At 49.6% G+C, this 101,441-nt stretch overlaps 7 protein-coding genes across 19 annotated transcripts; 1 reads left to right on the forward strand and 6 right to left on the reverse strand.

Moving 5' to 3' along the window:
* Positions 1-584: 584 nt before the first annotated feature.
* Positions 585-15,099, forward strand: FBXW5 (F-box and WD repeat domain containing 5). 4 transcript variants are annotated; one of them, XM_088654396.1, is made up of 9 exons: positions 585-711; positions 3,687-3,897; positions 4,701-4,858; positions 6,051-6,225; positions 6,932-7,080; positions 7,946-8,450; positions 9,374-9,521; positions 10,404-10,616; positions 12,048-15,099. In XM_088654396.1, exons 2-9 carry the CDS (start codon positions 3,714-3,716, stop codon positions 12,298-12,300), a joined length of 1,785 nt encoding a protein of 594 aa, XP_088510522.1. In that variant the 5' UTR covers positions 585-711; positions 3,687-3,713; the 3' UTR covers positions 12,301-15,099. The 4 variants fall into 4 exon arrangements, with proteins under 4 accessions (XP_088510522.1, XP_088510524.1, XP_088510525.1 ...); XM_088654398.1 differs by having other exon boundaries at positions 638-704; XM_088654399.1 differs by lacking the exon at positions 585-711 and adding an exon at positions 2,420-3,282.
* Positions 14,336-27,921, reverse strand: LOC118092283 (stonustoxin subunit beta-like). Of its 2 annotated transcripts, none has more exons than XM_035130187.3 (3): positions 26,898-27,921; positions 22,853-23,033; positions 14,336-21,134 (listed from the first exon to the last, which is right to left on the reverse strand). In XM_035130187.3, the coding sequence occupies exons 2-3, from the start codon at positions 22,947-22,949 to the stop codon at positions 19,126-19,128; spliced, it is 2,106 nt and encodes a 701-aa protein (XP_034986078.1). In that variant the 5' UTR covers positions 22,950-23,033; positions 26,898-27,921; the 3' UTR covers positions 14,336-19,125. The 2 variants fall into 2 exon arrangements, with proteins under 2 accessions (XP_034986078.1, XP_034986077.1); XM_035130186.3 differs by having other exon boundaries at positions 22,853-23,426.
* Positions 27,922-28,069: 148 nt separating this feature from the next.
* On the reverse strand, positions 28,070-39,550 carry LOC118092294 (uncharacterized). Its single transcript, XM_035130210.3, has 7 exons — positions 39,396-39,550; positions 37,299-37,495; positions 35,244-35,337; positions 33,820-33,948; positions 32,366-32,470; positions 31,905-32,027; positions 28,070-30,061 (listed from the first exon to the last, which is right to left on the reverse strand). Exons 3-7 carry the CDS (start codon positions 35,275-35,277, stop codon positions 28,764-28,766), a joined length of 1,689 nt encoding a protein of 562 aa, XP_034986101.3. The 5' UTR covers positions 35,278-35,337; positions 37,299-37,495; positions 39,396-39,550; the 3' UTR covers positions 28,070-28,763.
* A 2,754-nt stretch (positions 39,551-42,304) lies between these two features.
* On the reverse strand, positions 42,305-50,093 carry LOC118092300 (zinc finger protein 584). Of its 8 annotated transcripts, none has more exons than XM_088654406.1 (4): positions 49,059-50,093; positions 47,666-47,792; positions 44,179-44,289; positions 42,305-43,420 (listed from the first exon to the last, which is right to left on the reverse strand). In XM_088654406.1, the coding sequence occupies exons 2-4, from the start codon at positions 47,697-47,699 to the stop codon at positions 42,408-42,410; spliced, it is 1,158 nt and encodes a 385-aa protein (XP_088510532.1). In that variant the 5' UTR covers positions 47,700-47,792; positions 49,059-50,093; the 3' UTR covers positions 42,305-42,407. The 8 variants fall into 8 exon arrangements, with proteins under 8 accessions (XP_088510532.1, XP_060136496.1, XP_088510533.1 ...); XM_060280513.2 differs by lacking the exon at positions 49,059-50,093 and adding an exon at positions 48,857-49,054; XM_088654407.1 differs by lacking the exon at positions 49,059-50,093 and adding an exon at positions 48,857-48,936 and having other exon boundaries at positions 42,305-43,454.
* A 3,625-nt stretch (positions 50,094-53,718) lies between these two features.
* LOC118092043 (uncharacterized) lies at positions 53,719-59,819 on the reverse strand. Its single transcript, XM_088654395.1, has 5 exons — positions 59,406-59,819; positions 59,134-59,215; positions 58,813-58,895; positions 57,968-58,094; positions 53,719-57,116 (listed from the first exon to the last, which is right to left on the reverse strand). Exons 1-5 carry the CDS (start codon positions 59,817-59,819, stop codon positions 55,999-56,001), a joined length of 1,824 nt encoding a protein of 607 aa, XP_088510521.1. The 3' UTR covers positions 53,719-55,998.
* A 5,519-nt stretch (positions 59,820-65,338) lies between these two features.
* Positions 65,339-81,382, reverse strand: LOC148684338 (uncharacterized). Of its 2 annotated transcripts, none has more exons than XM_088654384.1 (6): positions 81,318-81,382; positions 77,816-78,102; positions 74,792-74,873; positions 72,150-72,232; positions 71,365-71,491; positions 65,339-70,908 (listed from the first exon to the last, which is right to left on the reverse strand). In XM_088654384.1, exons 2-6 carry the CDS (start codon positions 77,924-77,926, stop codon positions 69,317-69,319), a joined length of 1,995 nt encoding a protein of 664 aa, XP_088510510.1. In that variant the 5' UTR covers positions 77,927-78,102; positions 81,318-81,382; the 3' UTR covers positions 65,339-69,316. The 2 variants fall into 2 exon arrangements, with proteins under 2 accessions (XP_088510510.1, XP_088510509.1); XM_088654383.1 differs by lacking the exon at positions 81,318-81,382 and adding an exon at positions 80,400-81,241.
* Positions 81,383-82,784: 1,402 nt separating this feature from the next.
* LOC118092308 (transmembrane protein 176A) lies at positions 82,785-89,087 on the reverse strand. The gene is made up of 7 exons (XM_035130235.3): positions 89,003-89,087; positions 87,131-87,375; positions 86,282-86,407; positions 84,941-84,994; positions 84,613-84,843; positions 83,963-84,073; positions 82,785-83,141 (listed from the first exon to the last, which is right to left on the reverse strand). The coding sequence occupies exons 2-7, from the start codon at positions 87,344-87,346 to the stop codon at positions 83,055-83,057; spliced, it is 825 nt and encodes a 274-aa protein (XP_034986126.3). The 5' UTR covers positions 87,347-87,375; positions 89,003-89,087; the 3' UTR covers positions 82,785-83,054.
* Between the last annotated feature and the right edge of the window lie 12,354 nt (positions 89,088-101,441).

Raw genomic sequence — 101,441 nt, forward strand, 5'->3', positions numbered from 1 at the left:
GAAAATGATTTCAGGACTTTTCTGTGGCTTTCAGACACGTGGTTTACATATTTGTATGTGTTTGCTTGGTACATTTATGAATAGGGTTGCCAGGCTCAATAGAGGACAGGACTTCTGTGCCTTTAATTGCCCTGCTCCCTTTTGAGTCTGGAAACCTTAGAGAGAAACCAGCAGACCCTTTGTTTAATTTCCAAGCAAAGGGTCTGCTGGTATCTCCTTAAGGTTTCCAGACTCAAAAGAGAGCAGGGCAATTAAAGGCACAGAAGTCCTGTCCTCTATTGAGTATGGCAACCCTATTTATGAACATCTATTTTATATAGCACCTTAAAATTCTTATAACGGTAACATAATGACCAATATGTTTTAATGGGGACCCATCTTCACGAATTCTCCCTCCTTCTCTCTTCTTCTCAACTAAACTAACAACCCACATTTTTATTCTGCAATGCATAATACTATATTCCGCCAGGAGGCGCAGCGGCCGAGCTCCCTCTTGTGGCCAAACAGAGAATTGCTCCCTGCGTCGTCTTCGGGCCCGTTTTCTCCCGCCGCGCCTGCGCCGGAAGAGCGGCGGACGAGGCAGGCGAACCACAGAGAAAGGATGCCTAGAGGAGCTAAGCATAGAGCATGGAACGGAAGACGGCTTCTGACGGTGGCGGCCAGAAGCGGAAGGGCCCTTCCGGAAATGATGTAGGAAGCAGCTGGTAGGAGGTCTGTTGTTGTGGGGGGGAAGGGTGGGGGGAGTCGCCTGGGATGCGGGGGGAGGGGATGCCTGTGGGGAGGGGTCCCCAAATAGATGCGAGGGGGAAGGGAGTCTGTATGGATGTGGGGGAGGGGGACCAATTTGGGGAATTGGGGGGGGGAGGGGGGCTGAGAACCAGAACAAACCAGGCGAAAGGCCCAAGAGGGGAGCTGTGTGTTGGGGGGCGGGGGAGAAATGGGGAGAGTATCTCTCTAGGGGGGGGGGCAGGAGGCAGTTTTGGCTGGTTTGTTATTTATTATTATTTATTTCCTAACATGTATGCACCACTCCATTGCAGAAAACCGCAAAGATAAGATAAAACTGACAATAGAACCCACGGAGGGGGGGTGGGAAGTCTGGAGATTCAGAGAGATCACTAAATGTGGATATGCATTTTTTATATTCCTAAATTTACACTTGCAAAATCAAATAAAAATTAGTTTAAAAAACAAACAAACTGCAAAATAGAGGGAAAACTCATAACCCTACTTTTAAAAACACACCATTGTGAAAATACTAAAGCAGATGGCAACGACCTTGTTTCCTAAGCATCTGGGTGAAGCTTATCTAAGCAGGGATTTTTTTTTTTAGCAGATGGCACCTGCCTGGCCCAAGGGGCAAGGATTTCCAATGTGCAGGTGCTGCCACATTAAGCGACCAGGTTCTTGCCACATAAAACCTGTTCCGCAGGGCCAATTCTGCCACTTGAAGAGGGCCAGTGGGCGCCCATAGACACACAATCTGCTAGGTAAATTGGCCCCCAGTTGTTAAGGGCTTTATATGCTCATAGTAGCACCTTGAACTGGGCCCAGCAGCAAATCATCTGAGCAGAGGTGTTACATGCTGACAAGGCCTCACAAGGTTTGAAGCAGAAGGGAGAGGGGGTTTCCCTCTACAAATTCCGAAGTTATTTGGCAACAAGCAGTGTCCAAAACTCCCATTGTTCTAGGTGAATTTTGCGACTGTGGATTTCATTAGCATGAGCAGTTTTGGAGCTCTGAGCGCAGTAGGGCACCTAAGATTTGAGATTAAAACTGCAGAGTGGGAGGAAAGGAAGACCCCAGCTACTCTGAAGACTGGAAAAGAGACCCTCTTAAGAATATTCGGGGGTGGGCAGTGGAAGGACTAGTCCATGTGAAAAATGAACATAAGATTTTAGCTGCAGTTCATTCATTTTCAGCTTGGTATTCATAGAATCATAGAGTTGGAAGAGACCCCAAGGGCCATCCAGTCCAACCCCCTGCCAAGCAGGAAACACCATCAAAGCATTCTTGACATATGGCTGTCAAGCCTCTGCTTAAAGACCTCCAAAGAAGGAGACTCCTCCACATTCCTTGGTAGCAAATTCCACTGTCGGACAGCTCTTACTGTCAGGAAGTTCTTCCTAATGTTCAGGTGGAATCTTCTTTCTTGTAGTTTGAATCCATTGCTCTGTGTCCGCTTCTCCGGAGCAGCAGAAAACAACCTTTCACCCTCCTCTATATGACATCCTTTTCTATATTTGAACATGGCTATCATATCACCCCTTAACCTTCTCTTATCCAGGCTAAATATACCCAGCTCCCTAAGCCGTTCCTCATAAGGCATCGTTTCCAGGCCTTTGACCATTTTGGTTGCCCTCCTCTGGACACGTTCCAGCTTGTCAGTATCCTTCTTGAACTGTGGTGCCCAGAACTGGACACAGTACTCCAGGTGAGGTCTGACCAGAGCGGAATACAGTGGTACTATTACTTCCCTTGATCTAGATCAGGCATCCTCAAACTGTGGCCCTCCAGATGTTTTGGCCTACAACTCCCATGATCCCTAGCTAACAGGACCAGTGGTCGGGGAAGAAGGGAATTGTAGTCCAAAACATCTGGAGGGCTGAAGTTTGGGGATGCCTGATCTAGATGCTATACTCCTATTGATGCAGCCCAGAATTGCATTGGCTTTTTTACCTGCTGCATCTCACTGTTGACTCATGTCAAGTTTGTGGTCTACCAGGACTCCTAGATCCTTTTTCATATTCTTGCCATAAAAAAGCGGGACATTCCATTGTCGCTCCCATAACCTCGGTTTAAGGTGCCATTTAGCTCCTAGCTTCCATATCTCAGTTTCTAACACTGGCAACAAGAAATTGTACAGATTGCTGCCTGGGTTTTCTCCCCACCCCCCTCCATCCTCATTCCTTTCTCCTCTCAGGTATCTCTCCTTCTCAAAGATTGCAAGCCTGCAGGCAGTGGTGTAGTAATGGGTGTGTGTGCAGGCTGGGGGGTGTGCAGGCTGGGCGGGGTGACCACCTCGGACGGCTGTCGCTGCGAGCGCCTCTCGCCGCCCACGTGGAGGCAAGGCTGGGGTGCGCTGCGGAAAGAGCTCTGGCAGCTTCCGAGCCTAGCTTCTCCACGACGTCTCCTCCCTGCCGGGGGAGCGACCCTCTGCCAGCAGCGCAGCCCTCGCACCGCCTCTACAATGGCCCTGAAGAAAGCCAGGCAGCGGGTGAGCAGGACCAGCCCCTGCGGAGCCAGCGCAAACTGGCTGTGAGGAGAACCGCCTCGAGAGCGGTAAGGACGGGCGGAGGGAGAGCCAGAGGAAGAGGGGAAGGTGTGCTGGATGCCGCTGCCTGCTGTGTCGCCGCTGCCTGCTGTGTCGCTGCTGCACCACGGCGTATCCCTCCTGTGCACGCATGCGTCATGACACATGCGTCGTGACATGCGGCGCATGCGCACGGCGGAGACCGTTTGCCACCCCGGGCGGCCAGGCGGCTAGCTACGCCGTTGCCTGCAGGAGCAGGCACTGTCTTGTTTTCACCGACTGTGACCAAAGATTTGAACCCTGGTTTCCAAGTTCCTAGTCCAAACACTACACCACACCACGCTGTCTCTCTTTTTTGTCATAGCTGCTTCTTCACCTACCGTTCTTGAGCATCCTTTGCCTAAACCTGCCCCCCTTTCCCTTGGTCTTGCAGGGCGCTTGGCAGTGACAGGATGCCACGATGGAGGGTGGGGTTCTCCCTGACAGCATCCTTTTTGAGATATTCCTGTACTTGGACTACTCGGACGTCCTCTCAGCGGGGCTCGTGTGCCAGCAGTGGCATGCAGTGGCTCAGGACGAAGTCCTCTGGAAGGACCTTTTCTACAGATACTATCCAGTAGCCCGGGACGTCCCACGACACCCAGGTATGTCCTCCCTTGCAGAGCAGGCAGCCTCAAAACTGGAAAAGAGTAATTGCTGTGCCCCTGATCTGTTGCCCCATACTGGGTTCAGCTCGGTTTGGAGGTGAGGCTTATAGCTGAGGAATGAGGAAAGTTGGAAACTGGGTGGAGAGTGAATCTCAGACTCAAGGCAGAGAGTGGAAGCAAGGAATAGCTCAGCCTGTAGAGCAGACAACTCTTAATCTCAGGGTTGTGGGTTTGAGCCCCACATTGGGCAAAAGATCCCTGCATTGCAGGGGGTTGGACTAGATGACCCTCAGGAACCCTTCCAACTCTACCATTCTGTGATAATCACAGCAGAAAGAGAGGCCAGCTGGGATAATGCAGAATAGTAGAAATGCTGCCTGAGTCTAGGTCTCTGGGTATTTATTGATTTCATTTATTTGTTTAGAGCACGTGTGCTGGGCACTCCCGCTGAAAAGGCTCCCAGAGCAGCATATATACAAGCAAAACAAGGCAGTCCCTGTCCCTGCAGGCTTATAATCCACAAAACAAACCAAGACCATGGCACACAAAGAAAGAGGGAGGAGAGGGAGAAGGAAAATCAAAACCTGGACACCAGTTTCTGAACAGTTGCTCCTATGATATCCAAATGCTGGCCCATTTCCGGGCTGGAGGGGCCTGATGGAGAGGCAGCCTGATGCAATAGCTGCCCCTTGAGGGAAAGGAGGCTTGATGGAGGTGGTCTGGTAATCCCTTCAGATTTTCAGCGAGGGGTGGTGGGTCCTGCAGCCCTCCTCCTCCTCCTCTTCCTCTTTCCTCTGCAGCTGCCACTTCCTGGTATGGCGAGTTCCAGCGGCTGTCCGATACCATCCCCTGCGTGGAAGTCCAGACGTTGGCAGAGCACAGCGACCAAGTCCTCCACCTCAGCTTCTCCCACAATGGCTACCTGCTGGCCTCCTGCTCCAAGGACTGTACCGTTAAGGTGAAGCAGGGCGGAGGGAGAACGAATCCTAACTATAACACAGTGTGTTTCAAGCATTTGAAGCTGTGCTCCGCAATCCTCACAGCAACCCTGGAAGGTAGCTTGCTTGCTTTGATCCCTGCATCGGTGAGGGGAATGGGAGCAGAGAGACCCAGCTTGAGAGCCCCACCTCAGCCCTGAAGAGAACAGGGGGATTTGGGCCCAGTCATCCTTTCTGCTTCACCTACCTCGCAGGGTTGTTATGAGGATGGCATAAGCAGGCGAGGGAGCCTCATGCGCACTGCCGAAACCTTCCTGGAGGAAAGGCAGGTATTGCCATGGGTTGGGCTGGATGACCCTCAGGGTCCCTTCCAGCACGAGGGTTCTGTGAAAGGGCGGGGGGGGGGCATTCTAAGGCAGGACTGTGTGTCCTGTACTTTAAATACACACGTAACCTCTCAGGGTCATGAATTTGAGTCCCATGTTGGTCAGATGATTCCTGCATTGCGGAATCTTCCGACTCTACACTCTATGATTCAATGATTTCCCATAGAAACACTAAATTCTCCAACTCAAGACCAACATTCATGGTCTCTTTTATACAGTCAAACCTTGGTTGCTGTACATAATCCGTCCCGGAAGACGGTTCGACTTCCAAAACTTTGGACAACTGAGGCACCGTTTCCCATTGGTTGCAAGAGCTTCTTGCACTCAAGCGGAAGCCGCGTCGGACATTCAAGTTCTGAAAAACGTTTGAAAACCAGAGCATTTACTTTTGGTTTTTTGGCATTCGGGAGCCAAAACATTTGAAAACTGAGCCGTTCAAGAACCGAGGTTTGACTATATTGCATTATTTCTGGAATTGGTTTTGCTGATCATGAGAGGGACAAACATCTAAACCAGTTTCCCAAACTTGTGTCTCCAGCTGTTGTCATCCCTGACAACTGGTTCTGCTATTTGGGATGATAGAATTTGTAGTCCAACAACAGCTGGAGACCCAAGTGAAATTGTATATCAACAGCAAGCTGCGCTGAGACACAGTGGAACATTTCAGAGGAGAGACAAGCAGAAGATTGGGCCCTCAGCTCCTCAGAGGACATGGCCCATCCTCTTTCAAGTGTGTCTCCCCAGCGATAAGGACTAGTAACTTAGAGCTGCCCTTTTGCTGCCCAGCCATCTTGATGGGCCTCCCTTTCCTGCTTTCTCTCGGCAGATCTGGAACAACAGCCTCCCTCTCTCCCTGCTCCACAGCACCAGCATGAAGAAGTACAACTGGAAGTACACCCAGTTCTCCCAGTTCAACGCAGACGATTCCCTCCTCCTTGTCTCCGGGGTCTTCATGGGGCCCCGGACTACTTCCTCAGGCGAGATCGCTGTCATCGACCTGGGTAAAAAACAATGGGCTTTGCTGTTCCTCCCTTGTCACCCCACTAAGCTTAAGAATGCTCCAGGAATGAGCTTCCTGGAAGCTGCCTTCCTTTAGCAGAGGCTGCCGGTGTCAAGGACTGGCTGGATGAGGAGGAACGGAGGGAGGTACCTAGGGAAGCTGCAGGGGGGGGAGGCTCAGAGCTCGGGGAGTGGGGTGGTGGACGCGTCAGAGGGGGAAGGAGGGAAGGAATGGTTGGGTGCCGAAGAGGCAACAGGCTTTTGCAAGCAAGAGGAGCCAGGTGTAGAAAGCAGTTCAGACTCTGCAGAGGAAGCAGAGGCGGAAGGGAGAGAGGCGGCAGAAGCAGCACAGGACCTGGCCGCTCCTCCTATGCTAAGCTCCACTTCCTGCTTGACTCCAGGGACATGGAGCGCTTTGCATGTAGCAGAACAAAGAGCACAGATTCCCCCCCCACCCCCCCAGCATAGTTTAAGGCTGCTTGGCAAACATCCGGCTGTGGAGGAAGAGACTTAGAGCGAAGCAGAAGGCAACTGGCAACAGTTTGATAGGGGTCAGTCCTACCTCACAGGGTTGTTGTGAGGATGAAATGGGGAGGGGGGGAACCACGTGGCCACCTTGAGATCCTTGGAAGATAAAGGCAGTTTTTAAATGTCATAAATAAATAAAAATGAAAGCCATATTGGGCCCTCCGTGTTTTCTCCTTCCAGAAAACTTTGCCCTCCTGTCCCGGGTTTGCAACAAGCCCTATGACGTGTTTGGCTGCTGGCTGAACGAGACCCACCTGATCTCTGGGAATCTGCACCGTATGGGGAACTACACCTCCTGCTCTGTGCTGTGGCTGAACAACGCCTTCCAGGTGGGCGGGGGGCTGCCCGCTAGGGCTGGGCGAGATATCGAGATATCGTCCAAAACATCCATATTATGATTTCTGACGTGGCAATATAGATTGCCAGTTATGGTGTGTGTGTGTGTGTGTGTGTGTGCGCAAAAATCACAATCACAATGTGGGGAACTGTGAAGCCAGCCAATGGCTGTAGCTCCATCCTTATTTCAAGCATCGTGATATATCGGTATATTGAAATGTTTAGCTGGTGATCCATCACAATGTAGAAAACCAAATAGTGCCCAGCTGTACTGCCCAGGTGCCAGGGACTGTTGGCTTTTGCAGGGAAAGGGAACCAGCTTCCTCACCAGCCCTCTGTACAGTAGTGGGAATCTGAGTGTATGCTTTGATAGGCAGCAGAGAGAGAGATGCAAAAAACGAGTGCAGGAAAGGACATTGTTGAGGGAATCTGCTTGCTCTGGCAATATGAAGTGTGTTGGGGCAGGGAAAATTCAGCCTTGGGCAGGCCTGATGGAGAGGAGGGGCCCTGTTTTTCTTGCCGAATCAGGCACCCAGCTGTGAGAGCATGACTTACGGTAATTTCTATGTATGTGTAAAGCTAAAGTGAGGGGCTGCCTGCATAGAAGCCTGTGTGGTTTACAGGTGTGTTGGGCTCCCCTTTCGTGGTTCCCCCTGTGGCCACGTAAAGCTGCCTTAAACGTCACAGCAGAATACCTTCTATGGAGGTCTTTAAGCAGAGGCTTGACAGGCATATGTCAAGAGTGCTTTGATGGTGTTTCCTGCTTGGCAGGGGGTTGGACTGGATGGCCCTTGGGGTCTCTTCCAACTCTATGATTCTAAGGAGACCCACAACACCTCCCTCCTCTTGGGCTTGCAGGGCGTCGAGTCCGAGAACATGAATGTGGTGAAGAGGCTGTTCAAGATCCAGAACCTGAACGCCAGCAAGATCCGGATGGTGACCGTGGCAGACTGCAGCCGCTATGACCCTTCTGACCTCCTCCTGAACCATGGGGAACGCTTGGAGGGCAGGACCGGGAGCCCCCATCAGGCCCTCAACCTCTGCAGCGACAGCGAGGAGGAGGAGGAGCAGCGGGAGGAGCAGCAGCAGCAGGCCAAGCAGAAGGCAGCTCCAGAACCAGGCTCCTCGGGGGCAGAGAACCAGGCAGGCGCTGGCAGTGGGCTGGGCCGCTTCCTGACGGACATCATTGAGGGGCGAGTCCGGCCGGTCATGACGGAGCTACAGATGGAGGCCAAAGTTGCCCAGCTCCTGGCGCAGAACAGGACGAAGCCCCCCGAGCCCAACCTGCTGTCCACAGAGGGGAGCACTAAGAAATACTTGATCTTCACCACCGGCTGCCTCGCCTTCTCCCCACACCAGATTGGTAAGGGGGGGTCGTTTGTATGAGGCTCAGGCAGCTATTGGGTGGTGTGAAAAACAGCCTGAAAACAACTCCTAGCTGTGATAGCTAAGGGGCACCTCAAAGTTTCAGGGCTATATTGGCTCCCAGTACGTTTCTGAGCACAATTCAAAGTGTTGGTGCTGACCTTGAAAGCCCTAAATGGCCCTGGCCCAGTAGACCTGAAGGAGCGTCTCCACCCCCATTGTCCAGCCCAGACACTGAGGTCCAGCTCCAAGGGCCTTCTGGCGGCTCCCTCACTGCGAGAAGTGAGGTTACAGGGAACCAGGCAAAGGGCCTTCTCGGTGGTGGCGCCATCAGATGTCAAGGAGACAAACAACCATATGACATTTAGAAGGCAGCCCTGTGTAGGGAAGGTTTTAATCTTTGATGTTTAATTGGGTTTTTAATATTCTGTTGGGAGCCACCCAGGGTGGCTGGTGAAACCCAGCCAGATTGGCGGGATATAAATAATAAATTATTATTATTATTATTAAATTATTATTATTATATTATTATTAGTTTCTGGGGAGAAAGAGGGAAGGCTGTCGTCATTTTCATAGTCCCGCATTCTGAAAGCAGGACCTTCTGTTCTGACCCCAGGCACTGAAGACTGCCCAAGACACACTGATGTTAAAAATGGAGACCCAGGTGTCGGTTTTTTATTTTGATAACATTTCCATAGAATCATGGAGTTGGGCGGGACCCTGAGGGTCATCCAGTCCAACCCCCTGCAAGGCAGGAATCTCAGCTGAAGCACCCATGACAGGGGGCCACCCAACCTCTGCTTTAAAACCTCCAAGGAAGGAGAGTCCACAACCTTCTGAGGGAGACCGTTCCACTGTTGAACAGCTCTTGGCCTCAGGGAGTTGTTCCTGATCTTCTTCCCTCTCACTCTGCTCCCCCAGGGATTAAGCAGATCTCGCCTCACCAGATGACAACCGCAGGCCCCGTCCTTGGAGAGGAGAGAAACTCAGACAAGTTCTTTGATGCACTCGACCACGTCATTGATTTCCACGGGCATATTATCGGCATGGGCCTCTCCCCCGACCACAGGTAACCCTATGGAAGGAGGAGGAAGGGGGAAATCTCGTCTGAAGGGTAGGAGGCAACAGGGTTCTTTGGCAGGCAGAAATTCCCCCACTGTCTTCCCCGGCAACTCCAGGTAAAGGAGGGTTGGGTGGCAGGGATGAGAAAGCCCCTTTGCCTGAGGCTGTGGGGTGGATATAGACCCTTAGCTCTTGCAGAAGGTTCCCCCCCCCATTTGTCTCCAGAAGGCCCAGGCAGGTTCGGTCCCCAGTGGTAATCTGGGAAAGACCCTGCCTTGTTTGACACCCTGGAGAATGTGGTCTAGGGAAGTTTAGAAGGGAAAATCCACTCAACCTTTAAACGGTTGGGAGATTCGGGACAGATCAAAGGAAGTCTTCCTTCACACAGCGCCTAGTGAACCTGTGGAACTCCCTCCCACTGGAAGCAGGGGTGCCCACCGGCCTGGTTGGCTTCAAGAGAGGATTAGCCAAATTCGTGGAAGAGGAGGGGCCTGTCAGTGGCTGCTGGCCAAGGTGGCTCTGCTCTGGCTCCACAGTTGGACCAGTTCCTGGAAACCCAGGAGGGGAGAGGGCTGCTCTTGTGCTCGGGTGCTGCTTGCGAGTTTCCCTTTGGGGCCCCTTTGGCCTGATCCTGCAGGCTCTTCCTACATTCTTAGTCATTGAAGGCGATCTACTGGAGAGCTGCTTGCCAGAAAAGACAGCACAGTCTCCAAGGGGAGGCAGTCTCCATGTGTCAGGTGCAGAAGCCTCTTCAGAGTGACAAGGACTTCAAAGAGCCTCCCTCGTCACCACCTGTGCTAGTCACAGTCCTGAGCTTTAGCTATTCTTGGCTGAATGGGTGAAGCTGCCTTATCTCAGGGGTCCCTCTTCCTCCCTGCCTCACCTGCAGGTACTTGTACGTGAACAGCCGGCCCTGGCCCCAGGACTCTGTCATTTCCGACCCTTTGCACCCGCCCCCCATCGCCGAGGAGATTGACCTGCACGTGGTGGACCTCAAGACCATGACGGAGGCCCGGGGACCCCTGCGAGGCCACCGGGCGCACACTCCCAGCAACGACTTCTTCTTCATATTCTTGGATGTCAGCAGAGACTTTGTTGCCAGGTGATCTGCAGGAGGAGGAGGAAGAGCTGGTCAGAGTCCTTTGGTCTGCGGGGGGGGGGCGAGCTGCACTTCCCTGCTGTTTCAGCCTTTTCCTCTGCTCTGCTCCCCTCCCCTCAACCTGAATGCCCTTCTTCACTGCAGTGGCCTGCAGGCCGTTGCGAGAACCAGCAGTGGGGAAGTCCAGCCTGGCCTCTGAGCCCCCGGCCTGGTGGACCCACTTTGCTGAAAGTGGGCTGACCCTCAATGCATCTCTCTCAATGCAGGCTGCAGCTACAGAGCTCGTTTCAACAGCTTGTGTGGATCCCTTAAAGAGAGAATGAATTGTTGGATTTAGTCCTCATAATCACAAGATTTTGAGGCTGAGAACACCAAAAACTGAAAGGGTTGTCTCTTCTCTTCTCTTCTCTTCTCTTCTCTTCTCTTGAGCAAAGGAGGGCAGGAGCTTCCTGCAATCTGGGACAGATACTTGTATAAATTAATTCGGGATATTGATTGATTGATTGATTGATTGATTGGATGATTGATTGCCTTCCCTTTACCGCAAGATCCCAGAGCAGGGTACAGCATTATACTGGAGTAGGAAAATAATGCCAAGTTATTTTACCTCTGGCAACCAATGCCCCACTTTTGTTTTAGATAGTATATGAGTAGACAAGTCTAAAAAGCCCAGGACACAAATTTTCATGGCCCTTTAGTGGCTCTGGTGGCTCATTTACAAGAAGTCAGGTACAGTTGTACCTTGGTTGATGAACACCTTGCAAGGCGAACGTTTTGGCCCCCGAATGCCGCAAGCCTGGAAGTGAGTGTTCCAGTTTGCAAACTATTTTTAGAAGCCGAATGTTCCACGGCTTCCAATTGGCTGCAGGAGCTTCCGGAACGTTTGGTTTCCGAACGTTTTGGAAGTCGAACAGGGTACGACTGGTACGACTGTATTTAGCATTAATTATGGAAGTGTGTACTTCATTCTAAACAAACAAAGCTTTTGATGTATATTTGCTCTAGGAGTCTTAGTTTGGTTAGAATCAAGTATACAATTGCAGCATTAATGCTAAATACTTCTGGTCACCGAGCCTCCATAGCCGCTAGAAGGCTGTGAAATATTATGTCCCGTGCTTTTTAGACTCATCCAAAAATTTGAAACCCAAGGGGTGCATTGGTTGCCAGATGTGAAAAATATGAGCATTATTTTCAGCTCTTCTACCCCACTCTTAAAAACACCTTGCAACCATAAAAACCAAGGTGGATCCTCGTCACAAGCAAGGTTGACCTGCCCCTGTAGTAAAAGGCCATTTGCCAGACCTGGTACCAGCCACTTATTAATACTGAGGAATAGAATCTTGATGATTTCTGCAGCTGCTCGGCAGCAAGAGCCTCTGCAGCAGAAGGCAAGTCCCTGCTTTGTTACGACGTTCTCTCTTGTATCCCTTGCAGTGGGGCAGAGGATCACCACGGCTACGTCTGGGACCGGCACTACGGGATCTGCTTGGCCAAGCTGCAGCACAGCGACGTGGTCAACTCGGTGGCCTTCAGCCCCGTGGAACAGGAACTCTTGCTAACGGCCAGCGATGATGGGGCCATCAAAGTGTGGCGCTCCCCCCGCACCGTGAGGCTCCTTCAGGCCGAGAAGCCGCAGCGGCAGCCGCAGAAGTTCCCCTTCTCTTGGGCCATGAACCGGAGGAGGTGAACCGAACTGTCGTGGCCCTGCGACCTGCAAGGTGTCTGCTTGCTGCGGCCGGGCTCCCTCATGGAAAACCCTGCCCTGGACAGACAGCCGGGCCCAGTGGCCATGGGTGAGACCAGAAGGGGGTTCTTGAGTTTTGGGGGTGGGGGTTGCTGGCTAAGAGTGGAAACCCATTCCGCTTCCTTTTAAGAGGCTTCACTGCATAGGAATATGCAGTGGCATAGCATGGAGGGGGGGCCACAGGGGCAGTTGCCTTGGGCACAAAATGGTTAGGGGTGCAGATATTGACACCCGGCTTCAGCACAGCTGTGTGCCTGTGCCACTGGGGTCCATTCAAAATGGCTTCTTCATGAGATCCAGGAAGTGACCTCTCCAGACACCGGAACGACTCTTCTTTTCTTATCTCTGTGGCTGCGATCTCCTGGGTGATGCAGGCGCCATTAGGCAGTTGAATGCACATGCATACTCCATTTGTTTCCTTCCCACCAACCCACCACCCTCCGCACAGTCCCGGGCACTGGCAACCCACGCTATGGCACTGCTTCTCAGTTAAGGCAACTATGGCAGAGCCCTGGGGAAAGGGCAAGAGGGCGCAGTATTAACATGTCGCACCAGAAGCCTCCAAGCCCCTCTTCTCTCCCACCACCCACCCACTGATCTCCTTCTGTTTCCATGGGCAGAAACAGAAGTGTTTCCGCAGGGCTCCTGTTCTACAGCCGATCATGAAATAGGGCCCTGGCCAAGCCGCTCCCGCTTAACTTATTGTTTTCCCTGAGCACCAGGTTTGTGTTTTAGCCAGGAATCAGTCCGTGGGGAAGCCTCGCACTCCAGAGGGTCCAGGGCGATCGGGGTCTCTGGCTCTGCCCAGTAAGCCAATCGGAAACATGCCTTTGGCTGTTGCTGGGCTGAGCCGCCACCCGCTCCTCTTTCCCTCCTGGTTGCAGAGTTTTTGCAACCAGGGTGGCGCTCACCCTGGTTGCAGCTGCTCTTTGCTTTTGTCCAGAGCACTCTCCAACACCCACTTTGCTTTTACATGCAGGCCAAGAGGAGAAAGAGAGTTGCTGAGTGGGGGGTGGGGGTGGGGGTGGCAAGCACAGTGCCAAATGGAGAGGGAATTTGAGGGTTAGCTTTTCCTTTTTCATAGCTGCCAAGTCCCTGGTTGCTAGTCGGATGTACCTCTAGGTGCCCCATCTGGCTTCCTTGCACCCCTTGAAAGCTTGCATGGAAGCAAAGTAGCCTCTGCCCAGACCTCCCTCCTGGGTGGACCTTTGGGGCACTTCCCTGCTTCCTGCAGCATCCATGGAAACGTGGGGCTTCTGTTTCCAAAGCTGTAGCAAGACAGGGCAGCTGAGCCATTAGCAGAGATCAGTGGAGCCATTTAAAAATAGATTTCAGAAGCCTGGGAGCTTGGAGGGCAGGGGATGGTGGGTCAGGGCAGGGAAAGGAGCTATAAAGGAAAAATAGAAATAAAGGCTGGTTGGTTGGTTCTCGTAAGTCACCCTGAAGAACAGGGCGGGAGAGAGACTGGCAGATATTGGTCCAATACTGTATTAATTGCAGAGTTTGGCTCTCCTTTTAAGAATGTGGAAAAGACTTTTCCATGACATTGCTAGAGGATGCACTTTGGAAAACCCACACGAAAGTTTTGCATGGATCAAATAATTGGAAATCTGGCATAATCTCAAGTAATGGCCAAGACTGTTCCCACTGGATACTTGGATCGAGGTTTTCTTTCCCTAGAGAAAGAGGTGGTGGAACTTGCTGAGCACCCACACAAAGTTGTTGAGCCCCAGAGGCCATGTTGCCCGCCAGCACACGGCCCCAAGAGCTGCCAGAATGCACCAAGGAGGTGCTGGAGCTCGGTTCCGGTGAGTTCCAGCTGAAGAAAAAGCCCTGCTTAGAACCATAGAATTGTTGAGTTGGAAGGAGCCCCAAGGCTCAGCTGGTCCAACCTCCTACAATGCAGGAATTCTATGAAGAATATTTAATGTGGGGTATATATGAAATATGAAAGAAGAATCTCAGACAACAACAAAAGCACCATTCAGTTTTTTAAAAGAACAGTTTAAGCAGTTCCGACAAATGAAAGCATCGGCCCTCTCTCTGCTTTGCAGCTGGTTCCTCGGCCGGGAGGTGTAAATTGGCTGCATGTGCAGAGATCATAGAATTGTAAAGGGGCCAAAAGGGACCATCTAGTCCAACCCCCTGCTCAGCAGGTGCCAGCTGAGGGAGAGGGAGAGGTAGTTGCAGATGGCAACTCTCTCCTGCTCTCTCCTGCTGACCTTGCCACAAACAGCAGTCTCTTGCTTCCTGGAACCCAATGGGCTCTGAACAGATGCGATTTTGGCTTTAGATGTGATCTTTGAAACACAACCCCCTGTGTCAGTTGCGGGCCTAATGTAGAAAGAAAGAGCTGATCAACCAGGGGATGGAGAGTGGCGGACTCTCCCTCCTTCCTTGGAGGTTGGATGGCCGCCTGTCATAGATGCTTGGATTGAGAGTCCTGCATTGTGGGGGGGCTGGAGCAAAGGATCCTCAGGGTCTCTTCCGACTCCACAAATTCAATGATTCTTTCCAAAAAAAGGGTGTGTGCTCAGTTTTAAGTGTTCAGGGAGAGAGAGAATTTCGAGCAGCAAGTACGAGAGGCTGGCATTTTAAATATTTTGAGTGCGACTAAATACAACCTATTAACACTTAAGAATACAAAAAAAAAAACCCAACCCACATCTTTTTTGAGCAAGTTCTGCTTGTCTTGGTGGTAGTCCTTATGTGTGAATAAAAGAAGGAAATGGCGAAGTGGAAGTCTGAGATTCCAGCTTTCTGAGAATGCAGCCGCATGTCAGAACCGAGGGCGATTGCAGCAGTTTTTGCATCCTGGAGTTTAAAGTTGTGGGGTGACTTTCTCAGAGGGTTTGTGCTGTGAACCAGATTATATTGTTGACATGGCTTGTTTTCATATTCTGGGAACACTTCTCAGGTTTATGTCGTCCCTCTCCTTAAACAATGATCAAGTAGCCACAAAAGTCTTTACATTGGGAAACATTCCATTATCTGGAACGCACCAGAGGTTTTTATTCATTTGTTTAGGAGCACATGCTGAGGTATAAACAATTTGCAAACTGGACTTCATCCAAATGCTCCATCTCTTCGTCCAGACTCTAGAACCAAAACCAGAACCAGTTTCAATCCATGTGCAAACACTGAAGGTTTACGGCATCATTCTGTCCTTTGGTGCTAAGGTTGCAGTCCTTGATGGAGTCGCCTTGGAGTAACCATCACGAAACTTAGTGGAACTTACTTCTGAGTAGGCAAGGATAGCATCGCCCTGTTAAAAATAACAACAAAAATGGGGTTTAAAGAAAAATTGCACTCTGCTTGCACTGTGGGTCTTGAAACTTTGATGAAATTGGGACCAGTTTCGTGGCAGGCAACCCATGTCCCTCTGTACCAAACTTTTGTGTGCTGGAGGCCCTCAGCTCTGCCTCCCATGAGATGCCCTGTCTCCCCCCAAAGTCCAGCAATCGCTGGTGCTTATGTCCACATAAATCACGGTCTCACAGAATTGTAGAGTTAGAAGGGACCACGGGGGTCATCTAGTCCAACCCCCTGCAATGCAGGAACCCTTGGCCCAAAGTGGGCCTCAAACCCACAACCCTGAGATTAAGAGTCTCATGCTCTGTCAACTGAACTACATTCCCTGACTGGGAATTGAACCTGGGCCACGACAGTGAGAGCACTGAATCCTAACCACTAGGCCACCTGCTTGCGGGGGAAGTAGATACTTTCACATAATCAATCCCCTCACCTCCATCTCCCTCCAGGCTGGAAGGGGGCAGGGGCTGAGATGATTTACAGCCACGAGTCAAGCGGGAATCGAGGCTCCCTTCCTGAATTTGTGCTCGCTATCCAGTCTCAGGAGATCTGGGACAGGCCTGGGTTGCAGCTGCTGCGCTGGATTGCGTTTTGCTCCCTGTTTTGCAGAGCTAACGGCCACCATTGGGCTTCCTGCTCCATGTCTAGGGGCTGTCTCTGGTCCTGCATTTTGGCCAGGGAGGACACCCCTCCCCAGAGAGGCTTTTGGAACTGCAGTCTGCCAGGGAAGGTCCTGAAGGAGCCCAAAGACATGGAGAAGCCAAGCAGCAGGAAGATTACAGCAAATTAACCCAAATTTGACCGGAATGAGAGTGGCCAGTCCCTCACCCCTTTTTTTTAATGCCCCCTGACATCCCCCACTTTATCTTCTGCTTCAAAGAGCCAGACCGGGCAAAGGGGGGAGGGTTTCACTTTCTCACACAAATAACACATGCTGTACCTTTCCTTCCTTCCCCATCTAGGCAACCATTCCCCAGCTGCTGCCCAGCCCAGAGCCAGCTTCCTCAGAGCAAAAGTGCAAAGGAGGTTGAGCCAGGAAAATGCCAGCAAGTCAGGGCTCAGTTGCCCCGTGGCCAGGCTAAGCTTGGCCTGAAAGCCACCTCCCTTTAGAAGCAGAGTGGGGTCTCGAGGCATCAAGCCAGAGCCAGCGCAACTCCTTTCTCAGGGCAATGAGACTGATGGGTTAGGGACTGCTCTGCTGCAACTGTCCACATGTTGCTAGCCCCCACCCTGGTTTCCTAACCCCCCTGAAATGCCAGGGGTAGGAAGCCTGGCTCTTTTGGTGCTGACCTTTAATTTAAGTGTTGGTGCTGACGTTTAAAGCCCTAAACGGCCTCAGTCCAGAATACCTGAAGGAGCATCTCCACCCCCATCGTTCTGCCCGGACACTGAGGTCCAGCACCAAGGGCCTTCTGGCAGTTCCCTCATTGCGAGAAGCCAGGTTGCAAGGAACCAGGCAGAGGGCCTTCTCGGTGGTGGCGCCCGCCCTGTGGAACACGCATCAGATGTCAAAGAGAAAAACAGCTACCAGATTTTTAGAAGACATCTGAAGGCAGCCCTGTTTAGGGAGGCTTTTAATATTTAATAGATTATTTCATTTCATTTTTCTGTTGGAAGCCGCCCAGAGTGGCTGGGGAAACCCAGCGAGATGGGCGGGGTATGAATAATAAATTATTATTATTATTATTATTATTATTATTATTATTATTATTATTATTATTATTATTTTCACACACACACCCCTTTCCAATGATTCAGCCCCTGGTGACTCCTTGCCCCAGAGCATGCACAGAGAAACACCCACATTGGCTGATCCCGGAATGTCCTGCTTGTCCTCAATAGGACATCCCTATTTTCATCGGAGAAATGTTGGAGGGGATGGGATAGAAACACTTCTTCTGAATTGGAGCAAATGGCAGAAAATCCCATTCAGCTGTAAACCTACCGGTTTTGGGGGAGGGGGGAGCAAGGCAAACAGAGGTGTGGATAAGTCCCACATCTTACATAAAACATTGGTAACCTCCAATATATGAACCTATGCATCATATTATGGTGAGCCTACTTCTCCCCTCCCCATTTTTTATCCTCACAACCACCCTGTGAAGTAGGCTTTGCTGGGAGAGAGAGGGAGAGATTCTTAAGGGAGAGCCATGGGGTTTGAACTGGGGTATCCCTAGTCTTAGCCTGAGACTCTAATGCCACACATGGGGACTTCATTACTGTATGTATGGGTTGGTTGTGGGTGCTTTTTAAAGAAGATTAACTGAACACATCAGAGATTCCAGAGCACCAAGAATAAAAAGCTCTATGTTACATCAAGAAAAAAAAGCACACCAATTAAGTGTTACTTATCCCAAATTCCTTGGGAGACTTGTGGAAGAGACAAAAGTAGATTTTCTCTTTTTTTCATGTATTTCAAGAAAATCCCACCAAATGGAGACAAAAGCGATTGCCTTTGTTTTGACTTTCAAAAAATGAGTGAACCACTGGGATTTTCATGTAATGCGATGGTTCATATCTTATCCACCATAATGAGGTGTTAATTTCAGACAATGTTTTCCATCTTTGGGCAATCGACAGACGTGCAGCAATAAGAGAGTAATTCAACAAATCTTTCCATTTTGCATTTTATTATTAATAGTAATAATAATAATACCAACTTGGGGGAGGGATCTTTTGGGATCTTATTTATTTCACCCAAAACCCTCTGTCAAAACTGCTGCACCACTATGCAGTTCCACCCAAGGTGGTGGTAGGTGCCTTTGACGCCACGATTCCTCCAGCCACCCAGAGATGCACTCGAGGACATTACTGTGTTTGTGTTGAAGGTACTGTACTTGATTATCTCTGTCCCAGAGATTCTGTCCCAGGGGCTTTAACATTCTGGGCACGCTCTGAACACAGTCCAAGGAAGCAGATTCCCCCCCAGCATATCCTTTCGCTCAATATCCTCTTCATGCTCAGGGTTTATCCACACATCCTCTGGCCCCTCTGCTTTCCCTTGGGGGAAACTGCTCTTTAGAGCTCTGTCAGAGCAAACAGCAATCTGGGTTTTCTACAGAGTGATGTTTCCTCCGATCTAGAGCTAAAGAATGGGTTTCCCCTGGGAAAGGAGGGGGGCAAGGGGGAAACTGCTTGGGCCCATGCTTTCTCGGCATGGGACAAGTGTGGAGAAGCCCTCATGGAGTTGGAAGGGACCCCCAAGGGTCATCTAGTCCAACCCCTGCGATGCAGGAATCTCAACTAAAGCATCCAGGTCAGATGGCCACCGGACCTCAGCTTGGAGAGCTCCAAGGACGGAGAGTCCACCACCTTCCACCACTTTGACTGCCTTGACACCTTGGGCTATTCATCAATGCATATAATAGCATAACTTTCCTGCTACATCAGGAAAGGATGGCATGCAGTGGAGGAAGGCGGCACAAGGGGGATCTCCCACCCAAAGATGGGTCCCATCTAAAACTCTCCTTGAACCAGCTCCTCACTGGGCTCGCTCTCAAACCCGTCTCCGTAAACTGCGATGACCCGAACAGCGGCCGCCTTCTTCAGAGAACATTTGGGGAGCCAACAGCTCTCAACTTTCTCTCCTGTTCTCTGCTCTTCCCATTTGCCGTCTGCCCTTCTCCTGAGCTGCACCTTGTACTCCTTTATCACAATGCCGTCTGCAACGAAGCTGGGGCTGCCCCACGTGACCTGGAGTTGGCTGCTGAAGCAGGAACCTCTAGGCCTCAGGGCTGGTTTCCCTGGGGGGCTTGAACGGCAGGTGGTGTCCACCACCCCACTCACATCACTGAAAGGACTGAGGCCTGTTTTGGTCTCCACAGCATATCTAAATTCATATTTTGTTTCTGGCTCCAGTCCTGTGACCCAGAACTTTGCCTGGCTGCCTTTGACGTGTGCAAACACCCATTTTTCCTCCCCCAGAACCCTGTGCTGGACATAATATCCCGATATCGCCCCTTTCTCAGACTCTGCTGGCTTGAATGTCAGCTGGAACCGGTCCCAGGAGACAGCATCTGCCAGCGGGGGGAGAGGTTTAGACAGAAGGTCTAATTTGGTTCCTTCCAGAGACCCACTTTGGTATCGGATGATCACGGCACCCGGATCACTCTCATCAGCCTGTGAGGTCACCACAAACCGACCCTCTCCAGGCTGAGAAAACAGAGAGTATCCTGAAAAGACCATGGCCGCCTTCTGGACTCTCTTGAGTAGGCCTTTGTCCTCAAACCACGGAGCAAAGCTCTTGTCTCCTGCAGAAGTCTCTGGCTTGGGTTCGCATACTTGATCCAAGGCTGCGTTTAACTTCTCCAAGTAGGGCTCTTTCGCTTGCAATGAGGTGAACGTAAATGCAACGACGATGTCAATTTTGGGATCGAGGACCCTCTTCACCACCTCATCCTGGGAAGATACCTTCCCCTTTGACAACTCCAGGAAGAAGTTGACGTAATAGATCTCTCGGAACTTCAGATCCAGGAATTTGTGGAGCCACCGGCTTCTGAATGTCGACTGCTGGTGCTTCCTCAGGGTGTCCCCCAAGGCACCTTCTTGCACTGCTCCGGCACGAATCGCAGGCAACAGCCCTGCCACCTGCTTCTGGAAAGCCCGCCTGCACTGCCGGCACAGATCTTGGAACTTCAGGGTTTTATTCTGGATTTCTGGGAAGGCGGTGGCAGTGGGCTCCTCCAGGAGGTCGTTGCACCTCCTGTCGACTTCCCCCAGCTGCTCCAGTGCTTCCTCGACGTCCGAGATCAGCTTAGAACTGACTTGACGCACGAGCCTTGCAGCCTTGGACTCCAGCCTGTTCAGTGGGTACAGCCAGACTTTCACAGGCACGGCCTTCTCCCCTTGGTCACCCAGCAGTTTAGGGAGGCTGGAATATACTTTCAAGGCTTCCTCGTAGCTGGTTGGGTTGCTTTCTAGCGCAATGTCCCCATGGAAGGTGCAGCTGAATTTCTTAGCCGCAGCCTTTTCCTCGCCTTCCAGCTCGGCCTCTTCCTTTCCTTGGCAAACCAGAGGAACTTTGGCCACCATCACATGGAGTTTGGCTCGAATATCTCGGACACTCTCGGAGGAAGAAGATATTTGGTCAAACACAAAGAAGGCGTGGGCTCCATACAGGATGCCAACGACCACATGGGTGCCCGGCCCTTTGCTGAAGACCTCTGGGTAAGTGATATGTTGCGGCCCAATCTGGCGCATGGTCAGCTGCTCAAAATGCGTGGTGGCCGAGTACTGGAGGGTCACGCGGGCCTGGCATGTGGACTTCCGGGCATCCAAGAGGAATTTGGCTGATCCGTCCACCTTGACCAGCCCCGCCAAGAAACTGGCCTTCAGCGATTCTGAGACATCCAGCGCATGGGTTTTGTGGGAGGTTGTGTCAGATTCAATGACTTGCGTTGCAGTGTTGGGTTGTGGCCGCGCATCAATGTTTTCCTTCAGTGCCCCGGGATCCCACAAAGTGATGCCTGCAATTAAACAGAGACGCAGCGAAAAGTCAGTGCAATGGCATGTGAAATTGCATGCGAGATATTGGACGCTCCGTTATGCCCAACCCCTTCGCCAATATGTATGCAGACAGTTCTATTGCGGTTCCAAAAGAACATGACAATCCACATCCTCTTAGGTTTGCCTAAAGGTAAAGGGACCCCTGACCATTAGGTCCAGTCGTGACCGACTCTGGGGTTGCGCGCTCATCTCGCATTATTGGCCGAGTGAGCCGGCGTACAGATTCCAGGTCATGTGGCCAGCATGACAAAGCCGCTTCTGGCGAACCAGAGCAGCACATGGAAACGCCGTTTACCTTCCCACCGGAGCGGTACCTATTTATCTACTTGCACTTTGACATGCTTTCGAACTGCTAGGTTGGCAGGAGCTGGGACCGAGCAACGGGAGCTCACCCCGTCACAGGGATTCGAACCGCCGACCTTCTGATCAGCAAGCCCTAGGCTCAGTGGTTTAACTCACAGCGCCACCTGGGTCCCGGGAGGCAATAAAGTCTTATGCAACATAAGAACATCAGAAGAGCATCTTCTGGATCAGGCCAAAGGGGGCCTGTCTGGTCCAGGACCCTGTCCTCACAGTGGCTGACCAGGTGTTAGATTTGGTTACATGCTACTATGACTGATGGCAAGTGAAGTCCAATGGAGAGTGAGGACACTGTGATGCAAACGAGCGTAAGAGTCTTGCTGGATCTAGTCCAGGATGCTGTTCTCGCAGGAACCAGAAGCCTTGCTGCCTCCATCTGTGATAACCATCATGGCTAATAGCCACCGAGAGCCCTTTTGGTGCCCAGCTGCCGTCAAGCCCAGCCAGCACACAGCTGTATGATGCTGTGGGGAGTTACAGGCAGGTGAAAGGGCAGAAAGCAAAATCAGGGAATGCCCCTCTGGTCTCTTCCCTGCCTTCCTGCACTGGAGGCTAAAAAGCAGAGGCTTCTGTTGAGGAGGAGGAAGAAAACTTTAGAGGAAGTGAAGAACAGGTTTGTGTCAGCTTGCATTTCTTGATACAGAAAGCATTGATCTGATGTGTAGAGATCTTTCCTATTCTACTTAATTCAAGAGGGTTCTGGGAGCTTCTCTGTGTGAAAGAAACAAGCAGAAGGTTCATGATGTTTGGGTTACATCTTCAGAGAAGCTGAGTGCAGCTGCCTTAAAGTGGTTCTATTATCTCTTTCTGTCAAGGTCATGCTGACTATAATAATAAGGCCAGGAAGAGCCTGAGTTTCACACTTTATATTTCTATTTTTCTTCTAGTGTGGTGTTCTGTATATAGTACGCTTAGTGTTAAGTTTTTGTAAGTTACTGTAAGTTTAAGTGAACTCTGCTGCAACTGGATTTCTGATGGACAGGGCCAATCCTGAACATATTGGATTTGTGACCATTTTGCTCCTTTGCCTTCAGTAGCAATGAAGCTCCGCTGGACACTGGAGTTCTGCTCTGGATCAATAAGAGTAGAATTCCATGACAGTTTGGGCGCCTTCCAAAAAGTGGCATCATCACAACACCGCAAACTGGTTGGTGGCCAAATAAAATCCCAAGACTCTCCAGGCCTTCTTTGAGGGTTTAAGAGGAAAGGGGGGGTGCCACCCCCACCACTACCCAGCCCCCATAATGGCTCATGGTGGTTTTCCAGAAAATCTCCTCCTCTCTGGGCACCAGGAGAGGCAGAGGGATCGTCCATTTACCTGGGATGAGGTTGTCCCTTCGGCAGTCATAGAGCATCCCCAGCTGGAAGGGTCGGCCAAGAGCTGCCATCTCCATCACCTCCTCTGCTGCAGCCATTGCTTCACCTGGATTGCTGCCTGGGCCCAGGGTTGCTTTTCTCCAAGAGGTGGGACAGGAGAAGAACGTCAGGAGGTGAAAGTTCTAAAGAAGCACAAGAGGAAAAGGTGGAGAAACAGAGTCCTCCTGGGAAGACTACCTGGCCATTCCTCTGACTCTTTCCTTCCTTTACGTTGACCAAAAGTGGTTTAGTATTCTCCAGCTTCCAAGATTCACCTGGCTTTGCCCTGGATAGATCTGTGCTTTGCGCTGCAGAGTAGCTAAAAGCCTAGCATGCTCCCTCTTCCATGTGACAGCCCTTGAGATATTTGAAGATGGCTGTCACGCCTCCTATCAGTCTCCTCTTTTCTCCATTGTGCCTCAGTCCAAAAAGAAACAAGAGTTTGTCACTTTGCATTTCTTGATGCCGAAAGTATTGATCTGATGTGTAGAGATTTTTCCTATTCGACTTAATTCAAGAGGGTTCTGGAAGCTTCTCTGTGTGAAAGAAGCAGAAGGTTCATGATGTTTAGGTTATATCTTCAGAGAAGCTGAGTACAGCTGCCTTAAAGTGGTTCTATTATCTCTTTCTGTCAAGGTCATGCTGAGTATAATAATAAGGTCGGAAGGAGCCTGGGTTTCACTTTCTCTTTCTATCTCTTTTCCTTCTACAGTGGTACCTATACTTACGAATAACTCTGCTTTCGGATGTTTCTACATTCGCCATCTACATTCGTCCGCCATCTTGGATGCGGTTTAGATAGGATTTTTTCTACTTACAAATTTTTAGATAGGGTTGCTTCAACTTACGTATTTTTTCTCCCAATGCATTCCAATGGGATTTGACTTACAATTTTTTTCGACTTACGAATGTGCGTTCGGAACGCATTAAATTCGTAAGTAGAGGTATCACTGTATTGTGGTATTCTGTACATAGTATGCTTAGCATTAAAGTTTTAGTCTTATAAGTTATTGTAAGTTTTAAGTTAAGTCTGCTGCAACTGGATTTCTGATGGACAGTGTCAATCCTGAATGTATTGGATTTGTGACCATTCTGCTCATTTGTCTTCAGTAGCAATAAAGCTCTGCTGGATGAAGTATTCATTGCCTCTGGTCTATTTTTTGGGAATCCTGCAACGTGTTTAAATTTTTACTCTGCTAAGTATACATTGGAGTTCTGATCTGGATCAATATTGAGTAGAATTCCATGACAGAGTTCTGGGCAAGCGCCTGGAATCTCACACCGCTCAGAGATTGGGGTGGCATGCAAAACTATTTTCCTCTTTGAATCGCCCTTTATTCATTCATAAGGACTGCGGTCTTACTGAGGGTCGCATGCAGAGGGTCCCAGATTCAATGCACGCCATCGCTGGGTGGGGCTGCAATCCCAGGAAGCTTCTGCCAGGCCGCCCTGCACTCTGCTGAGCTCGATGGAGCAACTCAGTGCAGAGCAGGTTCCTGTGTGTGGGAATGGGTGGTCTCTTCTGGATGGGGGTGGCAGTGGGGGTCGCACTTCCTCTTAAGAAGCAGGTCCTCCCCGATGGACCCAGCACTGCCGATGGAGTCTGAGGGGGCACCTATAACCTCCAGAGGGCCTTTTTTATCAGCTTGCACTGCTTTGCCAACTGCACCCTTCCTGGAAGAGAGAGAGAGATCTGGCCCCCGCAGGCAGACATGCTGGCCAGATTAGACCAGCAAAGTGAGCTCTGCCTTTGGAAATGGTCTAGAATGCAGCAGAACACCCCATGTTGTTATCAGAGTCATTTTGCTAGCGGAGTTTCCAAACTGGTCGACATTAAAAGCCAGACAAGGAAACAGGTCATATAAAAGCAATCTCCCGTAATGAAAACATTCCTTGCTGCCTGCAGGTGTGTGTTGGGGGGGGGATTAAGCATCCTAAACTGGGATTGCCCAAAGGAACGGAAAACCTCACAGTCATCGGTGACTGTCTTGAGTTGTACCCTCCAACATTTCTCCGGTGAAAATAGGGATGCCCTAAGGAAAAGCGGGACCTTCCAGGTCAAATCAGTAACTGGGATGGCTTCTGAAAATCCGGGACTGTCCCTGGGAAAGAGGGACACTGGGAGGGTCTGCTGCCTTACTGTGTATGTCAGCTGTCACCACACTGGAGTGTGCGACACTGTGTGACTGACTGAGAGGTGCTGTGAGAGCCAGCTTCAAATATCTGAAGGGCCGCCTGTCACATGGGAAATGGAGCAGGATTGTTTTCTGCTGCTCCAGAGGGTAGGACTTGAACCCCTGGATCCAAACTTCGAAAAAAGAGAGATTCCGACTAAACGTTGGGAGTAACTTTCTGACGGTAAGAGTGTAACTCGGATGTGGCAGACTCTCCTCCCTTGGAGGTTTGTAAGCAGAGGTTGTGTGGCTGGCCACCGGTTGGGGATTCTTGAGCTGCGATTCTTGCATTGCAGGGGGTTGGACTAGATGGCCCTTGGGGGTCCCTTCCCTCTCTACCATTCTGTGTGCGTCCCAAGCTGTAGAGGAGTTCACGAGAGATCGAGGAAACTCGACCCGTCACCCTCCCATTGTCCCTCTCCCAAATAAAGGCCCTGCCCCAAAGCCAGGGGTCTGGAGGATCAGCCACATCCCTGCAGTGCCCGCAGCTGGGCCCCCAGGACTCCTTCAAGACCCTTCCCCACAAGGGGAGTTTTAGTTAGGGATCAGGCATTGTCAAGAAATGTGGGGTCCAAGGTGGGCTTCCTTAGGGGCAGTCAGTCCCTCCCCCCTCCAAGGAACCCACACCCGCATGTGTGTTTGGATTCCACCTTTCCTGGCAGGAGCTTAAGGTGCCCTGCATGGTCCCACCCTCCATATTATCCTCACAAGACCCCTGTGAGGTAGGCTAGTCTGAAAGTTGGCCCCAGGGTATTCCTCCCCCAAAAAAGCTGGAATTTGGTGGAATTTAGTTCCTGTTCCTCTCCGGGGGGGGGGGGCAATTGCCATTATAAGAAAACAAAGGAGAGCTTTGTGGTGAGTTCTGGCACCTCTAGAAAAATAGCCCTGGTTGGCCCCAAGATCACCCAGGGATCTTCATGGCCAAGTGGCTCTCTTTGAACCCTGGTTCAAAGACCAGGGTCCTATCCCTATTCCCTCCCAGGTCCTATTCCAACATGCTAACCACTTGGCCACGCTGTTTCCTCCATGGACCCGGCCAGCCACACACACAGGATCCCTGGCTAGCTTTAAGGACCCAAGTGGGGTCACTGGTCGAGAGAGGATGTGGTCAGCCCCACCACTTGAAGGATCCTGTCTCTGTTTATTCCTGCATTGCAGGGGGTTGGACTAGATGCCCCTTTATGCCCCCTTCCAGCTCTACAATTCTATGCTTCTATGTCATCAGAGACAAGAGCTGAAACAGACCCTGCAAAGACAGGGCAGTGAATGGGGCACCCCAGCTGGACGTGCGGGTTCTCAACGTAACCCAGCCCTGGAGAGGAGCCCTGTAAATAAATAACCTCGTAAATAAATGTTGTGTTCATGGCGGTGTCAGAAAAACTGGGGGAACGCCTCTGTGGATTGGACCAAAAGTCAATCTAGTTCCAACATTTCTTTCTGCCAGTGACCAGCCAAAAGGACTTCATATATTTACAGCATTTACGTTAAAACAGGCAAAGCTGTTTCCAATAGAAACCCTTGGGACCAAACATGCTATAAAAACAGCTCAGTGGGGATGAGAAGCTGCCTGTAATCAAAGAGTTCAGGAAAAAACACAAACCAGATGCATCTAGGAGACCCGCCAAGGGGACACGAAGCCAAGAGCCCTCCCTGCTCCTGTTGCTTCTCCCCAGCATCAAGAGGTAGACTTCCTCTGAAACTGGAGGTTCCAATGATCCTAGATCCATACAGGTCTGCTCTAGAGTAGGTGTGGGTCAAGGACTCCCTCCTTCCCTCTCTGAATTGCCCCCTCCCCGTCTCCATCCTTGAATGCCATTCCCCAGAGATGCTTACCTGGGCATCCCAGACCTGGGCCTTGCCTTCTGCATCCAGGATCCAAAACAAAATATATACACCCCACAGCTAGCACTGGATGAGGTGGCAGGGCACAGGAGGAGCCTGAAACCACAAATTTAATCCGTTGTCAGGAAGTGGGCTATGGCTGGTCTCCTCCAGCTGCCCTCCCTCCCCTGCCCCAATGTTGCAGCCACAGAAAGTGCAAGTTTGACCCTTGAGATATGTTGAGACTGTGTGTGTTCCATCCTGATAAGGCCTGTGGCTCAGCCTCGCTAGCCCTGCCTGGGAGGTGGCGCAGCTTCAGTGTCTCCTTGGCCTTCTGACGCACGGCAAGGCAGGTCCTCTGAAGGCCCTCCACGAATCTGCCTAATTCTATTCCTGCCTCCTGCAGCAGGGAGTTCCAGGGTTTAACTATGCACTGCGTGAAGGTTTTTTTTCTTTTCTCTGCCCTTTTCAGCTTCCAAAGAGACACATACACATACCAGACATGGGTTTTCCCAACATCCAAATTAACCCACCTCGTGACAATATTGCATTTATCCATTGGGTGCACATGGGAATTTCTCAGTGGGTCTCCCATCCAGTGACTGACCAGGGGACCAGGGTGAGGGGGGTCACCATTCACCCCACAGGCAAAAGAAACCGAGGTTGGCAGATGCCACCAACCAGGAGCTGCAAACTCCGTTTCCTTTGCCTGTGCAACCTGAAATCAAAGCTGTTACTGGCAGATAAGAGATCCTCCTTTCGCCGACCAGCTTCAGTTCAAGAGAAAAGAGAACTTTCCCTCTGATCAGGCATCTGGGCAACTCCATTCCTCGGCCGGAGTGCCCCACTGGGATTGCAGGACCAACAATGGAATTAACTTGCAATAAAGGAGATTCCAACTAAACATTGGGGGGAACTTTCTGGCAGCAAGAGCTGTTCCACACGGGAAAGTCCTTGCCCGGAGATCTTTAAAAAGAGGCTAGATGACCACCCACCAGCGATTCTTGAACCGGGATCCCTGCATTGCATGGGGTTGGGCTAGATGTCCCTTGGGTGCCCCTTCCAACTCCACAATTCAGTTTCTAAATTTTAAAGCCCCTAGAGGGCCCCTGCATCGAGACCCTCTTGCCCACCCCCGCAGGGTCCAAACAGAGGCGACTTCCCAAGCAGTCACATTCAGCCACTTCTGATTTAGTCATCGTTGGTTTATTTGCTTTCAGCTATCTCAAAAACTGTACCAGGGAAAGGGGGGGAGTTTTTGCTACCTTTTCTGTCACTCTACCGCTTGTCCTTCAACCACCACTTTAATCTTCTGATGTACACACAAACAAACATTTCTTTGAAGCGCCTCAAGCCTAAAACATTAACGAATTTGATCGTGCCGCCTTCGCTGGCATCTCCTATCATTGAAAACTAACCTGGACTTCAAACGAGCCCGTAACTTTATTGTCCCGATTCACACACACCCTCCTGTTACCCCTGCCCCCGATGAAACCACCAACCAAAGCAAAAGCCTCCCTACCCCACCCTCCGCGTCCCCCACGGGGTAAGTGCATCGCTGCTCCCGAACTCTCCGAGAGTTTGGGAACCAACCAAGCTGCAACCGCACCTGTTTGCTACAGCGAGGAAGACGTTAGCAGGCAGCTGTGAGTCCACTGGGGCAAGGCCTGCAGTTATAGCTTTGTCCTGAAGACGGGGCCCACAGCCAACATTTGCAGGCCCACAAAAGAGGAAAGTTTCCTCTGCTCCGTTCGTCTGCGCCCATCTGCCCGTCTCTGGGCACCAACCCCCGCAAGATCTCTGGGCCAGGAGGTCTTCCGGCTGCCTGCTTGACCGATAAATTAAAACAGCCCCTTCTCTCTCTCCTCCCGGGTCCCACTAAGGGTCTGTGAAGCCTGCCTCCTGTTTGAATTTCGCCAGGGTCTCCCGGGGCGAGCAGGAGAGCAGCAGGGGGTGGACTTGCAGGAAGGGGTTCAGGTTCCCCCCGTCGTCTCTGTAGCACGGCAGCAGCCGGCTCTCGGCATGCGCCGCCTGGTGTGCCTTGAGCTCCTTGCGCTGCCCGAAGACGGCGCCACACTCGGTGCAGGGGTAGACGCGCTCGACCGTGTGGGTGAGGTGGTGCGTCCTCAGGTTCCCCTTGTACTTGAAGCTCTTGCCGCACTCCAGGCAGGTGAAGGGCCTCTCGCCGGTGTGGATGCGCCGGTGCTTCATGAGGGTGGTCTTGAGGTTGAAGGTCTTGCCGCACTCGCCGCAGACAAAGGGCCGCTCGCCCGTGTGGATGCGCTGGTGGGTGATGAGGGTGCTCTTGCGGTTGAAGCTCTTGCCGCAGGCCGTGCACTCGAAGGGCTTCTCGCCGGTGTGGATGCGCTGGTGCTTGATCAGCTCCCCGTTGTGGCTGAAGCACTTGCCGCACTCGGCGCACGCAAAGGGCCGCTCGCCCGTGTGGATGCGCTGGTGGCGGGTCAGGTCCCCGTTGCGGCTGAAGCTCTTGCCGCACTCGGCGCAGCCGAAGGGGCGCTCCCCCACGTGGATCTTCTGGTGGAGGATGAAGGTCTTCTTGGCGCAGAAGCCCTTCCCGCACTCGCCGCAGACGAAGGGCCGCTCGCCGCGGTGGATCTTCTGGTGCGTGACAAAGTTGGCCTTGCGGTTGAAGGCCTTGCCGCAGTCGGCGCACGAGTAGGGCTTCTCGCCCGTGTGGATGCGCTGGTGCAGCACGAAGGTCTGCTTGGAGCAGAAGCTCTTGCCGCACACAGTGCACTCGAAGGGCTTCTCGCCCGTGTGGATGCGCAAGTGACGCATCAGGTCCCCCTTCTGGCTGAAGCTCTTCCCGCACTCGGAGCACGGGAAGGGCTTCTCCCCCGTGTGCACCCGCAGGTGCGTCACCAGGTTGCCCCGGTGCTGGAACCGCTTGCCGCACATGCTGCAGGCAAAGGGGCGGTCGCAGGCCGCGTGGCTCTTGGGGCGCCGCGCTCCCTCGGGGGTGCCGGCAGGGTCCGGCGGGGTCCGAGGACGGGGCTTCTCCTGAGGGCTGCCGGAGCCTCCGGGGACAGGCGGTTTCTTCTGCTCCGGGCCAGCCTGCTTTGCCCACTGGCTGCCACTACCCTTGCCACTGCGGACGCTCTGGGAGGCGGCTGCGGCTGCTTCCGCTCTCCTCCGACTCGGCTGGATGTCGTCATCTGGTGGTGAGGAAGGGAAATGCATCAGAAGACAAGACAAGAGCTTTAAAACGAAATGAAATTTATTACGGTCCCAGACCAGCTTCACATACCATGCTAAGCGAACATTAAAACACAATAGAATTAAGTTTGAATTAACAATCGAATATAACAATAAACAATACGAATATGACAGCCATTAGAAATGTGGGTTAGGTCTTAAGTCTCTAAAATATTATCTAGAGTTTGCATCTGAGGCCTTAAGTGTTTGAAATAGCACAGCTTGTTCCCCGAGTTTTATGGCAGCTGCGCAAAATTTGGCCCCCCGTAGCGTGATTTCTGGATCCTTATCCTCTATCAGGGATTTTAAGCTATAAAATGTTTAAAAGTACTTTCCCCAAAAAACCAGTCCTTTCTGTTGGGGGATAATTCAGACTGAAATTCCCAGGGGTCAAAAAAGGTTATTTATGTATGCCACTACTGCAACCTGTGTTTTGTTAGCCCAAAAATGGAAAACAAGCAAGGTCCCTACCTAAGAAGAATGGCAACTTAAGAATATGCGCAGCCTGCACATTTAACATATAGAATAAGATAACAAGAAGAACATACGTTTAGAGAAGATTATAAAACGTTTATTGAATATAAGGGGGGGGGAATTGTGTACGCTTGAAAACATTGGCGGCATTAAGATCAATTCAACAGTGTAAATAAGTTTTGATGGATGCAATAATGGAATACTGAATGGTTTAGTTTTTGTAAAATATGCAGGGATTTTAGATATGTAAAATGAACCATGGAAAGAGAAGAAGGGAACTCGTTCATATTTTAAGGATGTTTAACTGAGTATTTTAAATTGTAAAACAGAAAATTTAATAAAAATTATATATAAAAAGAAGAAGACAAGAGCTGGGCATTTGGCAGGAACCAGAATGCTTCAGGGGAAGCAGCACAGGTAAGTCTGTGACACAGAGTTGTATAGGTGGAAGGTACCCTGAGGATCATCTAGTCCAACCCCCTGCAAAGCAGGAATTTTTCTGCCCAACATGGGGCTCAGACCCACGAACCTGAGATTAAGAGCCTCATGCTCTACCGACAGTTATCCAGGTGTTTTATGGCTTTAAAAAAAGGCATGTGTTTAATGCAAGGTGCATCATGGGAAATTCCAGCCTTGCAGAGGGCTGGACTGCATGACCCTTGGGGTCCCTTTCAACTCCACAATTCTTTGATTCTGTGAAATGGCTCTCCAACAGAACTTTGAGGTGCAGCTATTGGGTCTGCATGCCTGTTTGTGAGGTAGTATCAGTGAGCCTCTGAGCATGCGCAGATGGTGCGTTTGGGAGTATGGCAAGGGAGGCGGCTAAAGCAGCTAAGCTGAGGTTCGGAAAAGAGCAGGCAAAATGATCGAGGGGGTGGAGAGACCCCTGGGTGAGGAAACGCCTGCAATATTGGGGAGTTTTTCGTTTAGGGGGAAAGCAAGTGAGAGGCAACATGATAGAAGCTTATACAACTATTTTCTGGCCTGCAGAAAAGTGGCTGGAGGAAAGTTTTCCCTCCCTCTCTCATAGCACTAGAATTTGTGGAAATGGCAATGAATGTCGGGAGATTTGGGAACAGGGAAAAGAAAGTCCTTTGTCTTGCAGCAGATTGTTAAACTGTGGAACTCGCTCCCACTGGATTATTATTTGTTAAATGTGTATACCGCCCTACTCTTGCAGGTCTCAGGACAATTACAAGGTAAAATCACGATATAAAAACACAAGACGCATAATAAAAACAATAACAGGGAGGACCTAATAGACACCTCTCCCCACTGGACACTCCTGCAATTCTCCTTCAGCCAAGATGGGAGAGTGGCAGAACTCACCCATGAGAAGCGTGCCATGGGAAGCTCCTGTTCCCATCTCTCCCGGGGGGCATCCAAAGTCTTCCTCCTCCTCCTCTTCCTCCTCTGGCTCCATCTTCACAATTACGTCAGGTCGGATGTCGGCTGTATGGAGAGGGGGGGGGGATTTGTCAGGGATTTCTCAGCTGCCATTCCTGCATTGCAGGAGGTTGGACTAGATGACCCTCAGGGTCCCCTTCCAACTCTCCAACCCTTTGGTTCTGTGAGGCAAGGGGCTGCAGCATCCGGGAGCCCCTTTGCTTGGACAGAAACACCCCCAAATCAGCCCCGGCCTGCGAGGCTTGGCCATGCGCCTTGAGAGCCTTCCCCATGGCCACAAACAGGCTGTGGGGCAGAGGCTGTTATAGCCCAGGAGCCCCCCACCTCCCCCCACGGATGCCTCGCCCCTCACGCCAAAAGCAGCACAGGCTTCCTGGACTCACAAGAGTCCGTGTCCTCGCCCGATTCCCCGCCGCTGTAGTCCCAAGGGTCTTCTGCATACGAGTCGTCCTCTGGCTCCATCTTAATGACCACCTCTGGCTTGACCCCTGAAAGAGGAGAGAAAATTCAGGAGCCTCATTTACTGCTCTGGCCGGGTGTCCTCTGGGGGGGGGGGGGGGACAGACCTCTGCCTCTGACACACCCTTCTGAATAAGGGGGGGTTTGCCCCCCGAAAGATGCCTGCTAATCCCTTCGCAGAAGGGAATCAGGTGTGGAGTGGCATCTCCCCATGTCATAAAACTTATACACCTCTTAACACTAAGAGAAAAGTTTGCTGGTCGAGGCCAATGACCCATCTAGTCCAGGATCCAACCAGATGCACCACAGGGAAACCCCCTAGCAGGATTCACACACAAAACCAACCCTCTCCCCTCCTGCCTTTCCTGGAAACTGAGGGCAGAGCCTAGCCATCGATAGCCCACTCCTCCTCCGTTAACTGTAAAAAAAGACCCTCCAAAAAAACAGCAGTAACATTACTGAGAAGAAGAATTACCAGCAATTAAAAACTTTCAAAAAGTTAAAACAGCAGACTCATAACAGGTTAAAACTCACAACGGCTTTCTAAACATCTGCTTCTCTAAAGAAGAATGCTTTCAGCAGGTGCCAAGAAGAGACGGGTGAAAACGCCCACCTGGTGACACTAGGCAGGGAGTTCCAAAGTGTAGAGGTGCCACCAAACAAAAAGGGCGAGTTTGTAACGAATGTGGAACATGCATTACGTGACATGAGAAAGCGTTCTCCCCAGGAAAGGCACGCGGGGCCATTTTTGCTTCCTGGCTTTTAGCAAATCCAGGGAAACGAATTTCCACAAAGCAGGTTACAGCAATTTAAAAACACTGTTTTAAAGATCAGTTTGAAGCCAGTGCTGTTGCTGTTTTTGGCATCCGTCCGTCTTGAGAAAACGGGGGGCCCAAAGATGCCCACCCCTACATGTGCTCAATGCCTCGAGGTGGAGCTGACAGTCCAGGAAAGAGGGCAGAGTGAATTTTAACCTATTTTTTAGCGTTTTAAGTTTTCGGTACATCTCAGACTATTATTGCATTTTGATCTGCTTCTTGTACTGTATCTTTCTGCAAACAGCTTAGAGGCTTCTTGTTTTACAACCAAGCAGTGTGCGGATTTTAAGAAATAAAGCAGGATTACAAAACAAACCTACCAGTCGTGCACCTGACACCCAGCCAGCGCTGGCACTGCCCGATTCATGCCCGCAAGACCGTGTGGTGCCCGGGGCCTCCTGCTAACCAAAGCCTTCCTTGAGGAGCACAAGGGGGCCAGCGGGGACCGGGGCCACCCGTAGCTGACTCTAGGGGCCCCCTCATCTTGCGCAGGGTGTCCTGGGGGACTGCGCTGTGCACCTTCCACCTGCTCCCCAGGGAGGAACACCGGCCCCTCTCACCTGCCGGGGAGTCAGGAGGCGGCTCCCTCTCGGCTCCCTCCAGATCCTGGGGGCACCCGATGCACACCTCCTCCTCTGGCTCCACCTTCACCACCACTTTGCATCCCAAGGGAGCAGCCCAGCCGGCAGCTGCAAGGAGGAAGAAGAATATATTGTGAATATTAATTTATTTGTGCAGCCGAAGCCGCTAACAAGAAACCCCTAAGACCAGGCATCCCCAAACTCGCCCCTCCAGATGTTTTGGGACTACAACTCCCATCATCCCTAGCTAACAGGGCCAGTGGTCAGGGATGATGGGAATTGTAGTCCCAAAAAATCTGGAGGGCCGAGTTTGCCTATGCCTGCACAAGACAAAATAAAATGCATTTCACAGTTAAAAATGTTATTGAAACCAGGCCTTCCGTTGGGTGGGAGTTTGCTCGCCGGAGGAATTTAACTTATCGTTAAGTTGCCATTCTAAAGCCAAAACAACCCCCACCTTTTCAGAGATGTGAGGGGCCCTCTCCGCTAATCAACAGTTAATTATTTCCCTCTCCAACATTTGCCTTTTGCTGCTGTCAGCCTCCTCTGGAGTAAGCATATGGGAGCCAGCTCTGTGCCACCCCCACCCCAGCCTCTCTGAGCTGTATTGTGTTAGAAGCTTTATTGTCAGTTAATTCTTGTTTCCCATGTATCCATGTACTGAAGGACCGGGGGATGCTTAGCCTGGAAAAGAGGAGAGTGAAAGGAGATGTGTTGCTATCTTCAAGTACTGTATCTCAAGGGCTGTCACATGGAAGTTTGTTTTCTCCTGTTCTGGAGGGTAGGACTCGAACCCGTGGCTTCAAGTGACAAGACAGGAGATTCCGACGAAACATCAGGAAGAACTTTCTGACAGTTAAGAGATGTTCAACAGTGGAACGCTCTCCCTTGGGAAGTGGTGAACTCTCCTTCCTTGGAGGTTTTTCAAGAGAGTTTGGGTGGTCAATGCTTTAGCCAAGATTCCTACATTGCAAGGGGCTGGACTAGAGGACCCTTGGAGTCCCTTCTATGATTCCAAGCCTATATTTATTTATTTATTTATATTCCACAATTTATTCTGTGTTGGCCAAATGGCTGGGGGGTGGGTTCTGCTTTTTCTTTTTTGCTCATTTTTGGATTTGCCAAAACGTTCCGCATTTTGCCTCCTTGCATTTCCAATGCTCTGCATTTGGAGGTTGTGATTGTTTGCCGTAAGCCGCCTTGGGCACAGCTCAGGTTGAAAAAGCGACCTGCAAGTCAATCAAATAATCCTGGATCCCCCTAGGAGGGTACCAACATCCAGCTAAACAAATCAGACCAAACAGGGAGTGTGTTTAGGCTCCATTCTGCATCGCTGCCACCGGCAAGCTGGGCTCCTGCGACTCACGGGGGCTCAGGAGCTCAGAAGACTTCCCATGACTTACCTGGGCTGGGGGGCTCCAGACTCTCGCCTTCCATCTCCTCTCCTCCCCTCTTGGTCTGCTCCAACTTCTAATGGGGGCTTCACATCAACGCCACCTGCCCAGGAGGAAGGGGGGATTTGATTTGATTTATTATATTTCTACACTTGCATGTCATTCCAATAAACCCCCGATTCCAAACAATAAATAACAATAACATGATAGAACATTTCAGAAGATGGGGCTGCTTAAGGGTAGTGAAAAACTGATTTCTAAAATGTATATGTTACTAGAATGGGATGCTAAAGATGAAATGGTGAAATCGGCCACGAAACAATGGCCTAAAGACTCAGGTCATAATTTTTTGATAGGGCTTCTGGGGAGAAGTTAAGGGGAAAAGATATGAAGTTTACTGCTTTCTATACACTTAAGAGAAAATTGGCATTTCACACCAATTAAACTAGCTGAGATGTAGAAAATGCTGGAAATGTAAGCAGATAGAGCGGCCATTCTTCCATATGTGAGGGACGTGTAAAAAAGCGGAAGGCTTTTGGGAAATGATATTTCTATGTTTGCTAGATAGGCACATGATGGGAGCTGAAGCACACAGAGTTTTCCTGTACGTTTGCTAGAGAAAACTGCCAGAAATACGAAGGACGTTGCACGTCTGAGTTCCAATGCTCAGAGACAATTTTAAGCTAGACTAAAGTATTTGTAACTGAATTACTATTTTAAGCCTGCCAGAACAAAGCTTCTGTATCTGGTTCTGTATTCCGAGTGAGTAAATCAGTATTAGAAACTCAGATATATAAGCTACCAGGGTAGGTACCAAATGGCTCCTGAAACCAAGGATGCAGTTATCAAAACGGAATGTCTGGTTACTATTTTGGGGCCAGGCGGCTCTGAAGTCTTATTTTTCAAATGATGGACCGACTGTGATTGATTCTCAGTTAAATATCTGGCTAGTTCAGAGGGCAGCCTTGAGTGGGGTTAAGAGCTCAGAGAACTTCAAGAAGGGACAGTCCACATCTATTTTCGCCTATTCCTGCCTCCTTTTCTTAAGGGTTGCTCCTCCTGCTCAGAAGAAGCATTTTGGTTTCAGAAATCCATTCCGATTCTACAGATAAAATGTATGGGATAGAATTCTACAGGATGGGGTATTCGTGTGTGAAAACAGTCCCGATCCACGGGTCCCCAGATGGTGGAGACGGCAGACCCAATCCTAGTGCCCAGGCGTCTGGCTACTTTCGAACACTGGAGCAAATAGTTACAGGTAGGTAGCCGTGTTGGTCTGAGTCGAAACAAAATAAAAAAATTCCTTCAGTAGCACCTTAAAGACCAACTAAGTTTTTATTTTGGTATGAGCTTTCGTGTGCATGCACACTTCATCAGAAATGTTATTTTTACCTTTTGTTTGTGCGATTATTGTTTCAAGGGGGAGAAAAAGGGGAGATGCCAGAAAAACCCAGTCTGCCTTAAAGCATCCTGGATTCCTTAAACGAAAAGGCTAAAACTAACCTATCTAAGCTTCCCTTTTTAAGCCGCGCAGGGCTGCACTCTGCTGAACTCACAAATGTGAGGAAGGAAGGATAATATCTAACAAATTTATCCTCTCTTATGGGACGCGGGTGGCGCTGTGGGTTAAACCACTGAGCCTAGGGCTTGCCGATCAGAAGGTCGGCAGTTCGAATCCACGCAACGGGGTGAGCTCCCATTGCTCGGTCCCAGCTCCTGCCAACCTAGCAGTTCAAAAGCACACCAGTGCAAGTAGATAAATAGGCACTGCTCCAAGCAGGAAGGTAAACGGTGTTTCCGTGTGCTGCTCTGGTTCGCCAGAAGCAGCTTTGTCATGCTGGCCACATGACCTGGAAGCTGTCTGCAGACAAACGCCAGCTCCCTCGGCCAATAACGCAAGATGAGCGCTGCAACCCCAGAGTCAGTCACGACTGGACCTAATGGTCAGGGGTCCCTTTACCTTTATATCCTCTCTTAGCACCCCTATCCACATCCCTCCATAGAGAACCTCGGGGGTCTCTTCCAACCATACAATTCTGTGATTCCACAGTGTCCAAGACTCACCGAAGGGGAAGGGGAGGCATGGAACTCGCAGCCTCAAAGAGCCAACTTGCCTTGCGCACGGCGTCAACGCACCACTAAACCCCACACGATGTGGGGTTGCCCGCCCAGCACTCTCTGGGCCATATCACTGGGGCCCTGTTGCCCCCATCACCATGTTGCCTGCTGTGGCTTCACTGAACATGTGCAGAGCTTCATCCCTGCGATGAGAAGAAACAGAAGCAGGATGAGTAGGGAAGGAATCGTACATCAGGCCTGCTACTGCCTGCAATTTGTGGAAACAAACTTATTTATTTGTTTGATTTGTCCACTTCATCAGAAGATCTGAGGGCAGTTCATGTCATAAAAATACAAAATATAAACATTGGACTAGGTGAGCCTTGGGCCCCTCCCAACTCCCCAAAAGTACATAATAAAAACAAGATCATATTTTGAAAGCCCTTTTCTTTAAAACCGTGCCTGCACTGCTCACAGCTCACAGGATGAACTCAATCCCTGCGTTCTTTTGCGCATACTACTATATCCTCTGTTGAAATTGAAAAGGGGAGCCCAGGCCTCAGGTCTGAGGGCATCTGGAGGTACATACAGGTAGGCCTAAGTTTGGTCAGCCACATTATAAGGAAGAGGAGAATCAGAGAATTAGAGAAAAGTAGCTTTTGTTGTTGTTGTTGTAACTGCTTCATTTGCAATCCTTTGTGCAAAGTTTTCAAATCACAAGACAAGCATCTGCTGGATCAGGTCCAGTGAGCCCAGCATCCTGTTCTCTCAGTAGCTGCTGGCAAGATGCCCAAATGGGAAACCTGTAACCAGGATCCGAGCCCAAGAGCATCTTTTAAAGCCATCCCTGACTCCTCCATGGCAGTCCTTCCAAGCCACAACTGAGCACCATCTCCTCACAAGATCTCTCTCGCTCCACCTCCACCTTCCTTTATTCCCTGCCTCAAGGCAGCCTCCGCACTTTCGAGAACAGTCTGGCCCTCGCCTCCCTTTCCCAACCCGCCTGCTCTTATGCTCTTACGAGCAGGGAAACCGAGGCAGGGGCCCTTTGCCCGAGACGCTGCAGGCCTCTGACCTCCCAAGGGAGCATGCTGCCGCCCCACAACAAACGGGGAAACTCTGGAGAGGTGTGGGGTGCCCAGGAGTGTCCTTGCAAGCGGCCCGACCTCAGCAAACTTCAGCTGTGGGGAGGCAATTGTCAATAGTAGTTGCTGGAAAAACACAGGCGGGGAGAGTGTCATTTGTGCTTGGAGCGCTGCTTGCAGGTTCCTCATGGGGCATCTGGTTGGGCGCTGTGAGAACAGGAGGCTGGGCTATATTGGTCCCCCTTTGGCCTGATCCAGCTTCAAGGCTCTCCATATGCAAGTTCTACTGTGGTGGCAGAACCTCCATGCCCAGGGATAGTCTACCTCTGAATTACCAGCAAACGGGGGACAATTGGAAAATACCCTTGTGCTTGGGACCTGTTTCTGCTGGCTGCCCCCTGGCATTTTGACCTCCTGCCCTCTGCTAGTCTTACTCCGTTTGGGGCATGTCTATTTAGGTCCATCCCTTTCCATTTCCGCAAATTTAACTCCCCACCCGAGCAAGGCTGGGGCCTTGGCAATTTCACCCTCCAAGTCACTCACTCGTGCTGAACCCCACACATAAAAAGGTAAAGGTAAAGGACCCCTGGACGGTTTAAGTCCAGTCGAAGGCGAGCTGGGCGGAGGCTTCCCAGGAGTGCGCGAGTGGCACTCTGCACATGCCCAGCAGCCCTCTCGTCCTCAGGGCTGCTGCCCAGTCACCTTAACTGTGCTGCACGTAGGCAGGCAATCTGGGTCAGACCAGGTTCCGGGGCCGGTCCTCCTGGGGCGGGCAAGGCGGAGACAGAAGAAGCTGCAGGCTGGGAGGGGGGGGCAATCCCTAGGGCGCCCCTCTTGCAGAGCAGGGCAGCAGGGCCTCCCCCTCGAAGGGCAGCCGCGCTCCTTCGCCCCCTTGGCCCGGGGAGGGAGGGGGCGCGGCTTGGATGCCCCCCCCGCGGTGGTGTGGGGTTTTCGCAAGGGACTTTTATTGCAAAAGGGGGGGGAGAAGCATCGCTGGTGGCGGGGGGGGGGCGCTTACCTGGCCTGCAGAGGGGAAGGCGGTGGGGCCTCCCCCGCAAGGGTGTCGGGGGGGGGCAGCCCGGCCCGCAAGAGGAGGAAGGGGAGCAGCTGGTGCCTGTGCCCCCTCCGTGCCCGGCCGGCTGGTCCCCCTCGGGCTCTGCCTGCCTTTGTTGTGGGCGGGGGGGAAGACTACAACTCCCATCAGCCTCCGCGCCGGCGACGTCGGGGGGGAGGGGTCTGGAGGGGACGGGGGGAGCGGCGAGAGCGAGGGCAGGAACGCCCAACTCTCCCCGCCCCCGATTTCCTGGGGGCGGAATATGGGAGCCCCCCCCCCGTGTGGAATGGGGAGGGGTGATGGATGATCTCTGGGTGCTTTGCCGCCGGGAGGGGCCCCTTTTGGACGGAGGCGACTTGGCCCCTTGGAGTCCCTGCCCTGGAAGAGGAAACTTCTGCTGGGCCAAAATGCAGATTATTCACAGCAGCCAGTTTGTTTCGGGGTCCCAATTCAAGGTGCCCAAATTAGCCTTTGAAACCTCCAGCAGTTTAGGCCCCACATCCCTGAAAAGCACCTCCTTCCCTATAGACTCCAGTCCCCTGGGGGCTGAGAAGGGGCCCGACTTATGCACAAACCTAACTCTCTAGCTAGATGATCATGGATCTCTTCCCCCCCCAAAAAAAAATCAAAAATGCCAATACTGTACCCATAATGCCCATTATACAAAACCTATGGCGCAACCCCAGTTTGGAATGACAGTTCTGGTCGCCTCACTCCCAAAGGGATACCGCAGAGTTGCAAAGGTTTCAAAAAGGGCAATCGAAAACATCAGCGGCTCCTTGCAGGGTTACAGGTAGGTAGCCGTGTTGGTCTGAGTCGAAGCAAAATAAAAAAATTCCTTCAGTAGCACCTTAAAGACCAACTAAGTTTATATTTTGGTATGAGCTTTCGTGTGCATGCACACTTTATGATACACTCGTATCCGTGCGAGCTCCTAGTGTATCTGAAGAAGTGTGCATGCACACGAAAGCTCATACCAAAATATAAACTTAGTTGGTCTTTAAGGTGCTACTGAAGGAATTTTTTCCTTGCAGGGTGAAAGCATTTTCAGTTTTGCGTTGCAGCATAGAAGAAAAAAACACTGTGCGGTCTACTCATATGAAAAGCGGTGCAGGCTCCTTTCAGCATTTGGGGAGGTCAGGCGACGATGCTGCCCTATAGATTTAATCCATTTTCCTTGGGTTAGAAAGCATCTCAGAATGTTTGGGTGGGGGTGGGCTTACCTTTCAAGACATGGGTGGGGGGCTTTGAAAATAAGAACAAAACAGCAACCCCCCACTTCTTCAGGCAGTAGCTGAGCTGCTCTCAATAGCATTCTCTCCTCGTCTGTCTCTATATGGGCCAGGGCAGGGGGACAGGTGTTCCAACACACCTGGGTATTTGATGGGAGGGGCAGGGTCTGTTCCAGGGGTCACCCTCCAAATGTGGCCGGACTACAACCCCCGGACACGGATGGTGCTGCCGGGACGGAAGTCCAAGAACAGGTTCTCTGGCTGCCACCAGCCTGTGCTCCATTGATCTCCTGGAAGAGCTGCTATTCTCTCAATAAAAGGTAAAGGGACCCCTGACCATTAGGTCCAGTCGTGACCGACTCTGGGGTTGCGCGCTCATCTCGCATTATTGGCCGAGGGAGCCGGCGTATAGCTTCCAGGTCATGTGGCCAGCATGACAAAGCCGCTTCTGGCAAACCAGAGCAGCACATGGAAACGCCGTTTACCTTCCCGCTGTAGCGGTTCCTATTTATCTACTTGCATTTTGACATGCTTTCGAACTGCTAGGTTGGCAGGAGCTGGGACCAAGCAACGGGAGCTCACCCCGTCACAGGGATTCGAACCGCCGACCTTCTGATCAGCAAGCCCTAGGCTCAGTGGTTTAACCACAGCGCCACCTGGGTCCCTATTCTCTCATTAGCCCTCTTCAAATATCTGAAGCCATAGGAGCCACGTCCTAGGGGCCAGGCCCCAATAAAATATTCCAGTTTGCACCCTCGTCTGAAGGGCTGTCGCACGGAAGATGGAGCAAGCCTGCTTTCTGCTGCTCCAGACACCAGAACCCTGAACCAATGGATTAAAATCACAAGAAACGAGATTCTGACTAAACAGCAAGAAGATCCTTCCATCGGAAAATGGTAGACTCTCCTCCACTGGAGATTCTTAGACAGAGGTTGGATGGCTACCTGTCAGAGATGCTTTGCTTGAGAGCCCTGCATTACAGGGGGGTTGGACTAGATGACCCTGGGTGTCCCTTCCAACTCTTCCCTTTGGCACTTTGCTCCTAAGGGATCACAAAATGCACAAAACAGTACGCGTTTCCTACAAGACACAAATAACCTTTGATTCCCGATTAGGCTAAAGCTATCCAATGAATATTAGAAGCACTGGGCAAGGCAGTGGTGGGTTCTTTTATTGCAGTTTTCCCTGTGATATCACGTTTTCCCCAAGGGAGCAAAAAGGCACAAAGAGGCCCCTTGGGAGCTGTGCAATAACCCTCCACAGCTGCCCAGAACACACTCACTGGAAGGGTGAAGTTGCAATCCTTGGGGTGCATAAACCCCGGAGGTGTTTGGTGGGCACAAGGCTCCCTGCATCTCTGGATCCCACCTTCCCCCTGCCAGGCCCTACCCAGCCCACCAAGGGCCTCAGGTTAACATGCAAGGTGGTGCGATGTTGTGCTTAAGAGTGTCGGACTGGGACCTGGGAGAGAGCAGGGTTCAAATCCCGCTCCCCTTGGCCATGGAGCTCACTGGGTGTGACCTTGGAAGCCAGTCACTGCCTCCTCCCAGCTCCCATCCTAAGCCACTTCACAGGGGAAGAAGCCTGAGCTTGGAAAGAAGGTGAGAGGCAAAGACAACAAACAACAAACCAGTCAAGGTGTGTTATTGAAAAACAGGTTTATGACAAGTCCGAGATAATGGAGAGAGAGCGCAAAGGGGTTCCCTGAGTCTGGCTTGCTCCACCTACAGGCAGAACGGGAGCATTACGCCTCGCCCTCCTCCTTGACCCCGTCCTCCTCCTTCGGCTGCCCGCTGTGGGCGCTCTGGTGCTGGAGGAGCTTCTCCTGGGAGCGGAAGCAGCGGCCGCAGTGCAGGCAGGAGAGAGGCCCGGCCCGGCGGTGCATCTTGCTGTGAGCCACAAGGGCGACGTTTGTAGGGAAAGCGCGGCCGCACTCAGAGCAGGCAAAGGGCAGGTCCCCAGTGTGCAGCCGCTGGTGGGCCAGGAGATTCCCGTGGCGGCTGAAGATCTTCCCGCAGTCTGGGCAGGGGTGGCCCCGCTCCTGGGCATGCGTCTGCTGGTGCAGCCGCAGGCTCTCCTTCCAGCTGAAGGTCTCTGGGCACAAGGCGCAGGCGAAGGGGCGGGGCTCCTCCCGGTGCGCCGCCTGGTGCCGTGCGAGCTCCGCCTCCCCGCTGACGGCCTCCCCGCACTCGGGGCAGTCACGGCCCACCCTTCCGGCATGCTCCACCGCCTCGTGGGCCAGCAGGTGGGCCTTGCGCCGGAAGGCCTCACCGCAAGCGCCGCAAGGGTAGAGGTCCTTGGCCGCGTGGCTGGCCCGGTGGCGCAAGAGGTCCCCCTTGAGGCAGAAGCGGAGGCCACAGGGGCCGCACGCAAGCTGAGCCTTCGCCCGGTGCTTCTTGTGGGTCAGGAGGTTGAGGCGGTAGAGGAAGAGCTTCCCGCAGGAAGGGCAGACGAAGGGGCCTCTCTGCTCCTCGTGGGTGGCCTGGTGGTCCGCCAGGGAGCCCCCGTCCTCAAAGCTCCTCCCGCACTCGCCACAGATGAGCAGCTCGGGCTCCTGCAGCGCGCCCATCTCCAGAGGCCCCTCTTGGACAAGGCTCCGTATGTCCGTCAGCTCCACCTGGCACCACCTGGGGCACAGCTCTTGGAGGGCAAGGAACCGGGGTCCCGAGAGGGACCAGGGAGGGGAGGCAGGCAGGCTCTCCTTCTTCCTCGGCTCCTCTTTCATCGCCAACTCCGGCCAGCGCATGGTCGGCTCTCCTGCGGGAAGAAGGAGAAGGTGCAAAATCCAAGTCTGGGAATGGAGTCAAATACACAAAGCCTGCATAAGATAAGGAGAACTTGCTGGATCAGGCCACCGCATACCCTCCAAGTGTCCCGGTTTTCCAGGGGCAGTCCCAGAATTACAAAAGCTGTCCCAGATTCTTATTTGATCGCAGAATGTCCCGTTTTTCCTTTTTCCACCTCCTCTAAAAATGGAGTGTGTAGGTGCAAAAACAGAGTTCTGTTTATACTGATAATAAAATCCCTGCACCCCATGAAGGGTGAAGTTGGCATAAGAAACCCTCCCTACGATTTTGAAGGCAAAGGTCACCAATATACTTTAAATTCCTTCATTGCGTTGCTGCCGCAGCCAGAGATTTCTGAGGACGCAGGGAGTGTTTATTCAAACAGAACTCCTCTTTTTACTCAGAAGTAATCCCAGTGTTTTTAATGGAGCTGACTCCCAGGTAATGGGGTCAAGACTGGGCATCCTTACACAGCAATCTGGAGCTTTTTTTTTTTTTTTACTCAAAAATTGTGCCACTGAGTTCAGTAAGATTTACTCTCTGGTATATTCCTGATTATTCCCAGTGTTTCAATAATTTTGAAACCTCTAAAGGCCTGAATCTGGCCCTCTGGGTTGAATCTGAATCTGGCCCTCTGGGTTGGAGCTCTGTCTCAGGGAATTCTTCAGCTGAGATTCCTTCTTTGCAGGGGGGTTGGCCAAGAGTACCATTCTAGGATTCTGTACTCACCAGAACTGGCCCTCCCCATGGCATCTGTGTCCCCTTGCGCAGGGCGACCCACAACGCAGGGCTCTTCCCCTCGCTCAATCTGGCACAGAAGCTTCGGTCCGAGAGGAACATCTGTGTGCATACAGACAGCAAAGAAAGAAAGGCAAGTCGGCCTTTGTTACCAGCAGGAGAACGGACAAAAGGAGACCCTGCCTTTCAGAGGGGTGCAGGAGCTGCTGGCGTGGGCAGGCCTGGGTCTTTCAAATTTCAGTGACACCCGGTGTGAGGCCAAAATCCAGAGCCCCCTGCCTCTTGCCTTCCATTCTGCTGCACTCACTACATCGTAGCTGTGATGCCCCAGGGGGACAGAACCAGCCGCCCTGCGCTCCATTCGCCTCTGAGGCAGGGCAGGTTTTCCACCTTAAGTGCGTGCCACAGATGGAGCGTCTCCACCTCCATCATTCTGCCCAGACACTGAGGTCCAGCACCGAGGGCCTTATGGCGGTTCCCTCGTTGCGAGAAGCCAAGTTGCAGGGAACTAGGCAGAGGGCCTTCTCGGTGGTGGCGCCTGCCCTGGGGAACGCCCTCCCAACAGATGTCAAAGAGGAAAACAACTACCAGACTTTTAGAAGACATCTGAAGGCAGCCCTGTTCAGGGAGGCTTTTAATGTTTAATAGATTATTGTGTTTTATTCTTCTGTTGGAAGCCGCCCAGAGTGGCTGGGGAGACCCGGCCAGATGGGCAGGGTATAAATAATAAATTATTATTATTATTATTATTATTATTATTATTATTATTATAAAGACCACCTTTGTCAGCCTGGGGCTGCCCAGGCACTGTGGGCGACAACTCCCAGTAGCCCCAGCCAGGAAGACCTGTGCAGAAGAGCCCTCTTTGGGACTGGCAGTGAAATTCTCTCCTGGGCATCCTTTCCCTGCACAGACAGTATCCAGAAAGCTGCACACCTGTGCACACTCCGGTTCCTCCTTAAATATACAGTCGTACTTTGGATCCTGAACACCTTGCGACTCAAACGTTTTGGCTCCTGAACGCCGCAAACCCAGAAGTAAGTGTTCTGATTTGCAAACGCTCTTCGGAACACGAACATCCGACGGAGTTTCCTGCAGCCAATCGGAAGCTGCGCCTTGGTTTCTCAACGTTTTCAGAAGTCGAATGAACTTCCGGAACAGATTCCATTCGAATTCCAAGGTACCACTTTACATCTGTTTTAACCTTCAGGCCACAAAACCTCTTGCGGGAATCCCAGTTCAAATACCTATAAGGCTGCTGACTTATCTCACTCTTTTCAGATGTTATTTCCTTCAACGCCCAACTCCTCCGAAGTAAGCCACTGCTCTTCCCATTTTGCAGATGGGCAAGTGAGGCTGAGGGCTTTGCACTCTGCCCAGTAAGGGACTTCCTCCCATGTTCCTTGTTTGTAAGGCAGCCAGTGTGGAGTAGTGGTTAGAGCGTCAGACTAGGGCCCTGGAGAGAGAGACCAGGGGTCAAATCCTCACTCAGCCATGAAGCTCAATGGCTGTGACCTTGGATCAGTGACTCCCTCTCAACCTGACTCACCTCACATTGGAGCACATTTATACAAAATATAGCAAGGTTAAAAATAAATATATATGTATTTGGATAATAATATCTACCGGTATATATTAGATTAAACTCTATGGAATTGTAACTGTGAATCTTATAGTGATGTAGTATGCCTGTCTCTTTTTTATGTTCTCATGTTTATTTTTCTTCTATGTTGTTTGAGCGTTGTTAAAAATAACAATAAAATGTATGTAATTAGCAAATAAAAACAGAGTATGGCCCCTTTGTTGTTGTTTTTTTAAGCCATGTCCAGCACCTGGAGCTCCTTGAAGAAAAAGTTGGGGTATAAATGCCATCCAGTCCAACCCCCTGCCAAGCAGGAAACACCATCAAAGCATTCCTGACAGATGGCTGTCAAGCCTCCGCTTAAAGACCTCCAAAGAAGGAGACTCCACCACACTCCTTGGCAGAAAATTCCACTGCCGAACAGCTCTTACTGTCAGGAAATTCTTCCTAATGTTTAGGTGGAATCTTCTTTCTTGTAGTTTGAATCCATTGCTCCATGTCCGCTTCTCTGGAGCAGCAAACAACCTTTCTCCCTCCTCTATATGACATCCTTTCATATATTTGAACATGGCTATCATATCACCCCTTAACCTTCTCTTCTCCAGGCTAAACATACCCAGTTCCCTAAGCCGTTCCTCATAAGGCATTGTATCCAGGCCTTTGACCATTTGGGTTGCCCTCATCTGGACACGTTCCAGCTTGTGGTCTACCAGGACTCCTAGATCCTTTTCACATGTACTGCTCTCAAGCCAGGTGTCCCCCATTCTGTATTTGTGCCTTTCATTTTTTCAATGGCCACCTATCAGGCAGGCTGCAGCACTGGGTCTTCTACACCAATGGGGCTGGCCTTGATGATGTTTTGAGGGACCTCCATTCCTCTGAGCATTTACAATTTTCCATGTCTGCATTCACATCCCATGGTCCATCCACAGTCCACACACACACACACACACACACACACACACACACCACAGTTAAGCAGCTGTGGCTGGCTCCAACTTCAGCCAGGGAGAGCTTCATGGCCTGGTGGGGATTCGAACCCTAATCTCCCAGGTCCTTGTCCGACACTCTAACCATTGCTCCACCCTGGCTTCCAAGAGCTCCTGCTATGGGGCAGCTTTATAAATTTAGGTAAACAAGTACAGTCGTACCTTGGATCCCAAACGCCTTGTAACTTGAACATTTTGGCTCCCGAACATCGCAAACCCAGAAGTGAGTGTTCCGGTTTGCAAACGTTTTTTGGAACTCAAATGTCTGACGTGGCTTCCAATGGGCTGCAGGAGCTTCCTGAAGCCAATCAGAAGCAGCACTTTGGTTTCCAAATGTTTTGGAAGTCAAACGGACTTCTGGAACGGATTCCATTCGGCTTCCAAGGTACGACTGTATGGGGAAAGCAAAATGTCACTTAGAGAAGCATCTGAAATAATTTCCTCGAGGTGTGAATGTGTTTTATGCTCAATGTTTTAATGGGTTGTAAAACCGCTTTGAGGTTGTTTTGCTTTCAAATATAAAGCGGTATAGAAATTAAATTAATAAAAATAATAATAATAGATTTCATTTGGGGTGGGGAAAGGCACCTAGACATTCCAACTGCAGGCAAGGTGCCATTTGGTGACCAGCTGATACAGTGGTACCTCGACTTACGAACGACTCGACTTACGAATGAAAGCCGCGGGTGATTTTTAGATGCAGTTTCCTCGACTTACGAATTTTTCTGAATATTTCCCCCCCCAATGCATTCCTATGGGGATAGCCGCTTTCTTCGACTTACGAATTTTCCGACCTACGGATGTGCACTCGGAACGGATTAAATTTGTAAGTCGAGGTACCACTGTATATCTGAGTTTCTAATGCTGGCTGTGGGGTCCTGAAGATGCTTTGCCCCAAGATGCTCACCCAGTGAAGTCACCAGCTCAAAGTTGTCCTCCATGACATCATAGTAGAGGTCCCTCTGCCAGTCCGTCACCAGTGCCCACTCCTCTGGGGAGAAATGGACGGCCACGTCCTCAAAGGTCACTGGAACCTGAGAGAGAGAAAGACAAAGGGGACCTTACTCCTTAGAGAACTCTCTCCCCATCGCATGACACGTGGGGGGTTCACAGACCCCCCTGGAACTCACAGGGCCAGGGGCTGTGGAACCTCTTGACACAACCCCCCTGTAGATCATAGAACTGTACAGTTGGAAGGGCCCCTGAGGGTCATCCAGCCCAACCCCCTGCAAAGCAGGCATCTCAACAAGCATGCCTGAGGGATGGCCATCCAACCTCTGCATAAAAGCCTCCAAGTCCGCCACCTCCAAGGGAGTCCATTCTGGTCTGACCTTCAAAAAGTCCTTCCTAAGGTTTAGTCAGAATCTCCTCCCTTGTAACGGGATTCTGTCGGTTCGGGTCCTGATTTCTGGACGCTGCCTTGTTTTCAATGCTGGGCTTCGTTAACATGAGCTGTTAACATGAGCGGCCAAGGATGAATGAAACCGTGCTCCTGAGCATGTGCAGAGCGGCCTTCCCCCATAGATAAGGAGCCAGAGCTCAGACAGACAGGCCTAAGATTCAGTAACTCTCTCGCTAGAGAAATCCATCTATGGGGGGGGGGGCTTACCTGGGCACTCCCCAAAATTTTATTTCATTTGACACGCCAACCCCAGGTCGCCCGCTTTCCACCGGAGGAGACGCCGGAGCGGAAGGGCAGTGGCGTGGCAGGGGTGGGGGTGGGGGCCCACCTGAATCAAGGCCCCCGAGCCCCGCTGCAGAGGAGGGGGTTCCCCTTCCCTTCCCCCACGGGTGCCCCCTCGGCTCCCGCATCCCGGACATAGCTGCCAAGTTTTCCCTTTTCTCGCGAGGAAGCCTATTCAGCATAAGGGAATTTCCCTTTTAAAAAGGGAGAACTTGGCAGCTATGATCCCGGAGCGCGCCTGGACGCCGCGCGCAGCCTCCCGGGGCTCGGAGGCTCCCCAAGAGCAGCAGCAGCAGCAGCAGCAGGGCGGGCGGCTGGCGCTGCAACGCCTCCCGGGCCGGGCGCCAGGCTGGCGGGGGCCGGGCGCGACTCCTGGATGCCAGGGCTGCTGCCGCGCGGCAAGGCTGTCGGTACCTGGCGCCCCGGCGCCTGCGCCGCCATCCCCGGCCAGGCTGGGCGGCCGCAGCCGCGTAGCCTCCGCTTCCGCCGGTCGGAGTGCAAAGGGCGCTCGGGGAGGAGGCGGTGCAACTAAGCCAGAGCCCCCTTTGCATCCCGCCCCGTCGAGCGGAGACTCCAAGCCTCCAAGCCTCTTCTTGCGCGCCCTCCCGATCCTTACCTGCCGCGCTGCAGTGCTGGGAGAGGCGGCTACGGAACGGCGCCCTCCTTTCCCGTCCCCGCCGTCGAGGCTCCCGGCCGGGGCGCACGGCGGGCTGGAATGCTGCCGGAGCTAAGCCGCGCCGAGCCTCTCCGCCTCCAGAACAAAGCCCGGGGGAGGGAGGGAGGGCGCGGGACCCCCGACAGACCCATGTGGGGCCAGGGAGGCGGGGGCTTCCAATTAGGCAAATCCGTCGAGAGGGCTGGCCGCGGGGATCAGAGGCCGTGATGATGCGTCTCAAGACAGCTACCTTTTTTATTTTATTTTTTAAAAATCACACTTTTCAGGTTTATACATTTCCTTAATTTTACAGTCATTTTGACATTTCCAAACTTGACTTCCTTCCCCCTTTCTGCGGTTCCTTAAAGTTATGATATATAAAATAACTTTAAGGAACCGCAGAAAGAGGGGGGGGAGTCAAGTTTGGAAATGTTAGTAAAATTAAGGAAATGTATATACAGTATTATATATAATAACTTTAAGGGACCGCAGAAAGAGGGGGGAAGGAAGTTTTGAATGTTTGAAGGAAATGTGTAAGTTAAGGAAAAATTAAGAAAACATATCTTTCTCTCTCCTGCATATCCAAATTCATTTAATTTGCTCACTTGTTTATCTACTTTAAATATAACTGCAGGTCATTACAATAATCCTGCTAATGTTTTTATCTGTTTGTAATTTATCTGTAAATATTCAATAAACCATTTCCATTCTTTTTTAAAAAGTTCATCCCGATTTCTTATTCTGCCAGTAAGTTTTGCCATTTCTGCATATTCCTTATGTTTTTGGTATCCATTTCTTCCTTTGCTGGGACTTCTGCTTCTTTCCATTTTGGGATGAGTAACATTCTTGCTTCTGTAGGAGCATACAGTACATAAAATAAATTTCTATACGATTTAGGTAGTTCTGACCCTTTAATTCCCAAAAGAATACAGCTTCATTCGATAAATAAGGAATAATAGAATTTATAGACGGAATAATTGGAAGAACGCTTTTTTTTAAAAAAAAATCTTTATTCTTTTTTTGGCCTTTTCTTTCAACGTTTTCTTTTCTTTTCTTTTTCTTTTTTTTCTCTCTTCGATTTTTTATGTGGTCTCGAGGGGCCACAGGCTCTTATGTTCTGAGTGAAACCTTCAGTGGCAGAGGCAATCTATCTCGACTCCTATTGTATTATTGAGTTTCTATAACGCCCTTCATCCGAGGATTACAGTGCAGTTTACAAAATGAAAACCCAAAAATACATATCAAAACAAAACAAAACAAAACAATACCTCCCCCAGTGTAAAATACTGTATTTTTCCGTGTATAAGACTAGGTTATTTCCCCTTAAAAAATAATGTCAAAAATTAGGGGGTGTCTTATACATGGATATGTCTCTCCCCCCCCCCATTTTCTTAAATCTGAGTCCCCAAAAATAGGGGGCATCTTATACATGGAGGCATCTTATAGATGGGAAAATACAGTAGATTGTTTAATTAGCTGAAAGCCTCAATTGCCTTGAAATGATATACAATGAGTTGGAAAAAAATGTTTAAACTAACTTTTGTTTAAAAAAACAACCAGAGGCTTTTCTATTAGGAATTGTAGGTGCTGAAATTCCAAGGGAGCAGAAAAGACTTTATATATACGCAACAAAAGCCACACGGATGCTACTAGCCCAGAGATGGAAAGAAGCCAAGGTCCCCACCAGAGAAGAATGGCAAATTAAACTGCTGGACTTTGCCAAAATGGCAAAACTGACCAGAAGGCCCAGGAACTGAGAAGACCAAAATTTTAACAAAGAATTGGAAAAATTTATAATTTATCTTGGAGCCCACTGTAAGCAGATGGAAACATGAGCAGGATTGCAATAACACTTGCAATGCAGCAAATACTAGAGAGAAAACATGGACTACTGAATAACATGCAGTTGAAAAGCCTGACCATAAGGATCCATAGAGGGGAAGGTAGGAAGTCCTGAGATTCGGAGGAATCTTTAAATATGGATGTGTATGGCTGTATTGTTATTTTATACTTGTATAACCAAATTAAAAATATTTCCAAAAAATAACAAACAAACAAAAATAGCTGAAGGCCTGGGAGAAGAGGAATGTTTTCATACAACACCTAAGATATCACAGAATCATAGACTTGTACAGTGAGAAGAGACCCCGAGAATCATCTAGTCCAGCCCGGAGCAATGCAGGGACATGTAGCTGTCGGGGATCGAACAGCTACCTTTTTTATTTTATTTTTTAAAAATCACACTTTTCAGGTTTATACATTTCCTTAATTTTACAGTCATTTTGACATTTCCAAACTTGACTTCCTTCCCCCTTTCTGCGGTTCCTTAAAGTTATGATATATAAAATAACTTTAAGGAACCGCAGAAAGAGGGGGGGGATCCAGTTTGGAAATGTTAGTAAAATTAAGGAAATGTATATATTATATATAATAACTTTAAGGGACCGCAGAAAGAGGGGGGAAGGAAGTTTTGAATGTTTGAAGGAAATGTGTAAGTTAAGGAATAATAGACGGAATAATTGGAAGAACGCTTTTTTTAAAAAAAAAATCTTTATTCTTTTTTTTGGCCTTTTCTTTCAACGTTTTTTTTTCTTTTCTTTTTCTTTTTTTTCTCTTCGATTTTTTATGTAACTTTTTTTCTTGATTGTGTGTATGTCTGTGAATTGTGTAATGCTTGTATTTATGCTTTTTAAAATAATAAAGATCAATATTTTAAAAAAAGAATACAGCTCCATTAGGCCGAAATTTCGGATCCCCCGAACCTGATGCCAAAGTTTAGTGGCCGTTTGTGCTGCGAACTCCATGTTTCCTGCTGTTCCCTAAACTGAGCAGTTGAAACAGCAAATGGGGTCGCAGGTAAATGCCAAAATAATCCACCGATTTAATCCAAACTGGTGCCAGTCTTGTGCTGTCAACCCCCCATTTTGTGCCTTCCCCCAAACTGAGTAATCGACACTCAGAACCGGGTGACAAGTAAATGGCCCCAAACCCAGCCTCGTCCCATTGACTCCGAACCGGTGCCAAATTGGTGTGCTTCTGAATACCTATTTGGTGGAGACTGCAGGCAGAGTTGCCAAGGGCTCGGGTTCTGTTTGAATGTTTCCCATAATAGGATCTGTGGTCGGCCCCTGTGAGAACAGGATGCTGGACTCGAGGGGCCACAGGGTCTTCTTAAGTTATGAGTGAAACCTTCAGTGGCAGAGGCAGTCTATCTCGACTCCTATTGTATTATTGAGTTTCTATAACGCCCTTCATCCAAGGATCACAGTGCAGTTTACAAAATGAAAACCCAAAAATACGTATCATGGTAACAAACAAAACAATACCTCCCCCAGTGTAAAATACCGTATTTTTCCGTGTATAAGACTAGGTTTTTCCCCTTAAAAAATAGGGTTTTTCCCCTTAAAAAAAAGACTAGGTTTTTTCCCTTAAAAATAATGTCAAAAATTAGGGGGTGTCTTATACATGGATATATCTCTTCTCTCCCCCCCCCCATTTTCTTAAATCTGAGTCCCCAAAAATAGGGGGCATCTTATACATGGAGGCATCTTATAGATGGGAAAATACAGTAGATTGTTTAATTAGCTGAAGGCCTCAATTGCCTTGAAATGATATACAATGAGTTGGGGGAAAAAATGTTTAAACTAACTTTTGTTTTAAAAAAACAACCAGAGGCTTTTCTATTAGGAATTGTAGGTGCTGAAATTCCAAGGGAGCAGAAAAGACTTTATCTATACGCAACGAAAGCCACTCGGATGCTACTAGCCCAGAGATGGAAAGAAGCCAAGGTCCCCACCAGAGAAGAATGGCAAATTAAACTGCTGGACTTTGCCAAAATGGCAAAACTGACCAGAAGGCTCAGGAACTGAGAAGACCAAAACTTTAACAAAGAATTAGAAAAATTTATAATTTATCTTGGAGCCCACTGTAAGCAGATGAAAACATGAGCAGGATTGCAATAACACTTGTAATGCAGCAAATACTAGAGAGAAAACATGGACTACTGAATAATATGCAGCTGAAAAGGCTGACCATAAGGATCCATAGAGGGGAAGGTAGGAAGTCCTGAGATTCGGAGGAATCTTTAAATATGGATGTGTATGGCTGTATTGTTATTTTATACTTGTATAACCAAATTAAAAATATTTCCAAAAAATAAATAAAAGTTTTGTTTTGCGTAACAAACAAAAAATAGCTGAAGGCCTGGGAGAAGAGGAATGTTTTCATACAACACCTAAGATATCACAGAACCATAGACTTGTACAGTGGGAAGGGACGCTGAGGATCATCTAGTCCAGCCCCCAGCAATGCAGGGACATGTAGCTGTCGGGGATCGAACCCACAGAAAAGGCCCCTTCTTGTGTTTCCACCCTCCTGACTTCCCCTGGAGGCGGCACATGAAGAAGGGCTGGGTTCTTAGGGGTATTTGGCCACTATGAGAACAGGATGCTGGAAGAGGTGGGCGGGATCTCGCAGCCAGGCTCTTCAGTGAAGAAGTGGTCCTATCCTGACAAGAACTGCTACTCACTCGGAGAGCTGGCTTCCCTAGGAGTCTCTGGAGGGTTCATGGGGGCTTCGCACTCTGATACACCACAACAGGATACGCAACCAGAACCATCCATGTATTTTGCAATATATTTTAATGTTGCAATAAAGACATTAGCACTCAATAATAGCTGAGGGGAAAGAACCACAGGTAGACAGGTAGGTTGGTAGAGAGGATACACATAGATAGAGAAAAGTTATACACTGGGCAGAGCAGTTTCCAAACCTTGAGAAAAGGAGCAAGTAACTCTTTCTTCCTCGGGGATACAATCCTGGCATCCGCTCAGAATGTACTCTGAATAATCATAGAATCATAGAATCGTAGAGTTGGAAGAGACCACAAGGGCCATCCAGTCCAACCCCCTGCCAAGCAGGAAACACCATCAAAGCATTCTTGACATATGCCTGTCAAGCCTCTGCTTAAAGACCTCCAAAGAAGGAGACTCCACCACACTCCTTGGTAGCAAATTCCACTGCCGAACAGCTCTTACTGTCAGGAAGTTCTTCCTAATGTTTAGGTGGAATCTTCTTTCTTGTAGTTTGAATCCATTGCTCCATGTCCGCTTCTCTGGAGCAGCAGAAAACAACCTTTCACCCTCCTCTATATGACATCCCTTCATATATTTGAACATGGCTATCATATCACCCCTTATCAAAGGAGGACAGCAGCAAGGGAATCCTTAACTTAAGCTTCTCACAGAGGGAAGCCTGAAACTTCTGGCTTTTCTGGCAGATGTCCTGGGAGTGCTCAGCAGATACCAGAAACAGCTTCAACGGGGGCACCACCACCATCTTGGACATGCCAAGGAGAACAGTCGCGGTCAGGAGCACCACAAATTTGCAACTTGGAGGTTCCTGAAGGACATGAATTGCTTGCCAACTTCTTTTAAGAGCCCATCATTGAGGGCTACCTCAGCAGTGTTGCCATACTGCTCTTTACCCTCTTTCCAGAGGTGATGGATACGGAGAAGGTATTCAATACCATGAACCCACGACTTGCACCTCCAAGACCTGAGTATGTAGTCTGAAGAAAGACTGGACACCGGTTGTGTACTCTATAGTTCTGAGAGAAAAGTCAACTTCTTTGCTAGGTTGCCACAGGACAAGGGCACTGTTGCAATGCTCACCCACAGAGTCATTAAAGTCTTTTCATGGGCCACGAGATAGCAGGCCCTCTGCCTGAAGCCCTTTCCACACTCCACACACTGAAATGGTTTCTCTGATATGGGATGGATAACAAATGGAAGAAAGGGCAACTCACGAAGAAGGAAGAATATAGTGCAGGAGCCAACGGTTGCAGGGAGAAGGTCAGGCAGGCCAAATCTCAAAATGAGCTCAGGCTTAGAAGAGAGGTTAAAACTGATCTTAAAGGGTTTCTTCGGCTATCTTTGAAGCACGAGGAAGAACAAGCAAGTAGCAGGTCCTCTTCATGGAGAAGACGCATAAATGCTATTAAGTGATAGAAGACAGAACAGCCACTCTGCCTCTGTCTTCACCCAAAACGAATAATAGTATCATAGAGTTGGAAGAGACCACAAGGGCCATCCAGTCCAACCCCCTGCCAAGCAAGAAACACCATCAAAGCATTCTTGACATATGTCTGTCAAGCCTCTGCTTAAAGACCTCCAAAGAAGGAGACTCCACCACACTTCTTGGCAGAAAATTCCACTGTCAAACAGCTCTTACTGTCAGGAAGTTCTTCCTAATGTTTAGGTGGAATCTTCTTTCTTGTAGTTTGAATCTTGTACAGGTAGTTTGAAGCGATGCCCAGCCTGGTGATAACAGAATAAACGATGTATGGAGGGAACTGCAGCCCAGGATAGGAAAAGAGGTGGTAGAGGAACATCTAGCTACTTTAAATAAATTCAAATCTCCAGGGCCTGATGAGCTGCACCAATGGGAACTAAAGGAACTTGCTTATGTAATCTCAGACAGGATGTCTATAATCTTTGAGAATTCCTGGAGAACAAATGAGGTCCCTTCAAGCTACAGAAGGGCAAATATTGTCCTCATCTACAAAAGGGTGTGGGGAGAAGACCCAGGTAACTACTGTCTGGTCAGCTTGGCATGGATACCAGGAAAGGTTCTAGAACAGATAATTACATGGTTGGCTTGTGAGGAATTAACAAGAATGCTGCGATTATTAAGACACAGCATTGAGCTTCTCAAAAACTAGTCATGCTAAATTAATCTTGTCTTTTTCCTGATACAGTTCCAAGAAAGAGCCGTTGGAAAGTAGAACAGACAACCGTGGAAAGTAGGGGACTCTCCATCACTGGAGGTTTTTCAGGAGACGTTGGGTGTCTTTCTGTCATGGAATGTTTTAGTGGAGATTCCTGCATTGCAGGAGGTGGAACTAGATGACCATTGTGGTGACTTCCAACTTTACCATTCTCCGATTCTGTAATTTTGGCCGGTGAGTTCTTTGATGGGACGCGAGATGGGCGCTCTCACTGAAGCTCTTTCCACATTCAGAGCAAACATAGAGTTTTGTCCCCGTATGAATTCTTTGATGCAAAGTGAGGTGGGCGCTCTGACTGAAGCTCTTTCCACACTCTAAGCACTGATAGGGTTTCTCCCCTGTATGAGTTTTTTGATGGGCTGTGAGACTTTGCTTCTGGGTGAAGCTCTTTCCACATTCCAAGCACCGATACGGCTTCTTCCGTGCATGAATTTTTTGATGGGAAGTGAGGCTTTCTTTCCAACCAAAGCTCTTTCCACATTCCACGCACTGATAGGGCTTCTTTCCGCTGTGAGTTATCTGATGGGAAGTGAGATGGGCGCTCTGACTGAAGCTCTTTCCACATTCTGAGCACTGATAGGGTTTCATCCCACTGTGAGTTCTACGATGGGAAATGAGATGGGTACTCTGAGCGAAGCTCTTTCCGCATTCCAAGCACTGATAGGGTTTCTCCCCCGTATGAATTCTTTGATGGGAAGTCAGGCTATCTTTCCGACTAAAGCTCTTTCCACATTCCAAGCACGGATACGGTTTTGCTCCTGTGTGAACTCTTTGATGTGAAGTGAGACTATCCCTCCGAGTGAAGCTCTTTCCGCATTCCAAGCACTGATAGGGTTTCTCCCCTGTATGAATTCTTTGATGTGAAGTGAGACTCTCCTTCCGTTTGAAGCTCATTCCACATTCCAAGCACAAATATAGTTTCTCCCCTATATGAATCCTTCGATGGGCTGTGAGATTGGCTCTGTGGCTGAAGCTCTTTCCACATTCCAAGCACTTATATGGCTTCTCCCCTGTATGGATTCTTTGATGGGAAGTGAGAATTTCCTTCCGACTGAGGATCTTTCCACATTCCAGGCACTGATAAGGTTTCTTCCCAGTGATATTTCCTTGATCGGAAGTGGCATGGGAGCTCTGACTGCAGTTCTCTCCACACTCTGAATTTTTGTATGACTTCTCCACTGTGTGGATGATGTCGTGGTCTCCCTCGTTCTTAATTTCCAAATCGTCACCACCTGCAACAAAAAGAGAAATGGATTAGAGCCTTGGGAAGAAATGGAGCCCAAATAATTGAACAATTCTTATGAACGCTTGTGATCTGAAGTCAGTTAGCAGTTTACAACATAAAAAGAAATTTACAATCTTAGATTTTAAAATTGGGAGTGCATTCATACAGCTGGAACGGAGATTCTTGGCTGCCAGTGCAAATTTGGCTACCTAGTGTGTAATATACAGTCATACCTTGGACCCCAAATGCCTTGGTTCTCAGACGTTTTGGCCCCCAAACGCCGGAAACCTGGAAGTGAGTGTTCCGGTTTGCAAATGTTCTTTGGAACCTGAACGTCCGCAGGGGCTTGCGCAGCTTCCAATTGGCTGCAGGAGCTTCCTGCAGCCAATCTGAAGCGGCGCTTTGGTTTCTAAGCATTTTGGAAGTCAAACAGACTTCCGGAACGGATTCCATTCGACTTCCAAGGTACAACTGTATAGATGGTATCTGCTAGTTCGACTTCTGTTTTTTTGTTTTTTTTTTGCTTCTGTCTATTTTTGGTTGACTAAGGAGATTACTGAAAATGGGCAGAAGCAAAAAAAAATCCCAAAAAATAGAAGTAACTGCACATTCCCTAACAACTCTGAAACCTATCTTTTAAAAGGTGAGGGCAGTTCAGACCAGCCTGTTCCTGGTTTTAAAAGGCACAGCTGGAGGAAGTATATTTGCAGACAATTCATTCAAGGTGAGCTGTGGGAGCATCAGAATCACAGGTGCTTCGGTAGGACTGCTGAGCTCCATCAAAATACTAGAGGTTTTTCATATAGAGATACATATTGCATTTCAAAACAGGTATCATGCTAGAACAGGGAGCCTTACCGAGAGAGTCCATTCTCCCACGATTCTCTCCCATGACTTCCTTATGCAGAGCTCTCTGGTCAGGATCCAGCAACACCCCCTCCTCGTCTATGAAACAAACAGCTACGTCTTCAAAGCACACAGGACCCTAAAATAAAAAGGGAAAGGTCCCCTTCTTAGACAACATACAGATTATCTACTACACATTGCTGTTTTCTACCTGTCATTGGCGTGTTGTTTTAAGAAGATTGGTTTGCTGCACATTTTAAGTATGGGTGCTTATTTTAATGCCTTAATGGAATTCCTTTACAGTGGTACCTTGGTACTCAAATGGCTTGGCTCCCGAACAAATAGGCTCCCAAACATGGCAAGCCACTTTTCAAACATATTTCAGAAGCTGAACGTCTGACGCAGATTCCGCTTAGAGTGCAAGAAGCTCCTGCAGCCAATCGGAAGCCGCACCACAATTTTCAAACAGTTTCGGGAGTCGAACAGACTTCCGGAACAGATTAAGTTCAAGAACCAAGGTACTACTGTATTTTATATTGTACTGATAGGGTTGCTTAAGTGAATCCTGGCCACTGATTTGTACAGTTTGTGAACTGCTTAAGAGTTTATTTTAGCATTCAACAACCAGTATAGAAATACAACTGGAACTAGTGATAAATAATACTACGTAGCAACATTCAGAAGCTTAGTTACAGTGAGGGAGCTGTTCATTGTTCTCAGCGCATAAACCTTGACCGGCATGTTCAGGGCAGTGTTGACATAAGCCAAGGGGAAGAGAGAGATTTGTTTGGGCCCAGAGCCACCCCTGCTCCCCCCCCCACCTCGGCTTCCTTCCCCGCAAGGCTCCTTCCACCTGCCTGATCTGGTTCCACAGCCACTTCTTCCCCTTCGCCACCATGGAAAGACAGAGGAGGAGCTTTTGCCAGCAACGTTCTGTCCCCTGCAAGAGAAAAAGGTAAGTCGGAAGCCATGAGTGTGTGTTTTTCTGAGAAGTAAAGCAGTGAATCTCCAACTCCAAAAAGCCTTATCTACTGAGTGCATGTTGACATTTGTATTTTAGCTACGTAAAAATACACCTTGGCCCCAGGTGTCCTCCCCCAAAAGATGGAAAGAACCCACAAATCAGTTTCTAAATCCACAGAATGCAACCAAACAGAAAAAAACTCATTCCTTCTTACCTGGTGGCCTCTCTCTGGTGTCCAAGGGAGTCTTCTCTGCTTCAGGGGAATCAGGGCCCATTTCTGCAAAGATAATCTTTCCCTGAAAGAGCAACAAGGATTCAAAACTGAGAATGGGGAGAAAGATTAGACAAGGAATGGCCGATGATAGAGATATCCGGTATCGTTCCTTGGATGCTTTCCAAAAACTGATGGTCCAAGGAGGGAATTTGGGGATACTCTCCCTCATGTTCTCAGCCCCTTGGGAGCATCCAGAGGAAAGTCTCTCTCACCTGCTTCTCCGCCTGCTTCCTCTCCATTCCCTGTCGCAGGAGGAAACCTTCAGCGAGAGCCACTGCCTGGGAACTGGTCTCCGCTCCACATTCCCTCACCCAGCTCTCCATCTCCGGTGGAAGGACAGCCAGGAACTGCTCCAAGATCACCAGGTCCAGCATCTCAGCTTTCGTGTGCCTTTCTGGCTTCAGCCACTGATGGCAAAGGTGGTGGAGTCGGCTGCAAACCTCTGAGGGTCCTTCGGCCTCCTGGTAGCAGAACTGCCTGAACTTTTGTCTCTGCGCATCTGAGCTGAAGGTGTCCTCCTCAACCAGGATCTTCTGCACTGAGCTTTCCCAGAATCCCCCACTGCTGCCAGTTTCGATGGCATGGCCTCTTCCTGCTTCAGGGCCAGCTGAGTCTTGCTCATCCATCTGGGCTCTCAGGAAGCCTCCAAGAAATCAGAAGGAATCCTTTTTTTCTTCTGCCAAAGTTCTGTCTGTCCTAATGAGAGGTGCTACCAAATTCTACAAAGCAAATACTTTGTTCTGTTATAATATTCATAAACGGTCAAGAGAAGAAAAAGGTTCCCTGAGCAAGCGTGGATTAGTCTTGCTAGGAACCAGGGCTGGACAGCCCAGACTCTGAGCTTTCTTTAAGAAATAAGCAATAAGAAAGAAAAATGAATCTTCTAACCCTCCTAAAAGGAAAGTTACTATGCAAAAGGTGCAGGCAACTGAAGGAATTTCTGTGAGATGAATCCGACTGGTTGCTCCTCCATTTCAGTGTTTCCCGTCAACAAATGAAGTCAGAGATGTGATTGACAAGTGAGTCATTTGTACTGAGTGTAATGTGGACACTAGGCTAGAGTGGAGGTTTCTAATCCTGGGGACGTCTGGGGTTGCTCTCCCTCTCACCCCCACTTCAGTGGACATTTTCTAGCCCTTGAAATCTGCAACACTCTATAAAGTGAAGTGCTTTTTGTTTATTATTCTGAGGGCCAAATATTTATCTGGCCAACCCCCTGAGGGCCAAGTGGGTGAGGCCAAAGGGCATGTGGGTGGGGCCAAAGGACAGTGCTCAAAAGCAAGTAGGAGTTACCTGCTTTCTGGGATTGCAAGTGGTTCTGAACTGGTTTTAAGATTGGGTTTTAATGCTGTGGTCTGCTTTGGGAAATTAGAGTGGCCCTGCTCTATCCTGTTTACCCTTTTTCCTATGATCCTTTTTTAAATAAAACCCAATGAAAAATTATTCCAAAAAGAAAGAATCACAGACACACCCCCAGGGCCCATCTGCTATGTATCTGCAAAAGGACCACCCCACTTTTAGAGAGCCAAAGCTTCCTCCAAAAATCATGGGGACTGCAGTTTGTGAAGGATGCTGAGAGCTGCTAGAAGACTCCCCCCTAGAGTGGTTTAACAACCTGTCACTTTTGGAGAGAACTCTGGGAATGGCAGCTGGTGGGAGAGGGTCTCCCAGTAACTCTCAGCAATGGGGGGGAGGCTGCCTCTTTCACCCCCATCCCAAGTTAGCTTCCTTCCCAGCAGGGCCTCCCCTGCCTTCAATTCCCTGGATGGTGAGACCTGCAGGGTTTCTCAGCAGGTTCAGTCTCAGAAAATCCTCTGGACGCCTGGGAGGCTGCATGTCTGAACGGGCGCACGTGGGTCAGCCAGGAGTCTAGATTATGCCCCTGTCTGGTGAATGGGGGGGGGAGCTTTCCTTCTAACTGAAGGACAAGGGAGGGTTCATCCAGAGGAACTCAGCATCTGAACAGAAGACAAGTCCTGCAGGATCAGGCCACAGGGGTCCCCTATTGAGTCCCCCCTCCTATTCCCACAGGGGCAGAGTAGGGCCTCAAGTGGGAAGCCACAAGCAGGATCTGAGCCCAACAGCAACTCCTCCCCTGCCTGTGTTTTTCCAGCAACTGGGATTCAGAAGCGTGGCAGCCTCAGAACATGGCCCTCCTGGCTAGGAGCCCCATCGCCCTCTCCTCCTCCAGGCATTAGCCTCCAACTAGAAGCCATCTAGTTTGGTGGCCACCCCTGCCTCCGGCGGGAGGGAGTTCCGTAGGTTTAACTCTGCACCGCACGAACAAGCTTTTTCTTTTCTCTGCCCTCCGTCTTCCAACAGTCAATCTTTCCGTATTGCATAGGTCAGGTTTTCTTTTTTATTATTATTTTCTGCATATATTTCATGTCCAGCTACAACCCGTTAATAATACCTGTACTGTACCTTTTTCCACCCCCCTGAACGGGGTTGATTTGCATTATTTGCATGCCACTTTCCCCGTGACCCACAGACCCCTCCCCAAAAAGGCAAGGAAGAGCAGATATTATGCAGACCTTCTGCAAACTCCTCCTGGCTTTGCAGAGAGGGAGGGGGAGGGACGTCTTCTCCCTGACTTGGGGGTCCTCCCCCCCCCCACACCCATGCACACAACACCCCTGCAGCCCTGGGACCCCCTTCTCCCCAATGCACCCAAAGGGGAGAGAGAGAGGACGCTCACCAGGTCCCTGGAGGCGCCCAGAAGCAGCAGCGCTTGCAGAGAGCGCCAGGTCCAAGCCACCACCACCCCGGGCAGAAAGAGACTGGGAGGGAGGAAGGGGCTTTTGCTCTGCAAGACCTCCCCTCGCCCTCATTTCCTGTCCTCTCTAGGAATCCAGCTCAGCTCCTTTTAACCCTTGGCAAGCCAGTGCACCAAGCTTATCCCTCTCTGCGCCAGAGGAGGAGCCGCGCGAGGCTTCTTTTATTAACCCTCCAAATTGGGACCCCCTGATTCCCCTCCAAAGCTGTGCCAAAGTTGTTGTGCGGTCGTTTTGCAGCGAAACACCCGTGTTTTGCACCGCTGTCCCCAACTAAGTGATGCTCCGAGGGTCGTAGGTATCACCCCGAATCCCAACGCGTCGCTGCCCGGTTCGGTCCAAACCAGGGCCAATAAGTTTGGCAATGGTGCTTTATAGGAAGCACATCAAGGGATAAGAAATACATCATCGAGCTGCGTTTGCAAGTCAATGCCAAGGTTTTGCTAGCGTTCTGCAATCCTTTTGTACCGAAACCCCCCACGTTTCGTCACACCCCCAAAAGTGGGTCACTATTTGGGGGGGGGCTTCTGAGCTGTTTCCACCCCACCCCCACCCCCAATGGCCAGAAACAGGAGGAGCAGCTTGCTGTGAAAAAGGCTCTGCAAGGAGCAGGAAACCACATCCTAGAATTGAAAGGGAATCCCCTAGTCCTGCCCCCCCCCCCACCACCAGAAAGGAATCTCAGCTAAAACATCCCTGGCAGATGCCCACCCAGACTCCACTTAGATTAGAAACAGCCTCCGCCCCTCCTCCCTCCTCGGATGTCCCTGTGGTTGTTTGCGTGTGACACGGGACCCCGTTTTTGTCCGCTAGCAGAGCCTGCTTAGGTTTGGCCCTCCCTTCCAGGGCCACGATTTGGAGGCTCTGCACACACATCCCACCAGTGTCTGGAAGGATTAATTCCTCCTCGAGGAGTGGATGCAACGAGCAGGGGTCTGGATCCTTTCCATCCTGAGAATCTAATGCTCACCCCCTCCAAGGTCAGACAAGCAGCTGAAACATCCAGGGGCAGGAAAGATTTGCACCCCTCCCTTCACCCCAAATAAATGGCTCCACATGCACACACAAGTTCCCAGACTTCTGGATGCCCCTCCAGCCCCTTCCCCAAATGCCCTCTGCTTGCAGTGTCCCGTGTCCTGGATTCTGATCCTGGCCTGTTGGTGTAATTTGAGGGGGGGAATGGGTCAAATTGCACTTAAGTGCTCAGTCCATGTTGTGAGTGGCCCATCCCCCATGCCTGGATTTTGTTCGGGGGGGGGGGGTGAAACACCCAGCTGCACTGCCTGGTTTAGAAACAGTTCAAGGCTAAATGCCTGGAGCATGACTCACGCACCCGCCCTTTTTGTGCGCTTGTGTGCAGAGGAGGGTACAAGGCAGTGGACATAGGGACATTGCGCTCTCCAAGATGCTGATTCCTACTTTCTTGAGACACTTTAGCCTTGTAATGCGTAGCTTTTCAAAAGAAAGAGGGGTTTTTTTTAGCTCATGGCAGTGTGTGAACAAGTACTTAAAAGGTAAAGGGACCCTGACCATTAGGTCCAGTCGTGACCGACTCTAGGGTTGCAGCGCTCATCTCACATTATTGGCCGAGGGAGCCGGCAATGTGGCCAGCATGACTAAGGAAACACCATTTACCTTCTTCCCACCGGAGCGGTACCTGTCGCAGGGATTCGAACCACCGACCTTCTGATCAGCAAGCCCTAGGCTCTGTGGTTTAACCCACAGCGCCACCTGCGTCCCCCAAACAAGTACTTACACATTTGTAATATTCTTAGGTGGCCAAGCTTGCAGGACCATGTTTAGGGAAGTTTTTAATCTGTGATATTTGATGTATTTTAATGTTTGTTGGAAGCTGCCCAGAGTGGCAGGGGAAGCCCAGACAGATGGGCAGACAGGGTAAAAATAACACATTCAGATTTCTGTTGTAGACCGCCTTTTCTGTGATGTAGGTCTGATGTATCTGGGGGGGGTGGTCTTGGATTCCAGGGCAGGCAATTTAAAATGTCTATACAGTGGTACCTCTACTTACGAATTTAATGCGTTCCGATAAGTAGAGTTATTCGTAAGTAGAGGTACCACTGTATAAAGGCTTCACTACTGTGAATATAAAAAGGGACACGAGTGGCACTGTGGGTTAAACCACCGAGCCTAGGGCTTGCCGATCAGAAGGTTGGCGGTTCAAATCCCTGCGATGGGGTGAGCTCCCGTTGCTTGGTCCCAGCTCCTGCCAACCTAGCAGTTCGAAAGCACGTCAAAGTGCAAGTAGATAAATAGGAACCGCTACAGCGGGAAGGTGAACGGCGTTTCCGTGTGCTGCTCTGGTTTGCCAGAAGCGGCTTTGTCATGCTGGCCACATGACCTGGAAGCTGTACACTGGCTCCCTCAGCCAATAACATGAGATGAGCGCCACAACCCCAGAGTCAGTCATGACTGGACCTAATGGTCAGGGGTCCCTTTACCTTGAATATATGGAAGTGAGAGCTGGACCATAAAGAAGGCTGATCGCCAAAGAATTGATGCCTTTGAATTATGGTGCTGGAGGAGACTCTTGAGAGTCCCATGGACTGCAAGAAGATCAAACCTATCCATTCTGAAGGAAATCAGCCCTGAGTGCTCACTGGAAGGACAGATCCTGAAGCTGAGGCTCCAATACTTTGGCCACCTCATGAGAAGAGAAGAATCTTTGGAAAAGACCTTGATGTTGGGAAAGATTGAGGGCACAAGGAGAAGGGAACAACAGAGGACGAGATGGTTGGACAGTGTTCTCGAAGCTACGAACATGAGTTTGACCAAACTGCGGGAGGCAGTGGAAGACAGGAGTGCCTGGCGTGCTCTGGTCCATGGGGTCACGAAGAGTCGGACACAACTAAACGACTAAACAACAACAAAAAATATAAGGGCTTGCATGCATGGCTCAGGGTCATCCTCCTCTCTCCTGCGTGTGGGGGAGCACCCTGTTGCAACAGTTAATAAAGATCAGGCTTACTACCAGTAGCTGCTTTGCTTCTCAGTATTCTCTGGTTGGCCTCTGTTATTTTCTCCTACCGTTAGAGAACCTACAAAAGGACTCTATATGGGCTCTTGGGTACCCCATAAGGGGAAAGGAGCACTTTTTTTTTTTACTTATATCAGGTGTGATACGATTTCTGTGAGCAGATGCTTAATTCCAGGTTTCCAGGTTAGAAGGTGGGTGTCCTAGTCCAGGAGCACATGGACCGTGCCAGATGTCTTTGGGGCAAGGCCCCATCTTTACTTGAACTTCTGAAATACTTTATTTTGACTTCATGTGGTTGTTTTGAGGAATGTCGTCTATTCTGGTCTTGCTTTCGGATGTGACCGTGGACACTGCAAAAAAGTTACACTTGCAACTGTTCACTTTGCAGCAGAAACCATCATTTCTTTTTATTCATTTAGTTTAAAGATGGTGGGATTACAGGTCATATTAAGGCGGGGGGGGGGGGAACCTGGGAGGTAAGGGAAGAGTGTCTCTGCTCAGCTACGAAGCTCAGTGGGTGACCTTGGGACAGTCAGTCATTGTGGGTGGATCCCAAACACAGGAAAGGAACACTATAAAGCAGGCATGTCCAACAGGTAGATCGTGATCTACCGGTAGATCACTGGACGTCTGTGGTAGATCACCAGTAGATCAGTGGCTCCCCCCAAAGAAGCTAAAAATCCTTGGCTCCCCTTAAAAAAGCTCAACATATTTGCCCTGCACACCTAAAATGACCTGAACCACGAAAACCACAGTTTTCCTTCCTAAAAAAAGAGCTCAACGTCGCTTTCCTCTTCCCTAAAGAAGTTCAATAACTTCTACGTGAACCCCCCCAAAACAGGGCTTTCCTTCCGAGAAAAAGCTCAACAATTTTGACCTGAACCCCCCCCCAAAGGGGGTAGATCACTGCCAATTTTTAACTCTGTGAGTAGATCGCAGTCTCTTGGAAGTTGGCCACCCCTGCTATAAAGAAAGAAAATAAAATAAAAAACTTGCTATGGGAAATGTAAACCATTCCTGCTCTCTGGCGCCATCTGGTGTTGCATGTTTAAAATGCACCCAATTCGTTGCTTCTTTACTAAAGTAGCTGAGAACTGTCTCTCAACCCAAACTACCTCAAAGAATTGTTTGTTACACAGATGTATCATAAAATATACCACGGTGGTTTACAGCAATATAATCCCAAACAATAACATAATAAAAAGTTTAAAATAAGCTAAAAACAAAAATAAATTAAAAAAAACCCAGCATCGATAGCCCCTTGTGAGGGGTGTACTCTTAATTATCTGTACAGGCACAGTGGAATAGAATTTTTTTCCGCAAGCATTAAAAGGTTGGCACAGCAATCACCCACTGAATCTCTAGTGGCAGGACTTTCCACAGGACACAGAAGACTAAAGTCAAGGCTTGAAATTAACATTGGTAAAAGGATACTTTAAAAATTCATTTCCAGACTGCCTGTCCCTGATTTTGAATTGGGGGGGGGCAAGAACAGACTCATGGAAATCCCTCTCTCAATATCAAAGGAATCTGGGACACAGCCAGGATATTCAAGGCTAGGGTATTCAGCTCTGGCTCTCCGCTGGGAGAAGCTTGCCTGCCCATTCTTCACAGCAACTCCCTTCCTTCTGCCCCAGTATTAGGGCAATGTCACAGTCACCTTTCCAGCTCAAAGGAGCCCACGTAACTCAACGTCCGTCGTCCTTCCCCCCTCACAGAATATCCCCACCTTAAAACCACAATTTAATAAAACATTAAGTATGAAATACTAAAAAATAGCACCTAAACTGGGGCAGAAAATGCCTGGGGGATTAAAACAGATGTCAACGGATAGCAGAAATCAGAGCGGATTGTGTGGGATAATGCTGCTTCACAACCACCACCCCTCTCACACCCCAGCCTCCAACTGCCTCTGCTGAAGAGGCCAGAAACCATATTGGCGCAGTCCTGGAAGATCTGCTCTCTGCCTTGCAGGCCTTTCCCACCTGGCCTGGACTGACTCCAGCCACAAAAGCTGAGGCTGCGGAACAAACTCTTGGGTTTGGGAGTTTTTGAGGGGGGTTCTTGCTGTTGATTTTGTGTATCTTTATTTTAGATCTTGTATAATTATTTTTTTATGACTACTTTTGTTATAGTTACAGGTAGGTAGCCGTGTTGGTCTGAGTCGCTTTAAAACTCTCGGACGATCACCTCTCACCCCCAGCATTCCAAATTCATTCTCCCCATCTCCCTACCTAACATTACCTTAAATCTACTATTATACTGTACTTGCCATTATTATATTAATTACATGTGTATACAACTTTAAATACAAACACCGTAACATCACAGGCAAACTGTAAGCAAATGCACACACATGCACACTTTCAGAGGGGCTCATTAGAGAGGCAGTGCGGTTTAGTGGTTAGGGTGTCAAGACTACGACCTGGGAGAAGTGGGTTCAAATCCCCACTTGGCAATGAAGCTCGCTGGGCGACCTTGGGGGCCAGTCACTGCTTCACAGCCTAACCTACTTCACAAGGTTATTGTCAGGATTAAAGGAGCTTGGGGGAGAACTGTGTAACACCACCTTGAGCTCCCTGGAGGAAAAGGTGGCATATAAATGCAGTCAATGAATTTCAATGAGGACTAATGTCAGGTTTTGCACTGTCATTCAGAATCTTGGTTCAATCTAAGCCATCTTCCATGGGTCAGACATGTGCAGATGAGAACTAGAGTTGGCTGAAGCAAATAAACTGTTCTTGCTGTTGCTCCCAACCACCTTTGAGTACAATGAACACAAAACTCTTTCTTCCTCGTGGATACAATTATTTGCTCCTTGCATCCTCTCGGAATGTACTTTGAATAATCAAAGGAGGACAGCAGCAAGGGAATCCTCGACTTACCCTTCTCACAGAGGGAAGCCTGAAACTCCTGGCCTTTCTGGAAGATGTCCTGTGTGTGTTCAGCAGAAACCAAGAAGAGCTCGATCTGGCACCACCACCATCCTGGACATGCCAAGGAAGACGGTTGCAGCCAGGAGCTCCACGAATTTGCTAGTTGGAGACTCTTGGAAGTACGTGAATTGTTTGTCAGCTTCTCCAAGGAAGAGCTCAGCATTGATGGCTCACTCACCAGCATTGCCAAATTGCTCTTGACGCTCTTGTATATAAGCTGGCAAAATGTGGGATTTGTAGCTGGTTGATTGACCGAACCCAAAGAGTGCCCACTAACGGTTCCTCGTCATCCTGGAAAAAAGGAATAACTGGGGTGCTATAGGGTTCTGTCCTGCACCTGTTTTTGTTCAACATCTTTATAAATGACTTGGACAAAGGAATTGAGAGGATGCTCGTTAAATTTACAAAGGACACCAAACCGGGGGTGCAGTGGGGTAGCTAATGCTGAAGAAGAGAGAATCAGGATTCAAGATGACCTTAACAGGTTGGGAAACTGGGCCAAAACTAACAAAACAAAGTTTCAATAAGGTCAAATATAAGGTTCTACACTTAGGCTGCACAAATATAAAATGGGTGACACCTGGATGGCTAATATTACATGTGAAAGGATCTAGTGATTCATAGAAGACCACAAGCTTAACATAAGTCCACAGTGTGATGCAGCAGTAAAAAAAAACAACCTCATGCTATTCTAGGCTGTTACCAACAAAAGTCTAGTGTCCCAATCGAGGGAAGTCGCAGTACCACTCTATTCTGGTTTTGTCAGACTACGCCTAGAGTCCTGTGTCCAGTTCTGGAAGCCACAATTTAAGAATACGTCAAGCTGAAATGTGTGCAGAGGAGGGTGACCAAGGTGATAACAGCTCTGGAAACCAAGCTTTATGAGGAACGGTTGAAGGAGCTGGGGACGTTAAGCCTGGAAAAGAGGAAACTGGGATGAGCTTTGGTAGACATCTTCAGGTATCTAAAGTACTGTCTCTTGGAAGACGAACCAAGCTTGATTTCTCCAGCTCTGGAGGGTAGGATCCATATCGGTGGATTCAAGTTACAAGAAAGGACATTGACACATAAATAAGAACTTTCTGATCGTAAGAGCTGTTCAACATTGGAATGGACTCTCTCAGAAGATGGTGGGCTCTCCTTCCTTGGGGGTTTTAAGCAGACCTGCAATGGATAGAATCATAGAATCATAGAGTTGGAAGAGACCACAAGGGCCATCCAGTCCAACCCCCGGATGCTTTAGTTGAGTTTTCTTTATTGCAGAGGGTTTTTTAATCTTTGCTGGAAGCTGCCCAGAGTGGCTAAGGAGACCCAGCCGGATGGGCAGGGTACAAATAATAAATTATTATTATTATTATTATTATTATTATTATTATTATTATTATTAGGCTGCATGACACCCAAGGTCCCTTTCAATTCTACAATAATATGATTCCATGATTCTCTCTGTTGTGCGTTCTTTGATGGGCTGTGAGATGGGACCTCTGACTAAAGCTCTTTCCACATTCCATGCACTGATATGGTTTTTCCCCTGTATGAATTCTTTGATGGGAAGTGAGACTTTCTTTCCGACCGAAGCTCTTTCCACATTGCAAGCACTGAAAAGGTTTTTCTCCGCTGTGAATTCTTTCATGTGAAGTTAGATGAGAGTTCCGGCTGAAGCTTTTTCCACATTGCAAACATTTAAATGGTTCCTCCCCTCTGTGAAATCTTTCATGCGAAGTGAGACTTTCCTTCCGACTGAAGCTCTTTCCACATTCCAAGCACTGATAGGGTGTCTCCCCTGTATGAATTCTTTGATGGGCTGTCAGATGGGTTCTCTGATTAAAGCTCTTTCCACATGCTAAGCACTGATAAGGTTTGTCCCCTGTATGAATTCTTTGATGGGAAGTAAGATTGGCCTTCTTGCTGAAGCTCTTTCCACATACCAGACACTGATAAGGTTTCTCCCCTGTATGAATTCTTTGATGGGAAGTGAGACTTTCCTTCCAAGTAAATCTCTTTCCACATTCCAAACACTGATACCGTTTATCACCACAGTGAATACTTTGATGTTGAACAAAGTAAGTGCTTGTACCAAAGCTCTTTCCACATTCCAAGCACTGATAGGGTTTTTCCCCTGTATGAATTCTTTGATGGAAATTAAAACTTTCCTTCTGGGTGAAGCCCTTTCCACATTCCAAGCACTGATAGGGTTTCTCACCTGTATGAATTCTTTGATGGACTGTAAGATTGGCCTTCTTACAGAAGCTCTTTCCACATTCCAAACACTGATATGGATTCTCCCCTGTATGAATTCTTTGATGTGATGTGAGACTTTCCTTCCAGGTGAAGCTCTTTCCACATTCCAAACACTGATATGGTTCCTCACCGCTGTGAATTCTTTGATGGATAGTGAGATGAGAGTTCCGAATAAAGCTTTTGCCACATTCCAGGCATTGATATGGTTTCTCCCCACGGTGAATACTCTGATGTCGACGGAAATTTGTGCTTGTATGAAAGCTCTTCCCACATTCAAGGCATTGATATGGATTCTCCCCAGTATGAGTTCTTTGATGGGAAGTGAGACTGAACTTCTGAATGTAGCTCTTTCCACATTCCAAGCACTTATATGGCTTCTCCCCAGTATGAATTCTTTGATGGGTTGTAAGACTTAACTTCTGAGCGAAGCTCTTTCCACATTCTGTGCATTGATATGGTTTCTCCCCACTGTGGGTTCTTTGATGGGCTGTGAGATGGTAGTTCCGACTGAAGCTCCTTCCACATTTCAAGCACTGATAAGGTTTCTCTCCAGTGTGCGTTCTTTGATGGGCTGTGAGGTGGGCCCTTTTACCGAAGCTCTTTCCACATTCCAGACATGGATAGAGTTTCTTCTCAATGGGATTTCTTTGATGAGAAGTATGGGAGCTGTAACTGAAGATTTCTTCACACTCCAAATAGTTATATGGTTTATCCACCATGTGTATTTTGTCATATTCTCCCTGGTTCTCAACTTCCCATTTATCGTCACCTGCAAGAACAAAGAAAAACGGATTAGAACCTCATGATGAAATGGAGCCCTAGATTACAGAAATCTGAGATTTGAAAAGCCTAGATCTTCTCCTAGATGGATTTGGTTTTGTCCATTCATGAAACCTGCTACATCTCCACTGTCAGTCTTCTCTTTGTTTATTTTTTCTGTCGTTTTTGGTTAACCAAACAAGTAAAACCTGACTTCCCTCACTACTCTGAATCTTACATTTTAAAAGGCCAGGTTAGTTCAGACCAGTCTGATCATTGCTTTAAAAGACATAAATGGAAGAAGACTATACACAGGCAAACAGCTGATAGCCCTCCGTTCCAGGTGAGCTGTGGGGCTATCAGAATCCCAGATGCTGTAGGTGGAGTTGTTGAGCTTGGAGGTTTCTCACATGTAGATACGTATTGAATTTCAAATCAGAGATCATGATCCAACACAGAGCCTTACTTAGAGAGGCCAAGATCCCACAATTCTCTTCCATGACTTCCTTATGCAGAGCTCGCTGGTCAGGATCCAGCAACGCCCACTCCTCATCTGTGAAACGAACAGCTACATCTTCAAAGCAAACTGAACCCTACAAGAAAAAGGAAAACATCACCTTCTTAAACAGCATAAACATCATCTACTACACATTGCTCTGTTGTTTTCTGCCTGCTAATTGCTGCATGGCCTTAATGGGATTGGTTTGCTGCATATTTTAAGCATGGATGCTTATTTTAACATCTTAATGGAGTTCTTTTACAGGGTATTTGAATGAAATGTGTTAATGTTGTTGTAAATGGGACCTCCACATTGTGTTATTCAAATCAAGTATTCTCTCCCTGTGCACGTTTGGGGGTGGGGATGAGGAGACTCTCCTGATGCCCCAAAGTCAAGGGGTGCATAGGGGCACAGGGGAGGAAATCTCTGATGTGCAACTAAGGGAGATGGTTAGGTGAATCCTGGCCACTGTTTTTTCCATGTTGTCAACTGCTCAGAAGCCTATTTTAGCATTCAACAATAAATATAGAAATAAAACTGTAACTAGTAATAAATTATACTGCTGACATTCAGACAGCTAATTAAGGTGAGGTGGCTGTTCATTATTCCCAGCACATAAACCATCTGGAATGGCATTCTAAGCCTTTGTTAAGGGCAGAAGCCAAGAGGAGGAGAGAGATTCATTCAGGCCCAGAGACAATCTGGCTGCCCTGTCTCTCATCCTCCTTCCCCCCAATGCTCCTTCTCCCCACCTCATCTGGTTCCACAGCCGCTACTTCTCCTCCACCAGCAAGAAAAGATGGATGAGGCCGTCTTGCCAGAATCACTCCGCCATCTGTGAGACAGAAAGGTGAATGAGAAGTCAGGAGCGCATGCTTCTGTCAGAGGTGAAGCTATGCATGTCGAACTAGAGATGGGCCACACCCATAATTATGAAGTGCTTTGAAAAGCTGGTACGAAATTATGTCATTGCCTGCCTACCAGAGGGATTGGACACATTCCAATTTGCCTACAAAACGAAAAGATCAACAGAGGATGCCGTGGCGATTGCCCTCCAAGCTGTTCTTGCACATTTGGAGCAGCGGGGGAGCTACGCCAGACTGCTTTTTGTAGATTTCAGCTCGGCATTCAATACCATTCTACCGCGACGTCTGATAACTATCACTCTGTGGGTGGATACTGGACTTTCTCTCAGATCGCTCCCAGAGGGTCCGGTTGGGCCCTTATATGTCAAACATGCTTAGGACTAACACAGGAACACCACAAGGATGCGTGCTTAGTCCGCTCCTTTATACTCTTTATACATAGGGTTGTCAAATTTGTCAAATTTGCAGATGACACAACCGTGATCGGGCTCATCTATGATAAGGAGGGTGAAACTGAGTATAGAGATGAGGTGGAGCGGCTGACAGAGTGGTGCAGAGTCAACAACTTGCTCATAAACACAAAGAAAACTAAGGAGCTTGTGGTGGACTTTAGGAGACAGAAGAACGAGGTCCAGCCACTCTTGATTGACGGAATTTGTGTGGAGAGGGTAACAACGTTTAGATTTCTAGGCATTGAGTTACAGGAGGATCTGTCCTGGAGTGTTAATACAAGGGGGCTTGTGAAGAAGGCGCAGCAGAGACTGTATTTTTTGAGAATTTTAAGGAAAAACCATCTTCCACAAAAGCTGCTGCTTGCCTTCTATCACTGTGCCATACAGAGCGTGCTCACGTACGGTTTATGTGTGTGGTACGGAAGCTGTACTTCCCAGGACAGAGCAGGGCTGTGTAGAATTATTAAAACAGCAGAGAGCATTATTGGCTGCTCACTCACCACCTTAGAACAAATTTACACCACCAGGTGCCATAGAAAAGCACTAGATATATCAAGAGATCCAACGCACCCTGGCCACCATTTCTTTCAGCTCCTGCCATCGGGACGGAGATATAGAACAATGCAGACAAGAACGAGCCGTCTCAGGAACAGTTTCTTCTCTAGAGCAATTTTGGCCTTAAATGGAAAGCCCGGACTTTGAAGTCATCTTATTTTACTTGTTATTTTGTAGTATAATTACTGTTTTTAATTAGCTTTTTGTAATTTTGGATTATGCGGAATGCTTTATCTGAGTGGATGTAGCAACCGAGTAATTTCGTTGTTCCCGCAAGGGGACAATGACAATAAAGATATCTTATCTTATATCTTATCTTATCTTAAAAAGCCTCACGTACCGAGGGCATTTGGACATTGGTAACCATTTCATATTTTAGTTATGTGAAAATTGAGGTTCCCTGCTTTGGGCTCTTGGATCCCACCAATGACCATCAGCTAATAATGCGGCAGACTCGCCCCACTAACTGCCCCCCATTAAATATAGCGGACCCACCACTTGGCAGTAAAATTACATGAATTTCTGCAGTTTACCACAGGCCATCTTGTGGGGATCCTATACGAGGGGAAACTTAGTGATTTAGAGTATTAGGAAAGAGCTGAAGAAAAAAAAGAGGTTTGTGAAACAATTTTTGGGTCAGGAGATGTGTCCTTTCAAATAAAAGTTATTGCTTAAACTAAATATAAAGATGTCACTGTAGTATATGACTGCTTTTCTTAAACTTCAGTTGCTAAAAGCTCACTTCTTGCACTTCAGTTGGAAGTTCAGGTTTCTGCCATAGGAGGTAAAAGAATTAACTCGGTTTCTGTCCATTTACTTAGTTATGACCAGGGTTACAATTAAATGCTTTTAATACAGCACACCTTCCTTCTCAGCCTAATGCTTTGGTTCCTGAGCGAGGAGCATTTTTTGTCTGCCCTCCTCTCTCTTAGCCATCCCACCCCTAAGGGATTTCCCACAGACCCAGGGGATCCCCTCAGCCCTTGTTATTTGTTTAGAGGTCCCCTTTTCCTAGCAGATCTCTCCCCTCCTGACTGGAAGGAGGAGACCCTGGTTTAGTCCTTCTTCCCACAGCTTCTCCCTCTCCTGCCTCCTCAGACTCAGCCCTCCAGATTAAATCCTGCCTCCATACTCTCCCCTGACCCTCCACTGGGTCGTCTTCCTATCTAAGCTGCTGCGAGGCTCCTTCTCCTCAGATCAGAGCCTCTCTGAATAATAATAATTACTATTATTATAAAATAATAAAATCCCCACCTCCCCTCTCAGATCAGACCCTGTCGAACTCTCTCCCTCAGAAAGGGCTCCTTGGATTTTCCCTCCAAAAGGGCTGGGAGCCAATCAGAGGGGGCGGGGAGGCTCCCCTTCTGGCGGAACCTCGGAGGCGCTGCACCACCCCTCCCCCCCTCTGCTCCCCTGTCCCTCACAGGCCATCAAGTGTGTTCTCCAAAAAGATTAAAAGGACTCACAGATTCGTTTCAAAACCCAAAGGGCTAAGTACAAAAGAAACTCCTTCCTCCTTACCCTGTGGCCTCTCTCTGGTGTCCATTGCAGGTCTCTCTGCCTCAGAGGAATCGGGGCCCATTTCTGCAAATGGATCCTTTCCCTGAAAGAACAACCAAGAGTCCAAAAAGAGAATAGGGAGCAGGATTAGAAAAAGGGTAAAGGTAAAGGGAGCCCTGACCATTAGGTCCAGTCGTGACCGACTCTGGGGTTGCGGCGCTCATCTCTCTCTACTGGCCAAGGGAGCCGGCGTATAGCTTCCAGGTCATGTGGCCAGCATGACAAAGCCGCTTCTAGCAAACCACAGCAGCACACGGAATAATAATAATAATAATTTATTATTATTATTATTATTATTATTATTATTATTATTATTTATACCCCGCCCATCTGGCTGGGTTTCCCCAGCCACTCTGGGCAGCTTCCAACCGAATATTAAAAACAGTACAGCATCAAACATTAAAAACTTCCCTAAACAGGGCCACCTTCAGCTGTCTTCTGAAAGTAGAATAGTTACTTATTGCCTTGACATCTGATGGGAGGGCGTTCCACAGGGCGGGTGCCACTACCGAGAAGGCCCTCTGTCTGGTTCCCTGTAACCTCACCTCTCGGTGCTGGATCTCAGTGTCCGAACTGAACGGTGGGGGTGGAGACGCTCCTTCAAGTATACAGACCAAGGCCGTTTAGGGCTTTAAAGGTCAGTACCAACACTTTGAATTGTGCTCAGAAACGTACTGGGAGCCAGTGTAGATCTCTCAGGACCGGTGTTATATGGTCCCGACGGCCACTCCCAGTCACTAGTCTAGCTGCCGCATTCTGGATTAATTGCAGTTTCCGGGTCACCTTCAAAGGTAGCCCCACATAGAGCACATTGCAGTAGTCCAAGAGGGAGATAACCAGAACATACACCACTCTGGCGAGACAGTCTGCAGGCAGGTAGGGTCTCAGCCTGCGTACCAGATGGAGCTGGTAGACAGCCCCCCTGGACATAGAATTAACCTGTGCCTCCATGGACAGCTGTGAGTCCAAAATGACTCCTAGGCTGCACACCTGGTCCTTCAGGGGCACAGTTACCCCATTCAAGACCAGGGAGCCCCTCACACCTGCCCACCCCGTCCCCCCCAAACAGTACTTCTGTCTTGTCGGGATTCAACCTCAATCCATTAGCCGCCATCCATCCTCCAACTGCCTCCAAGCACTCACACAGGACCTTCACCGCCTTCACTGGTTCTGATTTAAAAGAGAGGTAGAGCTGGGTATCATCCGCATACTGATGGACACCCAGCCCAAACCCCCTGATGATCTCTCCCAGCGGCTGCATATAGATATTAAAAAGCATGGGGGAGAGGACAGAACCCTGAGGCACCCCACAAGTGAGAGCCCAGGGGTCTGAACACTCATCCCCCCCCACCCCCACTCTCTGAACACGGCCCAGGAGGAAGGAGCGGAACCACTGTATGACAGTGCCCCCAGCTCCCAACCCCTCTAGACGGTCCAGAAGGATGTTAAGGTCAATGGTGTCAAAGGCCGCTGAGAGATCCAGCAGAACTAGGAAACAACTCTCACCTTTGTCCCTAGCTTGCCGTTTACCTTCCCACTGGAGCGGTACCTATTTATCTACTTGCACTTTGTTATATACCATATATGCCGGCGTATAAGACGACCCCCTAATTTTCAAGTTAAAATATAGAGTTTGGGATAGCCCTTTTTTGGCAGGGAGGGGAGGGGAGGGGAGGGGAGGCTTTCTTCTCCAGCACTCAAGTCTGCAGCCGGGGAAATGGTGGGTTGGTTGTTGTTTTTTAGTTATTGTCAGGGAGGTTGCTGGCTACCCTCGAGCAACGACACTCCCAACCATCTTGTCCTTAATACTTTTATTGTGAATATTATTTACAGTGCCAGAGCTTCATGAAAACATGTCTACTCAGTATGATCAGATTCTCCCAATGGCGCTTTTCGGCTCCTCCCCAGCAGAGTAGTTTGGGGACCCCAAATCTCCACCCCATGTGTTTGCAAGCCGCTGATCGCCTCAGTTCCAGGGTGAATTTGAAAGGGCGCCCCTCTGCTGTTTCCCCACTGGAACTCTCTGCTGGCCCCTCCCTCCTTGCTGGTATCACAGGCTGCAGGTAGTGCTCTTGGAGGCTGCCTGAGCCCTGGCCCCCTCCTCTCACTTCCTCCTTCCTGTCTCCTGCCCCTCCACTGCCGTCAGAGCCGTTCGAATAACTGGATTTGATGAGGGGTGGCTGTTCCCTGTAAGCCCACCCCCTTACAGTTATTGAGAGGGGGAAAGAAGCCATAGAGAGGAGAGTGAGAGCGAGAGCCGGAGAGATCCCTTCGCTATGTGCTGACAAAGAGAAAAGAGGCGGCAGCTTGACACCAATGAAATACAGTGGTACCTCGGTTTATGAACACAGCTGGTTCCGGAAGTCTGTTCATAAACTGAAGCGTCCATAAACTGAAGCGAACTTTCCTATTGAAAGTAATGGAAAGTGAATTAATCTGTTCCAGATGGGTCCGCGGCGTTCGTAAACCGAAAATTCATAAACCGAGGTGTTCGTAAACCGAGGTTCCACTGTACACAAAACTGTATCTCTGCACTGATCCGGGTCGCGAAGCCATGAGGGAGCCGTTCGCCCCGGCGGGGAGCAGCCCTCTCCCGAGTGTGCTTCTTTGCATTCATACAGTCGCTGCATATGGCGAGGATGCGGCCGCAGCCGTTTTTGAGCTCTCCCCACCGTATGCAGCGACCGCAGATTCTTGTACCCGGAGTATAAGACAGCCCCCCAACTTTTGAAAATATTTTCCTGGGTTCAAAAGCCATCTTATGCGCCTGAATATACGGTACTTGCTCTTTGACGTGTTTTCGAACTGCTAGGTTGGCAGGAGCTGGCACAGCCCATCGTGGGGATTCGAACCGCCAACCTTCTGATCAGCAAGCTCTAGGCTCAGTGGTTTAACTGTGCCACCCGTGTGGCAGAGACAAAAAATGACGCATCTCCCATATCATTCAGAGCCCCTGGAGAGTATCCAGAGAAAAGTCTCTCTCACCTGCTGCTCTGCCTGCTTCCTCTCCTCTGCCTGACTCAGGAGGAATCCTTCGGCCAGGGCCACCGCCTGGGAACTGGTCTCCACTCCACACTCCCTCATCCAGCTCTCCATCTCGGGTGGAAGGACAGCCAGGAACTACTCCAAGACCACCAGGTCCAGGGTCTGGGCTTTTGTGTGCCTTTCTGACTTCAGCCACCGACAGTCAAGGTGGTGGAGTCGGCTGCAAACTTCTCAGGGTCCTTTGGCCTCCTGGTAGCAGAACTGCCAGAACGCTGGCTCTGCAAATCCTACAAAGCAAATACACTGTCAGGAGGGGGAAATGTTCTCTGAGCAAGCGTGGATGCGTCCTGCTAGGAACCAAGCCTGGACTCCACCACATCAGATCCTGAGATTTCTTCAACACAAAAAGGAAGAAAAGACTCCAGCCGTCTTAAAATGTGAGTTTCCTAACCCTGGAGCTCTCCACGGTTGCTCCCTCCCCCACTTCAGGGCCCATTTCTTTCCTATTTTGACTCATTTTCTAGCACTTGGAACCTGCAAAGTTCTCACTTTGGGGGCGTCCCTTTTTCTTTCTCCTTATCCAACCCACCCCATGAGGGCCAAGTAGGTGAGGCCAAAGGACAGTGCTAGAAAGCAAGTAAAGAAGAGTTCTCCTTTCTGTGCTCGTAAGTTGTTTTAAACTCTTTTTAGTATTGTGCTTTAACGTGGTTGTCTGCCCAGGGTACTTGGGGTAAACAGCAGGTTAATAATAATACTAATAATAATGATAATGTTGCATAGCTTAACCCACACGCAGCCCTATATGCTTGGGGGGGGGATATTCCTGGATCCAAAATGGTCACTGAGTGCCCCTTTCCAGCTCTGGCTAGTTTGCAAGCCACTGTCTCCTTGGAGCAGAGATGACATGGCCAAGGTAATTCCTGCTGTGGATCAGATAGGATCATCGCAATGCCCTCTAAGTGGAACTGCTCTTGAAGACTATTCAAAATCTGGTCCAAATTGCAGAAGCTGGATTGTTGGCTGAGTTCCCTTTCTTTATGAAGGGCATTTCTTTCCCACTTTCTTCTCCAAGGAGTATCCATGGGTCTCCCCCTCCTCATTGAATCCCTCTCATTACAACCCCTGAGAACACATCTAATTCCTGTTTTAAAACAGCTGCATTGGTGGTCCATTCATTTCCAGGTCCAATTCAAAGTGCTTGCAGGAGGACTTCACTTAGGCCCCCAAATATGTGAAGAACCACCTTCTTTCCTACAGACCCTCTTGGCTGTGAAATTTGGCAGAGGGGGGCCCTCTTGGTAGCTTCACCCCCTTCAGAGTTTTGGGTGGGGGTGGCCCAAGAGAGGGCATCCTGGGGGCAGATCCCCCCTTGGGGAATTCCCTCCCTATAGAGGCACCGTCCCCTCTTTCCCAAGGCCTCTTGGGGAAAAACACAACGGAGACGTGCGTTTTCAGGACCCAGCCTATTCCTGTGATTGTTATTTGTTTTGACTTTTAAAAATATTTTTGAATGGTTGTAAGCTGCACTGGCTACTAAGTGGAACAGTGGTAACAATAGTAATAATAATAATAACAATAACAAACAACATCAGTAGTAATGATGCCTCCAGCGTGGAAAAAAAGATAAAGCCTACTAGATAAAAGTCATAGAAATGCAGCAGCAGTACGAAGAATAGGCAAAACAACATCCAGTACAAAGCATAAAGCTTCAAGCATGTGGGAAAATAGCCTCAAGTTACGTGGGGAGGCTGAAGAAACAGGCATGAAGCTTGTTGGAATTTGCAGAGTTTTGAGAAGTTGGCTCAATCTGGTTGATCTAAATTTAAATTGAAACATAAATCATTACCTTTGCTTTGAACCTCCCTCCCACGTTCATCAATAGACTAACACTTTATCATAGATTTGTAGAGTTGGGAGGGACCCTGAGGGTCATCCAGTCCAACCCCCTGCAATGCAGGAACCTCAACAAAAGCATCCATGACAGATGGCCATGCAACCTCTGCTTAGAAACCTCCAAGAAGGAGAGTCCACCACCTCCCAAGGGAGACAAGTCCACTGACAAACAGCCCTTTCCACCAGAAGATTATTCCTGGTGTTTAGTTTGGAATCTCTTTTAGCTTGAAGCCATTCATTCGGGTCCTGCCCTCTGGAGCAGAAAACAAGCTTGCTCCATCTTCCATGTGACAGCCCTTCAGATATTTGACAATGTCTACCATATCTCCTCTTTCTATTGTTTCTTTGATAACATAAGAAGAAAAATGACTATTACTCACATTTAACCTAAGCACAAACCCAAGGGCTCTTGACTAGGTGTTTGGCTGTTGTTGACTGTTATCTGTTAACTCTGTTTCCCCTTTGTTTCTGTTTAAACCAATTCACGAACCTACAGCTCATACACTGACCACTAATAATGTTGCAGATATCCCTGCAAATCTATTGTGCTATTTTTGTGATATACAAATGACATGAGAAGACTTGGCCTATTTATTTGCCACCTTTATTCCTTCTACAAATATTGTTTTTAAAACTCAATTAAAAGTTCTTCCAAAAAGAAAAGAAAAAGGCTACACACACACAAACACACCCTCATCTGCACTGCATCTGCAAAGCAGGATCAGACCACTTTGAAGAGTCCTGGCTTCCTCCAAAGAATCCCAGGAACTGTAGTTTGTTAAGGGTGCTGAGAGTTGCTAGGAGCCACCCCCTCGGAGTGAGGTGTCTGGACACCTGAGAGGTTGCATGTCTGAACAGGCACACATGTGTCATCCAAGAGTCTGGATAACACTCTTGTCTGATGAAGGGGTTGGGGGAGCAGCAGCTTTCTTTCAAACTGAAGAGCAACGGAGATTTCGCTTTCATCTGGAGGAACATCAGAACAGAAGATGAGACTTGCAGGATCAAGCCAAGGGGGCTCCAGTGAGTCCCCCCCCCCCATCTGTTCTCACAGTGGCCTCTTCTGGGAAGCCCACCAGACGGATCCGAGCCCAAGAGCATCTCTCTCCCTGCCTGTGGCTTTTCTAGCAACTGGGATTCAGAAGCATCGCTGCCTCCCCCTGTGGAGGGCAGAGCAGAGATATCCTGGCTCGGAGCCTCCCATCGCCATCGCCATCGCCATCCATGCATTCCTTAGTCATTTTCTGCATTTTCAGGTTGTGTTTATTGTTTGGGTATATTTTACATCTGAATGTTTCCGTCTGGCTGCAACCTCTATTAACAAACGTGACTGATTTATAAATCCGAAACGGGTTTACTTGCATGCACGTTTTGCTCTCCCCAAAGCGTCGAGACGCGCATCGATACAAAGGAGGAAGATAGTGGCAGACCTCCTGCGAACTCACCCCCCTCCCGAGAGGAAGGGGGAGAAGGCCCCTCTGCTCCCAAACTTGGGGGTCTCCCCAGCATGCATGAGCCGAACAGTCCTCCCTGCACCCCACCCTCCCCCGCAGCCCTGGGACTCCCCTTCGCCCAATGCACCCCGAGGGGGAAGAGACAGGAGACTCACCAGATCTCAGAAGAGGCGCCCCCCCCCCACCGCTTGCAGGAAGTGACTTGCGAGGGAGGGACCTGGCCCCACCCCCACCTTTCTTTCCTGCCCACTCTAGGAATCCAGCTCGGTTCCTTTTAACCCGTGCAAAGCCGAGGGCACAAAGACACTCTCCCCCGCCCCCGCGTTTTCTCCCCCTTCGGACAGAGGAGAGGTCCCGGAGGAGCCCCGGGCAGGGCACACACCCAGAAAGGTTTTGTTTTTATTTCTTGGCTGGTTCTGAGCTATTCCTTCCCTTGGCCAGAAGAGCAAATGCAGAAACCTCAACTAAAGCATCCCTGGAAGACGGACATCCAACCATAGCTGCCAAGTTATCCCTTTTTTAAAAGGGATTTTCCCTTATGCTGAATAGGCTTCCTCGCGAGAAAAGGGGAAACTTGGCAGCTATGCATCCAACCGAAGCTTAAAAACCTCCAATGAAAGAGAGCCCTTTGGAAGGGGCCGGGTAGAAAGGCCTTTAATGTTGTTATAGATCCGCTAGGATGTTGATTATGGGGATATGGAAAAAACAAAGTGGGGAGCTGTGCCAAGCAGCAATACCACCCTGGCTGAGCTATGGCTATCGAGAGAACAATAGCAGGCCATTCACAATACAAGAGAACTCCTTCCCTCTTGCCTTCAGGTGGGGACAAAGACCAGGGATTTGGAAGGCTGCCTGGGTAGCTGCTCTGGGAGAGGGCGGGGGAAGGGAAGTTTCTGGGAAGGAGGAGGAGGAGGAGGAGGAGGAGGAGGAGGGAGAGCTGAGATCCGTCTTGCAGAGGGAGGCTGGCGTCTCTGGAACTGACAATTCCATAAGATCTGGACCCCCCCCCCCAATGCAGACTGGAGGCGTAAATAGGTGAATAAACCATATTTCTTAAAGCATGGCAGTCTCCGCCTTGTCTTCCATTCTCCAAAGGGACACAGACCCTGCGTATGTGCCTGGGACCCCGTGGGCTCTTGCCACCACACGGCAGAAAGAGGGGTAGGGACTCTGCTTTTGTAACAACATAATAATTCAGGAATCCAGAAAGCTCTGGCAAGGAGGCAACGGCAGCCAGGGGGTTGTTGGGGGGCTTCATCCCCACCCCAAGTCCTGCCAGGCAGTCCCTGGTGTGGATGCCCCTCTCGTGGAGGGGGGGGCTCCTCAGCCGATCCTCCCCATGCAAGGCAAGAGGCCCCCTCAGTTCTCCACAAAGTGTGTGCCTCTGAGCACACACAGAGAACACCGGCCAGCCAGGGGCCTCCTTTTTCTTCTCCTCCTCCTTCTGCCCCATCCAGGCAGGCAGAGCAACAGAAAGACACACACCTGCCCCATCCAGGAAGAAGGCCAAAGGATGTGCCCTTTGGCACTGGTGCCACTTTGCATGTAAGAATGGACAGAGCGGTGGCGCTTCAAGGCATTCCTGGCAAAGGGACGGGAAGCAAATGAGCAAAACCCCAGGAGAAGAGATAAAACTTTTTATTAAAGAATATATTGGTTACAAATCAAGCTGCAGGCGGAGAGGCAGCATCTATCACCCCCCCCCCTGGAAAACAGGGGCTTTGGGAAGAAGTTCTAACAAGTAATAGCAAGAAGTGGCAAAGGACCAGGCGGGGAAGCCCTTTCCAGGGAAGGCATGAATGGCTCTGGAATCCTGCTCACCAGGACAAGGTACTCCCACCCAGCCAAGCAAGGGGGCAAGAGGCAGGCACCGGCTCCTTCTGCCCCACGGCTCAGGCGGCGTTCTGCTCCTTGGCCGGCTCCTCATATGGAGGGGGCACTTCAGGGTCCTCAAGCCGGCTGTAGTTCTCACAGCGACCCTGGAAGGTGGGAGAAAGGGCAATTTGAGGGAAAGACGGACACTGAGTGTTTTCATCTCTAAACTAACTCAAGTTGCTGTTTCGCTGCTTCCCAGCAGCTCTGCTAAACAAGTTGAAAGCGTTTACCAAGGTGCCTTCGCACAAGTATCTAACAGGAAGGCACGCTTGGCAAATCCACACCGTGATCAACTCCTGCCCGGAAACCAATGTCCCCACTGTGGAAGGACGTGTGGATCCAGAATTGGCCTCCACAGTCATTTACGGACTCATTGTTAAAACCGTGTTTATGGAAGACAATCTTACTCGGCTACAAGTAATCGCCAAAGAAGAAGAAGAAGAAGAAGAGGAAGAATATGCGCAGAGAAAGAGTGATGAGTGGTGACCTTTTAAGACCCTGGTCAGCTGTAGGTCAACCATGGCAGAAGGGCCAGGCCACAGGTAGCCATGCACTGGCCACATCCCGGCCAGCTCCTGCAGTTCCTGATACCCCAAAGCTACCCAGAAGCTGCAGCTTCGTGGAGGGCAGGGAGCGCCCCCACCTGCCCCCAGCCAGGCACAGGTTTTGAGAGGCTTAAATAATTTGAGGGACAGGGCTGAGTTGCACCCCCTTGCAATGCAGGGATCACAGCTAGAGGATCCCTGGCAGGGGGCCCCCCACCCTCTGCTTAAAGGCCTCCCAGGAAGGAGAGTCCTCCACCGCTTCTACTTTGGACCTCTCCCCACAATCAAGCACCAAGAGTGTCACGGATCAGGTCCTGCCTGTTTGAGGGACTCCTCTCCCCCACCCACCCACACACTCCCCCCCCCCCCAGTGAAAGTACCAGGAAGGAGCAACAGAGCCGGCGGAGGCCGTTGCCCAGGCAGAAGACAGCGATCAGCAGAGCCCCGATGCAAAGGATGAACAGCAGGATCCTGAGTCCAGCGGCAATTTTCTGGATGGGTGTGGGGAGGCAGAGAGACGGGCACATTCAGGTCAGAGTGAGGATGAAGCCTGGCAATATTCCCCCCTCCCCACAACAGCAACTGCTCCCTTGGGGTCTGGTGGGGTGACCCCCCCCCCCAGGGAGCAGCTCAAGACATACAGGAAGCCCCCACCCATTGCATGGATTGCAACCAAGGTCTGGAAACAGGAGATTCATCATCCCAGAAATCCAGTAGATTCTCCCCTCCTCATTTCAGTGTCCATGCTACTCACGGCTACCCACCGTCCTGGATTGGATGTGCATTTTTATCCCAACTCCTTTTCTTCTCCCCCTCCCCATTCAGTCCCCACAACAGGCCTGCGAGGAAGGGAGGAGAGGCAGAGGGAAGACAGCGACTGGCCCAAGGGCACGGCAATGAGAGCTTTGTGGCCGAGTGGGAGGACTTGAACCCTGCTCTCTCGCAGGCCCCAGTGCGGCACTCTGACCACTAGGCCACACCACGAGCCAGACAACTCAGTCTACCCCTCACCACGAGCCAGACAACTCACCCAGAGATCCGTTATCATCTCCTCACACCGCTGGATCCTGTCATTGTCCTCAGGGATGGGGGTGATTACCCCCCCGAACTGGTAATAGTTGTCCCTGTACTGGGTGTTCCTGCACAAATCCGTAAAGTAGTAGGGAGCGTAGTTGAGGTTGGGCAAGTCTGCCTCACCGACTGCCAAGGCCACAGAGCAGGCGACAACGCTGGCCAGGTGGGAAAAGGTGGCCAGGTGGACCTGGGAAGGGAAAGCGAGGCCCAGCCGTGAGGAAGGGGGAAGCAGCCCCAGAGCCCCCTCCCCTGCCTGCAATGAAAGAGCACCCCCCCTCACTTACCCAGTGGCCACCGCGTCTATCGCCCACGATGGAAAGAACACCGGCCATGAAGAGCTGGGGAGAAACACCAAGATGAGGAGTCCACAGAAACTACACTTATTGTCACTGGGCGTGTGGCTTAAATAGATTTCATATACGTGTACAGTTTTAATTCTATCAGTGTTTGATTGTTTCCTAGTGATTGCTTTTTCTCTATTTTTAGCCGTTCTTATTTTTAACTGTGCCACCTTGAGTCCCGCTAGCTGGGGATATAAATCAATAATAATAATAATAATAATAATAATAATAATAATAATAATAATGGTGATATCTCTGGGATTCTGGGATTCCTCCCCCTTGCCCGAACCATCTTCTCTGCCGATCTGCTTCCTGCCCTTTCGTGCCAATGAGGAACTGGGAAGAATCAGGGATCCCCTCCTCTCCTGCCCACCTTCCCCAGCGACCGCCATTTGGAGGCCTTGAGGTTGCTCTCCATCCAACGCCAGGTGTGCTCCTTTGCCTGCAATGGCTCCGCATCCCAGAGTGACAATGGCCGCAAACACAACACCTGGCCTCTCACCTGAGCAGGGGGGGAAGTGGGGTGGACCTGCTGCCTGGGCTGCTCAGGTGAAGGCAGCCAAAACCTCCAAGTGGGTGGATTTCCCCAATGAGGAAAGGCAGCAGCATTGGGGGCTTTTAAGTTTAGAGAAAAGGCGAGTTTGAAGCCACGTGGTAGACGTTTATGAACGTTTATGATGCTGTAGAGGAAGGGGACAGAGAAAAGGGCATGTCCCACTCTCGTGGCACTAGAACTCCTGGCCCTCCAAGGAAGCTTGGAAGATTCAGGACAGATCAAAGAAAATCCTTCAGGCAGAGCAGAGTTCAGCGATGGAACTCCTTGCCACCAGAGGCAGTGACGGCCGCCAACTGGGATGGCCATAAAAGAGGACTGGCCTTCAGAACAGTGGAGTCAGAGCAGACCCATCTCAGCTCATAGTCATCCATAGTCCTCTCCTCCTCAATGGATGTGTCCAATCTCCATTGAAAGCCGTCCAAGATGGGGCCCATCGCTGCCTCCTGAGGAAGTGAGTTCCATAGTTTAACTTCACGTGCTGCGTGGAGAAGGATTTCCATCAATCTGTCCTGAATCTTCCGACATTCAGCCTCCATGGGTGTCCACTTCTCGCATTAGGAGGGAGAAAAACCTCCTCTGTTCCCTTTCTCCAGGCTGTGCATCATTTCACAAAGTCCCGCCTCTCCCACGCCTTTTCTCTAGGCAGGTTCTTCTGACGTCCTTAGGGCCAACGGATGCCTCCAATGGGACCCCCACCCCACACCTCCTCTCAGCCCCACAGCACTCACCACGCCCCCCGACCAGAAAGGGGCTCCATTCCAGATTGGTATGAATATCCAATCGCCAGTCCTTTGTCCAAGGCTCAGGACACACCCGATGCCAATGGTGACCAGTCCGAGCAGGATCTGTGTCCCCTGCAAAGCAAGAGACCAGACTAACTGACGAATGAGAGACTGGGGGCAGCACATGCTCCGCCCCCACAAGTCATTCCCCTCAGAGCAACTCAAGCCCCACACAGAGCTGCCAGGCCAGGAGGGGCTGTCTCTGAGCATGCACAGAGTTCCATGCAGCCACCACTCAGGCATCTCCAGCAGTGTGCATGCACTCCCACCAGCTCTGAAAATGCTCCCCAAGCCCCAGAGCTGCCTCCCTTCTGGGCTCAGAGCAGCAACTTCCCACAACAGAGGGATTTTGCCGATCTCCACTTGGAGACTTCCCACCTGCACTTCAGGCTCAGCTGCCCCCTTCCTGCATCCCCTTTGGTTTGGACTCAGTCTGACCCTTATGTCCCCCCCCCCCAGGGTTTTTGTCTACGGACAACTTAAAATGAGGCTGCATCTGTAACTTTTAAATCTTAAATTTTAATATTATATTTTAGACTGTATTTTAATTTAACTGTTTTTTCTGTTAAGTTTTGTTGTGATTTTAGTGTTGTTAGCTGCCCTGAGCCTGGTTTTTGACTGGGGAGGGAGGGGTATAAAATTTTATTATTATTATTATCATCATCATCATCATCACCACTACAGGGGGTGGACTAGATGGCCCTTGAGTGACCCTTCTGACTCTGCAACTCTCTTTCCTCACAGCCTGGGGCCCCTCCCCTCCTGCCCCCCACCCACCCCACAGCTGGCCCTTACCCCCAGCACTCTCTGCTCCGCATTGCACCCAGCCCTTGTCAGGGGGACAGAGGGGCCTTGGGGGTCCTTGGGGCCAGGCTTGGGGGTCTGCCTCCAGGCTGCCAGGGCCTTGAGGAGGGAGCCGAGGGAGGACTCCTGGGTGATGTTGACGTGGATCACCGTCTTCTCTGCGCCCTCCGCCCCGGACACATTCACGGTGCTGCTGCTGCTGGCCATGACGCCTCCTCGGGACCCACAAGATGCACCTGGAAGGGGGAGAAGAGAGACAATGGGGGGGGTCAGGGAGGAGAAGAGGGCAGGGTCTGCCTGGAGGCAGCCTGAAAGAGGAGAGAGGGGGGCCTTTCTCCCTCTCTCCTAACACTGGGACTCACTGGGGACATCCCAGGAAGCCAAATGTGGGAAGATTCAGGACGAATCCAATAGAGTCCTTCTGTGCAGTAATACGGTGGAACTCCCCGCCACAGGAGGCAGGGATGGCCACCAAGGACTGCTTTGAAAGAGGATTGGGCAAATTCATGAAGGAGGAGGGAATAAGTAGTTGGGGGGGGGGGCAATAAGCAAGGAGAATTTTACAACACAAAGATGATGGCGGCAAGGGGCCGCGTTGAACCAGAAAAGTGAAGACAAATCAGCTCCTGCAGGTGCGGCGATTTCTGCACTGCAAGGGGCTGGACTAGATGTCCCTTGGGATCCCTTCAAGCTCCACGCTTCTCTATTGCACAGAGCACTGTCGGGTCAGCCTGCTCCGTGGAGGATTCGTGGAGACAGGCCACGGGGCTGTTGTGCATTGAGTCAAAGGATTTTATTACTATTGTCTGTATTTGCATTAGGGTAAAGTACAGTAACTGCCTTTTGGTTCCAGAAGGTACAGCTACTATTGGTTCATTTAAGCTGCTGTATTTGGATCCTCTGTCTTATTGGTTCCCTCCAAAAGGCAGCACTGTGATGGCCTGATATTCTTCCCTCCAAAATACCGTATATCCCTTTCTAGCTAGTCCCCCGTCCCTATAAATGTAGCTTTCCTCTCCTCATAGCTCAGTCTTGTTTGCTTTAATAAAGAAGTGTTACTAGAGAACTGTCTCCAGCATATTATGTCAAGAGAGCTGAAATCACGAACCCCACGTCACAACAGGGGCCATGCAGGCTTTGGGTGCTGGGTGGCCTCATTCTGGGGGTGCGAAGGAAGCGGCGCTCAGCTTAAAATGTTGGGGGGCAGACCCATGGGCGATTATGCTGGAGGGCAGGCTTTATGTTAGGGGGTGCAGAACCTCAGTTAGCTAAGTACAGTATTAGAGCTAGAATAAAGAGCTGGTTGTTTTGAGAGCTGTGTCTTCATCCTTCTTACCCACTATTTTACATTTTTATTGATTTATTTGATTGGGGGGACACAACCATGAGCAGACCCCTCCCTCCCGCAGACTGCTCCCCGCCCCGCCTGGGGGGCTTAAGTGGGGGCCGGATGCGAGAGCTCTTCGGCTCCCCGCTTTCGATTCCTCTTCGCTTGCTGGCCCCTGTCCAAAGAGCCCTAGCGGAGGAAGGGCAGAGTCCAGATTCTGGAAAACCCCTTTGAATAAAGGAAGTTTTCACTTCCTTCAGCGAGGTGGTTTCGAAGCCGTCTGCAGCAGCCCCGTAACCCCCCCCCCCCGGTCAGGCACAGAGTTAGGGAGATTGGGGGGGGGGCGCCTTGAAGAGAGATCACAGCCGTTCCACATCGTCACGGGGGGGGGGGATAAGCCGCGCTCTCCAAATAACGGGCGTGAGACCCCTACGCAACTTTTTAAAAAGAAAACTAAATGCCTCCCATATCAAATAACGGGGCCAACTTCCAGCAAAGCGCCCCCCCCGCCGCCCTGTCGAGTCCCCCGCACGCACCTCTTTGCCCGACGGCCTTTCCAGCTGGATGCGCGCAGTCGGGGCTGCTGCTGCTGCTTTCGGGGAGGCAGAGGCGCTGCGCACTGACTGAGCGCAGCAAGGGGAGCGCAGCGCAGCAGCGGGAGGAGAAAACGGACTTTGTCGCCTCCCCGGAAGCGCGCAAGGTTGCGCAACGGAGGAATTTCTGGAGCGAAGCCCGGCGTTGCTCCGGGAAAGCACTGCCTGCCTCGTCCAAGAAAACTAGGGAAGAGACCTGGAGGAGGCAGAAGGGGCCCGACCAGATGCCTCTTATGGGAAAACCCTGAGCAAGATCCGAGCTCTCCACCTGCGCTTCCCAGCACCTGGGATCCAGAAGCATTGCTGCCTCCATGAATTGCAAGAACATATAACAAATATTCCAGCTGAACTATTTAAAATTTTAAAAGATGATGCTGTTAAGGTGCTACACCCAATATGCCAGCAAGTTTGGAAAACTCAGCAATGGCCAGAGGATTGGAGAAGATCAGTCTACATCCCAATTCCAAAGAAGGGCAGTGCCAAAGAATGCTCCAACTACCGCACAATTGCGCTCATTTCACACGCTAGCAAGGTTATGCTTAAAATTCTACAAGGCAGGCTTAGGCAGTATGTGGACCGAGAACTCCCAGAAGTGCAAGCTGGATTTCGAAAGGGCAGAGGAACCAGAGACCAAATAGCAAACATGCGCTGGATTATGGAGAAAGCTAGAGAGTTCCAGAAAAATGTCTACTTCTGCTTCATTGACTATGCAAAAGCCTTTGACTGTGTCGACCACAGCAAACTATGGCGAGTTCTTAAAGAAATGGGAGTGCCTGATCACCTCATCTGTCTCCTGAGAAATCTCTATGTGGGACAAGAAGCTACAGTTAGAACTGGATATGGAACAACTGAGTGGTTCAAAATTGGGAAAGGAGTACGACAAGGTTGTATATTGTCTCCCTGCTTATTTAACTTATATGCAGAATTCATCATGCGAAAGGCTGGACTAGATGAATCCCAAGCCGGAATTAAGATTGCCGGAAGAAATATCAACAACCTCAGATATGCAGATGACACAACCTTGATGGCAGAAAGCGAGGAGGACAGGGGCGTACCCAGCACCCGGCAGGTTAGGGCTCCTGCCCCCCTCTAGAAGCAATAAAATAAAAATAAACACCCGACACGGCAGCTTGCCGACCAGCTCCCTGAAAAGCAGCTCCTGCCCCTCCCTCCCCGCCTGACTGTCGGGCAAGGCAGCGGCTCGAAAAGCTGCTGTTCTCCCTTCGGCTCCTTCCCTATCTCGCAGCCCCAGCGGGGCTCCTTCCCTCCCAGCAAAGTGGCTTCCCCTCCCCCTCCCCACCCGGCAAGGCAGCGGCTGGAGTTGTGAGCAGCAGCCTCAGCAAAGCTGTTCCTCTCCCTCCCTGACTCGCTGTCAAACTGAAGGAGGTTTTCCTGCAAGCTCTTCCTTCCTTCTTCAACCCTCCTTTTTAGTTCACATTGGTCTTGCAAATTGTGAAAATTATTACTGTATGATAAATGGCCTCAAAAGTTTTGCTTTTTAAAATATCTTTTTTGCAGCAGCTCCTCCTGTGCCCAGCCCATTGCTGTTCATTTGAGCTCAACAGCCACATAAAGAAGGAGCTGTGAGCTCAAATCCAATTCACACCCCAAGTAGATTTGCCTGGGGGCAGGGATTTAATTTGCATCTTGCAAATCCCTGACATTCTTTTGTTTCAAAGGAAGTGTTGTGACGTGGGGTTTGTGATTTCAGCTCTCTTGACATAACATGCTGGAGACAGTTCTCTAGTAACAGCTCTTTATTAAAGTGAACAAGACTGAAGACTGAGGAGAGGAAAGCTACATTTATAGGGACAGGGGACTAGCTAGGAAGGGATACATTTTGGAGGGAACAATATCAAGCAATCACAGTGCTGCCTTTTGGAGGAAACCAATAAGACAGAGGATCCAAATACAGCAGCTTAAATGAACCAATAGTAGCTGTACCCTCTGGAACCAAAAGGCAGTTACTTTATCCTAATGCAAATACAGACAATAATAATACAGATATAAAATCCTTTGACTCAATACACAACACCCCTCCCCCCCTAGTGAGCACAGCAGACGTAATCCCTCAGGTACTGTGGGGTCCTACAACTTCTACCTGATCTCCTGACAACAGGTGTTGCAGGTTCTGGATTGGGTGTTACCTGTGGTGGAGGGGCTGCTATAGGGGTTTCGTCAGGAACAGATGGAGTCCCAGACATCTCAGGGTCCCCGACCTGTACCTCGTCATCCTGAGGACTAGCAGACCCTGGTTCATTTGCTGAAGCCCCTGGTGACTGCACCTCTGGGCCATCTTCACTCTGGTCTCGCAGCTGTGCGTCATTAGCCAGGGATGAATTATCTGACTCCTCCCTGCTGAGCGCCCGGCGCCTCAGCTGATCTATATGTCTCTTCCAAACTTGCCCATTTTCCAAGGTCACATAATAGGACACAGGTCCACTAGCCCGGGTGAGCACACCGGCCACCCACCGCGGACCTCGTGAATAGTTCCTCACCCAGACCAGATCTTCAGGGGCGAGATACCTTGTTGTGTCAGTCTCAGCCTGGGGGGTTGCTCTTGAATTACGGTTTGGCATTTTATCTGGGTGGACATAATCCAGCACCGTTACCAGTCTTCTACCTAAGAGCAGCTCGGCTGGCGACTTGCCCGTCGCAGTACACGGCGTCGCATGCTGCAAAAATAACATTCGCGCAATGCGAGCCGACCAGTTACCCTCCATTAAGCGCGCAATGGATTCTTTGGCTGTTCTTACCATGCGCTCAGCCTGCCCATTGGAGGATGGGTGAAAGGGCGCGGATGTGACCCCTCTTATAAAGTTATCAGCCAAGAATGCCCTGAATTCTTGGGATACAAAAGCTGCCCCATTATCTGATACAATGGTCTCAGGTAACCCGTGGGTAGCAAACAGCTGCCTCAACACCTTGATTACGGCAGCTGATGCCATGCTAGGGACCATCGCCACTTCTAACCATTTGGAATATGCATCAACGATAACCAAAAAAACCTTCCCTTGGAATGGCCCAGCAAAATCTATGTGCAGCCGGCTCCAGGGAGTCCTGGACTGCTCCCACCAGTGGACTGGTGCTCTGGCCACTTCTGGCCGCACCTCTTGGCATGCCTTGCATGTTCGTACCCATTGTTCTATGTTCTGGTCCATTCCAGGCCACCACACATAACATCGGGCTAGCGACTTCATCCTGACCATTCCCGGGTGTCCCATGTGAAGCGTCTCAAGAACCCTGTTTCTCAGTGGTGCTGGGATGATCACCCTATCTCCCCATAGGAGACAACCCTTATGCATGGACAATTCGTGCTGCCTTGTCGCATAAGGCCTGAATTTTTCTTCATGCGGACCACCTGGCCACCCCCTCCCCACCCAAGTGAGCACACGGGAGAGAACAGCATCTTTCCTAGTTTTCTCAGCTATATCCGTAGCTGTTACAGGAGCCCCCGGAAGTGTTTCTAGCATCATAATGTGCTCCGCCGGAGCAGGATCCTCATTGCTCCCGCCAGGAAGGGGCAATCGACTCAGCGCATCAGCATGGCACAACTGTTTCCCCGGCACATGGGTCAAGGTGTACTGGAACCCATTCAGGAATATTGACCAACGCAACATTCTGGGGGAGAGAATTTGTGGCGTTTGTTTGTTTGGGTTGAACAACCCTAACAGTGGTTTGTGGTCCGTTTCAATGGAGAAATGGCGACCGTACAAATAATCATAGAACCTTTTGATTCCGGACACAATAGCCAGTGCCTCTTTATCAATTTGAGCATAGTTGCGCTCTGTGGGCGACAACGTACGGGAATAGAAAGAGATGGGCTTTTCCGACCCATCCGGTTCCCTATGACTCAGCACAGCCCCCAGACCGTATTGAGAGGCATCACATGCCAGGACCAGCGGCTTTGACTCATCATAATGAGCAAGGACGCTCCTGCTACTCAGCATTCCTCGCAAGGAGTCAAAAGCCTTCTGCTGCTCCCGCCCCCATCGCCACACATTCTTTTTCTGCAATAGTCTATGTAATGGTTCAGCTACCGAAGCTTTCTGGGGTAAGAACGAATGATAAAAGTTAATAAGTCCCAGGAATGACTGCAACTCCGTCTTGTTCTGTGGTCGTGGTGCCTCGATGATGGCCTTAATCTTAGCATCTGTGGGGTGGATGCCTGATGCATCAATTTTAAACCCCAAGAAATCCACAGTTGGCACCCCAAAACTGCATTTTTCTTTTTTCAGTTGCAACCCCACCTCCTTGAACTTGAGCAACACTGCACGGACACGCGCAACCAGTTCCTGTGGGTCTTTTCCAGCAATCAAAACGTCATCAAAAAATGGCAAGACCCCCGGCAGACCTCTTAACAGGCGTTCCATGAGCCCTTGAAAAATCCCTGGGGCCACACAAACTCCGAACTGTAATCTGTTAACTCTGAACGCCCCTTTATGTGTGACAATAGTCTGTGCTTCCGCTGATTGTGGGGTTACTGGCAGCTGTTGGTAAGCTTGTGCCAGGTCAATTTTGGCGAACACCTTGCCCCCAGCCAGTTTAGCCAACAGATGTGATACAACTGGAATGGGGTATGAGTTTCCCCTGAGTGCCTTATTGATAGTACATTTGTAATCTGCACATATCCTGACTTCCCCATTTGCTTTAAGGGGCGTGACGATTGGAGTCTCCCACTTAGCAGAGTCCACGGGTGAGAGAACTCCCTGCTTGACCAATTTATCCAGCTCTGCCTCGATCTTGGGTTGCAGTGCAAATGGCACTCGCCTTGGTTTGAGTCGGATTGGGGCCACACCGGGGTCCAACTCGAAGTCAACTGGGGGCCCTTTATAACAACCCAGTTTTCCATTAAAGAGACCAGCAAATTCCTTGCATAATGCCTCGCTCATCTCAGGGCAGGTTTGGATTGAATTAAGCCCTGAGATACTCAGTCCCAGGGCGGGGAACCAGTCAGTGCCCAGGAGACTGGGGCGACTGCCCTTCGCAATCACCAGTTTGAGTACAGCCTGTTTGTCCCGGAACTGTACTCTCACGGCACACATTCCCATAACATGGATGCGGCCTGCTGAGTACGACTGCAAGGTTGCCGGGAAGGGCTCCAGAGGGGGCAACTTACTCCTGGGGAAGAATGTCTTCGCGGTCTGGTCCGACATGATGGTGAATGCAGATCCGGAGTCCACCTCCATGTCGCACTGCTGACCCTCAATCTTCACCTTGACGTGTGCCTTGCCTTGCGCTGGAAACTGCACGGCCCTCCCGTTGATCTCCGTTACGTAGTGGCAGTCCTTTAGAAAACGAGTTGCTGTGGGCGGTCTGCGATGCTCCAGTCTAGGTGCTCCTGTTGCTCCCGACGCCGCCGATCTACAGACCCTGGCGATGTGACCCGTCTTTCCACACGTCCGGCACATAGCATCCCTGAAACGACAACTCTTCCGCTCATGGTTTCCGCCACAACCTGGGCAACTGCCTCGGCGATCTTTGTGCACTGTGCAGGCCTGACGCACCAACTCGACCCCACGGACTGGGCTCTGGCTCGGAGTAGCCTCTAGCTCGTCCATGGCATGCGCAACTTCTATCTGTGGCTTAGTGGCCTTGCGACTGGCATCAAGCTCCTCTCTTTCATAATTCTCCGTGGCGGTGGCCTCCTTCAAGGCTGAAGCAAGGGTAACCTCTTCTTTAGCCACGATGCGTCTTCTGGCTTTCTTGCTGCTCAGACCACCAATAAACCGATCCAGGAGAGTCTCTTCCAGATTTTGGAAGCCGCAGTGCTGAGCGAGCTTCCGGAGTTCAGCCAGAAATGTGGATACAGACTCCCCAGCATGCTGCTGCCTCTTATGGAACTCCATCCGCCGGGCCATCTTGGTCTCAGTAGGCGCCAAGTGGCTTGTTAGGCAGGCAAGAATATCTTTGAGAGATGTCTCACTCAGCTTCGCTGGAGCAAGTAATGCCTTGGCCAGCTTGAAGGTCTCGGGCCCACAGTAGCTCAGGAATGTGGCCCTTCTTTTGCTGGCATCGGTGATCCCTTGAGCCACTGCAAAGAACTCGAAGCGTTCGACGTAGTCTTCCCATGTGTGGGGCTCTGATGGCTGGAAGGGCTCCAATACCCTTGGACTCTCCATTGTCCTAGCGGGCAGGGTCGTCTTCTCAGCTGGCCAGTGAGTCTTGTTCTAAGCTGCAATCCGGACTCTGAGGCAGGGCTGTGTTTAACCGCTCCTCAGCATTCCGGATCCCACCTTCGTCGCCAGTTGTTGTGACGTGGGGTTTGTGATTTCAGCTCTCTTGACATAACATGCTAGACCTTCTCTAGTAACAGCTCTTTATTAAAGTGAACAAGACTGAAGACTGAGGAGAGGAAAGCTACATTTATAGGGACAGGGGACTAGCTAGGAAGGGATACATTTTGGAGGGAACAATATCAAGCAATCACAGTGCTGCCTTTTGGAGGAAACCAATAAGACAGAGGATCCAAATACAGCAGCTTAAATGAACCAATAGTAGCTGTACCCTCTGGAACCAAAAGGCAGTTACTTTATCCTAATGCAAATACAGACAATAATAATACAGATATAAAATCCTTTGACTCAATACACAACAGGAAGAACCTGTGTATTTCAGTTCTTCACCTCAAAGAAATGCAAGCCCCTCTCTTGAGCTGGTTTAGGTATCCAAAGCTTGCCAAATTATAGCAAACTGTTATTGTCCTTTCTTAAGTGCTCCTCTGGTTCCTGGTTTATGCTTTCTGGGCTGTAGCTCAGTATAGATCAACTGCCTTGCATTGCCCTAGGACGGTTCAGTTGCAGGCATGTCCAGGTAGAGTCAGAAACTCCGGAAAGCTGCTGCCAGTCAGTGTAGACAATACTAAACAAGATTGACCAATTGACTTAGTATAAAGCAACTATAAACAAGCAGCTAAGCAGTTTACATTAAATAATAGGATGAATGGTTGACTCAGTGGATCATGTACCTGTGAGTACCATATTTACAGTTTATCAGGTAGTAATTGACAGCATGTACACGGAACAAAACTGAAAGGCTATGTTGCTGAAGGTTGGGTCTATGAGAGCATACTTATTGCTATGGCAGCAAAGCACATTATTGGTGGGGCGGGGGAGTGACCAATATGATCCAGGGGTTGGAGCAATTCCCCTATGAGGAAATGTTACAAAACCTGGGGCATTATAACTTTTAGAAAAAAGGCAAGTAATTGGGGGTGGGAATGAGAGATTTTTATCCTTCTCATAATACTAGAACCAGGGAATATCCAATTAAGTGGATGTGAAATTCAATCTATTTCAGCATTTTAACTTTTTGTACGTTTTAAAGGGGGGGAATCAAGTTTTGTAAGAACAGAAGGCACCTCACCTATCAAGTCTTTGCTGGAGAGAAAATATGTCTGAAGATCTGCATATGACCTTCTCCACCTGCCCCCCCTTTCTTATTTATCTTCTTCCCAGGAGGGGTGAGGGGTTAAAATTAGGAGCTGGGTTTGATTTGATCACTGGCAGTTTATTAATCTTTAAATCCTACCTAAGATAAAATGAATCAGCCCTATAGATAGGTATAGATAGATCCCCAGCCAAGCTCTCCTGGGCAGCCCCATTGCCACTGCAGAGCACTCCTTCAGCTCACCAGGTCTCACCTGGTGAATGGGGCTTGGGCTAGAGGGTGGTTTGGCAGGGCACATACCAAACTTTCTGTGGGACGGCCGCCCCTGGAGCCCTTTCCAGTGACTGCCACAGAGAAGCCTGTTTGTATATTTCTTGGAGTATTTTAATCATAGGATCACAGAACTAGATGGTTGGAAGGGACCCCCGAGGGTCCTCTAGACCAACCCCCTCCAGTGCAGGAATCACAGCACAAGCATCTCCCCCCAAACAAGTTTGCTCTATCTTTCCTGTGAACAGCCCTTCAGATACAACAGAATCATTCACATAGTTGGAAGGGAACCACCAGGATCATCTAGTCCAACCCCCTGCAATGCAGGAATATTTTGCCCAACATGGGGCTTGAAACCACAACATTAAGAGTCTCATGCTTTACTGACTGAGGTTTGTTTATGTTTCCTGTTTTATTTTCCCAAGCAGAGATAATGTGTAAGCGTGGTGTCAGCTCCCTAAAAAAAGGTCAGTTTCACCTGGGCTCCGTAGCCCCGCCCACATTCCCACTTTGTGGCCCCTCCCCTCCCGTGTCTTGGCCCCGCCCCTGAATGACCATGGCTTGCCCCCCCCTAGTTTTGATCCTGGGTACGCCCCTGGAGGAGGAATTAAAGAACCTTTTAAAGAGGGTGAAAGAGGAGAGCGCAAAATATGGTCTGAAGCTCAACATCAAAAAAACCAAGATCATGGCCACTGGTCCCATCACCTCCTGGCAAATAGAAGGGGAAGAAATGGAGGCAGTGAGAGATTTCACCTTCTTGGGCTCCTTGATCACTGCAGATGGTGACAGCAGTCACGAAATTAAAAGACGCCTGCTTCTTGGGAGAAAAGCAATGACAAACCTAGACAGCATCTTAAAAAGCAGAGACATCACCTTGCCGACAAAGGTCCGTATAGTTAAAGCTATGGTTTTCCCAGTAGTGATGTATGGAAGTGAGAGCTGGACCATAAAGAAGGCTGATCGCCGAAGAATTGATGCTTTTGAATTATGGTGCTGGAGGAGACTCTTGAGAGTCCCATGGACTGCAAGAAGATCAAACCTCTCCATTCTGAAGGAAATCAGCCCTGAGTGCTCCCTGGAAGGACAGATCGTGAAGCTGAGGCTCCAATACTTTGGCCACCTCATGAGAAGAGAAGAATCCTTGGAAAAGACCCTGATGTTGGGAAAGATTGAGGGCACTAGGAGAAGGGGACGTCAGAAGACAAGATGGTTGGACAGTGTTCTCGAAGCTACGAACATGAGTTTGACCAAACTGCGGGAGCCAGTGCAAGACAGGAGTGCCTGGCGTGCTATGGTCCATGGGGTCACGAAGAGTCGGACACGACTAAATGACTAAACAACAACAATAACAAATAACAATATTCTGGAGACCCCGAGCCATAAGGTGGTTAGATTGGCCTCAACTAGGGCCAGGACCTTTTCAGTATTGGCCCCGACATGGTGGAAAGCTCTCTCACAGGAGACCAGGCGGGCCCTGCGGGATTTGACATCTTTCCGCAGGGCCTGCAAGACGGAGCTGTTCCGCATGGCCTTTGGGTTCTGATTTGGGCCATTTTAAAATGAGGCTGCATTTTAAAACAATTTAAAAACCATTTTTAAATCTAAATCGTATTCTAATCTGCATTTTAATTAACTGTTTTTTTCTTTTACGTTTTATTGCAACTTTGTTGATGTCAGCCGCCCTGAGGCCGGTTCTTACTGGGGAGGGCGGGGTATAAATAAATTATTATTATTATTATTATTATTATTATTATTATTACTTGCTGGATCAGGTGCAGAAGAGCCCTTGGCTCATGTTCTGAATGGCTCCTAGATAGGGTTGCCAGACTCAATAGAGGACAGGACTTCTGTGCCTTTAATTGCCCTGCTCTCTTTTGAGTCTGGAAACCTTAAAGAGAAACCAGCAAACCCTTTGCTTGGAAATCAAACAAAGGGTCTGCTGGTTTCTCTTGAAGGTTTCCAGACTCAAGAGGGAGCAGGGCAATTAAAGGCACAGAAGTCCTGTCCTCAATTATTGAGTCTGTCAACCCTACTGCTAGAGCTTGGCATCATGTTCTCACGGTGGCCAGCCAGATGCCTATATGGGAAAACAGGATCCAAGCAACCAAACAACTCCCTCCGGTGCTTTCCAGCAGTTGCCATTCAGAAATGTTATAAAAACATTAGGGGGCAGGCACATAAGTACAGGGGGCTCATTTCCAAAAACCACTAGAACCATGCAAAACACAAACATGCTAAAGTTTACCCACCCACCCCCGCTTCTCCCCCCCTATTTTATTTATTTGCATTTCAAATGCAATTCAAAACTGTAACTTCTTCTATTACTTTAAACAATACAAACATTATTGGACTTCCCTTCCTCTCCTTCTATGGCTCGTTTTATAATCTACTCCCTCCCACATCTTAGTTTTCCAATCCTTTCTCTTTTACTCTTTTTATCTCTTGTTCTTACTTACACTACTGAAGTTACTAGCTGTGATGGCCTGGGACTCTGGCTCGGACTCGGAGCCGGAGGAATCGCATCCTGTACCGGACCCTCTGCCTGGGACATCGGCTGAACCAAGTTTGGGGCCTGATCCTGAGGAGCCTCAGTCTGCTCAGCCTCCCCTGCAACAAGCATCAGCTGAGCCGAGTCTGGGGTCTGAGCCTGCCTTGGTTCCAGACGCAGGAGATTTCTCGTTGCCATCAGCTGGGTCATCACCAGCAGCTGGCCCACTGCCGGCTGGGGCTGAGGTGGCTCCTGGGTCCAGTAACCCACTGGCGTCTCCTGAGTTGCAGAGACTCAGGGCTGATAGAAGAAGAGACCTGAGTACTTGCAGGAGGAGTGCTCGCCTCCAGGCAAGGCGAGGAAGTGAGTCACCAGGGGCATACTGTAGCTGTCATGTTTTCCCTTTTCTGGCGAGGAAGCCTATTCAGCATAAGGGAATTTCCCTTTAAAAAAGGGAGAACTTGGCAGCTATGGCCGAGGGAATCGGGGCCGTCCGTTACCCCATTCTAGATAAAAGGTGGCCAAACCCTGCCCCAGGTTGCAGGAGCAACATTGTTAGTCCCTAGACCCTGCTAGTGTTCCTGCCTTCGACCTGCCTTAGCTTTCCTGCCCGCACTTCTGACCTGCCAGTGTTCCTGACCTACGTACCGTACCTGTTCCTGACCTCACCTGACGCCCTGCCCTGCTCCCAGCTTTGGCTACTTTGGACTGTCTCGACCCTGAACCTTCGAACCACAGACTGGACTTTGACTATGCCTCTTGGGTAACACTAGGGACCAGCACACTAGCATCCTGCTAAGTTAATTGTCATTATATATATATATATATATATATATATATATATATATATATATATATATAATCCTGCCCTCCTTAAACCTTTCTTTCATCTTGATTTCTTATTCTACTGGTCATTCCTGTGAATTCTGCATATTCCAACATCTTAAGGTGCTGCTCCTCCAAGAGATCGGAAGGAACCCCTTGGTCTTCTGCCAAGTTCTGTCTGTCCTTATTAGAGTTGCTGGCAAATCCTACAAAAGGAAATACCATATTTTTCCATGTATAAAACTAGGTTCACCCCCCCAAAAAAAAATAATGTCAAAAATTAGGGGGCATCTTTTACACAGATACATCTTCCCTCCATTTTCTTAAATCTGAGTCTCCCAAAATAGGGGGCATCTTATACATGGGGACATCTTATCAACGAAAAAATACGAAACACGGTACTTTGTTCTAATACTGTATAGAGTCTTGCTAGGAACCAGGGCTGGACTGCACCACAGCACTTACCCTGGCTTTCTTTAACAACAACAAAAGGAAGAATGAGAAGTAAGACTCTAATCCTCCGAAAAGAAAACTTACAATGCAGGCAGCCGAAGGGTTTTCTGTGAGATGAAAGAGCTAGTTCCTCCTGCCTTTCTGTGTTTCCAGTCAATAAATGAAGTCAGAACTGTGATTGACCCAGTGCAATTTGTCCACCAGGCTAGAGGGTGGGTGTGCTAAATTGTGGTCCTCAAGAGCTGCTCTCCTTCCCATTCCCACTTCAGTGCCCATTTCTTTCCTGCTTCTGTCTCGTTTTCTAGCACTTAGAATCTCCAAAGTTCCAACCCTGACAGACTACTGGGGTGGGGTCCCCCCTTTTTTGTTCTGTCGAAAGAAAAGTCTCCAGAAACACCTCACCCCACCCCACCCCCCACATCAGGATCAGACTCCATCTGGTTGATCTAAAGCAGGGGTAGGCAACCTAAGGCCCATGGGCCGGATGCGGCCCAATCACCTTCTCAATCCGGCCCACGGACAGTCCGAGAGTCAGAGTGTTTTTACATGAGTAGAATGTGTCCTTTTATTTAAAATGCATCTCTGGGTTATTTGTGGGGTATAGGAATTTGTTCATTTCCCCCCCAAAAATATAGTCCGGCCCACCACATGTTCTGAGGGACGGTGGGCTGGCCCATGGCTGAAAAAGGTTGCTGACCCCTGATCTAAAGTAAAATCTAAACACCACCCTCATCAACACTTTATAGTATTTCATTGACAACATAAGAGGAAAAGTGACTTTTCCCCAATGTTGACAGTTACCTGTTAACTCTGCTCTATCCTGTTTTCCCTTTTTCTCCTTTTGCTTACACCCAATTCATGAACCAAGAACTCAGACACTGACCACTAAAAATGAACCATATGTTGAAGGGATTATTGCAAACTTATTGTGCTATTCTTGCACAGATGACAAGAGAA

The sequence above is a fragment of the Zootoca vivipara genome, chromosome 11 (genome assembly GCF_965207765.1).
Source record: "Zootoca vivipara chromosome 11, rZooViv2.hap1.1, whole genome shotgun sequence".
NCBI classification, from domain to species: domain Eukaryota; kingdom Metazoa; phylum Chordata; class Lepidosauria; order Squamata; family Lacertidae; genus Zootoca; species Zootoca vivipara.

Excerpts from the sequence above, each read along its gene's own strand:
- FBXW5 (XM_088654396.1), top strand. The coding sequence starts at position 3,714 with ATGGAGGGTGGGGTTCTCCCTGACAGCATCCTTTTTGAGATATTCCTG. Across the intron at positions 4,859-6,050 it reads CCAAGGACTGTACCGTTAAG|ATCTGGAACAACAGCCTCCC; the intron begins GTGAAGCAGGGC and ends TTCTCTCGGCAG. Across the intron at positions 6,226-6,931 it reads GATCGCTGTCATCGACCTGG|AAAACTTTGCCCTCCTGTCC; the intron begins GTAAAAAACAAT and ends TTCTCCTTCCAG.
- LOC118092283 (XM_035130187.3), bottom strand. The coding sequence starts at position 22,949 with ATGGCTGCAGCAGAGGAGGTGATGGAGATGGCAGCTCTTGGCCGACCC. Across the intron at positions 21,135-22,852 it reads AAGGGACAACCTCATCCCAG|GCATCACTTTGTGGGATCCC; the intron begins GTAAATGGACGA and ends GTTTAATTGCAG.
- LOC118092294 (XM_035130210.3), bottom strand. The coding sequence starts at position 35,277 with ATGGAAGGCGAGAGTCTGGAGCCCCCCAGCCCAG. Across the intron at positions 32,471-33,819 it reads GCCTCCTGACTCCCCGGCAG|GGGTCAAGCCAGAGGTGGTC; the intron begins GTGAGAGGGGCC and ends CTCCTCTTTCAG. Across the intron at positions 32,028-32,365 it reads GGGCGAGGACACGGACTCTT|CCGACATCCGACCTGACGTA; the intron begins GTGAGTCCAGGA and ends CTCTCCATACAG.
- LOC118092300 (XM_060280513.2), bottom strand. The coding sequence starts at position 48,883 with ATGGCGGCGCAGGCGCCGGGGCGCCAG. Across the intron at positions 47,793-48,856 it reads CGCAGGCGCCGGGGCGCCAG|GTTCCAGTGACCTTTGAGGA; the intron begins GTACCGACAGCC and ends TCTCTCTCTCAG. Across the intron at positions 43,421-44,178 it reads CATGGGGAGGGCCAGTTCTG|GAGAGCCGACCATGCGCTGG; the intron begins GTGAGTACAGAA and ends TTCTTCCCGCAG.
- LOC118092043 (XM_088654395.1), bottom strand. The coding sequence starts at position 59,819 with ATGGATGAGCAAGACTCAGCTGGCCCTGAAGCAGGAAGAGGCCATGCC. Across the intron at positions 59,216-59,405 it reads GGAAGCAGGCGGAGAAGCAG|GGAAAGATTATCTTTGCAGA; the intron begins GTGAGAGAGACT and ends TTGCTCTTTCAG. Across the intron at positions 58,896-59,133 it reads CACCAGAGAGAGGCCACCAG|GGGACAGAACGTTGCTGGCA; the intron begins GTAAGAAGGAAT and ends TTTCTCTTGCAG.
- LOC148684338 (XM_088654384.1), bottom strand. The coding sequence starts at position 77,926 with ATGGAGAGCTGGATGAGGGAGTGTGGAGTGGAGACCAGTTCCCAGGCG. Across the intron at positions 72,233-74,791 it reads CACCAGAGAGAGGCCACAGG|ATGGCGGAGTGATTCTGGCA; the intron begins GTAAGGAGGAAG and ends TCTGTCTCACAG. Across the intron at positions 71,492-72,149 it reads CGGCTGTGGAACCAGATGAG|GGTTCAGTTTGCTTTGAAGA; the intron begins GTGGGGAGAAGG and ends TTTTTCTTGTAG.
- LOC118092308 (XM_035130235.3), bottom strand. The coding sequence starts at position 87,346 with ATGGCCAGCAGCAGCAGCACCGTGAATGTGTCCGGGGCGGAGGGCGCA. Across the intron at positions 84,844-84,940 it reads ATAGACGCGGTGGCCACTGG|GTCCACCTGGCCACCTTTTC; the intron begins GTAAGTGAGGGG and ends TTCCCTTCCCAG. Across the intron at positions 84,074-84,612 it reads AGATGATAACGGATCTCTGG|AAAATTGCCGCTGGACTCAG; the intron begins GTGAGTTGTCTG and ends ACACCCATCCAG.